A 124,880-nucleotide genomic window follows, 5' to 3' on the forward strand; every position below is an offset into this window, starting at 1 on the left:
GAGAGAGATAGTAAAACTGTCGAGGACAACAACCAACCGAGGAAAGCATCCTCAGGGGGATCAGTCTTGGTCGAGAAAGTACTAGAGCCCTTAGATGCTCTATTACAAGCGTATGAAGCAAGGCTAAAAACAAACCAAACCTTAGAGCAGAGATGGTTGACTTATCCTCAACCAGAAGTGGAAACGAAGCGTTTGGAAATGTGTAAACATCTCATTGAAACAGCCCAGGCATTGATGGAACCTAATGCAATTAGAACCCCAGAACAAGAAGTGTTGATTCACAAAGAGCGAGAAAAACTGAAGATCGATGAATCAGAACAAGTAAACGGACCCAAGCCTGAAACTATATTGTCATTCGATCATCGAGTGGTGCTGAACACCACTGATGATGCTAAGTCAATGACTATAATGCCAATTCCAGAAGTGGAAGAACCATGGCCACAACACTATGGGAAACCATTAGAAATAGAAAGAACGAAAGTGCGATGTTACAGTCTGCACCAATTCTTGAGGTTAACATGGACAATGAATTTTATCCAGGAGATATACAATCGCTGTATGGAGATGTAGGAACGGAGGTTTCGATGGAAAGTAAAGCTCAATCCCTGAGAACCCTGCCTTCATTTATAGGCGAACACGAGGCTCAATCGGAGATAAGATTAGTTCAATCCCAGAAGAGAGCTATTCCACAAATGATTGACTCAAAAAGTCTTCAGGAGATGTTGTCAACACCTGTAACATGCACAATCACACTGTCAGAACCCTTGAGAGTCAGATCACACTTATGGAAAGACATGGGGAAAAATTTGGAGAGCAAAGGGATAAACATTCCTCTTCAAACAAACCCTACGGTCGAAGAAAACAAACGAGAAGGTCAACCCAAAGCCCAACCTGTGCCCATAAACAAGGTTGGAGATTACTGTGAAGGTGAGGAAGGTAATACAACCTTACCTGTCGAATATCAGGATATAAAGACGATAGCTATCCTAGACAGTGGGGCGGGAGTTACGATTGCTACAAAGAAAATCTGGGAGAAATGGGGCCGTCCGGCTCTCAGAAAGATGAGAATGAAACTGCAACTCGGAGATGGGTATGTAGAGAGACCATTGGGAGTCCTGGACCAAATAGTTGTAACTTCGTGTGGAATTAACTATGAACACACCTTTGTCGTGGTAGATTTCAGAAAAACGAACAACTTTGACGTTATTTGGGGGCAACCTTTTATGCGTCAACTCAAAATTATACAAGATTGGGGGTACGACCAAATTTACCTAAGACATGAGGAGCTAATAACGAAAATCAACATGAAGGATCACAGCTATAGAGACGTAGCAAAAACACCAGTGCAAGAATTTGATTCAACCACCGTGAACGGAAAAGAAATACCTACGTGGTTACAAACGAAAGCACATGTCTGGATGTGTGGAGCATCTGATCGTGGAGACTTAATCAAAGAGGAATGTGTGTTGGAAAGGTACGTAGAAGACAAGGCTTATCTCCGAGAACCTTTCCCTAAACATTTATTTGAGCCATTTGGGTGGACTCAAATCTTGTCAACCTTGGATGTATGTGTTAACGAATGCACGCCTACAAAATTTTGTGACGATGAAGGATACGACCTAGTAACGTTGCAAATGGCTAGCATCATCCTTGAGTCACGATCAGAGAGCAAAGAACAAGAAGAACCACTACGTGAGACTGAGTGTAAGAGAATAGTTGATGAGATATCTGTAGTGGACGATAGGAATCGAAGAGAGGAGGAATTCACAGATTCACTAAGCGGTGACCTTCCATCACTAAGTGATGAAATCCAAATGATAGATGCTGATGACGAAAGATCAAGTGGATCAGAGACGAATAGGAAGTATAAGTCGAGACCGGACAGGTTTTACGAGTTTCCTAACCAAAAACCTAGTCGACAAGAGCGGTATAGATCAAAGAGAACAAGGAAATCAAGAGCAAATAAGCATAAACCCATGCCTCTTGTCAATCACAAAACGGGATATCTAAGGCTTGTAAAAGCTGATGATTGTGTCAAGGACAAGGTCACTGGCCGGTTTATCAAAACTAAACCATGGAAAAACAACAAGAAGAACAAGCACGAAAAGCAAACGACTGAGACACGTAAGGAGGGGGAAATAGGGTCTAGAATGACCAAAACAAAGAGGAAAGCAGAATACAATAAGCTCAAACAGACCCTCAAAGACATATGGACAACTGAAATGGAAACCGATGAGGACACGAATTCTGACAAGATGGATGTGTCGTCCCATTATAAGAAGTATACCATACAAGATAGAAAAATCATAGTGCAACAACCAATGAGGGAATTAAAGGAACCTGGTACATCATATGATGGTCCTGAAAAAGCCAAACGAATAAATCTAGCAGATCCAGGAGAAGATCCAAAACCTGCATATATTGCCACGGATCTTACTGAAGAAGAGGAAAAGCTTTTGATAGCTACTCTTAAACAGTATAGAGATGTGTTTGCATAGTCATACAAAGATCTTAAGGGGGTGGATCCAAATATCTGTCAACACACAATACCTCTTAAGAATGACGCTAAACCAAGCAGACAACGTCCTTATACTTACAATGAGACGTTTGCAAGGAAGATCAAGGAGGAGATAGATAAGCTGAAAGAGGCAGAGTTTATTTACGAAATTGAGCACACTGACTAGGTTTCACCGATTGTGGTGGTCCCGAAGAAAAATGGAAAGTTGAGAGTATGTGTCAATCTCAAAAAAGTAAACGCTGCTACAATTCGGGACAACTATTCCCTACCCATTACTGATCATGTAATAGAAAGAGTGGCAGGAAAAGAAGCTTAAAGTTTATTAGATGGATTTTCAGGCTACAACCAACTCGCAATAAAGCCAGAGGATCGGCACAAGATGGCTTTTGCAACTGAATGGGACATTTTTGCATTTAGGGTAATGGCTTTTGGCTTAACAAATGCACCAGCCACATTTCAAAGGCTGATGGGTCATGCTTTTAAAGAATATCTAAGACAGTTCTTAGAAATTTACATGGATGACTTGTGCGTTCACTCTCTTGTAAGATTGGAGCACATAGAGCACTTGACCAAAGTGTTCAAAAAATGCACACTGTATCGGATTTGCCTGAATCCGGCTGCCTGAATCCGGAGAAATGTGTCTTCATGGTAAGACAAGGCAAAATATTGGGATATATAGTGTCAAAAAACGTATTTTGACAGACATGGAGAAGATCAGCGTGATTGTTGATCTACCACGACCAATAAAGGTAAAGGAGGTACAAGCATTTATGGGCCATTGTGGATATTATCGCAGATTTATCTACTCATACGCTATAATTGTGAAACCACTTTACACGTTGATAACTAAATTTGAGTGGACAGATGAGTGCGAAAAAGATTTTCAAACTTTGAAGCAAATATTGATATCCGCTCCAATTTTGAAGGCTCCGAATTGGGAAAAGATATTCCACGTCCACGTAGATACATCAGCATATGCTATAGGATGCATACTTGCACAACCTAGAGAAAACAACATGGATTTTCCAATCAGTTACTCCAGTAGACAACTAAAGAGTGCAGAGAAGAATTACACAACAACTGAAAGGGAGGGCTTGGGTATGATCTATGTTGTGAAAAAGTTTAAACGTTACCTACTTTCCAATAAATTTGTATTCTTCGTCGATCACCAAGAACTGTTGTACTTGGTAAACAAACCTTGCAGTACGGGGCGGATTGTACAATGGTTCATCATACTGCTTGCATTTGACTTCACGGTTATAGTCAAAAAAAGAACTACACACCAAAGAGCGGACCATTTATCTAGAATGGTGCATGGAGAAAACCCTGTATGAGTTGATGATGATTTGCCAGATGCATATCTCTTCAACATAGAAATGGTTCCAAGATGGAGCGAGGATGTAATTCCTTTGTTGACTATTGGGTCATTGAATTTGACAAGACAACCATCTACCATTGTAGCATCTAGATCATTGGTAATGTTGGCTAGAAGGCTATACAGATAGGGATCGGATCAAATCCTTAGGATTTGTGTTGAATCAAGTGAACAGGACTTGTATCTAAACCAGTCTCATGTACAAAAAATGGGGATTCACAATGGGCATGCACAGACGTATCAAAGATTGATGAGAATGGGTGTATATTGGCCAAAAATGCAACAAAGTGTTCATAAGCATATCAAATCATGTATTATCTGCACTTTTCAAAAGCGAATACAACACGCGACTCTATTCAAATTATCGGTAGCACCCCGATGGAGTAACTACATTGTAGAATACCTCACCACCAGAATACTGCCTGAAGGGATGACTAGATCACGTATCAAAACAATCACGAAAGAGGCAGAAAACTATGTATTGATTGAGGACAATCTTTACAAGAGGGGAAAAGATAATCAATTGAGAATGTGTGCGACGGAAGAGGAATACGTTCCTATCTTAGAGCAAGCACATGGCGGACAAGCTGGAGGACATTTCTCAGTTGACAAAACGGCCAAAGCAATTCTTATTGCTGACATATGGTGGCCTACACTATTCATGGACACCGAAGAGTTTGTGAAACGATGTGATGATTGCCAAAGGACAAAGATTCGTAGAGCACAAGATGACATGCCCTTGAGACCAATGATGGGGGCGAGAGAGTTTGCAAAATGGGGAATAGATTTTGTAGGACCGATTGTGCCTCCTGGATATAAAACACACGCTCAATACATTATTGTGGCAACAGATTATCTAACAAAGTGGGTTGAAGCAAAAGCAACAATCAAAAATGATTGAAAAACGACAACACAGTTTTTGTATGAGAACATTTTCACCAGGTATGGCTTACCAATAGAAATAGTGAGCGATAGAGGGAATCATTTTGTCAATGAAGTGATCGAATTTCTATTGGATGAATTCATGGTAATTCACAAAAAGTCAGCTCCCTATCATCCACAAGCTAACGGCCAAGCAGAAAGTACGAACAAGATTTTGGTGACAATTCTCACGAAAATTGTTGGTGAATCGAGAGCCGACTGGGATCAGAAGCTGCATTCAGCTTTATGGGCATATAGAGTAGCGTACAAAACCTCAATCGGAACGACTCCGTTCAACATGGTTTATGGAATTCAAGCGATTTTTCCACTTGAATTTCTTATCCCCACACTTCAGGTAGCTAAAGAATTAGAATGGACGGGCCATGAATTATCCAATCAAATAGATATCCTGAAAAAACTGGATGAAACTAGATTGAGAGCAGTTGCATCAATCTACGTGCAAAAACAAAACATGAAATCATTCTTTGATCAACATGTTATCAGCAAGGAATTTGCTACGGGGGATTACGCAACATTCCCGGAAACTCAAAAAGCGAGGCAATGGACCCTATGTGATTCATGACATATCATCTAACAGTGCCATTAAGCTTGCGACATTAGAGGGAGAGGAGATGCCTAATTGGATTAGTGGCTGCAGATTAAAGAAGTACAACCTACCACTAACCTCAGAGATGCTTGCCAAAATCCATGCTGCGAAGGAGCGCAAGAAGAAAGCAAATGAGACAAAAGCTCAAGCACAGGAGGAGGCCAAAATCAGGATTTTAAAGCGGAAACAAAAATTACAACAACAAAGACTTCCTCAACCAGCAGATACGGCTCAAATTCCTCTTTCTGTAATTCACACTGGCGAGCAATGGGAAATTGGAATTGATGTTTGCATCAATGTCAGACTTTCGAATGGCAGATATCAATGAGCATTGATTGACATAGGGGCAAGAGTCAATGTGGTCAACTTCTCCACTTACAAGATGCTTACCGATAAACCCCTAGTGCAATCCATACGATATTTACAAGCCGCAAACGGGGCAAAAATGCCAACATTGGGCATAGTAAACTTACCAATCAATATTGATGGAAATAGTTGTTCCCATCAATTTCTCGTAATGAAAGACGGAGGAATCAGAGAATCACTATGTTTGGGAGTTCCATGGATGAGAATGTACAATGCAGTTATCGATTGGTCAGAACATGCGTTGATGTACACACACAACTCTAACACGTACATGACTCCATTTGCCAAAACAGATCACTCATGGCCGATTATCCCCATCAACAAAAAGCAATCAACTCATCAGCCAGAAACACCGAAAAAGGCTGTTCGAAAAGTATGGATAAAGAAAACCGTCGTGCAGAAAAAACAGAGACAGATATGGCTGCCCAAGTCACAACTCCCGACGACAGCCACACCATATCAAAGACCTTCAGGAGCTAATCCAGAGTGGAAATGGCAACCAAAGCTGGAGACAACCAACAAGCCGGCGACAAAGATCGAAGGGAGACCAAAAACTCAACACAGGAAGCCTGAACTAACAAAATGGCAATGGAAACCTAAGAAAATTCAGGAACGTACATTAAAATTGACAAATATGGAAAAAATTGAATACAAATGGGTTCCAAAAATAGTTGCCATGAAAAAACCAACAATCAAGGAGAGAGAAATTCAACTGCAAGCTCTTATGTTCCATAAACAGCTAGCATTGCCATCCAAAGCCACTGAAAATTACATTCAGACCCCGCATCCTGCACAACACTTTGTTTCCCAATGCATTGTCTCAAACATGAGGATAGGGCCACATTACACGGCCGTCCATAGACACAGATGCACACAACCTTCGTCCGGGACGACTCAGTTTAGGAAGGGGGGAGTAACTGCTGAATCTAGCAGCAGTCAGGACCATCAAGGGGTCCAACGTGTATATATGTACATAATGCGTGTGTTTTTTTTTTCATTTTTTAGAGTTCAATTTCGAACAAATTTGATCAAAATCTGATATTTTTTAGCGTTTTTATCATCCAACCATCACAATAATGAGTTGTAATGACAAAATCTGGAGCATTGGGATGCTTCTAGTGAAAATATATGCTTAGGGGTGAGTATAATAATTTTTGGCTAATTTTTGCCAGTTAATAAGTATTTTCAATTTATTTTGTTTGATTTTCATTAATAATCTTCCAAAAATTAAAAAATATCACCCACAGTGTCGGAATCAAGTTCTGGAAGCAAACGCCAAAGTATCATGATAGGGTTATCAAGCATGGAAGATATGAAGCTAATCTGAAGATGTCGAATTTCAGCCTTAATGATCATGACCACATTTCGCCAGAATCACATCAAATGGTGATACGACGCCAGAATGACGAGCGGTTTGATCCACATGTGGTATACAAATTATCTCGGGATCAAAGGTAAGGAAAATCAGCCCTATGTCACGAAACCTCGGGAAGATATGGGTCAGGTAGGCCAAATTCTAGCTCATTGATCATTTTCACATTTTGAGAGAGAAGAAGAGAGCTTCTTGACCTAGAGCGAGCTGCCACATTTCTACCCCATACGGATGATTGGAGCCAGCATTTCATACCAGATTTCACAGGTATGTTCCTTATCAAGTAAGGATCAAGTGTAGTACACATGCAAACGTCGCACAAACAGGAGCATTGACCAAATCAAAGTCGGATTGAGTCGAATAGGTCAAGGGCCCTTAGAGGCATCATGAAAAAACTTTTTAAGGGACAGAACACATCAATGAGCTCCCCACAATGTCAGGAACAAAGCCATGTGATCAAATCTCAGTTTGGTGGTGGTACAACGATCGCGATCGGTGTACCCCATTGACCAAAACTGACATAGAAATGGCAAAAGGCCTTCTCTCAACTTCGCCAACAACCTGCAGGTGTCAAAAATCAATTTGGGATCCATGGTACGATCGCGATCAGTGCCCCCGGTTGCAGGTTTTAGAAATTTTGACATGGCCCAGGCTTAGAACTCAGTGAGGGATACACTCTCTTGAATTTTCATGAAAAATGCACAAATTTTGCTCATAGAATGGGCCAAATCTGTCAAAAACACCCGAATCAAGAAAATTGACCTACAAATACCAAAATTCGACTGAAAATTATGACGGATGGTTTGAAAGGCATACCTGTCCGACTAGGAGTCAGCACAGTAGTAGAAAACCCTGAATGGAGCTCAGAATCTTCCACAAGGACGAAGATGACCATTTCAGTCTCGAGTGATCACACAAGGGAAGAATTTGGCCGAACTAATGTCAAAGACTAAAAGGCGACTTAGAGATGCCCAAATATCCCATTGGTATCCAAAGAATGCCTAAAAAATGCACAAGTTTGGAAAATCTCCAAAGACGGGGTAAAAAGTGCCTGATCAAGTCAGAATCAGACAGCGGAGTAGGCTGATGATAGCAACACATCATGGAAGCAGTAAAAGCTCAAAAACTAACATCAACTAACTCCAGGCTCCAACCAGAATTCATCAGGAAAACTCAATATGGTTAGACTTAGTAAAATAAGGTCAAACAGTGAAAAAATTCTCTAATTTGTTCATTTAAAGTCCAAACTTGAAAATAAATCATCAGTGGGCTAGGCACGCATAGGAGACTAAAGCCATCTAGTTTTTACCCAAAAAAGCCCAGGTACTACGATCGCGATCGGTGTACCTCAGCATCAGATTTTGACCAAAACCTAACAGATCCCTTGTACAAATCTTGTTCAAGTCACACATCAAGTTTCAAGCCAGTTGGACATCAAAAACCCATGAAAAATCAAAGTCTAGTCCAAAACTCCCTTGTAACCCAAAATTGGGACTTATAAACTCAAAAGTGGTTCAAATAAAAGACAGAGTGGACCAAAATGGCCCTCTAGCTATCAGCAAACCACTCATGTGATCAAATCTCATTTTGGGCACTGTACTACGATCGCGATGGGTGTACCTCAGGCCCAAATTTGGCTCAAATTTCAATCAATCATAGCTCTAGTCTTCCTAGTCCCACTGGTGAAATATGGACAAGAATGGATGAGATGTGTTCAAGTTATGATCAGTTTTAAATTTTGAACTTCTTTTTACTAAAAGTCTAAATGCTACTGGTTGCGAAAGGAAGATCCTGACAGCTTGTGATTCTAATGACACAGAATGCCTCACCAAAAGCAAACAAGGCAGTGGACAGCAGCACCATATGAAGTGGATGAACTCTCTACAAACAAAAAAGCTCATATCTCGGATGAAACACTAGCTCAGATCCCTCCTCACATTTTCATCCCAAAGTTTAGGGATGTTGATGGTGACATGGTAAAGACGACTATCATGCCACGGGAATATGGAATCTCCACCGAAGGCCGGAGGTCACCGAAGCCGTGCGGGATGTTCATTTGGAGCAATGTTTCAGATTGCAGCAGTGGGGAATAGACTACATGAGGGCCCACGAGCTCATGAGCTCGATACAGTATGATGGGAAAGCAATGCTCACCGACAAGGATGGTTCAAAGGTAAAAGTAAAGATCACAAAAGAAATCATCAACAAAGCTTTGCACTTCCTTCCAGGGCAACACGACTTGCTGGCAAAGACCAAGTCACTGGATAACGAGAAGGCATTTATCAAAGCAAAAGGAAACAAGTACAAGTACTGTGACATGATATACGGTGAGCTGGAGTTACCAATGAGATTGATCTCTCAACATTTCAAGGTACAAAAGCCTCCTCGCTACACCGAGCCGATCCTGCACATTGCAGTGGTCATGGCTCTAGCCACAGTTGAAAACAGAACCATCCGATGCGATTATGGTTCTTACATCTTGGAGAACTTGATCGAAGCAAATTTTAAAGGCTCGGCAAAGAACAAAAGCTACATGAGTGCAGGGCCAATGCTAACAAGAATAGCATACCAAGCTTTGGGAATGATTGAAACCTGTCGGCGGCCAGTTCTCAAATGGCCTTGATTCAGAAAGCAAAGTTGGTTGCTCACTCAGTAAGGACGACCACTAGTGCAACATCATCGCGCTCAGCCAAGGCATCCAACAAAAGCTCAAGTGATGAAGAAAAGACGGAGAGTGAAGACGAGGGAAATTCTCAAGGGTCAAAAGACAAAGGACCATCTGAATTTGAAGAAAGCGAGGAGGAAGACACCACCACACCGCTTGAGAAAAGAAAAAGGGAAAGAAGTACAGAGCCGCAATCCGACCTTCAAAAAGCATATGCAGAGGCCCAACAAAGAATTGAGGAAAGAAGGACCAAGTTGTGGGCTGACAGAAAAGCAAGAGCTACTGCAACACAACAAACAGAAAAACTAAGGTTCTAGAAGGAAAGACAAGCAAGAATAGAAAATGCAGCTCGCATACGGGCTAAAAAACAAAGGTTAGAAGCGGAACAAAAGGCTACAGAAGTGGACGTTTCTTCTCAATCCACTGAAGGAACAAAGGAGAAAGAAGTGGCTGAAGACACAAACCAAGCAGAGCAAGTGAAGAAAGCTCAAAGAGAGAAGAATGTGGAAGCACGACAAGCGGCGAAATGGACTCACCAAAGAATAATAAAGATTTTAAAGAAAAGAAAAGCGGACGTGTCTGCTTCACAGCCAAGGGAAGATGCATCAAAAAAGAGGCATGTACAAGAAGTGGAGAAATCACCACCTCCTCCCTCGCCTAAATCACCACCTCCTCCCTCGCTGAAATCTCCTCCTCCTCCATCATCTGCACACAAAGAGTCTGTGCCCCCTACGGAAGCAATAGGATACCAAGAAGCCTGTCAGGCTATCGCTGATTTCACCTACAGAAAAACCTTGCAAGATCTGGAAACACAGTTCCAATGCCAGCATGTGGTGCTAGAAGAAAAGGAAAGGCTGGTACAAGAGGCTCAACACATGCAAAAATCTGGGCAAGAGGAGTTAGAGAGCCTGCGGGCACAACTGGAGCTCACAACGAAGGAAAGAGACACTGAGCGACAGCAGGCTTAGTCTCTGATCAGAGATCTGGTGGATGTCAGGACAGAGTTGACATTCAAGGAAAAAGAATGTCAAGAATTGACTACAAAGGTAAAGAAAGCAACGGAGCAGCTTGAGTACGAAGGTGCAAGGTTCCAAAGATTGACAAGCTCATACAACACAGTAAAAAGCACGCTTACCACATTGCTGAAGAACCAGGAACCTGCTGGAGCATTGGTCTCCACATCAAACAATGCTGCAGCAGAGAACACCCTAGCGGCGCTGAAAGAGGAGCTAAATCAAGAAAAACTTCAAAGACAGTTGCTCCTCTCAGGAATGATGGCCCAGACGGCGGCCAACGAGCAAAAAGTAAAAGAGCTGGAGCAGCAACTCGCACAAGCAAGGGCCGAGTTAGAGACTCAGAAGTAGATTAGTGATACATTGCTGAAAGAAAAAGAAGCATTGAGTTATCAACCGCAAATCAGAACAGAGGAAGCCCAAGTGCAACCGCAACTGCAGCCATGACAAGAAATGTCTGACTTGCCTGAAACATCACACCAAGGAGAACAAGAGCAAGGATCAGCAGAGGCAAATCTGGAGATAAGAGATGAGCTAACTCAGACCATCAAGGACATGCCAGAGGGACCAGCAAAATATTACATGATATACGAAAAGAAGATAATGGAGTCAACGGCCCTAGCGTTCTTACAGCCAGAAGAGCAAGTGGAGGGGTTTGGCCATGAGTACCTACCTTTTCCCTTGATATGCCACGAAGCAATCCTATGGAAGGAGAAGATGCGGCCGACCCTGCCATGAAACAAAGACAGGGATTACAAAGGTGTAGCACTGACAGTTGAAGAAGCACAGGTACTCATAGACAACCACCCAAAGTGGAGGCAGAAGTGGCTAGACAAGTGGCCACAGGATCTAACCAACTACCACAACGCTCCTCAACACATTCAAATAGATCCTACTTTCTGCCCAGTCCCTAGAAGACACACATGGAAGGAGTTTGCCACATGGAAAGGCTCAAGGCGGCAAAAGCTCAACTACCCAGTCCTGACAGCGCAAAACCCTCCTACAGTAGCCTATGTAGTCAACACTCTCAATTCAACAATCACTTTGCTGTAGGATATCCCCGACGTAGCCTGTTAGATGCTGGTAAAGATAGCCCGAATGATCGTCACCTGCATCCAGGTGTTCAAAGATACTGAAGGCGACGATCATCCGTGGAATCTGTTCTTAGAAGGGCATAGAGGAATTTGCTGGAATTTTCAAGATTCACCACCACGACATATCCTGATGGCAATGTACTCCGGACTTATGTACCTGCCGTCACATTACTTGCAGACATTTGAGGAGGCCTTCGTCACAGGTTTTTTCGAAATCGACTCAAGAATATTTCATCCTATGGTGAAGGACCTCAAGGCACGGTACATAGCATACCAGCACACATTAAGTGAAAATCCTTTCAGACAGCATCAAGAAGCCTTGGAGGCTGTACTCCGCACTCGAATCTTTTCAGCAACACTTGCCTCCTTGGAGCCCTATCAACGACCAAAGCTCGGAACATGCACGAGGACGTGCAAGGATAAGGAAGGGGGGAGTGTTTGGCGGACGAAGCAATGAAGCAAGGGTCTCCAGAGAAAGAGTCACATATTTCAGGGAATCTACATTTTTTGCAGAAATCTCATCCTTTTGTAAAAGAGCTTCTCTAAGCCGAGAACTTGTAAAGAAATTTTTTATTATTTTTCCGAGAGCATTTGTATAGTGGAGATCCAGTTAGAAGTTTAGGACTTTTTGGTCGGACAAGCCATTTGTAAAGACCTAAACTATAAAGGTCAGCTTTGTAAGTTTGAACATAATCCTCTTTTATGTGAAGAAGACAGCGTACGTTTGAGAGCTCTATCTTGCTCTAACTTGTAATCTTCGCTACTGTGGCTACGGTAATCCGAATTCAGATTCCTTTATTGCATTGTGTTCCTCTTACTTTGCTCTTCCATTCAAGTGTAATCATTCAAGATTCGGTATAGGTGTTCAACTACGAGTTTGAGACCTTAAATCACTGTTTTGAGTGTTTAAACGCGTATTTTATGTTGTTTTGACCTAGGAGAGGCTTCAGGGATCCTAAAACGACCCTTTGGGATCACCTGTTCACTAATTTTGATGACTGTGGGATGAACGATCACCATCTTTCTATCTCTCCAGAATGCTGTGACAGTGATAGGATAGATTCTAGATAGTCCTTTGTAGCTCCCCTTCAAGTTTCGTGCAAATCCGACATTATTTGCATGGTAAATGGGTGTGATGACTGTATAGTTGTGTAGAAGGACATAGGCAGATTACTTGGCTTTAGTGCGTATGATTTGCTTGCAGAGTTAGTAGTTGCATCTCATTGAGTTCACTTCATTAGGAATGACACCCTAGTGAGTTTCCATGCCTCATGCTGGTCGCTTCCCTTGTATTGATATTTTATGTTGATGCGTGAGAGCTATGCTATGGATGTCCGTCGCGACGACCCGCAAACAATGATATATATGAAGAACAGATGAAGGAACTCCAAAAGGAGTTGACACTAGAGAAGAGACAAAGACTAATGATGGCCGAGGGCTCCCTAGTAATGCAAAACCGTCTGGAAGATAAGAACAAGGCCATGAAAGATAAGCTAGAAGCCTTGAAAAAGAAGATGGACGAGGAACTAAAGAGATTGCAAACAGAAACTGAAGACACCAAGAGGAATCTAGAAGAGGCTGAAAAAACCAATGCAGATTTGAACGACCTCTTAGTGAACATGGGAGATCAAGCTGAACAGGAAAAGAAGGCATATCAGAAGCAGATAGATGAGCTAAAAGGCCAACAGTAGATTGAAGAGCAACACTTGAGCACAGGGCCAGCAGCAATGGAAGGCATTGACATAGAAAATGTGTCAGATCTAGTGGACACCACTATGCAAGAGGACATCCTTGTGGGACCATCACAAGAACCCCAGGATCTGACACAAGAAGAAGAAGAAAATCTACAGAAGGCAATAGAAGCGGCAATAAAAGACACGGCCAAAGAAGCAATGGAGTGGGAGCAGAGAGTATTTAAGTCTATGACCATTCAGAAGTTAGATGCCAATATCATTCGGCATGAATGGCTACAACCTTCTCTCCCATATCCTCTTCTCAAGTATGAAGCTGCTACAATAAACAAACGGATTAAAGAGGAGCCAATAGTGCCACTATACAAAGCAGATATCTCCAACTCAAAAGGAGTTAAGCTGATTGTGGACTCTCAGCCAAAGTGGAGAAAGGCATGGCTAACCAAATACCAGCAGTATTTAGTTCATCTGGTAGAGGTGCCTAAAAGAGTCAGAGACAACCTTAGCTTTTGCCCTCTACCAAGGATGCGGACCTGGAAAGCACAAGAGCTGCTGCAAAAAAGCCAACCCACATGGCTCAACTACCCAAAGCTGCCAGGCTTGAAGGCAGGCGAGAGAATGAGTGAGCAATACATGGTGAAAACCCTAACGGGCGCCATTAAATTGTTCACTAGCTCGCCTGACCTCTCTTGCATCATGCTCAAAAAAAATTGTAAAACCCTTCTGGCGGTTTTTGAAACCTTTAAACCTGGACAAGAAATAGACAGCATCTTCTTCTTCCAAGACACATATAGATGTGCATATGATCTATCTGCTCAGCCTTCGCATGAGGTGATACATGCCCTTTATCAGAGAATCATGTTTTTGCCCTCGTATCACCTCCAAGCCTTTGAAGAAGCCTTCTACACCGGTTTCTTCACCATCAATACAAAAATATTCGGCCCGACATTACTGGCCCAACATGCGCGGTATGAGTCTCTTCTGAAGATGCGCGAAAGCCTCCACTAAAGAAGCAGCTCTACTGCCATGTCAGGGACGACATGAACTAGGAGGGGGGGAGTGTTAGCGGCTGGACACACCCAACGGAGGATGATTTCCCAGCAGGATATTATTTTTTGTAATTATTCCTTAATTGAGAAAAACCGTCATTTCACCTTTATAAATAGTGGGGCTTGCAGAAGCTTCCAGATTGTATCCCATTTTTGACATTTAGATTGAGTAAATGGTTAAATTGGAACATTAGGGGTTGAGATTGTAAGGTATTTATACCACTTTTGACCTTAATGCAAAAAACCTTTGTCATTTTTATAAGTTTTGTCTGTGTGAGTCTTTATAAATAGTGGGGCTTGCAAAAGCTTCCAGATTGTATCCCATTTTTGACATTAAGATTGAGTAAATGGTTAAATTGGAACATTAGGGGTTGAGATTGTAAGGTATTTATACCACTTTTGACCTTAATGCAAAAAACCTTTGTCATTTTTATAAGTTTTGTCTGTGTGAGTGAGCGTACTCTGTGTACGAGAGAGAGTGAGAGTTTTATCTTGACGCGCCGCGCGCGCCGGTGGTCGGAATCGAGTGCGGAGAAAGTACAGTGTGTTGCCCCCAAAGAGAGCTACGCGCCAACACCTACATTGCGTGTGTACGATCCAGCTTTGTGAGCTTGATCCACGAGCTATATCTGGTGATTCGCTGAGCATACGTTGTCTGTTTTCGCATTTCAGCATATCCACGCGTTCGCATTGAGTAGAGCTACACATTAGGCACTTTAGTTTTTGGAAACAACGACCTGCTAATTTTGAGTAGACATCCTACGTGATTTTGCACCTAGTGTTTAGGGTTGGGGTTTTGGTTCATGGATCTTAGGGAGAGCGACCTATTGGTGTTAATAGGGTTTCCTTCAAGTTCCGTAGCATGTCAAGAACGTTTGATGGGTATTTGGATCTTGAAAGCGTTGTAGGAAATCTCCTCTTATGTACTCCTGAAGGCTGTAGCTTAGACATTGGGTAGAGACCTCTGTAGGAAGTAGTCGAGAGTCGGTCGAGTGTAGGTTGACACCCTATGCTTGCTTCCACGCACCTGCGGGTCGAGCTTTGTCCTTAGCTGACAAATCTTGTTAGGTGAGTTCTCGTTGTGCTGACGTCCGTCGCGGCGTATCTGCCAACAATGAGGCATCCAACAGCAGTTTGGTAAAGAGTGATATTTGCAGGATCACCAACATCATGGAAACTCAATTTTAAACATGTTTCCATTGGAGTGGCAATAGGTTTGCAATCCCCAAGTCCAAACTTACATAGCAATGTCTCTATGTAACTTTTCCCAACACAAGGAGATACCACCATCACACTGCTTAAATTGTATACCCCAGTAATGATGCAAGAGCCCCAAATCTTTCATCTTGAAAGTAGCATTCAAATTAGTCTTAAATTAAGCAATATGTCTCTCATTCGGTCCAGTGATCAACAAATCATCTACATAAAGAACCACAATGAGAAGTACATCACCCTCACGCTTTACATACAATGTGCTTTTTGTTCGATTGTTACAAAAGCCTCGTTTGACCAAATGAGTGTCGGTCTTCTCATACCAAGCACAAGGAGATTGCTTCAACCCATACAAAGCTTTGTTACATTTGCACACCTTATCCTCTTGTCCTTTCTTGACAAAACTGCAAGGCTGCATTACATAAACTTCCTCAAATATGTCACCATTTAAGAAAGCAGTAACAATGTCTGACTGATGTACATCCCAACCAAAATGATCTACCAATGCACATAGAAAACACATAGTAGTCATACAACAAGTGGGAGAAAACGTCTCTTCATAATCTATGTCTTTTTGTTGTGCATAACCCTTTATAACAAGTCGAGCCTTATAGCGATCAATCTCACCATCCGGCTAGCATTTCAACTTGTAAACCCACTTTGTACCAATGGCCTTTTTCCCAGGAGGTAAATCACATTAATTCCATGTGTCATTTTCTATAAGTGCGTCGTATTCTGATTCCATGATAGCCATCCAATTTTTTGAATTATGTGCTTCATCAAAAGACAGAGGTTTCTCGACATCATATAAGCTAGACGCAGCCAAAGCATAACAATCTGATGCATAAGATGCATGGCGAGAGTTGGAATGAGTACAGCTAGACAAAGGTGCATCCAATTTACTGTCATGCAATGTATGCACCAGCCATTTTGGCATACCTCTAGCATGCTCATTTTTAGCACTTTCCTCATCAAGTGCATAATGTACATCTGAATCAATAATAAGCTGATCTGTAACATTTTTAGAAACCCCCATAGGTTTTATGTTTGCCTCATTGGAATTTACATTTAAACTTTCACAACTAAAAAGACTCAACAAAGTGTCATAAATGTCATGTGCTCTTACATTACTGTCTCTAGTACATGACAGCAAGGGCTGAACATAATCTTCCTCAAACACAACATCCCATGAGACCAAGATACGCTTTGTTTGTAGATGATACAACTTATAATCTTTGCTTTCAGCACTATAACCAACAAAAATACATTTGACAACCTTATCATCCAATTTTCTGGGTTGTGTTTGTGGCACCAAAGAATATGTGAAACAGCCGAAAACATGCATTTTCTCAATAGAAGGCTTTATATCATGCCATGTTTCATATGGAGTAATAGACTAAAAAGATTTCATATGAAACTTGTTTAGTACATAAGTGGCACACATGATTGCCTCAAGCCAAAACAAATGCGGCAAAGCTTGACTTTTGACCATACATCGTGTCATTTCCGTAAGTGATCTATTTGTCCTCTCAGCGACACCATTTTGTTGAGGCATATAAGGCACTATACATTGGTGTTTTATCCCACAACTAGCCAGAAATGCATTAAATTCATGAGCCATATACTTCCCCCCTATATTGGAACGAAGGGTTCTGGTATTTGCAAATAAGAGGAATTTTTGGCACAAGTGACTGAATTCCCATGAGGGACAAACTCAAGAGAGGTGAACAAATCACTTTGAGAGGTAATGTGCTTTGTAGCACCACTGTCAAAATACCACACATGTGAATCTGTAGCAATTGACATGCATGCATCATAAACAGCAGGATTATAGGTACACTATGCACTAAGAGCCCATTCTGCATCAACATAAGCATCACATTTTCCTTTCACAGAATGTTAGGCAGTCTTGGCTATGGGGGGATGCAACCTTGGATCCATGGCGAGGAGAAGGTGTAGCAGAAGAGGAGCTTGCAGAGAAACGAGAGCGAGAGAGGAGAGAGAGCAGGAGTCAACACTCGGAAACAAAATAAAAATAATGCTATTTTAATTATGATCATTGTGTAGAAGCCTTACAATGTATATAAATCAAAATCTTTCATGCACAACTCAAACTCCAACTGACTCTTACACCTGCATGCTATAAGGGAGTTTCCCACAGTAGGCTAGACACCATATCGGGCTTGCATACCCAACAACCCCCCCCTCAAGCCCAAACTACTGACAATGGACTCGAGGCATACCATGGCAGAGCTCAATCACCTGAAACCATGAGTAGAAGCCCCCCCCCTTGACTATAGTAGAGGTGTGTGTGTGTGTGTGTGTGTGTGTGTGTGTGTGTGTGTGTGTGTGTGTGTGTGTGTGTGTGTGTGTGTGTGTGTGTGTGTGTGTGTGTGTGTGTGTGTACTTCTCTCAAACAACCATCAGTGTGAGACATACCAGAACCCGACCAAACAAGAAGGGTGGTCTTACCATTTGATTTTTGACTTCGCGACTACAGTACAAATTTTCACAAATTATTTTACCAATTCCGTGTTATAGTCTTGTTTTGTCAATATCAATTTCAAAGCCTTGTTTTAGCCTCTCGGTAGTCGGTTACTCTCATGCACTGCCTCTCGATAGACACTGCCATAAATCAAATGGTAAGACCACCCTTCTTGTTTGGTCGGGTTCTGGTATTTGCAATCGGCAGTAGTTCAAAACGCAGTAGATCAGGCGACCTTCTCCACTCACTACCTAAGAGCTATTGCATGCAAAACTCGACGTCGGCTTCATCACCTAAGAGATTTGCTTTGCATGCGCTTGACAAGGATGTCGTGCTAATATGATTATCTTCCTGTCCTCGTGAGAGCCTCTGGCGCTCTGATACTAGTTGTTAGGCGGCAGCCTTGGCTATGGGGGATGCCACCTTGGAGCCATGGCGAGGAGAAGGTGCAGCAGAAGAGGAGCCTACAGAGAAACGAGAGCGGAGAGAGGAGAGAGAGCAGGAGTCAACACTCGGAGACAAAATAAAAAGAACACTATTGTTAATTATGATCATTGTGTAGAAGCATTACAATGTATATAAAGCAAAAGCTTTCATGCACAACTCGAACTCCAACTGACTCTTACATCTGCATGCTATAAGGGAGTTTCCCACAGCAGGCTAGACACCATATCGGGCTTGCATACCCAGCACAGAAGACTCAACAATAGCTGCATTTGTAGTGGAACCAGCATTTTCGGTGGAACCACCCTCTGTCTTGTTAGCCTCTTTGGCCTTCAACTTAGGACATTGTTTGATCAAGGGATCATTAGCTTTACAATAATGGCAACGCATCTTCTTTTTTCCCTTATCACCAAAATTTCCAAAAAAATTGCTACCATCAGAAACATTAGGAACAGGTGACTTTCCACTTGCAAAAGAACCATAAGAAGTGGCTCCATTGCCGTTACCACCTTTTCTTTGAGCAGCAATAAAGGCATGTTCAACGGCACACTATCTAGTCTTGTTTTTTTTGGAAAGCGACTCTTGCAAAAACAACAATGTGCATAATGCATCAAACTTGACAACTTTAGGATTTCCTTGGGTCGTAAGTCTCCAAGTATCAGCAAAAGTCTTGTAAGAATCTGGTAAGGCATCAAGAGCAAGGGAACTATTTGAAATGACTTCACCTGCAGAAATAAGTTGCTCATTGATATCCTTGACACTAGCAAGGAAAGTGTCCATATCATCTTCCTCATGCATAATCTTTGATTCTAGCTCTTTATGCAGCAATGCAATTTTAGCCTCATTGCGACTTGCATAAAGGCCAGCCAAAATATCCAAGTCTGTTTTGCAGATTTCACTGAACGAACGTGGGGAGTAATAGTGCGCTTCACAGACAACACAATCAATGCATGAGCATGTGCATCTTTAACATCCCAATGAGCTTGCTTAGCTGTAGGCAAAACAACTCTAACAACAGCAATCCTTGTAGCAAGTCCTGCAACATCCTCAACATCGCTTACATCCTCAGAACCAAGATGTACATCAATGCCCTACACAATATTCCAGATGCCCTTTGACACAAGAACATGTTGCATCATATAAGCCCACATAAGGTAATTGTCCCCATCCAATCTGTCCTCAGCAACAAACATCTTGAACACATCTATGTTGTTGTCGGCCATGGCAAATGTTGCACCTGATGTGAAAACTGCCCAAAAAGAGGAAAAATGAAGCAGAAACAACACGTGCTATATAGTATAAACCAAAGAAGATTGTAAGGACATGTTATGCAAAAAACGGGACTGACAAAAATTTTGCACAAAATGACAAAATAGCTTGTGCAGTACTGCCTGTAATGGAAACGGAGGTTGAAATGAGCCCAAATCAAAATTCTAAGTAGAACAAACTCGTCGAGCTTACCCAAAGAATTTGTCAACCCCTACGAATGCTCGTCAAAGCTCACAAAAATCAAAGAAAGAAAGTAGGCATGTGCTAAAGCTGCTAGCAAATAAGCCCAGGAGGACGCAACCTGCTCTCATTACCAATTGTTGGAATTAGGGTTGCAAGAAAACAACACATCTTGGAGAAGATGAAGGAATCTCAAGGCACACAATAGAGAGTTTTTTACTTAGTGTGAAATGGAAAGATAAGTTAGCCCTAGAGTGATGGGAGTATATACAATGCACGGGGGGAAAAACCTCCTAGGGAGGGAAAAAATGCCCCGATGGTCCTAAGTGTGTTCACACACATCACTACCACATGTATACGGTAACAACAATGCCCGGTTGAAGACACTTCTCATCCTCCCTGGCTGCAGTCAAGTGAGGTGCAAACTCCTGAAGGAAGAAGCAACTAAACTCAGCATGTCCAGAGGCCACTCCACCAACAAGGGTATCCTGTGTGTCCAGGATCTCTATTTAAAGTTCCTCCACTCTCTCTCTAAGCTCTAGATCTAGCAAGATCCTCTCGCGAATGCGTAGCATCACACCCCCTCCTCTGTCTATTTTTCACAATGAGGATCACTCGTGGTCGGAAAAAGTAGTCCCTGCTACGATGCAAACAAACTCCCCATGTCACAGATGTGGTCGATGGCATAGAAGCGATCTATTTGAGATAGATTCACTCCTCCTACCCTGCGATTAGAGAGAGAGAAATACAAGCTATATGTGGGCCTCATAAAGCTGGAGTGCTGCCAAACATCAAAAACCCTCATAGTCATACATAGTCACTCATAAGCTACTAACTCAACCCCGTGCACAATAGCATGTCATGCTAAGTATTGAGTTTGATTTACCCCTTGTAACGTTTAGTCTTAAAAATGCAAATTTTTAAGGCCCCCATTATGAGAAAAAAATCACTTGTTGAAAAAAACAAAAAATTCACACCCATTCGCCGAAATATTCCCTTTTTGCCAAAATATTATAGCCAAACGGCGGCCGAAAAGTGATTGAAAAATGGCCGATCGGTTGGCCGATTGGTCGGTGGTTGGAAGTCAATGGCCGATGGCCAATTTCTAGGTGGACTTGTCTTCTCAAGGGCGGCCACACATGGGGGCGTGCAAGAGTTCATTGTCTACACAAGGGTGCTACACATGGTTGCCTCTCATGAGTGAGGGCATCCCTTTTGGCCTATAAAAGGAGGCCTCTTCTACACACAAAACCCAATGTGGTGAATTGTGAAGTTGACAAAGCAAGGTGCATGTGAGGTGGTGAGAGTGAAGCAAGGTGGGAGCTCCATTAAGGGTATAATCCCTTTGTAACCAACTTCTAGTTTGAAGTACTAAAGCCATTGAGTGGCTGCTTTCCCATGGATGTAGCCCACGTTGGGTGAACCACATGTATATCATGTGTGCACTCTCTCTCTCTCTCTCTCTCTCTCTCTCTCTCTCTCTCTCTCTCTCTCTCTCTCTCTCTCTCTCTCTCTCTCTCTACTCTACTCTACTCTATAATCTCTCGTGTGTGAAAATTATCTCTCTACTCTAATATCTACTTAGCTACACCCTATTTCTTAACATGGCCACCTCCAATCCTGTCAAAGGGGTCCTCCAACATGTTGAAGTCCCCCCCCAACACACCACTACTCTACATGCAGCAAAGTCTCAACAACATGAGACCAAAAATATTCTCGTTCACTTGCCACATTAGGCGTGTATATGTTTAGGAAACCCATGAGGCAACCATGAACCTGCATAATAATCCACTGAGCTTTTCTTGGCACAATAATACCTCTGCCCACAATGGTCTACTGCCATGAATCTGCAATAGTCATACATACCCCTCCCTGGATACCTCCAAGTCCAATTGTAGATGACCAATATGTCTCATAGCGACCACGCAAAATCTGACAAACATCGTCTAATGTGGCTCTCACAAAGATGATGCTCATGTAGCATAAGAATATCAATCTCACCATCCACAAGGCATCACTAAAGCTCCTGGCGTAACCACGCCATCTGACGGTGAAACTGGGGTCCTCCTAATCTTTGCACATTCCATGAGATGATCCTCATGGAGTCAATGAGAAAAAATAGATGTTGTAGTAGTAGCCAACCTCGCTATCTTTCAAGCCAGTTTGGATGGGGAGTAATCCGCATCTGAGCGACTCTAGCGAACGCATCTGAAGAGATTGTCCCACCCACGCCTAGGCTGAGTGTGCAGTCGGTAGGGCTACATCCTTTGTCCAAGAATTCTCATATACAAACACATAACAAAGGGGCCTCTGAGTGTCAGCAAACAAGTGCACCACAATGTGACTGCAACTTGCTGCATCAGATGGTGTCACACTAAACTTGGCAAAAGGCCAAAGTGTCTGTACGATCTGTCACCCCCAGGTCCTCTGTGTGGTGTGAGAACTCAATAGCCTAGACTTGGAGCTAGTCAAGAACTATGTGTAGGGTCCACTCTGTATGACCCATGTTGCAAGCGAAAAGGAGAAACCTACTGCAATATTTAGAGCCTCAGTGCCTTGGGCTGCTAGAAAGAGGGCGTGCACTCGAAAGTAGGCATCCTCCAGGTCCAGAGAAGAGTCACCAAGGAAGCATGTGAAGCTGTAGTCAAATAATTCCCATCGTCTGCAAATTTCAAGGATGGTCAAACCCCAAGGGACTACTGCAAAAGGAGAGATCTAAACCAGAACTGGCGTCCTCAAATGGGACTATCCCTCCCGAGCCATGCAACTCATAGCAAAAGCACTACCAAGAGATCATCTCACTATGGATGTGTGTCTAGCTCCCTGCATTTGAGGAGGAGAGTGGGATGGGTTGGGTTATGAGATTGAGGGCCCCACCGGGGAGAGAGGATGAGCAGGAGGTGGGGGTGAGGGTAGAGGAGGGGAGGAGGAACGGATGTGTGTCCTGGGTACCTATCTAATGGGCCTTTTCCAAGTGGCCCATCTGCATGCAAATGAAGCACTGGTTTGTGAGTCCCAAATAGTCCACCCTCTGGTGCAACCAACCCCCACACACCCTGATAGAAGAGCCACCTTTGGGAGAGTATGGGTGTCACAAACCAAACACGTATTGAAGACACATTGACAGCTTTGGCTCCAACTGAAGCTATCGTGTAGGGTCTCTAAGACTATCTCAATCTTGGAACTAATCTTGAAAAGAAGTGGTAAGTACTCCCTTTGCAGGCCAGGGAAAAAGACTAAAATAGGCAAGTCTACTTCTTGACAAGAACATCCAAAGCTGGATCAAAACCATGCCGCCACTATCAAAAATGAGCTATGACTACTCGAATGGCCAATGGGCTCATCCAGATGACCTTGGCCACCATATCAGGAGTCTCAAACTCTATTCTGACAGTATCCTCTCCCGAGAAGCTAGATTTTAATAATCTTCTCCACATATGCTATAAGGCGGGCCTACAGAAGGTCGCATACCTCTCCATGACTTGGACAACTTCTCATGATCTTACAAATAACAGAGGTGGCCTGAAGGCACACCACCTCTACCTCTAAGCTCTCTTGCTTTGTCGACAAGAGAGCAAGTCAGATAGTGGGTTCTACAGGGTTGGGCGAGGGGATTTCCGTCGAGTCCCTCTGAGGCAAAGAAAAACCCATTATTTGTATCTACTACTGAGAAGGTGAGCAAAAGTGCATCGAAGGCATCGAGTGTCAAAGGTGGGGAGCGTGGGCAAGTTAGCATTGCTGCAGAAAAGGGTCTAAAGTGACATGGCGAGCCCAAAATTAAAAGAGGGAGGAGCGGGAGAAAGGTGATGATAAGGGTGAGAAGGCACAAGGTGGGAAAGAGGGGCCTTGCGAGGTGTTGTAGGTAGCACAAGGCGAGAGAGGAGGGGGGTTGTCGGGATGCAGGGGGGCAGTGCGAGGCGAGAGAGGAGGGGTTGGCGGGATGCAAGGTGTAGCACAAGGCGAGAGAGGGGTGTAGCGGGCTACTATGAGCAACACAAAGCGGGGATGGGGGTTAGCGGGCAGGCGGGAGAAGCGACAGGGAGCAAGGGTTAGCAGCAGCAAGCCATCTTTACTTCTTTCCTTGCATTATTGAGATGTATGGCTAGTTTTGCAAAAACCAAATATCTTTTTGCATCATGGTTATTGACATGGGTCTCATATGTGCAAAGTGATGTGGTAGAGTGGAAGCTTGTGTCATAGGACTGATCTTGATGCATTGGCATGAGATCAAACATTGTCTCTTGTGTGCTATGCATACATCAAAAAATAAAAAGTTTTTTTTTCACATAGGAAGGAAGTTATGACATATGCTTACCCAAAGTGATGGGGTTTTATTGTATCATGGTTGTGGTCATGTGATGATGTTATGCATGCATGGAACCTCAAAGAATGTAGGTGAGAGTCTCATGTACATCTGTATACTAATTTCCATCCTTTTAGATCAAACTAGATCTATGTAGGAGGAGGATGAGGTGTGGTTGTGGTATATCACATGCATATGATTAAAAGCATTTAAATTGGTGATTTGAGTTGAAGTGTACCATTCTAAAAATTTTATGGATGAAACATTTGGTCTTAAGCAACCTATGTATATGGTGAGTATGCCAACAATGGATGCAATTAAACTCTAAGTGTGGGAGGTGATTTAGGGATGATTATTGGTTTATGATCAAGGGAATATATTTTTCTTATGGTTATGGCTATGGTTATGATTTTTTGTTCTCGTAACCCATGTGGCTATTGAATTAATTTTTTGGATATGGTTGCACTCCCAAAATGGTGCCAAATTTTTGATGTTGTGTGATGTATTCAAAGTAATTTTATTGGATGGACACATGAGAATATATGAGAGATCCCACCACTACTCTCTTGTTCTCTTCTTTCATAGAAGCGGTGTACACATACGATCACCCTTTACTTGGTCATGTTTTTTAGTACGCTTTTATTCATACACATTCAAGGGTAGGAACAGTTGATAGATACCTCTAGGTGCAATCTGGTTCATGGCTTAAAATCCATGCTAAGTTAAGTGTGAGAATTCCCTCTCCTATGCTTTTGCTTTTGTACTTTGATGTTTATTGAAATTGCTATATTGATGAAAAATGTAAATTGTATGTTTCTCGCATAGATCCCTAGGAGGGAATCACTCATCCAGGACTTGCACTTTGCATTCGTCTTCCTTGGGAGAACTCAATGGATCGATCCATCACCACCTTCACTATTCATTGCACGCTTTTATGGAGTTGAACTACTCTCCCGCCTCTCGCCGCAATCCAATGGCATCATTAGCTCAATATGGAGGATTGGACTTCACTAATTGTATTCATTGCATGGGTAATGCCATCTTTCACATCATCTAGATCAATACTCTTCTCCAAAATATCATCAACAAATTGTTCTAATGCCATTACAACAAGTTAGTGTAAAATAAGCATTTCTAGTCACATGCAGGTGGAAGGGTCAAAAAATATATCAGGCATTGCTCGCATAGTCGATGCTTTTTTGTCTATCTCAAATAGATCCCACATACTCTGATATTTCTTTGTTTAATAGAGAAAAAATGAAAATGCTTTAGTGAGACAGAAAAATTAATTATTTTATATTGTTATACAAACTTAGAGCAAAGAGCTTACCACACCTCATCTCTTTATTGGACATCATTAATGAATAAAGCCCTAGCATATATAACACCCTCTCCGATGGAGGTTCACTTTAATCAAGCACCACACACTTTCCATGTTTTAAGTGCATGTCTACAAAAAACAAGATGTGCTAAACATGCAAACATGGCAAGGAAAACACATCTAGTGTAGCCGCATCAAGAGCGGAGCCGCATCCCATGCATGTAGAAGAGACTGCAAAGCTAGATCCCTTGGGTAAATGGGGAGGGAGAGTCAAAAAGGCATTGTGCCCCATTGAGTTAGCCTCAATTTGGAACCCAAAACACAATTGGGAGTGCCTACATTCCATCTCGAGCTTAATCTAGTACCAAGCTAAAGAACTCTGCATCATTACCAATATTTAAGTATAGCAATACACACTATAACAAAAATGCACCAAGTAAACATTCCATATAATGTACATGATGTAGTATTAGTCTCAAACGTACTATTCATTCTTAAGGAAAGCTTTGCACTTCATCTCTTTTTTCTTCTCTAACTAACACATGACCTTAAATAATCAACATGCATGTGACTAACAAGTAGTGACAAAACAACTATCTATTTTCATTGGTACAAGTAGAACAATGTATACCTAGCACAATTACTTGATTTCCACACATCACCTACTTTATAGCTAGAAAAATAGCTATTTATCTTGCACAACAATAGTGCAGAGCTAGGTAGCTAATGTTGAATATACCTCGTGCAAATCTTATTGAATCTGCTTTATATTTTCTACAAAGTTATATAACTAGGACTATAGCTATATCATTGGTGCAACACCCAACAATAGTACTTGTATTTTCTATACATATATACATGTGGTAGTGATGTGTGTGAACACACTTAGGACCGCCGAGGCATTTTTTCCCTCACTAGGAGGTTTTTTCCCCCCTGCATTGCATATACGCCCATCACTCTAGGGCTATCTTATCTTTCCATTGCACACTAAGTAATACACTCTTTGTTGTGTGCCTTGATCTTACTTTGCTTCCATGCATCCCTAATTCCAACAATTGGTATCAGAGCAGGTTGCATCCTCTCAAGTTAGTCGCCAACATCGCCAACACACACATGCTCACTTTCTCAAATTTATGTGAGCTTGGTGAGCATCAGCAGGTTGACAAAGTTTGATGCATTATGCGCATTTGCTATTGCAAGAGTCACAAACAGGGCTAAACCGTGTGGTTGAATAGGCCTTTATTGATGCTCAAAGAAAAGATGGTAATAGCAATGTAGCCACTTCTCATGGTTCTTTTGCGAGTGGTAAATCACCTATTCCTAATGCTTCTGCTAGCAGCAATTCATCTGGGAACTCTGCTGAAAAAGGCAAAAAGAAGATGCATTGCCATTATTGTAAAGCTAATATTAGGTCACTTGATCAAGTAGTGTCCTAAGTTGAAGGCAAAATAGGCTAAGAAGAAAGGGTTGATTCCACTACAAATGAAACTATTGTTGAGTATTATGTGAAAGGAGATTGTGATGCTGATGTTGATGTTGATGCAGAATCGGCTTTTAGTGCAGAGTGCACTTCTAACCCTTCAGTTCATGATGCATGCTGCAGTATACTCAAAATAACACAACATAGGCCGTAAACGACAAATTTGCATGCCTGGTGAATCCCATAGCACATAATCACAACTGCACGTGATCAGAGAGAGAAAAAGACAGATGAGAGCAAGAGAGCATGTGCAGATGCTGCTCCTAGAGCAAAGTGCTACACCGGCATGGCAAGAGAGAAGGGAGGAGAGGAGAGAAGAAAGAAACAAACATTGGGTAAAATCTCCCCCCGTGCAAGAGGTATGGCTGGCCGCACATAAATGGCCAGGGCTCATAATGAGCACTTGAATAATAAACGTACATGAAATGTGATATCCTCTCCTAGCCTTAGCTTTTGCCACTTGTCAGTTGCAATAAATAAACAAAAGTATCATATGTTTAAAAAATTCATAAATTCAAACAACAATGCTTATTTCTATTATCATCCACATACTACCTATTCTAGTGTACCATACCACGAGAATAAGCAGTATATGTCAATCAAGATATCAATGGTCACACTCATCATCGATCTCATACATGTCAAGTCCAATTCCATAAACATTGTTGCGACAAAAATCATCCTATACCAAGTCCAAATCTAATTTCATATATAAATCCAAATCCCAATCACTTTCATTATATACCCAAGTTAACAAAATCATACCAATTACAGTGGTAGTAGCCAACTATTGTAGCATGGTTTTGTGATCGGTGTTGCCCAACCAACAAAGCTACATTAATGAGATTTGCTGCCTAAATCGGTGAATGTGCACTAATGTTGCCTAAACCAGTGGATCTGCATTAAGTTTTGTGTTGCCTAAAGCGGAAAATCTGCACTTGATATTGTTTATAATAATGAATTTGCAATTTGATTGTGTGAACCGGTGGATCTACACATATAATTAGTGTTGCCTAAATTGGAGAATTCACACAAGGATGATTATTTACACGCTGCCTAAAATCGAAGAATCTGTGTACATGTGACCAATGGACTAGTCAAGGTATAAAAAATACAAAACATTTACCTAGTACCAAATTGGAGTAGTTTGGAATGGTGTGAAGTGTGTACCAAATGTTGACTATCATCCCAAATCAATTGAGCTCATGTAAGTAGTTGTATGACAATTCATCGGAATAGAGATTTCAATCAAAGTAAGTAGGAACCATGATGGTATAAGTGTTTGATTGTAAAGCTTATAAGACAATGGAGGTAAATAAAAAGAGGAGAGACGTATTTGATGTACATACCTGGAGGATATTTTGCATCTGGAAATGTATGTACCTATGTACGCATGTCGAGAGAGCTGTGTTGTCTCTTTGAACAGTATTAGTAGACACATTTAGTGGTCTGATTGCGTCACATTATGGTATGTGTAGGTTTTTGTGAATCCTTATTCAATAAACAAGTTAGAAAAATAAAAATTCAATAATGAAGATCATAATTAAAATTATTTGGTTAAGTTTAATCAAGACAGATACTTGTATTGCCTTAAAATTGTGGTAAACCAAATAAAGATAGTGGTGTTGACCAATGCTACTATAATTAATGACTAGTAAAATATAACAATGAGCCGTTTCAAGAGGACAAAATCAAGAAAATCTTTGCAATTCTATATGTGCAACAAATTTTAAGTCCTACAGATTTTGAAGAGGACAAAATCAAGAAAATCTTCGCAATTTTATAAGTGCAACAAATTTTAAGCCCTACAGATGTGTTCATGACTTTTTATAGCCTCAATTAATGAAATAAATCACATAAAAATGTGTAGTGTCATCATCATATAATTTACAAAAAGTGGTCACAACCCAAGCTTACAGTAGGGGTGTTGTACAGTAGGAAAGCTTGGGTATTTGGTAAGATAGAATTTGAGAGCTTGGCATAATTAAATGATTAATCAATATTTACTGATATGATTGATGAGGCTACTAGATTAAGGAACAGATTCTTCAACGTGATGATACATACATGCAAAAAAAGTCACAGTGAGAGAGTGATGTGCACGTAGAAGAATAGCAATAAAAGTTAGTGATTCACAATGACATTCATAATATATTTAGACATCAATCATGTTTTGATAGAGGTAGTTACGCTATTCAAGTCAGCAAGGTTGAAGGACTTATTGACAAGGTATGGATCTTTTCCCCAACAATCATCATACATTTCTAAATTGTGTTTAAACTTGATCAAACTTTCTTCAGCTACCACCATATTTGTCAACTACTTTGAAGCAAGAACATGAGGAATTTCCATAGCCTTTATGAAATTGTGCATGTGTACTTGAAGTGCACAACCATGCTGATGCACACCTGCTGCTTGCTGAAAACAACATACATGTCCAAAACCACAACGAAGCTTAGTATGTAGATAAAAATAATCTTAACCTTGCTATTCCAAGTAGTATCTTTGAGAAAATTGGAAGAGGGGTCTTTTTTATTATTTTAGTAAACACAACTATTTAATGAAAAGCATATTTCTTTTCATTTTAAGGGAGTAGGTAATGAATTCTACTACAATCGTAAATCGTCATCCCTACAGAAAGCTACCAAAAATTTGATAGTGTCATCACCAACACTCTATTTGTATCTTTTTTTTTTTTTTTTGGAAAAAAGTTGTGCTTGCCCTTAACGTTGCTCAGCTTGAGATCACCAACGCTCTTCTTGGCCACGCGGAAAATTTCCCTACTTCCATTCTTGCCGCATGAGAGTTGATGTCCACCTAACAAGACACAGACGAGGCTAAATCCTCCTACAACACAAGAAACAATTGGATAATTCCCTTATTGCTCTTGTTGCATGCTAACAGGCCGTCGAAGGAGAGTAAGAATAGCCATGCAAAGACGTCCAATATTGTAGATAGTCTTGTGGATGGGGCCATGAAACCACTCGGTTGTTGAAGAGACCCTCCGTGCAATTTCCACCTTGGCAAGCTGGGTATGGAACTTCATATGCCATGCCAATTGGGGCTGTTGGGTAGCTAGCAGGCCAGGTACAACACTACCATTGTGCAAGAGAGAGGAAACAACACTGCTTGAATCGCTAAGGTGTTATAAAAAGATGTGGCACGGATGCTGAAGCATGAATTTCTTGCCCATTGAAGCATGTGTTTGTAGCACCAACATATGAGGCACGGTGGAGAAGGTAGAAGATCTAAAGGGTGAAGTAGGTAAATTGTAGAGGAAGTGCCAAGGAGGTCCAAAGGAGGTACCACTGTCAAAGAGGATCATTCAGGTTTCGAGGGAGTTGAGGATTGCCACGACTACCTATCATAGAAGGACTTAGCGGTCCGTCTCATGGCCACCACATCTTTTACCACCATGCTCTAGATATTGATGTGATCTTGAGGGAACATGGCCCAGCCAAAAAGCAAAAATGGTGGTGGGATTGTGCATGTGGTTTGTTGCTAACTAGCCCAGCTTTGAATGCCACCTATCAGTCTACACCACGAGTGTGTGGACAAAATGCTGAGACAAGAAAAGTGTGGAGAGACAAATACTGAGACAGAGCATGAGAGAGAGATTGAGAAAGATAGTAAGCTTGTGCCTGCATGTAATTCTATGAGAGAGAGAGAGAGAGCATCTCCTCTACGTGGATGGATGCGTGCGTGCATGGGTAGTGTGGTGCGTGCAAGAAAGGGGAGAAGCACAAGACGGCGTGGGTGGAGCAACCTCTAGACCTAGTGGTGAGGAGCTCCTTATTCTTAGTATACATAAGAATAAGGGTATGTACACACGTGGGCGGGCGGCCGAACATCGAACATTCGGCCCCGGGCAAAGGTGCAGCGCCTTTACCCCAACAAACACCGACTTAAAGATGATGCATCGATAAGTGAGACCTGCTAGCTAAACTACTAGTATGTACAAGAAACTAGATGAGAGACTCTCTCAACCTATGCCCACTAGCTCACTCTCTCAATCTACATGCAGTTGTATCTGCTCTATTTGTAGGCGAGTGTGCGTACCCATGCTAGAGCCTGCATGTAAATCCCACAGACTACTTTATATTGTCTGCAAAACTCCACTATGCATCATGCTAGTGTCATCCATCGCATGATTGACACCTCCTGCTTCAAATGCTCCCATTGTAGCTGCTAGATCAAGCTCGACACTAACAAGTCAAACATGAGATACATGAACGCTGACAAAATCTGCACCAACCTTGCTATACTCACCTCCCCCACGTTGTCAGCAATCACTGCATCATCAAGACTACCCATCATTCATGGATATGTCAACACTGACACTAGGAAACCTACGTCCCTGTCACCCATAGGCAAAATTGTGTATCTTGGCACCAACTCATCAGCCTCTAACAAGAGCATATCAAAGAGCTCCATCTCTATCTGTGTCTCCAGGGAGCAGACCCACTCTACCTCTGCATGCACAAATTTTGACAACACCTGTTGTGTCTCACTAGAGCAAGGCTGCTCTATCTCTGTCTCTACAAAGTCCACTGGCATCTCCTGCACAACTAAATGCTCTATATCATGAGCATGGTGGAGCTCACCTGCAAAAGAGACATGTCTCGTCTCTCACTCAAATCATACCATCAACAAAATCGAGACTACACCATTTTGAACCTCAGACACATGTATAGGATATACCAGGCCACTGCAGGCTTCTCTCGCAATCACTAGTGAACCGCAATGCATCTAGAAATATTGCTCTCTAAGCAGCATCTGACAACCAAAGTCTGCTAACTGTCTCACTAAAATTAAGATATGTCTCAGCTGAGGAACATAGCGCACATGTCGTAACGCGTATGATGCACCACTGGGCAAAGACAAACAAACATCTCATGCACCCTCTATGTCAAATGCCGAACCATTGTCCAAGTGTAAACAACCAAAACTCCCACTAGTGTAGATGCTAAACCAGTCACGATGTAGTGTGACATGAAAAATTCATCTAGCAACCAACGAGGAGAAATTTCATTGCTCAAAGACATGTAATAAGGACGAACGCTAAAGGCAAATGTGACATCACCGTCATTGGCATATGAAGCCACTGCTCTAGTATGTGTCAAGACCTCATTTGCATCACACATAGATCTTTGTTGCTATCTCATACGCTTGAAACAACGACACCTAATGTGCCATGTGTGACCACAATGCCAACAATGCAAGTATTGGCAAGAACAAGACCGTCGTCTCTCATTGTCACACACGGTTGCTACCATAAGTGAATGCCAAAATGGCAACAAAAGTGGAGATCACTCGCCCACTATGCAATCATGAAAACCATGGCCAATCGCATCAAAATTGATGCTCACATATGCATAAAGCAACTCCACATTTGTTATCTGCAATCATAAACTGGGACAAACTGCTCAACCGATCATAAAGCGCATAACCATATACGCAAGTAGAGACCAAACTAACTCAAAACGCATCCCACAAGAGAAACTACCTGCAAAAATATGTGAAACTTGTGACTGCCAAAGTTTGTAGCCACACAAGCATACGCTAATCCTCACCCCTGCGAGAGTGGGTACAAGAACACCAAATTGTGTCCAAGCTAACAAAACCTGTCAAAGTGAGAGTAAACACTCAATCATTGTCAGAGTGGGAATATATCAACCATTGTACAAGGCATAACATTGCAAACAAAGCTCTGATACCACTGCTACAAACAAAAGCGCAGAGAGATTTGCAACATACTCAAAATAATACAACATAGGCCATAAACGATAAATGTGCATACCTGGCGAATCCCATAGCACATAATCATAGTTGCATGCGACCAAAGAGAGATAAAGAGTGGAAGAGAGCAAGGAAGCACGTGCAAATGCACCTCCTAGAGCGGAGTGCTACACCAGCATAGCAAGAGAGAAGGGAGGAGAGGAGAGAAGAAAGATACAAGCACTGGTTACAATCTCCCCCCGTGCAAGAGTGAGCATTTCCCTAATGCACGGATATATTATTCTTCAATGCTAAAAAATGAATACACATTGGCCAGCCGGGCATAAATGGTCATAGCTCATAATGAGCACATGAATAATAAATGTACATAAAATGTGATATCCTTGCCTAGCCTTAGCTTTTGCCACCTGTCAGCTGCAATAAATAAACAATTATCAATTTACATTATAGAAGTAGATGTTCATGTGTGGTACCTTGGCAGTGGTGCTACAAAGCATCTTACCTCTCATCATGACTTGTTTTCCTCTCTCGAGGATGTCCCTCATGGGAATTCAGTCACTTGTGCTAACGATGCCTCTAATCCGGCCAAGGGAGTTGGAAATATTGTTTTGACTTTCTTTCACACTTGTTGATGCGCTCTATGTACTTGGGATCAAGAAGAACCTTTTGTCTGTATTTGTACTTGCTAGAATTAATCTTGTTGTGGAATTTGTGGATGATAGATGTACAATTCATGATCTCAATTTTGGTGATGAGATTGTTGCATCAGGCATTTTATGTCATGGGCTATGTAAGCTCACTTTATATGACGTGTGATTTTTTTTTTTGCAAATGCAGTCGTGGATTCTAAGGTTATTTTGGAAGCAAAACTTGGCGTGCACATTTTGGGCACCTGAATTTTTTTGCTTTGCTGCGTTTGCAAAAATCTTGTATGGTTGCTTCTTTGCCGCCTCTTGAAGCACTTGTTAAGCATGTTTGTGAAGGCTATACTAACACGTGTATTTGATCTGCTTGCATAAAATCACATGTATTTGAATCTTGCAAAGAGTTCATTTTTCCAATCTGGAATTGAATATTTGGGACACATCTATCGATTAAGGAAATACATGTAGACCCCAAGAAAATTAAAGCCATTCAGTCATGACCTAGACCCAAAAACTTGCATGAGCTACGTTCTTTCATCGATCTTTGTAGCTATTACAGGAAATTTGTTCGTAACTTTGCTTACAAGTCACATTATTTGACTCTCCTATTGAAGAAAAACACACCTTATGAATGGACTAATTTACAAGAAAGCTCAATTAATGCACTTAAACATGCTTTGACTAATGAACATGTATTGCAATTGCCTGATTTTGAAAGACCATTCTTTGTCGTAGTCACTGATGCTAGTGGAAAAGGTATCAGTGCATTCCTTATGCAAGATAACCATCCATTTGCTTTTGAAAGCTGTAAATTCAAACCTTATGAAACAAAATTCAGTACTTATGATAAAGAATTGACAGTTGTTATACATGCATTAAAAATTTGGAAACATTATGTAATGGGTACTGATTTGGTCATTAAAACTGATCAACAAAGTATTATATATTTACTTTCTCAGCCCTTAATAGAGGATACATATTAAGTGAGCCGCTTTTATTCAAAGTTTTCAACCCAACATTCAATACTAGCCTGGTAAAGAAAACGTTGTAGCTGATGCTTTGAGTGGAAGACCCTCACTTAATCATCTATCAACCGTTACGAGAACTTCATTTGACACTATGCATGACACTTACGCACATGATGACGACTTCAAAACAACATGGTTGCATATGCTTGACAATTCTGTGCACACATTTCTTGAACACACTATTCAAGAAAACTTCCTTTATTTCAAACAAAAATTGTGTGTGACTAAACCTTTCCATACATTAATTAATGAAGAATTGCACAAACCACCCTATGCTGGACATAGAGGGTTTGTTGCAACTTTTCAAAATTTATGTCGTGATTTCTATTGGCCTGCTATGAGAATTGATGTTAAACAGTATGTCTCAACTTGTTTGATTTGTCAAAAGACCAAAGCAACTACAGGTAAGAAATTGGGACTTTTACACCCTCTCCCCATTCCTGAAAGACCTTGGATACACATTTCAATGGATTTTGTTACTGGTTTCCCACTCACAGTGCACAAGCATGACATGATTTGGAATGTTATTGATCGTTTTTCTAAAAAAGCGAATTTCATTCCTTGTGAGAAAACGCTCACAGCACATCAAGCTGCACTTTTGTTTCTTAAGACTGTTTTCCCACATCATGGTTTGTCTAAAGTCCTTATTCTTGATCGAAACTCAAAGTTCTATAGTGCTTTTGGACTACTGTGTTTGAAAATCTTGGCACTACACTTGACTTCACTTCTATATTTCATCCTGAATCTAATGGTCAAACCAAAGTCACCAACCGCAATATTATTGATTTGTTAAAGGCTTATGCTTGTTCTCAACCTAAGAAATGGGATGATTACCTGCATATTCTACGATTTGCATATAACAACACCACTCACAATGCCACATGTAAATCTCCATTTGAAGTTGTATATGGTCACTCTCTTCCTATCCTGCTTCATGTCTTTCTAATGTTGTGCCCGTGTTGCTGATGATTTCACTACTGACTTTCATGATATTTATGCAAGTGTGCATTCTGCCATTAAACACTCACAAGAACTTTACACTGAGCATGCTAACAAGTACCACAAGGCACACCAATTCAAAGAAGGTGATTATGTTTTTCTTTGCTCCTATTTTTATGGACCTTTTAAAACTTCAGCTGTCATTAATGATGTTTCTTTCCGTTTAGACCTACCTGCACACTGGCACATTCACAATGCATTTCACATTAGTCTTTTGTGACCATTCCGAGGACCCCTACCTACACACCCCATTTATGAAGACCCACCTTCCCTTGTAGACCAAAAAGAACAACTCATCCCTGATACAATAGTTGATCACGAGACCACCACTACACACACTAGCATGGTTTATAACCGTTACCTTTTGACTTTCAAGGGCCACCCCAGAGAGGATGCCAAATGGATGCCTGAAAAGTTTTTTTGCAACTTCCCCCACCTTCTCCACAGTTTCCATCACTCACAATCCAGTTGATTTCTCTATTGAGCAAATGAGGACAGTTGCTATCCCTGGTGGGAGGGATGTTACGAGACTGGGCACCCTCCTGTTGTACCCTCCTAAAGTAGTGGTTAGCTACAATTGGGATAGTTGGCGTAATGGTTAATTATGTGCTGTCTATTTATTTTTCTAATTGAGTTGATGATGATGATTTTGTAGAGTGGAATGCGGGGAATTGATGAAGAGGCACCCAAAATTACTCTTGGCCATTTTATACTCGCACAATATTTTAGATTTTCATTCCAATAAACCACTATGGCTCTGTAAATGTTTGTAGTGGGAACTCTCCTTATGGGTCATGCAAGAACTAATGAGCTTCACTCATTTACAAAGTGAAGTGGTTGTAAAAGAGGGGCCTCAATTTTTGGTACCTTAAACTCACAAATAATATATTAAATACAGCTCCACAAGAGAGGTCCCGTGGAGTTTGGGACTAGATTTAAGCCTTTCTCTTGCAGATTCTCTTCTCTACTCTCTTATGCTATGCTCTATTTGCTATGTATTCTCTAATCAAGTCTCGATCCCTTACAATTCTCTTACAAACTCTTACAATCTTGTCTATGTCAATTCTATGTTCTGTGTGTGTGTGTGTGTGTGTGTGTGTGTGTGTGTGTGTGTGTGTGTGTGTGTGTGTGTGTGTGTGTGTGTGTGTGTGTGTGTGTGCACGTGTCATAGTCTAGGTGTGTGTGAGCGCTTGGAAATTGGGAAAAGAGGTGGACTGGTTGATGGTGATGTTTGTGAGCATGTATTGAATAGATTAAGCAATCGATCATCCCCTCTTCTCCCAACAGTACTCTCTCCTTCCTCCATGCACACCACACTATGTGCGTATGCATTTGTACACACACACACACACACACACACACACACACTCTTCAACTGGTATCAAAGCCAAAAACGAGTTGCAACACTTCTTGTTCCTGCTGTTTCCCTACAAAATTCAGCATTGGTTTGCTACACAAGGTCTATACAAGTTAAATAAATATGCCTAAGCTCAAATCTAACGCCATTGAGCCAGATCCATTGCCACCGAGCTCAAGCCGTCATAGCCGAGCTTTGGCGACGCATGCGTGACGGCTTCTCGACGAGATGAACGCGAGTGAGTCAGTTGGCGTAGGTTGAGAGAGTCTCTCACCTGTTTTATTGTACATACTAATAGTTTGGCTAGTAGGATCCACTTATCGACACATTCACCTTTAAGTGGGAGGTTGTTGGGGTACATGCATATGTGCCTTGCCTAGTCGCCCAGGCTATGGACGCCCACCCACTGATACCTTATTCTTTTGTACATATACAAAGAATAAGGGGAAGCTCATTTGAGAGTCTTGCCATTGTGCACTCTCTCCTTTCTGCACGTACACCGCACTGCGCACGCATGCATCTGTGCACACGCACACTTCAAGAAGCACATGGGAGACAAGAGGAGTAAGGGGAGGTAGGAGGGCGGTCCTCCAAAATTTTAAAAAAAGCTCGCTCCAAAGCTCGCTCAAAGACCTAACTCCATATCATACTTCCAACGTAGAGTGACAAGTTCTACTTGGTGTTTGGGAGACATCGTCACCACAAACATGATCCTAAGCATACATAGTTCTTAAATTATGTGCACAATAAAAGAAAGAGAATGAGTCTTATAAGACAAAAACATTGTTCATTTAAAATGCATTTTCATTTGCTTACTTTAGTTTAGCATTGTAAGCATTGACAAGGTTCATATTATCCTTAAGCTAGGTTCCTTGCATCCATTTAGCATCTTTAAAAGGATAATTCTTAAACTTAACAAGATATCATTGGATAATCTTATCGTTTCTTAGTACCTTGTCTGTCGAAGAATCGATTCAGGTTGCAATACCTCTTCTTGATCTTTGATCTCTGGTGGGTCCTCAATTATCGGTTCTTTTTGTGGCTCTCCTTTGTAAGGCTTAAGTAGTCTCACATGGTTAGCATTGTGAATGAGCCAATGATTGGGAAAATTTAATTGATAAGCCATCTCATTGATTGGCTTAAGAATTTAAAAAGGACCGTAGTATCTTTTTGTTAGTTTAGCATAATACTCTTGGTGGCCCGCAGGATTCTTGCCCGTAGTATGCCTTAGACAAGCCTTGAAAAACTTTAGCAAGACCCAATCATTTTCCTTAAAGGCCAAGGCTCTTCTGTGCTTATTAGGAGTAGCCCTTTTTGCCTTTGCTTTGAGATGGATATAACCTTTTTAATCTTTGGAAAAGATTCTTGAGTCTTGGCTATATTCATTAGCAACGAAGATCTTCCCATGTACTTTAAGCAGTAAGGGACTTTTGGATCTTCCCTCTTTAACCCCGAAAGGTGCTTTCCCCATAGAAGTATGTACAATGTCATTGTATGCATACTTTTTAAGAGGTAGGTACTTCTCTGATTGAGAACGTTGATCTACTTCCATGACATAGGATTTTAGTAGATTCAAGAATCGTTAGATTAGTTATTTCACTTTGGTCATCCGTTTGCGGATGATAGGCCGAAAGAGAAATTTAATCTACTAAAAGTACTAGTGAACAAAATGGAGAGGAGCTATGCCTCACCATCCAGGAGGCTTATTAGGCGGTGAGCTTCCTAGTAGAAGCTCTATTGCATGGTGATCATCCCCTCATTTTAGAGGCACCTCACTAGGGATGTCATCAATGAAAACATCTTGGAATCCATTTAGGAAATTAAACAACTCTAATTCCTCTTGATTCCCTTTATTGCTACTTGGGAAAACATTAGAATTATTTATAGATTCTCTAACAAAAATCATATACGTAAAAATAGAGCTTTTCATTGACTTATCAAAAGCAAGCATATTTACCAGGGATATAGTGTTCCCCGACTCATTAGCATCTATGTACACGCTCTTTTCTCTATAGGTGAAATAGATTCTCCTTTCAGGAAACTTCATGTTGGCAGCCATGTGGCTGAACCATGGTGCCCGGCCCCTAGGATAACATCCTCATGTTGGAGAGGAGAGATAAAAGAAATCTTCTTTGTCAATGTAGCTTTGGACATTAAGCCTCAACTTTCCAATCAAGGGAGTAACGGAAGCTTGCTATCCCTTGAAATGTCCATCGGCCGTTACAATATCTCCCATCTTGAAAGCTTGAATGCCCAACTTAGTGGCCAACTTCGTTGATATAAAGTTGTGAGTAGAGCCAGGGTCAAATAAGATGAAGGCATCATGCTCCCTTTTCCCCAAGCATAGAAGAGTGATAAGCCCTTGCAATGAGTATCCTCTTTTGGAGCTTCAACCATGGAAGCTCTAGGAGTGTCATTGAGTACATTTCTTTTGGGGCAAGAATGATAACCATGTTCTTGCTCCTCACACTTAAAGTATTTATGTTCTTTATGAAAGGCCTCTAATTCTTCCAGAGAGAGCTTATTTTTACCTTTGTAATCTCCTTTATTCTTGGCCTTGTTGTTGCCTTGGGAAGAGTTTTGAGCATTGCTCTTCCCTTTAGCTTCATTTCAAAGAGACCCTTCTAGAAATTACTGGTCATTCTAGAATCTTTATCCAACACTATGGCTGTTGGCAAGCCATGATACTTGAAATTTTGAGATTGAAAGAGGGTTTCTGTTTGATGTCCCTTAATAGTCTTTTTGACAGGCATAGAGTGTGTTTTCTTACTAAGCCTGTCAACTGAAACAATCCAAGTTGCTTCCCTCGATCAAATTTTAATTTTTGGTATACCACGCACTTTGAAACATACTCTTGTATGTTTCCTTTTTATCGTAGACCAATAGAAATACATTTCTACTCCTCGAAGAGTAGATTATGGAATCCCTTTTTGCCCCGTATAAGGAGAAGCATGGGCTTCATACATGACTTTCTTATTGTTATGGGTGAGTAACAAATAGCCTATTGCCGTTTGGAAGATAACCATCCTTCAAGGTGAATGGTTATTTTTTCTTCCCTAATGCAAAGGCTGTAAATACGTACTCAAAGTCTTGGTCAGTAACATACTCATCTATCATAAAGATAGATCATTGTGAGTTGCTATAGACACCACGTTTACCCTTGGCCGTTGTGAAACTGTATCGACCGCTTGATTGTGCTTGCCAGCAATGTGAGAAATATGAAATTTAAATTGCAAAAGAAAATTTGTCCACCTCATTTTTTTGTCGGAGAGCTTGGTTTGTGTCATGAAGTTCTTGAGGCTTTGTGATCCATTTGTAGGATGAATGGAACCCCCGAGAGATAGTGCTTCCATGTGTCTAGGGCATGTAGAATAGCTAAAATCCCTTTTTTTGTATATGGCCAAGACCCGTTCATCGGCATTGAGCGTTCGGATCTCATATGCTATGGCATGCCCTTCTTGAAGCAAAACTACTCCAATGCAATCACCACAACATCACATTGGACCTCAAATGGCTTTGAGAGATCCAGAAGCATAAGGACTGGTTGAGAGGTAAGCTTCTCTTTGATCTTGTAAAAAGCATTTTTCTCCTTAGGAGTCCATGAATACTTAATGTTCTTCTTTGTTAATTCATATAATGGTCTTGCTATTTGATGAAATTTTGCTATGAAGCATCTATAGTATGCACACATACCAATAAAGCTTCTTAACTCATGTAGATTCCTTGGATTAGGCCATGCTTTTATTACCTCCAACTTTGATGGATCCATACAGATACCATCTTGAGAGATAATGTGACCTAAATATTGAATCTCTTGTAGGAAAAATTCACTTTTCTTTTGGTTAATGAAAAGATTATTCTCTCTCACAACTTGAAAGATTACCTCGAGGTGTCACTTGTACTCCTCAAGAGAATTTGAATGGCCTAAAGGATTTTGTCCATTGTGAGTTTAAATGCGGCTGGAGCATTTGTCAAGCCAAAACTTATAACTTAACAAATAGATCTTCTACCCGCAGCACGGAAATCTTTTTCATAAAGTGATCCTATTTAGTGCTCTATAGTCGACACACATGTGATATGTGCCATCTTTCTTTTGCACTAAAGTACTGGTGAACATAATGGAGAGGAGCTAGGCCTCACCATCCCTTTTTCCACCAATTCATGCACTTGCCTCATGATCTCCTCTTATTGAGCTTGTGAAACTCAATAAGGGGGTTTATTAGGCAGTGAGCTTCCTAGTAGAAGCTCTCTTGCACGGTGATCATCGCTCATTTTAGAGGTACCTCACTAGGGATGTCATCAATGTGAAAACATCTTGAAATCCATTTAGGAAATTAAAAAACTCTAATTCCTCTTGATTCCCTTTATTGCTACTTGTGAAAACATTAGAATCATTTATAGATTCTTTAACAAAAATCATATACACAAAAATAGAGCTTTTCATTGACTTATCAAAAGCAAGCAAATGTACCAGGGATATGGTGTTCCCCGATTCATTAGCATCTATGTACATGCTCTTTTTCCTAAAGGTGAAATAGATTCTCCTTTCAGGGAACTTCATGTTGGCAACCATGGGGTTGAACCATGGTGTTCCTAGGATAACATCCTCATGTTGGAGAGGAGAGATAAAAGAAATCTTCTTTGTTGACATAGCTTTGGACATGAAGCCTCAACTTCCCAATCAAGGGAGTCTCTCTTGGTTATTTTGTCAGCCATGCTAATTATACTTATGTGTTTACTTAGTGTATTCTTTGGCAATTCAAAACCTTATTTGCTACTCTTCTTAGCCTTTGAAAATAAGTAATTAAGTATCTACACCCACGGCTCGAATTGGTTATAGAGAGTAGTGGAGTGGGTCTAACATACCAGAATTGTCGAGGGATAGCTCCTTTTGGACTTCTTATGGCTCAATAATGGTAAAGTCGTAGCCAAGTCTAAAAAGACCCCACTATTAAGACCAAAGCTCCTGAGGTGTACACCATATCCCACATAGTGGGCTCAACAAAACCAATAATAGATTACAATCCCACTTACCCTAATGTAATTAGCAAAATCAACCATTAATAGGCTACTTAAAGACCTCTCTTCTTAAGCAAGAAAAGAGAAACCAAATGCTCTAATACTAATGTAATGGCATGGCCTATGAACTTTGAGAATAGCGGAATTAAGAGAATTAGAGTGAGCATTTTTATGAGATTATTTTGAGAACACAGAGGGTGAACTTAATTGATGGTAGCAACATGAACACAGTACTTAATTAACTTGGCATGAACAATAATTTTGCAAGAGAGAGAGTCCAAAAGGCATTTGTAATATAGATTCTCCCATCAAGAGATAATAATCTTTGTGTTCCTTGCGACCTTGGTGATGCTATGAAGATGGAAAGCTTCATGCATCACGAGCATAACATAAACTTTGTAAAAAGCATTAACTATCCCAAGCCTTAGTCCCAAGGCCTCAAACACCTTTGAAGGTGGAGAGAACTAGTGGGGAATGAGGGTAGGGAAGAGGAAGAAGAATCATCCGTAGGAGAAAGAAATAGTTCCTCACTTATTATCACTCTTCTTGCTTAGCATAGCATAATAGCATACTAATGAAGATAAAGAAGATGACAAGCTTAAGCATTGAATCATGGCTCTTGGTTGGGTTTGCATTCCTTTATTCAATAGTGTTGGTGTCAGCTCTCCACTTCTCAACAAGCTTGGAGAAGGAGATGGAGCTCTTGCGCTTTTCATTTCACATAGAGAGAGAGAGAGAGAGAGAGAGAGAGAGAGAGAGAGAGGGAGAGTATACCCCCCCCTCTCAAGCTTGGTCCACCCCTCTCTCTCTCTCTCTCACTCACTCTTTCTCTCTCTCTTTCTCTCTCTCTCTCTCTCTCTCTCTCTCTCGTACTATTTAACTATATAATTTGGACATGTGTCCTTTTTTTCCTCTTTGAGAGAAAGAACTTAATTATTTATTTTTATTCATTTAAATTCTCATTGGACCCCTTTAAAGCCTATCCAATAGGATTCAAGCACATCATGAGGGCCACATGTGGAGGATTTTGACATATGTCTTTTATGCTTCTTAAGTCATTTGGTTTGAATTGAACACTTCAAGCACTTGATCAATTAAGCATGGAAACCATTTATGCCTCTTGAGAGTTTATCTTTGAATTGGACACTTCAAGAACCTTAGTCATTTAAGCATGAGAATCACCTCAAGCTTGGGAAAGGTTTCCACAAATACTTTAAGCACTTTAGTTACCAAGCCGACAAGCACCTCATGCTTGGGAAGGATTCCCACCTCAAGGTCAGCCCTAGCTTGCTTAAGGTCAGCCCTAGCTTTCCTAAGGTCAAATGAATTTTTAACACTAAATTTTGGAGGTCTTTAATGAAGTTAACCCTAAGGCCTTTTAAGCTCCATTAGATGCACGTTGCTAATTGATAGACTACCTCCTTTTGGACCTCTATTGAGATGTAACCATCTCTCCTCTTGGTCTCTTGCTGAGGTAAATTTAGAAGCACTTATTGCACATTGCTCTTTGGTAGACCGTCTCCTTTTGGACCCCTCTTACGATGCAATCATTTCTCCTTTTGATCCTTTGTTGAGATAAGTGTAGAAACACATATCTATATCTTGACTCTTGTTCCCCTTTTATCTTGATTAGTTTAATATGAAAAAATCATTTGATAAAATTAGATATTATATTTTATGATAAAACTCATAGAAAAACCTTTTATGAATTTTGGTGTTTTGTGATTAGAGAAGTAAAGCATGTAAGTATACATGCTACAAGGACTATCTCATCCACCTTTACTATGTAATTTTTTTCCTTGTGGCTAAGCTAAGGTGCAATATAATTGGCAAAATTGCCAATGGGTTTGACATTATAATGTTTGACATTTATGCATGACATTGTTTGAAGGGTGGTAAGGAGAAGTTATCTTGTTAGAAAAAAACACTTATTAAGCCTTTAAAAAATGGTCAATTAGGCCTTAAAACTTAAGTTTTAGTCTACCAATGACTGGTTAGTAATTTCAACTTGTATTTCTTTCATCATTCTAGCATGCAAACCGTGTTAGTGAAAATGTATAGTCCTCTTACCAATTGTTCAAGTTTTTCCTCTTTTTGTGAATATTTGAAGGGGACATCCTCAAAGAACAATGTGGCCCAATTTTATAGATGCAAACGTACATTTTCTTAGTGTAGTTTTCTTTATCTACGGTACCAATTTTATAGATGCAAACGTACATTTTCTTAGTGCAGTTTTCTTTATCTACCTGTAGTCTTATGAGCAATGTCCAAAGTTGTCTTTTGAGACATTAGTTTTGCTCGACCCTAATAGAACAATACTCATGATTGTGAATTGAGAGAAATTATGTTAGCACAAAATGAATACGATTTTCCTCAAGCATTGCATGTGCTTTGAGGGGACTAGGGTTCTAGTAGAGACTTGTACACATAAACAAAGTGACGATATGTCTACTTTCTTGAGTGTTCTAAGCAGTTCTCTGTCTGAATCCATTCTTCATCTTGTCAATTGTCCCTCTTCTTGCTCCTACTACATGTATGAGCTCAGTGCTCTGATGGAAAATATCTTCAAAATGAGCTACATCCAATTTGCCCTCAAAAACTCGAAGGTTCCTAGACTTCCATACATGATTCAGGTAGCAGAATCTGATAATTTGTGTGCACACCAAAATAACCTGACTTTGGAAACCATGACTTCCCAAGATCAGGTCATTCGTAAAGCATATGGTCTTCCAAGTCCTTCTTACCCATTTGCAAACCCGAACAGCTAGCCCCCGCGAAGTAGGGCCCTTAGAGAGCATATGAAGGGGGTTTTCAGAGGCTGCCCTGCAACCAGAGCAAGTGTCATAGCTAATCACTCTAGTGTGCACCTTGATGCCAATAGGCAAGGCACCCCAAGATTTTCTAGATGAATATATTTATGTATTCAAGCCCTTTAGTCTCCAAGATGGTGTTAACCCTCTTTTGCCAACATTCTTCTGACTAGTTTTTCTTCGAGATTTTGTTGAGTGGGGCAAATCAATCCACTTTGTACACCAGGACATTATAGGTACTCCGGGTCTTGGGAAGCGAGAACACTTTGTCTTTTGGCCAATGCCAGGCTCTCCAATCAATTTTTGATCCGCAGCTAGATGTAAATGAGGATGTCAACACTTCCAAAAGTCTACTAATTAGAAGCCTTTCATATAAACCTAGATTATATTGCAACACCAAGAGCTCCACATCCTTCCAACAAAAGCTTCTATCCTCCCAAAGATGAGAAAGTTTAGAGATTTTTTTGTTTACCAGCCATGCAACTTCCCTCCAAAATGGATCCATGGAGCCCCTTCCAAGTTTGGAGAGCCAGAGAGACCAATTGCTAGAGGAATCCTTGAAATATCTGAAATTCTCCCCCCATTCGAGTGTTGAAGCTGCTTTGTTACTGTTAACTGAGTCGATGTCAGTTAACAGAAGCTACTAAAGATCGAAGACGTACAAATGCACATCGAGGATGAATACGAAGAAGCAGTAAAGATTGGAGTTACACATTGTCCACGTTTTTCAAAAAATGGTCACGTATTGTAAATTCCCGATTTATTTCAAGCCATTGTAATATTTCTAATGTGTTACAGGCTCAATGGGAGTTCCAAGTTGTAAAGAACAGGTTAGTTACTGTGCCTATGTTGCAGATACAATAAGTGGTGAGCCCTAAAGGCCTTGGGCGCCCGGACATTGCATAATTTTACCCTAGGTATATAAGGCAGTGTGTAAAAGAAATTAGGGTTCTCAAGTCATTTGTTGAGAGCACTCTTTGGTGAGAGCTCTTGAGGTGTGTGGCTATGGAGTCCTTGAGCTTCTCCTTGCTCATGAGACTTGATTAACACTAATCAATGATTCATTCTCTCTCACTATGCCTCTCTCTTACTTCTTATGATTGCCTATGATGCTTAGATTAACTAGATCTTAACTAATTAGTGATTAATCCCTCTCTAATCTTGTGTGATTGCCCTCTTTTGCTTGTGTGTGCATGTAGGTTTGATTGGAGTGTGGTGCTCGATAGATCTATGTGTGTGTGCTTGCAATTGGTGTGTTGCATGATAGGATTAGTGTTGTGTGCCTCTTGCAATCGTAGTGTGTGTGATTGGGTTGATTAGAGATGAAGAGAAGTGGATATGGCGATTGCCCTTCATTGCGGCTTAGCTCCTCCATAGACCGAGAAGCTCACCTCGTAGAGTTAACCATTTGTGTTGCCACGATTACCTCACTAACCGTGTGAGTGTTTCCATGCCCTAGCCGGGTAGCTCATCCCTCCGGATTGATAATTTTGTTGGTCATTGGATCTATTGCAATGATGAGACCCCCAAGAGTTACACTTTCGTGCTAATTCCCCTATGCAGCCGCCCGGCTTTAGGAATGTCCAGAAAGGTGCCAAAATCTTGCCAACCCCACAGTGGCCTTCTTCCATATGCTCCCTTTCGAAACAAGCTTTGCGTCATGTATCATATCCCAGGCCATGATAGCCCATTCTTGTTTTTGGTCCGTCAAAGAGACAACAAGTTTGGCACACGAGGCTTCTGCATGCACCATGGGGTCAATAATCCTGATTTTGCCTTGATTCTTAGGTCTCGGTACCCATTCCCATTTCCCCCATTGGAAAGGAGTTGTGGCTTTCATGTTGCTTTTCCACAGAAATTGTTTGATAGGCTTCAAGAATTCTTTCCGATTGAATTTGCTCAATTTCAGTAGCAACGACACAAATGAAATGTACGATATCATGAAAGCATTAATCATAGTGACAATAGAACAACATCTTAAGTGCTACATTCTTGGGTGAAGCTAACCAATCGATCATCTAAGCAATTTTAAAACAATGAAAAATAATATTGTGCATACTTCTTTACTCAAAAAATCAAAGAAATAAATAATATATTTAGCTTGTGCCTTCTCCAATCCTTTAATCACATGTGCACACATTCGTCAGCTTAACCAATGCACTATTTTTTCTCGTTGCTGTCAATTAATTGATCTAAGCAACGCCATGTACGGATTTATTTGGTAGTAAAATGTTACAATGAAAATCCAAGTGTTTTGGCAACACGCCACCGTGGCAAAGTTATTGCTATAGGTAGCAACATGTAGGGAGTGGTTTTGTTGGTTCCAATTTGCTAGTTTTGGCAACACACCTCCCTCGTGCTAATTTGTGGATTTATGTAGCATGATATATGGATGGATTTTGTAGGAGAGTGGCCACGTTGTAGATTTATTAGATTGATTGGAAAGGCCGTAGGGAGACTCAAAGCATAAGATTTCAAAAAATCAAAATTTTAATTTTTTTGATATCTTATGTTTCTATTCTCTAAAAAGCTATGATAGTAGTATTTATGACACATAACAACTTAGACAACTTTCGAGAGTGATTCCTTTATAAGGGAGTGTTAATCAACTTTTTAAGTTGAGCACATGAGAAATTTATAGTCCAACACCCAATTTGTGTCAAATTTTACCAATGGGAAAGATCTTGGTCTAAGAATTATTTATTCTAGGATGGAAACAATAAGTGCTGGAAATCTTCTGACCAACTGGTTGCCCAGTTTCAACTCAATGGCACTGAGAAGCTACTTGTCAACACAGTTGTAGAAGGCTTAGACAATATTATGATGTTGATCTGGGGATCTACTTTTGAGTGGAAATCTTTGAAATGGCCCATGAGTAGCCAATTCATTAAACCTCATACCAAGGGCATTTACCAAGTGTTAATGCACAAGGTTGATTGGCTCGCCCCTTTGAACAAATAGTGTGAGAAACAATTGTTGGAAGCTCGATGGGTTGAGGTCATGAAGAACATTTGGAACACATAGCGGCCTCGATATTTCTGTGGAAGGTGTTGTGGGGGGCTTTGCCAATAGGTGTCAAGATTCAAGCACACACTATCGGGTTCAATAGACATTTAGGGTGCAGATTGTCTAGTGAAGACCTTGCCCACCTTTTCAGGGAATGCCCAACAATTAGAGGCATGGAAAAGAAGGTGTGCAAATGGATACAAAGAACGTGGAAGATAGGGTTTCTCAATAAGGATTTGTGCCTTGGTGGGAAACAGTTTCCAAGTCATGCACTTCTAATCTCTACTCAAATTGTCATACATTGTTTCTATAGTAATATCTGGAAGGGCACGAATTGCCATGTCTTCCTCTCTGTGGCTAGCTTCTCAGAGATTGTACAAGAAAGTAAGGAGATAATATATGTGATAGGTAATGATTGGCTTAGGGAAACCCTCCCCATCCAGATGAGCCTTGCTATGTAAAGGACTGGGCTTTTGGTAATAGTAGGTTACTAGGTACTTCTAACTAGGCTCTAATGTAACCATCTGCCCCTCAAGGCTCGGCATGAGCTTGAGGTTGATTTGTATATTTCTTGGTGGCATTCTAATACAATACAATCACTCACAATTGTGAGTTTTGCAAAATAAAATTTAAAAAAATTATATACTCTTCTATTGACAACATTGAAGGCCTTTCCTTTATGCAGGATGGTGTTTCATCTAAGTTGCATCCTAATGCGCATTTTTCAAGCGCCATATCTCTCTCTTTCAATTTAAGTTTCTTTAGCATGTACTCGTCAGGGATAATTTTTTGTTCACGGGGGGGGGGGGGGGGGGGTCACTTGTTTTCAAGGGGGGTTATTCAAACAAATAACCCCCTCACGTGGGGGTTAATATTCTTAAGAAGATCACACAATTTGGCCGAAAGACAGAGCGTTCTCACTCCCCAAGACCCAGAGTACCTATAATGTGTTGGTATACAAAGCGGATTGGTTTGCCTCACTCACCAAAATTTGGAAGAAAAACTGGTCAGAAGAGTGCTGGCAAAAGAGTGTTAATGCCATTTAGGAGTCTAATTAGCCTAAGAACATGAAGGTATTCATCTAGAAGGTGCTTTGGGGAGCCTTACCTACTGGGATTAACGTGTGTGCTAGAGGAATCGGCATTGACACTTGCTCTGGTTGCATATCAGCCTCTGAAGACCTCCTACATTTGTTCAGGAAGTGCTCTACTTTAGGAGGGCTAGCCACTACGATTTGCAAATGGGTATGAAAAGACTTGAAATATCATTTTCTTTATTAATGACTTGATCTTGGGAGGGTGTGGATTCCAAATTCAGGCCGTTTTGGTATGCACACAAATCACTAGATTCTGGTACTTGAACCAGGTCTAGAAGTCTAGGAACCTGCGGGTCTTTGAGGCCAAACTGGTTGTGGCTCATTTTGATGATATTGTGCATTTCAGCACTCAGCTCATCCATGCTATAGGAGCAAGAAGAGGATCAAATGGCAAGGATGAAGCATGGACTCATGCATGGAGTTGTTTAGAACACTCAAGAGGGTAGATCTTACAACTTTGGTTTGGTATTTGTGTGTGTGTGTGTGTACAAGCCTCTATTGGAACCCTAGTCCCCTCAAGGCACATGAAGTGCTTGAGGGTGATCGTATTCTTTTTGAGTTAATATAAATTCTCTCAGCTCACAATTGTGAGTATGGGAAGAAAAAGAGGACACAATAAAACAACGAGTCTAACAAAAAATTTACCAATTTTTGAGGATGTTATCCTACCAACCAAAAAGAGATGAGATAGTACTAATTAGGCTCAAAAGCCTACCTCAACAGAGCTATAACTATTTGCCATGAAGCAAAAGACAGAAGATTGGAAGAGCTAGAGCATTTGCAAGTAGTGAGAATTGTAAAGTTGAAATGGGAAAAGTAAGCACCATGTAGCGATATACAATAAGATCATGAGACCCACAAAAGTCAAGCAATGACAAGATGGTAGAGTGTTGGTCTCTCGTGAAATACCCCACTTTAAAGCCATTTCCTCATGCACTGTGATAATCATAGGGGGGGTGGCACATTGATGCGGGTAAAAGCCAAAGACCCAGGGAGACCTGAGGATGTTTTCCGCTCCAAAAAATTATTTGGACCATTGCATTTCTCAGAGTTGAATTGCATGATAATCAAAAGCCAAACTAGGGTGGTCATAGACAAAAGGTAGTTGAGATGCAATGTTGGGTGTTAAGATGGCCTTCCATCTCTTTATATGGTTGAAGGTCATCATGAGAACCCATTAATCTCTCAACTTAAGAAGAGATCAAGACATTGAATGAAGATTCTAATCGTTAATGCATGTTAGCCTGGCTAAAAGGTTGCAAGAGAAAGACATTGCACACGACCTCCACAAGCTTGCAAAGGATGTCATGAGGGCAAAGGTACGTGCCAATGGTAAATTCTCACAATTTCTTATCTTGTGGTGTGCATGTCACGCTTCTTAAGTAGTCCATGTCACACGCTTCTTCATGTCTGACAAGAGGACCATAATACATTTAAGTTTCTAGCCATAGCTTATCACTTAACATAGCATTGCCTCTAGCCACGTATACAACCCATTAGGTAGGTAGAAGTTAATATGTAAATAATGTAAACCTTGGCGATATTTTGGAATAGGCTAGCTATCTAGATGACAAGCTACATACATCATATTGCTACCTTTTTTGCATGCCTAGTTACATTGATATTTTGTTAGCTTGCGACCTATAAAGTGATAATTGAGGTTCAAGTCTAGCTATCTAGGTGGTCTTTCTTAATAAGATACATGCACGACAGCCTATACCTAGCATTTTTATTATATAGCTCAAGTTGTTTCTATGTATTGACCTTAAGATAGCTATGGTTGTGGCATGTTGTCGGGTATATGTTGGAATTAGGGTTGCAGGGAAACCCACACACCTTGGAGAAGATGAAGGAAGCTCAAGGCACACAATAGAGAGTGTATTACTTAGTGTGCAATATGGAAAGATAAGATAGCCCTACAGTGATGGGCGTATATACAATGCACGGGGGGAAAAACCTCCTAGTGAGGGAAAAAATGCCCGGTGGTCCTAAATGTGTTCATCACTACCACATGTATATGGTAACAAATCCTCTTTGGGAGTGATGTAATGAATGAGAGCTAGCACATAGAGTATAGGGAAGTGCCATGCCTTGAGGACATGATCAGTCCACAAAGGGGAGTAAGCCCAAAGATTTGAGTAAAGATTTGAACTTATCAAGAGATATGTGCATTTGGCCTCATTTGGAAAGCAATATGTGCCTCATTTGGATGAGTGATCAAAAAATCATCCACATAGTACATCACCCTCACGCTTCACATACAAAGTGCTTTCTGTTGGATTGTTACAAAACCCTCGTTTGACCAAATGAGTGTCAGCTTTTTTATACCAAGCACGAGGAGACTGCTTCAGCCCATACAAAGCTTTCTTACATTTGCACACTTTATCCTCTTGTCCTTTCTTGACAAACCGTGAGTCTGTGCTGCATAGCTTCCTCAAATATGTCACCATTCAAGAAAGTAGTAACAATGTCTGATTGATATACATCCCAACCAAAATGAGTTGTCAATGCACGTAGAAAATACATAGTAGTCATATGACAAGTGGGAGCAAATGTCTCTTCATAATCTATGCCCTTCTCCTGTGCATAGCCTTTTTGCAAGTTTGCAACAAGTCGAGCCTTTAGCGATCAATTTCACCATCGGTCTTGCCTTTCAGCTTGTAAACCCACTTTGTAACAATATCCTTTTTGCTAGGCATCAAATCACATTTTGATTGCATGGAAGCCATCCATTTTTTTGAATTTTGTGCTTCATCACATAAACTAGAAATAGACAAAGCATAGCAATCTGGTATATAAGATGCATGGCAAGAACCTGAACGAGTACGACCAGACAAAGGTGCATCCAATTTACTGTCATGCAAAGTATGCACCAACCATTTTGGCATAACTCTAGCCCGCTCATTCTTAGCCCTTTCCTCATCAAGTTTATCATGTACATCTGTATCAAAAATTAAATGATCTGTACAATTTTAAAAAAACCCCATAGGTTGTACATTTGTCTCATTGGAATTTACGTTCGAACTTCCACCATTGAAAAGAGGCAATAAATTGTCATAAATTTCATGTGAGCTTACATTACTATCTCTAGTACATGATAGCAAGGGCTGAATATAATTTTTCACAAACACAACATCCTATGAAACCAAGAGATGCTTTGTTTGCAGATGGTACAACATGTAACCTTTGCTTTTAGCACTATAACCAACAAAAATGCACTTGACAGTCTTATCATTCAATTTTTGTGCTACGTTTGTGGCACCAAAGCATAAGCCAAATGCCCAAAAAAGCGCATGTGATCAATAGATGGCTTTCTATTATGCCATGCTTCATATGGAGTCATAGACAACAAAGCTTTTGTAGGACATCTATTGAGTACATAAGTGGCACACATGATGGCCTCAAGCCAAAACAAATGTGGCAAAGCTTGACTCTTGACGATACATGTTGCCATCTCTGTAAGCGACATGTTCTTCCTTTTAGCAACACCATTTTGATGAGGCGTATAGGGCACTGTATAGTGGTGTTTTATCCCATGACTAGCCAAAAATGCATTAAATTCATGAGACATATACTCCCCCCCTCGATCGGAATGGAGGGTGTCCATAGTACAGTTAGAGACATTTTTAGCCATAGCCAAAAATTTCTTGAAGCACATTAACACTTTGAACTTTGCCTTAAGTAAATGCACCCATGCATGCCTAGAGTAATCATCAACGAAAGTCACAAAGTAAAGGTAATTGCCCAAGGATGGAGTTTGCATGGGCCGACAAAATTAGACAACATTGCTTATGCCTGTCGTCATCCACATACTACCTATTCTACTATCCCATACCACTAGAATAAGCAGTATATGTCATACCCTGATGAATCAGGATATCATTGGTCACACTCATCATCAATCTCATAATGTCAAGTCTCATCACATAAACACTACCATAATAATCATCAGATACCAAATCCCAATCGAATTCCAATTCCACAATATAAGTCCAAATCCACATCACTTTCATTATGTACCCGGGTAACAAAATCATACCAGTTACAGTGGTGGCCAGCCACTGCAGCATGATTTTGTGATCGGTGTTGCCTAAATCGGCGAATCTGCATTAATGCTACCTAAATCGGCAGATCTGCATTTAGATTTGTGTAGAATAATCAATCTGCATTTTGTCAGTGTGCTGCCTAAATTGGCAGATCTGAATGGACAATTTGTGTTGCTTAAATTGACGAATCTTCTCCAAGATGAGCATTTACACACTGCCTAAACCGGCGAACCTGTGTACTTGTGACCAATGGACTAGGCAAGACATAAAGAAGAAAATATTGATCGCATGTTTGACACAAAATTGAAGTGCATGTGTGTAGCAAGGCAGTTACAAAATGTTTTTTATTGGAGTAGGTATACAACTGAATGGGAAATGATCTCAAAAAAAATGCTATGCAATGCAAGTATAAACCACAATGTTAGAGATGTTAGGTTTCATAGCTCAAAAAATAATGGAGATAAGTAGAGGAGGCCTGTCTTTAAAAATTTCCAAGGGTATACTTCATGGTGCAAAACTATATGAGGTGTCTCTGAGAGGCATCTAGAAAGAAAGCAACTCACAAAAAAGCAAAGTAATTGACCATTTATCAAACCAGAATATTAGACTTAGGAATTGTGCGATAGAAGTCTTAATACTCTTATTAGATATATATTTGCAAATACTCACGCAAGAAAATTCAAATACTCTTGAAATACACATAGAAATCAAATTGAAAAGCAAAAGCCATGTAAGAGAAGTTTGTGTACTGATGTGTTCCTGTCTGAATGTGATTAGGAGGTGTGTCACCGTGCGGTAGGAGAGAGAGCCAAACAATACTGTAAAAGGCTAGGTTAGTCTGTATAAGGGTACAAGGAAAGGACCTTAGTATTTGATACAATATGGTTAGTGGTCAGTCACCTGATGTTTTATCCAGGCGCTCTGTGTGAATCAGTAGTAACTGAACATGTTAAAGAAGGTCAATAATAAAGTGCAATTCAAGATAAACGCTTAGTATCAATATTGTAGACTAAATAAACATACAAGGATTAACAAGTCGTAATGTGATTAAGTTTGAAAATATAACATTGAGTCATTTGAGTAGAAGCTTGCCAGGAGTTAGTAATAAACAGGAAATTTATAGGTCGTGGGAGTCAAAAAATCATGTTGTGGTGCGGGTATATTGTATGACAAGTGTTGAACTTGACGTGCTAGAAGGACAATAGAGTGATGAGGGCATGTATACGCGTGCAAAGCTTGAACGTCAAGGAGGTAAACTAATGAAAAAATGTGAGTTTAGATCTTTATGCAATGAAAATAATAGTTTCTTTATTAATTGTGGACTATCATATAACCTCTACTGTAATCTCGGTGGATCTAATACAATATCGGGTGACAAAACAAAATAAAATAAAGTGTAAGACTAAATTAAAGAGATAAAACATTTACAAATAATGATGTGGCTTCTGACACAACTACACATGCGTTGCTTAAACTACTAGCAACCCTTATAATCGGTCTTAGACATCTGTATGTTAAGCCAAGCTTCCCGTATGGCACCTTCGGCTTGGAGCCCGACACTCCATGCTCCACTCGGACTTCAAGCCAATATGGTTGTCGGTCCTTTGAAGGCACCTTTGCCTCCCTTTATGCACAACAGAAGAAACACTCCTTCCCTTGATGTAGTGTTTCAAATAAAAATAAAAATAAAAAATCCCCTGTCAATTAAGGCACAAAACCCCCTCGAATCATCTGTCGGTCCCTTATAGACTACACTATACTAACTTCAACCGTCTCCCTTTATAGTGTCTTACCACCCTTTTGTTTAATGTGGCCCCTCTCTTTCTGATTGCAGCTTGTCACTTGATATACAACTGGTGAAGGTCGCGGTCCTTTGCTCTCTAGCACCCCAAGGCCCTTCACCTTATATAGCACAATCTTTCCCCCTTGATACTGGCCGCTCTTCTTCTCTGCATTCAGCCTCTGATCTGTAATTGTCGACTCCCTCCTTGCTTTCCGCTACTCACCACCTTATGACCTCTCTCCCTTCTTATGTAGCCAGCGTCCTTATATTGTTCAAGACTGGCACTTGCCCACTCCTTCTCACATCCAGCTTGTGGCCCTCTCTGTAGCACCCCCAAGGCAAGACTCCATTTCTTCATCAACTACCACTTACACTATCAAACTCCTATACACTTCATCCACTCCCAACGTCGGCCCTGGTTTGTAGCTCCACCTGGTAGCACCCTCCTCTTGCACTCCTTAACATTTCATGGTCCCCCCACCTCACACCACACACCTGTAGCGCTGAGTACTTCTCTCATCTCTCCCCGCCTAGCGCTTCTATTCAAGCCCTTAGCGGCTCATTCTCCCCTTGTGTTGATTTTGGCCCTCCTGTGATTTGTCGTGTTGAGCAGCCCTAAATGGCACCCGTGTTCTCCTTCTTCTTGCTTGGCTCCTCTTGACTTGCCCACGCCCCTACTTAGCACCTCAACAAATGACCACCTCTTCCATTTTCAGCTCCACTCTGGAACGCTGCTCACAAGTTACAACTACCTCTCCCTCAGGCGGCCAACCTTGCAACTTGCAATCTTCTTTAGCACTCCCTCCATAACTTTAATATCCATAGCATAAAGCAACCATTGAGCGGAAACCTCACACTGACATGAGGTAATGGGCAGTGCATGGGGCTGGAAGTGCTACATTAGGTCGCATGTAGGTGTGGTAGATAGCCCACCATGGGTGACTGCAAGCATGTGCACATCTAGAGACAACATCAAGAGAGAGAGAGAGAGAGCCTCGGCATGGCGCGTCAGTTTTGATGAGAGGGAGGGAGAGTGTTGGTGTAGTGTGGGTTGGCCTGCTGCAGAGTAGATCGTGTGTTGGCCATTGGTGTCTCTGTGTGCGTGCGTGGCATGGGATTAAAGAAAAGGCAGCGCCACAGCTTCAGCATGGCGGCTACCAGAGAGAGTTGGGTGGCTACCGATTGGAGAGAGAGAGATTGGTGAGACGTCTGCAGAGGATGAGAGAAAGAAGGATAGGGCGACTGTGGGATAGACAAAGAGAGTGAGAGATAGAGAATGCAACTTTGTGTCTGGTGGTTGATGAGTGCAGGTAGCTGGCGACCTAGAGGTTGAGAGGGAGGGTGCCGCCAAAGCTGGTGGGAAGTTGCATGGAGGTTGACGGATGGTGGGTCAAGCATGCACGCTCCAGTCCATTGTAACCATCCATGCACTGGAGTAGAAGTGGTTCACGATGAAACTGAGAGAGAGGGCAGTTGTGATTGGCCACAGAGAGAGAACGACTAACGGCGTCCAGTGAAACAGGGAGAACTCCTGCAAGAGAGAGAGTGGAGGGAGATGCAAAGTCTGTAGGGGTGTGTGTGTGTGCGTGCACACGCGTGCATGCACATGTGCAACGTAGAGTGGCTTCTCGTGCTCATATCAAGTTTGACGCCGCCGACTGCGGCAAGGGTTTTCGTCTCTGCAAGGGTTCTCATCATGACCCTGATTTGTGATTCAGCCACATTTGATTGGTAGTGTTCGGCTACTTCCCCCACCGGATTCGCGTATCCAGTATCGTATCACTCTTTTTCCTCTCAAGTTGGTAACACAAAGCATACCCAAGTATGCACAAAGGAGTGGCGACTATTCTATACTATTATGATTATTATGTTGATTACTCGTCCCATATTCCCACTTGATTGCCTAGATCAATCTTATAATATGAAATAATACAGATACTTATTATGTATAATTAGTATGATTATCAATGCGCTTAAAATGATGAAAGACTAATGTTTAGGTCTTTGAATATTACAGCAGAAGCACAGAGAGAGAAAACAAAACAAAACAAAAATAAATAAAAATTAATAGTGTAGAAGAGGTGATGTAACTTAGCTGAAGAGAAAAAAAATTGTAATGATCCATGATTTGTTCGAGGCAAATCATGGAGTTATACTCGGGATGCCCGGTTGTTTGTTATCCAAATTGTAGCTTTAGGCTTACGTGGTGTCGCCCTGGCTTCCGACTCTTGATGGAGTTGAAACCATTGGATTCCTCAATGGGAGCAGATTTAAAAGATATTATGATCCTTTAAGCCAAGAGGAGCTCCATAGCCCCCAACTCTCTAGAGCTTCAACTGATGTAGTTGAAATAAAGCTTGAGACACACAAGACCCATCCCAATATAACAAAGAAAACATACAAGTGGGTCCCTAAAGCTTCTTTAGCGACCATAGCTAGTGCTAAAAGACAGGAGCCTTGTAAGAGATGTCCCACTCGCTCCAAGAAATGTAAGGAAACGTGGCGTTCAATTCCTAAACGACTATTGGAAGCCCAAGGCTACTATCAAGGAAATGATCAAATCTGGGTGCCAAAACGTAGATTGTGTTCTTACTTGTCACCGGGCCCATATGAGCCCAATCCTGTGGCTCCGAAACAAATTGAAGATTGCGGAAAGGAAAAACAAAGGAATGCTACACACCCACTCTAGAGCTAGTTTGGGTACCAAAGAAAGAACGATTTGTTCCACATAGCTCAAGAACAGGGAAGTCAAATGAAGCTTCTTGCTCTTCATGTAATTCCTACACGGAAATAGAAGCTTCGACACAAACTCCACCTACCATTGTACATATCCATCAAGCAAGAAAGAGTTTGCACCTCCCGTTGTAAGTTCACCACCTACAACAACATTGCAAATAAAATCACGGGAGAGTACCTTACCACCCTTGCAACTAGATGAAACGCATAGGGCGGTCGAAAACTATTGGTTAAAGCCTTCACCCATAACAACTTGGAACAATTGGTTTCAAAAGGTGACGACATCGTTCCAAAAGGTATGATCCACCCAAGGAAGGGGGGAGTGTTTGCTGACATCCATAATTCACTTGCTTCCCTCTTAACCTTCCTCTCTGACCTCTCAATCTCCAATCTTAGGGAATGTATATATAAAGCCTTATACTCACAAAAACAAGATAAAAAAGTAAAAGAGCAAGAGCCATAACACAAAATCATAAAAACACATTATGCACAAGAACACGATCCTTGTATTATTTGCACTCTAACCATCATGTATTTGCGTGTATAGATATGGCTAGTACGCTAGAGTCATCCACTCCTGCCTTGGGTGAGAGGTACCCTCCTTACTTTTCACAAATGTTTCACATGGTTTTTTCGGTGCTTGCCTACGAATGGGATTTGGTAGGTACGCTAGCATGTGAGAGGAATTTCGAGAAGTTAGAATGGCTAATACGTCTCTTGACCACGACTGATCCATACGAATGGGATTTGGTAGGTACGCTAGCATGTGAGAGGAATTTCGAGGAGTTAGAATGGCTAATACGTCTCTTGACCACGACTGATCCATACTTAGTAGAAAGCGTTTCTTCCATTGCACAAGCCTACCCTTTTGACCAAGATGACTATAGGCGTCTAGTGACCTTCTTAGTAAACATGGGTGCCTCTTATGAAGAAGAAGATTTACATGACTACACAGATGGCACATATGGTCTCATGGATGATGACTTTGTTTTCTCGACGACGAGGATAGGGGTTTAGCCTTAGGGTTTCCCCCCAATCTCTACAATATCCTATTCCCTTGACTCTCTAGGGAGAGTGCAAATAACTAGGTTAGGGTTCCTTATGTTTTTTAATTGTGTTCAATAAGTATTGGTACCCTTTCCCACGGATGTGCCTCTTAGAGGTATTCTTTGTGTTTCCTAGTGTGTATAGTAACGTATTGTTGTTGTTAGGATTTGGACCTTCATGAATCTTTCTCTCGTTCACACTTCAAATCAAGCGCGACCATCAACACAAACAGGTGTTTCGTGTCCATTAGCATTGCCCCTTATCTTTTTGCATCCATGTTTGTCTGCTTAATATCCAACACATTTGCTTAGTATCAAACATTAAATTCAATGTAATTTTTTGTCATAATCACTTGTCTAGGTTTAAAAATCAAGCAGTCTGACTAAGCTAGTTTGACCAAGCTAGACGTTAGAGATCTTCTCTTAATACCATGGGGAATGCCTTCCTGATAATCAATGGTTACTTAGGTTCTTAATCCGATTTAGGCAGCATTGTGTGAAATGTACTAGGGCTTTCTAGTGGGCTTAGTCCCTATTGACCTTGAGCTTAAGTATTATAAAGGGAGTTTACTAATGTGATGAGCCTGGGAAGGGTAACAGTGTTATATGACCCCCCAAAGTTACAAAATTATAATGTTGAAAATGTACAAACAAAAAAAATCAAAGTGCCACAATGTAAAATCTTAAGCTGGAAGAGAAATCAGCTTGATTTGGTACTTCAGTCACATGTATCACCTATGGTACTAGAGTCCTAGAGGTTCCCAGTGTGGGTGCTTTTCCTTGAAAAGCAAAAAACCCAAGGCATACAAAATAAGCACACACATCAAAATTGAAACAATGTGAAAAGACTTTGCGGGGTCAAAGAAAAGGAAATAAGTCAGGCGATGATTTCATGAGCAATTCCTTTTATCGTAGCTTAACTACAAGGTCTTCTAGGTATAGCCTTTAGTCAGCCCTCGGACATGAAATACTTGGCTCTCGCAATTAAACAACTTAATTGACCAGAGAAAATTGAGAAGCTTGCCCATGGTATTAATAGTCGATCTTTAGTGCAATTTTTTACCTTTACAATTGTTTATGCGTTTGATTATATTGCAATTTAATGTTTATTGCTGATAAATGGTTTAAAATTATGTTACCAATCAAATTGTCTGCCTACAACTCCATATGCTTTTAAAATGTATATGAGAATGCAATTACTGTGCCAATGTTGTTTGATTTTGCAGTGACTAAAGAAGGCTAAGGACATTCATCTCAAATGCTCTTCCACCTCGACGAACGAGCTTCAACTCAATAGCTTCCGAGGACGGAATCTACATAAAGAAGGGGGGCATGTTAACCCTCACGCACATTCCTATCACCTAAGATGGACACCGTATTATTTATTTGGTAGAGTCAGGTACCGAGCTTGTCGGTCCAATAGGAAAAGGGTAAGAATGATCGCCGATGAGAGGCACACTCTAACTGGAACATTCAAGGGATTAGTTGGCTAAGCATGGGCACCCAAGTGTGAATGGGGCGAGCTCATATAAAAGTCAAGTAAACCTAAAATTCACTCATTCTTTCATTTGTGCAATTGAAGAGTGCTCTTGCTCCTTCTCCATCTTCTTCTTCTTTATCTCTTTGTGTGTGTGTGTGTGTGTGTATGCGTGAGAGAGAGAGAGAGAGTGTGCGATCGAGCATTGCAACGATGGCATGGCGGCGACGAAGCGGTTGAGCGAGGTGCAGCGGCGACTCCTTCTTCTTCAAGGTGAGGAATCCTCCACGACAACAAGCGTAGAGCGGTGAATGACACACCATCGCCATCTTTTAACTTACTAGTTTAGTCTAGTTGCATGCTTGGAGCCATTTGTGGCTCGCACACAGTGTATCGGCAAGTTCCTTTGCATTGACACGTGCGACAAACGCGTACATACATCTTCATTTCAACCCTGTCAAATTAAACCCCATTAACGTTGTGCTTTAGCTTTGTACTGTGTGGACAAAAATTGACATAAAAACACCTTTTTTAAATGCATGCCAGGTACGTGGTCTTTTCCCGTGCTGTTTGGTGGCGTTCCATCACAATGTAGCGCTGCTAGTGAGATGATTTGATGCACATTTTACCATTTCACACTCGAGGAAGTCTTCATCATGAAAATAGTCGTCTAGCTGACTAACCCATGCTAGAACCGTGTTAGCATCTTTAGTGCCATCAAAATCCTTGAAAGTGAAGGCTTTTCTGCTAATTTTGTTTTGCTTGGGTCCCGGTGCAAATTTTGTGCGTGCAGAATGCAATAATTTATCTTCAAGTTCTTGCCTTTGCATACGTTCATATGTGAGGGATTTTTGCAGATTTAGAAGTTGTTCAGCAATCGTGGGTGCCTGAGGAAGGTGTACCATGATTGCATGCTTTTATTTTAAAAAACTTTTTTTTAATGTTTTAAAATAAGAATGCTTAAAAGGGGTATTTGGTGGCATTTATGGATGTAATATGCGGAACTAGAGAGAAAAATAAATAACAGAAACGTAATGTACTTAGCTAGGAAATTGTGGTGGCGTCTAGTCCAAAATGGCGATGCGCTAGGAAATTGCCAGAAAAGTGAGCGGTCCGACGGTGCATCTGCAAGTCGGTCGAATTTCGTGGCGCCCAATCTCTCATACCCCCAAAGCAAAAAGCAGTAGTAGTCGCAAGATTTTTCCGCCGCAAGATATTTAGGTGATTGGATTTATTTTTTAAATTTAACGATAGCATGTTCCTTGGCGGATGATTGTCAGCTCAATTGTGATAGCTGATTTATTAAAAGAAACAATTTTGTTCTTTGAAAATTCGACGACTTAAAAAAGAAAATTTGTTTTCACTGGTGCCACTTAGTTTCTACCGGTCTAGAGCTGTATAATTTCTGCCGGTGTCGACCAAGATTTGTTGTCGTCGACTGGAGGATGGTAAGATTTATCGAGGGCCAAGAGTATTGAGAGAAGGAGTGGGTGACTGGCTTCTTAGCAAAAGGAGGCTTTTTTTTTTTAGTTGCATTGGGCAGCCAACCAACTTTGGTAGCATTAACAAAAAAAAGTGAACTTTTTGCATGTTTTTTTGAAGCAGGCGGCGAGAGCAGAAGCCATCAAATTGCACCCTGGCTAAAGGATTGACAACGACTGATTTTAGGGTTTCCAGCTCACGAGAAAGAAGGGAAAAAGGATGTGTACTCAGGGACGAAAGTGTTGATGGTAATTCTGCAGCTTTTAGTGATGGTAGGCAGTGGGCCTTGCATGCATGCAAGAGCTCGTTCCCACAAGACACTTCATGAGGAGAATACGACTATCGAAATTTCAGTTAAGACTCTTTTGCATGGAAAATATTATCGAGAAAGGTTAGATTAGCCGGAAGAGGGTTGAATAATGGAGCTCGACCACTTGATGACAACGTTTCTTTTGCCTTTTCCCTGGAAATCTTTCAAGAGTCACCTCCTTGCTGATTCTCTTTCCCAAATTCAACTTCTCTTCCAAAGTCGTAATTAAGCTTCCCGACTTCTTTCAATTCTATGTTGGCTCACTTTCTCGTCTGTATTTCACGTATACTCAAGATTAGCTAGTGCTTAAATTTAACTGCTGACATACCCATTCTTGATAGTCCTGAAGCCAAAATTGAGATTCGATTGCCGATTAGTTGTCGATTAGGTGCCAATTAACGACCAAACAAATTTGTTTTGCAAATTTGATCAATTAAGCTTTGAATTTCCATGAATTCTTAAATCTTTGTATTGAAAATTTGATAAGTTGCAATTTCGAGGTGGTCGGGTCGAGAAATTCCTTTCTTGAAATTGAAATTTGTGCCGATTAAATCAAACCTGTTTGCTCTGATACCACTGTTGGGAGAAGAGGAGGAGATCGGTTGCTTAATTTATTCAACACATGCTCACAAACATCACCATCAACTAGTCCACATCTTTTCCCAATTTCCAAGCGCGCACACACACACACACACACCTAGACTATCACACACACACACACACACACACACACACATAACATAGAATTGACATAGACAAGATTGTAAGAGTGTGTAAGAGAATTGTAAGGGATAGAGACTTGATTAGAGAATACACAACAAATAGAGCATAGCATAAGAGAGTAGAGGAAAGAATCTGCAAGAGAAAGGCTTAAATCTAGCCCCCCCAAACTCCACGGCACCTCTCTTGTGGAGTTGGTATTTGATATATTATTTGTGAGTTTAAGGTGCCAAAAATTGAGGCCCCTCTTTTACAACCACTTCACTTTTGTAAATGAGTGAAGCTCATTAGTTCTTGCATGACCCATAAGGGGAGTTCCCACTACAAATATTTACAGAGCCATAGTGGCTTATTGGAATGAAAATCTAAAATATTGTGCGAGTATAAAATGGCCAAGAGTAATTGCCGGCGCCTCTTCGTCAACTCTCCACATTCCACTCTACAAAATCATCATCATCAACTCAATTAGAAAAATAAATAGACAACACATAATTAACCATTACGCCAGATATCCCAATTGCAGCTAACTACTACAACAGGAGGGTGCCCAGTCTCGTAACAAGTACACAATGTGTGGGTGGAGCAAGACTCTCAAATGAGCTGCCCCTTATTCTTTGTATATGTACAAAAGAATAAGGTATTAGTGGGCAGACGTCCATAGCCTGGATGATCGGGCAAGGCATATACGCATGTACCCCAAAAATTCCTCCTCTTCCCTTACTCGTCCTCAACTTCCTCCTCCAGCATCCTCCACCTTCTCTCTCCATCTACTCCTCTAGCCACCCTCCCTCCTCCATCTCCTCCTCCAGCAATCACCCTTCTTCTCAAGCAATCCCCTCTTCTTTATCTCTCTTTCCCTATCACTATATAACCTCTCTCTCTCTCTCTCTCTCTCTCTCTCTCTCTCTCTCTCTCTCTCTCTCTCTCTCTCTCTCTCTCTCTCTCTCTCTCCCCAACCCTCCTCATTGGATATATCTTTAAGGTCTCTTGGGATAGTTTCCTATGACGTTAAAATTATCTTCTTCTTCTTCTTCTTCTTCTCTCTTGCTCGCTCCATCTCTCCCGCACTCATTCTCCCCCCCCCCCCCCCCCCCCCCCCTTCTTTTAATCTCTCTCGCTCTGGGACAAAAGGGAAGAAAATGGTGGGGTAGAGAGAGAGAGAGAGAGAGAGAGAGAGAGAGAGAGAGAGAGAGAGAGAGAGAGAGAGAGAGAGAGAGAGAGGAGGGTTGGCGAGGGGGGGGGGGGGGGGAGGGAAGAGGAGATGGGGAGTGAGAAAGAGAGGGGAGGTAGAGAGAGAGATAGGGGGGATGGATGGATGGAGAGGAAGAGAATGGGGAAGAAGGGGAAAGACAAGGACCACACACAGAGAGAGAGAGAGAGAGAGAGAGAGAGAGAGAGAGAGAGAGAGAGAGAGAGAGAGAGAGAGAGAGATAGATTTCATTATCGTCCTCGGAGGTCAAATATGACCTATGGGACCAAAGTTACATGTGATGTAGTATGTGTATGGCTGATGAGTGACTCTCGATGCTCCAAAATTGTAGTGATGAGAGTCGCAATGGAGAGCCCACACTTTGGCTGGGAGAGGAAAGTGTGTAGGTCTAAGTTATGGCTGAAAATGTGAGAGAATCAATTTCAGATGTGATCAAAAGCTGAGCACTCTAGTAGTGTGTGGTACTCAGACTCTCGAACTTGCAGTGAGCATAATGTGCACAATCGATTTGACTCTTCTCCATTGCCCCAACGCCCTATCTTGCATCGAAGGAAATGGGAGCTAAGCCGAATTGCTGCGATAGTGCGTATCGCGGACAAGGGAATAGGCTCAAGCATGTAAGTGTGAGTACGGTTTCCTCTCTCAACGAAGAACATGGTTTTGTAGTTGGGGGCAATATAGGTGGTGTAATGTATGAAGCGTGACCCACCGGATTTCTCCCAAGCCGTAATACATTGGCGTTGTAGAAAAGCTTCATTCACTTGAGAGTCAATTGAAGCATCATGTAGCAAGTGTAATGCATCCCATCTCCCAAACCACTTCTTTATGTCTTGCATCCATCCCGTGCTCAAGATCTTGCTTTTATGCGTCTTTTGAACTTTTTTGCTTGCTTCCCATGCAATTGTAGGAAGTCGATGTGAGGGGTTTTGACGCATCTTTATCATGTACTCCACAACCCTTTCCATGCCCATAACCTCAATTGGAAGAGATCCCGACTCAAGAAGTAGGAGCATATATGGTGTTTGTGTCTTAACTTGGAGAAAGTTTGTAAGAAAACGCTTTTGGACATTCTCAAACTCTTTCCAAGTAGACTTTGAGATGCTCCCGCCCCACACTTTAACTCCATAAAGAAGAACCGGTTTCACCAATGCATCAAAAAGATACTTCTTGAGAACCCAACACTTGATGTTTCCCGCATTACACATGTTCTCAAATACATAATATGCTCTCTTTCCCACTTCCAAACGATGCATAGCACATTCATGCCACTTGTGATTGGATGGAACCTCAAGGCCAAGGTACTTAAAGCTCTCAAAAACTTCAAGTGTCTCGTTGTTGTACACAATGCATGGCTTCTCCTTATGGTTGGTTTTCACAAGCATAACCTTTGTTTTGGATTCATTTACAATCAGCCCACTATGCAAGCAAAAGTTCTCAAGGACAACCATAAGCTTTTGTGCATCTTCTAAAGTGTGTGCTAGAAGCACTACATCATCCGCATACAACAAAAGCATGATTACCGCATTGCAAATAGTGACCTCTTCAATGTCTTCTTCTTGCATAAAGTCAAGTACCATTTGTTCCAATTGATCGATGCATAGACCAAAGAGAGTTGGTGACAATGGACATCCTTGTTTAACCCCAATAGTGCTTACAAATTTTTTTGAAATTTCTCTTGCCATGCGCAATTGACAAATCACCTTCTCATAGATTTGAGAAACCGCAAGCATAAACTCACTTGGCACTTGGAGTTCTTCCATCCTTTGTGTATCATGCTCCCAAGTTTCAACAAGAAGTACAACATCGGCTTGGAGGATTACAATGTACATTCATTGATGTAGTCAAAGAATCTCAAGCAACGAAGAGGACAAGGAGGGTTAGCATGTATGGTTAAGAAAGGATTGGAAGATTTTGTATCAATTGTGAAAGATGACAAGTACAAACGTTATGTATGGCTGAAAATTATGACACCAAAAAGAGCACCCATTTTTGTAGCCGGTTGCTACATTCCTCATCATGATTCTCCCTTTTATGCTTGCATGGATAGAGATCAACCATTTTCTGATTTGGAAGAGGACATTGCATATTTCAAAGATGAAGGTGATGTTATTGTATTTGGGGATATGAATGCTCGCACAAAAACATTGCAACATGATACTCAACAATTTGATATGCCATACATTTCAAGGGACTTGGAGGAATTTCACTTGTATGATCGTTCTTCAATGGATGAGAAAGAGCCGGATCACTATGGAAAGTTACTTTTATACATGTGTAATAGCACAGGTATGCTCATTGCCAATGGTGTATCTTTGTGGAGTGGAACCAATGGATTTACATGTAGGAGACATAATGGGGATAGTGTGATTGACTATATGCTACTCTCCGAAGCCATCATGTATCGCATAAAGAGTTTTATGTTTGGCCAATGGACCCCGGAATCCAACCATCGCACCTTATGTATTGACCTTTCATGTGGAGAAGCAACTAAGCATGATAATCTTAGCCAAAGGAAAGAGAAATTATCACTATGTATGGATTTCAAACGGGCACCAATGTACATTGAAATGGTTGCGCAAAATTTATGGATGAAGAAGCTTCAATATGATGCACCATTGGAAACTAAATTGGAAGCTTTAAAGAAAGTTATTTGTTCTTGTGCCGAAGAATGCTTTGCTATAAAGCATCTCCATGGTATCAACAAAGATAGATCACGCAAAAGGTGGTTTGATAAATAATGTCAAGATGCTCGAAAGTTCTTGATAAATCTTGATGCAACCATGGACAAAGACAACTATCAAAGTCATTTGCATACATACAAGGCATTGATTCAAAAGAAGAGAAGATGGGAAGTAAAGAAACAACTTTTTTAAGTCCAAGAAAAGGCACATGCATGTGGAAGATTTTGGAGACACTTGAGGGGCAAGTGGGTTGAGAATTTTGGTAACTTGAGTCTTGTGGATATGTACACACATTGTAGGCAATTATATGAGCAAGAAAATGCTAAAAAAATGTCATTTTATGGTTCACTCCCATGTATGCCTTCTTTTTTTACTATTGAGGATGTATGCGGTGGGCTTGAAAAGTTGGCCACTCACAAAGCGGGAGATCTTCAAGGTATCAAGCCGGAGATGATCAAATGGATAGGAGATTTTACCCATGAGTGGATGTGTGATATGTTCAACCTTGCACTTCAACATGGTATGCCTTATGATTGGAGTACTAATTGGGTTAAGCCTTTGCATAAAGGAGGGGATGTAAAGAATGTAAACAACTACCGGACTATAATGATTGGATCTCTTATGGGAAAGTTGTTTGGGTGCATAATGGAGATGAAATTGAGTGATTGGATTGAAGATAATGACAAGCGTGCAAAGGAACAAGCAGGTTTTCGTAGATGCCATAGCACCATTGATCATCTTGTCACTCTTTGTGTTCTCATGGAAGAAAGTTGGTTGAAAGGAAAGCGATTGTATTGTTGTTTTGTGGATTTTAAGAAAGCCTTTGATATGATTCCACGTAACAATTTGTGGAGAAGGATGGAAGAACTCCAAGTGCCAAGTGAGTTTATGCTTGCAGTTTCTCAAATCTATGAGAAGGTGATTTGTCAATTGCACATGGGAAGAGAAGTTTCAGAAATTTTTGTAAGCACTATTGGGGTTAAACAAGGATGTCCGTTGTCACCAACTCTCTTTGGTCTATGCATCGATCAATTGGAACAAATGGTACTTGACTTTATGCAAGAAGAAGACATTGAAGAGGTCACTATTTGCAATGCTGTAATCATGTTTTTGTTGTATGCGGATGATGTAGTGCTTCTAGCACACACTTTAGAAGATGCACAAAAGCTTATGGTTGTCCTTGAGAACTTTTGCTTACATAGTGGGCTGATTGTGAGCGAATCCAAGACAAAGGTTATGCTTGTGAAAACCAACCACAAGGAGAAGCCATGCATTGTGTACAACAATGAGACACTTGGAGTTGTTGAGAGCTTTAAGTACCTTGGCTTTGAGGTTCCGTCCAATCACAAGTGGTATGAATGTGCTATGCGTCGTTTGGAAGTGGGAAAGAGAGCATATTATGCATTTGAGAACATGTGTAATGCGGGAAACATCAAGTGTTCGGTTCTCAAGAAGTATCTTTTTGATGCATTGGTGACAACGGTTCTTTTTTATGGAGTTGAAGTGTGGGGCGGGAGCATCTCAAAGTCTACTTGGAAAGAGTTTGAGAATGTCCAAAAGTGTTTTCTCACAAACTTTCTCCAAGTGAAGACACAAACACCATATATGCTCCTACTTCTTGAGTCCGGATGTCTTCCAGTTGAGGTTATGGGCATGGAAAGGGTTGTGGAGTACATGACAAAGATGCATCAAAACCCCTCACATCGACTTCCTACAATTGCATGGGAAGCAAGCAAAAAAGTTCAAAAGACGCATAAAAGCAAGATCTTGAGCACGGGATGGATGCAAGACATAAAGAAGTGGTTTGGGAGATGGGATGCATTACACTTGGTGCATGATGCTTCAATTGACTCCCAAGTGAATGAAGCTTTTCTACAACGCCAATGTATTACGGCTTGGGAGAAATCCGGTGGGTCACGCTTCATACATTACACCACCCATATTGCTCCCAACTACAAAACCATGTTCTTCGCTGAAAGAGGAAACCATACTCACAATTACATGCTTAAGCCTATCCCCTTGTCGGCAATACGCACTGTCGTAGCCATTCGGCTTAACTCCCATTTTCTTCGATGCACATTATGCTCACTGCAAGTTCGAGAGTCTGAGTACCACACACTACTAGAGTGCTTAGCTTTTGGTCACATCTTAACTTGCTTCTCTCACATTTTCAGCCATAACTTAGACGTACACACTTTCCTCTCCCAACCAAAGTGTGGGCTCTCCATTGCAACTCTTATCACCACAATTTTGGAGCATCGAGAGTCACTCATCAGCTATACACATGCTACATCACATGCAACTTTGGTCCCATAGGTCATATTTGACCTCCGAGGATGATAATAAAATCTATCTATCTATCTCTCTTTATCTCTCTCTCTCTCTCTCTCTCTCTCTCTCTCTCTCTCTCTCTCTCTCTCTCTCTCTGCGCCCTAGCAAGCCTCCTCTCCATGGTTGGACTTCCACAAGCGTGAAGGGACGCCTTCTAGAGTGGCGTTAGATCTTAGTTGTGTCCGTTGCAAGCCCACATGCATTCGCTCTCTACTCGCCTTGTTGTGCCTTGCGATACATTCTTGCAACTCTGCCTCGCAGCGCCTCGCTGCTCTACCTTGCTCAACTCACAATTTAGCATCATAGTTCAGTCATGCTGCTCAACCTTGCTCAACCTTGATGTGCCTCCTTTTGTGCCTCACACTCAATCCCAACCCATGCGGCCGCCACATACAATATCTTTTAGGTTTACACTAGTCTACACACTCACACACTTTAGTCAGTGTTCCTATGCTGCAAGCCAACCCAATCCCATTGTGGACTATATGACAACCAAAGCGAAGACTACAATCCCAAAAACGCTGTGAGGACACGTTTGAGATTTGCGATTGTCCTACTAACTTGAAGAAAGATTGGCTGCATTTAACACCTCCAAACGGACCTCAATTGGGTCATGGTAGAGAATTGCAATCTTAAAGCTCACATTAACAAGCTCGAGGCACGATTTGACTCAACCATCAGACTCGTCACCGAAGAGAGAGAGAGAGAGAGAGAGAGAGAGAGAGAGAGAGAGAGAGAGAGAGAGAGAGAGAGAAAGAGAGATTTTATTATCGTCCTTGGAGGTCAAACATGATCTATGGGACCAATATTACATGCGATGTAGTATGTGTGTGGGTGAGGAGTGATACACTCGATGCTCCAAAATTGTGGTGATGAGAGTCGCAATGGTAAGCCCACATTGTGGCTGGGAGAGGAAAGTGTGTAGATATAAGTCATGGTTGAAAATGTGAGGGAAGCAAGTTTGGATGTGACCAAAAGTTGAGCACTCTAGTAGTGTGTGGTACTCAAACACTCAATCTTACTGTGAGCATAATGTTCACAATCAATTTTATTCTTCTCCATTGCCCCAACGTCATGTCTCACATCGAAGGGAGTGGGAGCTAAGCCAAATAGCTCTGATAGTGTGTATCACTGGCAAGGGGATAGGCTCAAACATGTGTGTGTGTGTGTGTGTGTGTGTGTGTGTGTGTGTGAGAGAGAGAGAGAGAGAGAGAGAGAGAGAGAGAGAGAGAGAGAGAGGGGTTGGAGGGATCATGAGAGGGAGAGGGGGTTTGATACAAAGACACCCAAGGCACTAGCAGAATTGCTAGTGCCTTGGCATTTGAGAGAGAGAGAGAGAGAGAGAGAGAGAGAGAGAGAGAGAGAGAGAGAGAGAGAGAGAGAGAGAGAGAGAGGGTCTTTGGATACTCCAATGGTGGGAGGGATGGCAATGGGCGGTGGTGGTAGGATTAGGGATAGCTCATGGTGGCAGTAAGATAGCACCACTAACCACCAATGGTGGACTTAGGTGGTGGTGTGATGGGTGCTAAGGGGCGACAATGGGAGGTGGTGGTGGTGGCCCTAAAAAAAAAACCTCGCTCCAAAGCTCGCTCCATAACCATCCCCTATGATATGGACTAAAGAGCAGACATGTTTGCGGCAGCTAAGTCTCCCGAGCACCAAATGGATTAGTCATCCATGCTAGAATGATGTCGTAGGGTAAAAAGGGATCCTCTACCCACTAAGAAACATGGACTAATGACTAGGCTTTATCTTCTCTATCTCATAGTCAAGGACGACTATGATTTCAAGAGAGAGGTAATGTCATAAAATATAGTATCTAACTTTATCAAATGATTTTCTCATATTAAACTGATCATTTAATACAGGAAGATAAATGGGAAACGAGAGTTAGGATATAGATACGTGCTTCTAGACCTATCTCAACAGGGGACCAAAAGGAGAAATAGTTGCATCTCAATAGGGGTCCAGAAGGAGACAATCTACCAAAGAACAATGTGCAATAAGTGCTTGTAGATTTACCTCAGCAAGGGACCAAGAGGAGAGATGGTTACATCTCAATAGGGGTCCAAAAGGAGGTAGTCTATCAAAGAGCAACGTGCATCTAAAGACCTCCAAAAGTTACTGTTAGAAAGTCCTTTGACATTAGGCAGGCTAGGGTTGATCTTGAAGACAAGCGGCTTTTGGAGGGGGGACCGGCTCCAAGTAAATCCGGTCTTCAACTATTGTCATGTTCTCTAATACTCTCTCTCTTGCAAAAGTATTGTTCATGCCAAGTTAATTAAGTACCATGTTCATGTTGCTACCATCAATTAAGTTCACCCTCTATGTTCTCAAAGTTATCTCACAAAAATGCTCACTCTAATTCTCTTAATTCCGCTATTCTCAAAGTTCATATGCCATTTCCATTACAAGTTTTCGAGCATCTAAGCCATAATCATCATGCTGCAACCAATTATGGACATTTGTTTGTAGGTTTGGGTCCCAAAGGATTTCTATAGCTTGCCCCAGGGCCTAAGAATCTCCTTCGAGAAGAAGAAAAAAAAACATGGTACCTCAATAGTCATTGGACTACAAGGGCTCGAATAGAAGATTTGGTGCATTATAGGCCTATTCTAATGGGTTGCAATTTTTCATAGCATGTTCTAGCTATTGTCAGGTTGCCACACTAGGATGTCTAGATATGTGAGAGGAAAATTAGAGCTATTCTAGTCTACCAACTCAAAAGGACCATCACTTGGAGCTAACTCTTAATCTATCATAAAAACATACTTGAGATTCATAACCTTAGATGTAATTTAAACTTCTTAAAATGATACTCCTAATCCTCTCCCATAATCTTAGTCAAGGGACACAATATTTTATCGATCTTCTTTCAAGATAGGAAAGGATTTAGTTGTTATTTGTCATGATAAAGTGGGAACATGTTGAGGGGTTTTTGGAAAATAACTAACAAAGAAGATAAATTTGAAAATTTTGTTTTTTACATTAATTTTTTGGAGCGCTAGGATTGGGTTTGTTCTATTTGGAGTTGCTACTCTTATGAAGCATGTCATGCATGTATGCACGCATGTGTGTGGCAACCTTTTTTGAAAAGAATAATCATGGAAACCATTGTGACGTATCAATTTTGATGATTTTTCTAGCTACCAATGCGGCTAATAGAAAAAGCACGTGTGTGCTAATGGCGATCAAGTGAACTTCCAAGCCCGTGGATTTTGCCCAACCACGAGCATGTTGTATTTTTATTCTTGGTATGTTCAATAAAAGAATGTGAACAATAGCTTATGTCTAGAACTTCATGACATTTTGCTTACATGGTAGAGCAAAAGAAGGATGGTCAGGTTGTCCTTTATCAGGGCAATATCCAAAAAATTCACAAAGATGGTCACCAAAGAACATCTATCAATGCAAGAATGAAATTTGTGCATGTGCGTTTTCTAGTGTTGTAAGATGCCAACCCTATGTTCTAGTATTGTGTGCGCCAAGGTGACCATGAATTTGAAAATTTGCTACTTGTTAGTCATTTGAAAATATAATATAGTTTTCATAACATACGTCATAAGTGAAAAGGCACTTGTCTTCAGGCTATGTGTTTTTACTAATTACCTTGCAAGTTATAGTTTTAAAGACACGAAAATAAAATTTCATAATAACGACATAACATATCCAATATATCAAAGACTTAGAACAACACATGCAAATGCATACTTGTTAATTTGATGTGCTCTTTGCTTAGAGCTTTTCTATAAAAAAACTCGGCTTGTCTAGCTACTGCTACTTACCATTCAAAAGATCACCTCTCCTAATTGTGTCAAGGCAACAATCAACTTTGCAAAGGAGGAGCGAAAGAGCCAAAATTGCATATAGATCAACGATATATATGCAAAAGGGATGAGAAATAAAACATCAGTCATCAATTGAGTAAGAGTAAGTTTGGAGAGCATGTACATGACGGTCCTCAACATTGCTCCACAAACGTATCCAAAAATTGGTGCCAAACATAACGAAGCAAATCGACGAGAAAGCAACAAAGCAGTCCTATAAATCCAAACATTCCACAAGATCACATATCTAAACTTCTTGAGTTGGCCATCCGATACATGAATACGCAAAAAAATACCAACATTCAATATGATCCATCTTGACTTCACATCAAACACACTTCGATGTTCAAAATTACATTCTACTCTGTCAAATTTTCCAAAAAATCATGTAACCAAGTTTTTTTTTTGTAACTATTGTCCGAACCATACCCTTTGTGACACTCTTTCTTTAATATAAATCTGCTCTCGCCCTTTATGGTAAAAAAAAACACACTTCGATGAGTCCATTCTTTCCGTGGTGAGTGTGAGTTTCATACTTAACCTTGGGTTCTCAGCTTTGAATATGTGATTTGAGGGAGACAATCTTTGAAGGAGCCAGTCATGTCGCACTTCGGGCGCTCGGGGCCTCCCGACATCAGAGATACGTACTCGCTTCTCGTCCTCAACATCACCTTCAGTAAGTCTTTCTGAGAGACCAAGCGCCCCCAAAACACACACACACACACACACACACACACACACACACAGCTCACTTTCACTGCACAACTTTCTTTTGCAAAGATTACTCCCTTTCATGCGTCTCTGGACGCAGCCTCTGCATTTTATCTAGGTATGGTCGTCTGTGACAGCAAGATGCATTGTAAGAGAAAAATGATTAGAGGTCAATGCGTAGCTCAGACAAACAACTATTCTAGTAGGAGGAGAAGAGTCAATTTAAAGACAAAGAGTCGAGCAAGGACCTCTGAGAAGTATGTGCGTACAGGCCCTCATCAGATTCCAGAAAGAGATTAAGACGATATGTATTTGGCTTGTGGTGGCAGTCACTTGATAAACAAGTCTAAGCTGCAGGTTGCAAAGTGTTGCTAGCGCTTAAGAAACCTTAATGGGTGCACACACACGTATTTTGCAATTATCATGTATATACTTATCCGTTGTAATGTGACAAATTTTTCTCTAAAGTGATCTTGAGTGGCCATATGTATCACAACATCTACCCATGCAAAACCTGCCAGAGTTGCACAACCTATAAGCACACAAGAGAAACTCGAGAAAGCTTGCAAGTTCACTTTGCACGGTAGACATGAAGAAGAGAGAGTTTCACAAAAAACCTGGAAGCACACAAGGGAAACTCGAGAAACAAACCATGCTTGAGATGACATCATTGGAGTTAGACTAGATAAATATTAAAGTGTGCTCCAGATGCTAGCTTGCGGAGATATGTAACCAAGTCGGTCCTAGAGAATTGCTCCAAAGTTCCAGTTTACAAGAGAAACATATTCTAATAAGATCAAGATTGCACATTTTTGAACTATTTTCTCTTGCCAGTCTTGCCAGATGCGAAATTGAAGATTGCACTGACATAGCTACAATGTTAACTGTATTGAAACCTTGACAGACATTTGGTAAAGAACTTTGCAATTGTTATGTAGTATGATATGTTGGTCATTTCATCTCTGCTTTACTGAGATAAAATGACTAACCTTTTTTTGTTAATCATGTTTTATTTCTGTTTCGGAACTTTTGTGACTTCGAGTGGTAATTCACACGCATGTGTGAGCACCTTTCTGCTTATTTGGAATTCTAGTGGAATGCTGTCATTTAGTGCGTATGGTGAGTTGTTGATTTCAAGATGCCTACTTCTCCCTTGCAATAAAAAAGTACCATTGCTTTGTAGTTTGAGTTTCAAATTTTTTCTTAAGCATACGTTTCATTGTGAGAAATGCCCTTTTATTTTTTTCTCTCAAATGCCCCTTTGCATGGAGGCATGCAAATAGAAAAGACATACTTAGGGTTGCAGTTTACTATCTCGAGATGGATTATGCCTAAGACATGCTTTGATATAGCGGCCACAAGTTTCAGATGGGGAGTTAATTTGATAGGACTTTTCATGATGAAAAACACTTGGTCTGGTACTTGAATTGGATGAAGGCAGATGCGTTACAAAAGATAAGTATTGTTGTGCTGTTTCATTTGGTCCCTCCGCCATTGTTGACAACGCGTGGTTTTCTCGTCGAACTCTTTCCGCGCCTAGTGATTGTCTCATGGTAATAGTATTGTAACCAAGAACTCATTTTTATGATGTTTAGGGTGCTCGGGAGGCAATACACCAGAAGGGGGTTCTTCATAACGATCTGGATACTGTTGGAAGAAGTGCAATCGACCTTTATCTAAAGTTGAAAGTGATACTGACTCATGAGAGAATTTGCATAGATCATATATGCGAAAAGAGGCTTTTTCATTAATTTCTCAGGAGGACAGGTGGATACAATAGGGGTAGATCCTCCCTAGAACTTGACACCAAGTTTAAACTGTTTTGTTCTAGTTTCTTATGGGCAAGAAGGATCTCTCCATCTTGATAGCGAAGCGCGAATCATACTCATCAAACTAAGTCATCCCTAGTAAAACATCACAATCGGCTAAATCCATAATTTGGAAGTCAACCAAATCCACAAATCCCTGAACATGGAGTTTGAGAGAGCCCACAAGTGGTGTAATAGAATCATAAGTGCCATTCGCCAAATGAGCTTCGATAGAATTGCCCTTTGCGTATTTGTCGACAATCGATGCTTCGCCTTTGCAACAAGCGAGATAGCAATAAAGTTTTTGACAGATTTGGGGTCAAAGAAGATGAGCTCTTCCTTGTCACAAACCCGTACCAATCTTTGCAAGGTTTTTCTTTCGGATGCATCATGTAGAGGTTCTCCTACTAGATCTGGAGCCAATTTGACAGAAGGTCGAGCCTCTTGTCATTAAAATTGTTGTTGGTATTAGGGCGTTTGATAGGATTATTGTTGGGTGGGGTACGGTGGGTGTTTCTGGTATATTTTTGGATCTGTATCCTTGCGGCCACAACTATAGTATTTCCCTTGGTTTGTACTTGGCCACCTATTGAGGGGTTAATTGGAAGCGCCGAGAAGGTGACCTATGAAGGTCCAGAAAGTCATTGTAGCCGAGAAGATGATGAATTATATGCTTGAGAAGTGGTCTTCCGTTGTGGGTGTATTTCCGGAGTATCCGTAAAAACCAACTTTTTTTCATAGGTGATAACCCACTCTTGCATGCGACATAAGTTGCTGGATACTGGAAACCCCTTTGTCAACGTAGTAATAATGCAACAAAAAAGCCTGTTAGAGTGGTAGGCTCTTTCCTGAGGAGATTGGTTTGGCGAGGAAAGCCCCTTGTTTGGTTGGACTATGTCATAGGCTTGGACACTCCAAGCGAGAAATCAATAGCAACACACGAATAGAAACTGCAAATCACTGAACTTGACGAGAAAGAGAGTCGACACGGCACGAGGGAGTTTCGTAGCGAAATGCACTAGCCCCAAAGATTGGCGTCCCTTCTCGGTATTTCTTTATTATTATGCTCGCTAAGTACAACTCCCTGAGGGTCCAATTCTCTCCGAAACTTTGCGTCGATATGCTCTCCAAGAGTGACCCTACTGGCACTTATAAATTGTACAAGGGATGCCCAAAAGCAGAGCCCAAAAAGCACAGCTCAAAAGCACTAAACCTCAAAAGCAAATTTCACGAGACAGGCACCACGTGCCAACGGAAAAGAACAGACTAAACAGACTTCTAGCACTTTAACAACTGAACTGAAAGAGAGCACATGCGATATGGAGTGGTGGAATTCCACCCCAGAGAGTAGTGGCCCCAAACCTTGGCGCCCCTTTCGGTATTTCTTTATATTACTTGAGCTCAGTACAATGGTGGTACTCGCTCTCTGCACCTTTACACGGAAGAGTGCCAAAGATTGAGCCCTCTGCACATATTTAAAGGCCCTTGGCCTATGAAAAGCAGCTACATGAAAAGTTTGAACCTCAAAAGCATATCATCCCAAAAGCGCCAAAAGCTGCTACGTGTTTTGTGGAAATCCGTACAGCTGTCACGTACTCAGCGTAAAACGTGGAAATCCGTACAAGCTGCCACGTCAGCAATTCATCGTAAATTGTGGTTGTCGTACACTGAGCCACGTCATCAATTTCCCACGCAATTGAGTGTGTGTGTGTGTGTGTGGGGGCTTGCTTTATTTTAATGTCTTTGGGTCACTTGGGCCCCATCGGATGGGGTCCCATAAGTTGGTGGGAACTTCTTCTGCTTCTTCTTCACTTAGGGTTTGGGCCCGCTCAGTCACGATGTGGAGGTTGGCTCCATTCTTCAGTGGCTTGAGACGTTAGTAGCTTGTGACAGCAACTCCTGCCAAAAGCTCACGTAAACTGCAGCGTGAATTGTGGAAATCAGTACAACGTGCCACATCATCATAGTAGCCAAAACACAGAATTCCGTAAAGCTTGCCATGTCATCATAGTAGCGCAAAATGTGGAATTCTATAAATCTTGCCGTGTTAGCAGGTCAGCGCAATTTACGGACATCTCCTCCAGAGATCAAGCTTTTGATTTTTAGGGTTTTAGGCCCCTCGGCCGGTGCTCCACAAGTTCTTTAGATTGTTGGGTTAGGATTTAAAAATCCTAACCCTTTTTAGGCCACTCGGCCACAACAATTTCAAAGTTCTCCCGGTTTCAGTTTCTCTTGTCCACTCGGCCATTTCTCTTCCAATTGGGCATGCCACGTTATCACTTTGTGACATTCCCCCCTCTTGAAAGAATTGTTATCGCCCTCTATTACACCTGCAAAAACAGCCAAAGGACATAAACTTTCTTTAGTAGACATTGACTCTATGTACTCATGCACCAGACTTCACTGATCCAACACTTCTACAAGGGATCAATCACTGATTAATCACATTTTTGTCGAGGGTCTCATATACAAACCATGATCATTTTAACCATCTAGCAATCACATTTAGACCGTGTTGATCTTTTCACCGATGTCTTGATCTACTAAATCTTGTTACTATGAGATCCATATCCTTTCTATTCACGTCTCAATCAAGCAAACCATGCCCATGATCATCCCCACAAGACAGTATTTCCACATAGCATGCAGTCCACAAAATCACACACTTAGTTCACACTAAACATTGTGTTTCGATCATTCACTCTAGCCATCTCATTCTGTCTAGAACTCTTGATGCACCTAGATCATTGTGCAGCAATCTCATCCTTCCGGAACTCTTGATGCACTCGCAATAGTATCCAATCATCTGATCTAGACAGACATCTTGATGCACTCTAATCTCATTCAGTTTACATTTAATTCTCATTCACTTAGCCATCACATCCAGATCTCCCTGATCTCTAACAGATGTCTAGATACAGTAAGTTCAAATTATTCATCATACAAAATGCTATAGATATTTCATCTTTACCTCTAACAATACACACATGGAAGAGCACATGTTTTCAATTCAATTAAGGAAATTTCTAATTCAGTGCACATACGTTCATAAAGTCATTTTGCAAAATACTGTCAGCGCGTCAGTACACGTAAAATCTCAAAAGTGAAATTAGTGACTTCGTTCAATCTAGGCAATCTGTGACAAAGGAGGGGAGTGGCTCCTGTCTTGTGCACTTCGCATTGCACTCGATTCAAGGTGATAACTTTTGGCATAAACACTGCTAATATCCCAAAAGCTTCAAGGTACAACTCTGTCTGAAGAGAATTAGCGATGTTCTCCTCCTCCATCCAGCTTGCATCGATGGCGAAAAGTGTCAAAAGTGATGACGTGGCATGACCATCGGGGCAGAAGAATGACGTGGCAGACTGGACCAATAGTACGGATTTTCGGTTTTTCCACTGACATGCTGATATGGTAGACTGTACGGACATGCCCGCTTTTTGCGTTGACAGCTATACGGAATTCCTGTAAATTGCGATGACTGCTTTTTGCAGTTTTTGGACCTAGTTGCTTTTGGGGAACTCATTGCTTTTGAGTTTAACTGCTTTTGGGCTCTGCTTTTGGCATCCCTTGTAAGAATAAAAGAGCCCTAAGGGCCTCAATCTCAGAGCATCTGGACGTAGAGTCTGAGAGCTGAGGTTCCCGACTGGAGTCGTACTTTGCTCAAGATTTAATAAAACAAAGAAATATAAAAAATGGTGCCAGGTTTTGGGGAGAATACCTCTGGGCATGAAACTACGCCGGGCCGTATTGTCTCGAATTGAACTGTGATTTAAAGTTGTGAATTATTTTCAGTGATTCTCTCGTGTGCCGTGCCAAATTTTCGACTTGGGGTGCCTAAGCCTGTTACAGTGGTATCAGAGCATCAGACGTGTGCTTTTCTCAAAGCATACCGGTCCTATCAAAGAGCAAATAGGGCACTTGGGCAATTGTTATTGAAGAATCTTCGTGTCCCAACCCCGGACTTATTAGCCACTCCCACCCTTACTTCATCGCCTATTGGGCGCGCTCTTGTCTTCATCACTCTGTCTTACAGGGAAGCCATAAAGAATTCCAGATTACATATGGATTTCGAAAAGAATCAGACGACTCCATCTACCATCTCCGAAGCGGGAGGCGGTACGGAAAATTCAAGTAGATTAGCAAGGAACGAGTACGGGCCACCTCAGCCTTCATAGTATGAACTCATGGAGATGGAACGTCAACATCAGGTTGACGAGTGTGCAAAGCAGATGCTTCAGTTTTCCAAGGATCCATAGTATGCCAAATTTTTGACTCGGCACCCGATGAATGAAGTGCATACTCATTGGCAGAAAGCCATCGAGTCGCCAATAAAACTGGCAATCAAGAAATGTCATGTGACACATCCCAACCCTATGTGCCGTGGACAAGCTACACCATAGCAGGGTTCCAGTCAGTCAAGTCAGTTTAGATTAGCAGTGATCTGACACTTTTGTGAGTCTATTCGTAGACCGTGCATGCCCAGTCACTTAGCATAGATGCATATCCTCCGGTTGCACACAGCATGATCATCAGTATTCCCTTCAGGATCCATCAGATTCAGTCAGGAGAATTGTCCAGTGCATTTAGCCTATTTTTCTATTTTTGGTTATTTTCACTTATTATTTTTAAGTGACTTTCCAACAAAAGTAGCTAGGGCACTTTTGCTAAGTTAATATATAAGCAAACCCAAGTTAGCACTTTCTGGCAGAAGAGGCAGCAGGAGCTTTCCGCTCAACAGGCAACTTCTCAGCAGTACCCCCCCTCAGCAGTAGACCCTCGCCATCCACTCCTTCCCATTGGCGTTTCCTCCCAGTAAGCCATCGCCTACAAGTCCTCTTGCCTGGCGTTTTCCAACCTCAGCAGATACATCCCAGCCAGCGTTTTTCAGTCTTGACAAAAACGCCAGCATCACTTGCAGATTCAGCGTTTTTCCAGCCTTGCCAAAAACGCCAGCTCAGCAGTAGCAAAAACGCAGAATTCAGCAGTTGGATTCTCGCAGTTTTCAGCCTATGACATAGTAGCAGATCAGCCCCTAGACGGTTGCAGATGCTCCCCCATTTTCAGCCATAAAAACGCAGCCAAAACAGTCATTTTCAGCCACCGAAACAGTCCCGAAATTCAGCGATTAGATCTCAGATTTCAGCCATCAAGTCGCCGTTGTCATCATCGTCGTCGTCATCGGCATAGTCCCATTGCATTTGCATTGTACACCTTTGTGCAATCAAAGTAGACCACTCTTGCCGACGAGAGTGGGGCCTTTGGAGGAGGGTTTTACAACCTCTCGGGTGTCGTATCTCTTCTCTCTCCTTCTCTCAGTCTCATTCACTTGCACGCACAATATCCACTCACTTTGTTCGTGATCATAGCACTCTCTATAAGACGGAAAGCTCTCTCTTTCCCTAAGAACCAAAAGGAACCTTGAGCAATAAAGATCACTAATCTTGAGAAAATACAACATTCATTCCGTTGCACCTAACATTGGTATCAGAGCTTTGGAAGTGTTCTGCATTACTCAAGGAAAGAACCACAAGAACCACAAGAATTTTTTTTGCTTGCTGAGGTCGCACGAACCCAAGTTTACTTGGGCGTGGCGATTCCTAATCGTGTTTTGTTGAAGAGTGACAGGAATCTGAAGAAAGAAGGGCTTGTCCAGCCTCCCCTTGTGTCTCTTTTCACTCATTGAGAGCGGACCGTGCACTTAGCGGCTGGCCAATCGACGTGAGGTGGGAAAAAGCAACCTTGGTGTGAGCGCAAGGCCGCCAAGGGGTGCGCCCGCAGAAAAGGGTAGAACTCAGGTGAAGAGAAGATCCTTCTCCAACGCGAAGGGTAGAACTCAGGTGAAGAGAAGATCCTTCTCCAACGCGATTTGCAAGCGAAAGAAAACCTCAAGAACCCCAAGACCCTCAAGACTCAAGAACCTCAAGAATCCAAGATTCTCACGGATCAAGGACCTTAAGAACCTCAAGACCCTCAAGAACCCAAGTTCCTCGTGAACTTAAGAACTCAAGACCCGCAAGAACCCAAGTTCCTCGTGAACTTAAGAACCCAAGACCCGCAAGAACCCAAGTTCCTCGTGGACTTATGAACCAAAGACCCCAAGAACCCACAAGAACCCACGATTGCAGAATGGTCATCACTCGAAGTGGAATGGATACTTTGCTTGGAGGTGATGAGCATGAGAGAGGCGAAGAAGAATTTTCCCCACCAGAAGGTTTTTCTGACCCTTCCCCATCTACGACACCGATTCACTAACTCCTATGGAGGCTTTCGACAAGAGGATGATGGACAAGAAGTTAGAAGACAAAGCAAGAGATGCCGAACGAGAAGCAGAAAGAAAAGCCTACGAAGAAGACATGGCAGCCATCGAGCGTAAGTACCAAGAAAGAATGGCAGCCATAGCGCGTGAGAACGAGCAAGCACGCTTGGAAGCCAAAGCAAGAGAAGCAGAATTTGATCGAGAGAACAAAGAAATGCAAGCCAAGTTTGATCGCGAGAACAAAGCAATAAGGCAAGAGATGTCGCGACTCTTTTCTCGAATGCAGGCATAGATGCAACAAGATCGGGAAAAGGAGACTCTCTCAGTCTCTTCTTCTCCCAAGCATGAGACACAGGATTTGCATGATTGTGTGAAGTATGATGATTGGATTGACAATGACTTGCATGATGATTTGAATGACAAGGATAAGCATGATGATTTGGATGCCAATGATTTGGATGACAATGACAAGCATGATGATTTGCTTGATCAAGATGTGATTTCTCACAAGCATGATGTTTTGCATGATCAAGATGTCATGTCTCACAAGCATGATGAATTGCATGAAGATGATGTGATTGTTCACAAGGATGAGGTGTTAGTGGATGCTTTTTCTAGCGAAGCTAACCTCGTTGTAGATTCGATCAATCACGAAGAAGGGATCTTGGCTTTCGAGTCGAGGTCCAAAGAACCCCCACAGGACGATTCGATCATTCAAGACGAACTGATCTTGGCTCTCGTGCCTTAGTCCAAAGAACCATCACAGGAAGTATTATGTGTTCGCATGATTGATACGCACGCATTGTTTAGGTGTTTCATTCGTGAAGGTTTCCTGTATTTTAGTCAGCATCGTTATGTGATCCCTTTTCCTAGGCATGACATTTTGTATGTTGAGCATGTTGCTCTCATGGATGAGCACGAATGTATGCGGATTTTTCATGAAAAGCTGAAAAGTATGTATGTAAGGAAGTCACATTCCATGTCTCTTCCTTGGCATGACACAGTTTCCGAATAAGCACATGATAGTATGAGCACCAAGCATGGGCATTTCCATTGTGATTTGCCACAATTGATTGATTTCGATCAAACAGAAAAGATTCGACCTCATTGTTTGCATGTGTTTGATGAACGGGTTGTCACTCCGTCTCTATGTTCATCTACATTGCATACACAGTCTTTAGAGACGACACGATTTTTTTCCTTCACTTTACATGGAATGGGTATGTTCATGGTTTTGTGTTGGAGATGGTTTCAGGAATTTTCAGCTATGGAGATTCTTGAAGACGGAAGAAGCAGGTCCCTAGACGAAGTTGAAGCAAGGAAGGAGCCACAGAAGACTTTGAGTCGCTTTTGGCGCGGCCCAGAGAAGCAAGCGTTGCAGACCTTTATGAAGTTTAAGTACCGCACGACCCACACATCAGAGTGGGCCGGCGAAGAGTCCCTTCCAGGATTTCGGATGCTGTTGGCAATCTCCCTCGACGCCATACAGTTCGGTACCAGTACCTCACTTTGAAAAGGAGGGGATGTCACGTGACACATCCCAACCCTATGTGTCCGTGGACAAGCTACACCATAGCAGGGTTCCCGTTAGTCAAGTCAGTTTAGATTAGCAGTGATTTGGCACTTTTGTGAGTCTATTCATAGACCGTGCATGCTCAGTCACTTAGCATAGATGCATATCCTCCGGTTGCACACAGCATGATCATCAGTATTCCCTTCAGGATCCATCAGATTCAGTCAGGGGAATTTTCCAGTGCATTTAGCCTATTTTCCTATTTTTGGTTATTTTCACTTATTATTTTTAAGTGACTTTCCAACAAAAGTAGGTAGGGCAATTTTGCTAAGTTAATATATAAGCAAACCCAAGTTAGCACTTTCAAGCAGAAGAGGCAGCAGGAGCTTCCCGCTCAACAGGCAACTTCTCAGCAGTACCCCCCCTCAGCAGTAGACTCTCGCCATCCACTCCTTCCCTTTGGCGTTTCCTCCCGGTAAGCCATTGCCTACAAGTCCTCTTGCCTGGCGTTTTCCAACCTCAGCAGATACATCCTAGCCAGCGTTTTTCAGCCTTGACAAAAACGCCAACATCACTTGCAGATTCAGCTTTTTTTCAGCCTTGACAAAAATGCCAGCTTAGCAGTAGCAAAAACGCAGAATTCAGCAGTTGGATTCTCGCAGTTTTCAGCCTATGACACAATAGCAGATCAGCCCCTAGACGGTTGTAGACGTTCCCCCATTTTCAGCCATAAAAACGTAGCCAAAACAGTCATTTTCAGCCACCGAAACAGTCCCGAAATTCAACGATTAGAAGATCTCAGATTTCAGCCATCAAGTTGCCGTCGTCATCATCGCCGTCGTCATCGGCATAGTCCCATTGCATCAGTCCATTGCATTCGCATTGTACACCTTTGTGCAATCAAAGTAGACCACTCTCGCCGACGAGAGTGGGGCCTTCGGAGGAGGGTTTTACAACCTCTTGGGTGTCGTATCTCTTGTCTCTCCTTCTCTCTGTCTCATTCACTTGCACGCACAATATCCACTCACTTTGTTCGTGATCATAGCACTCTCCATAAGACGGAAAGCTCTCTCTTTCGCTAAGAACTAAAAGGAACCTTGAGCAATAAAGATCACTAATCTTGAGAAAATACAACATTCATTCCGCTGCACCTAACAAGAAACCTCCTGTCCCACGGAGACATTGTTAAACAGCGAGTCAACCATTTATTTGGGTCAAAGGAGAAGCAAGTGAAGAAGCGTAACAAGGGAGCTGACTTCCCTGGGTACTTGGGCTGTGTAACAGACTTGGACACTCCAAGTCGAGAATCTACCACGACACCACAAATAATCACTTCAAACAGTTCACAGTTCACAATTGATTCGACACTGGACCGACGGAGTTCTGTGCCTAGAGATATTGGCCTCAAAGACTGGCTCCCCCTTCGGTATTTCTTTTTGTATTAATCTATGTTCAAAGTACAAGAGTGCGGGCAGGCGCTCACACTCAGACTCTACGTCCAGATGCTCTCAGTTATGAGGCTCTGCCCACGTATTTAAAGAGTACAAGGGATGCCAAAAGCAGAGCCCCAAAAGCTGAAAATCAAAAGCTTGTAAAAATAAAGCAGTTCAATCCTCTCTCTCTCAAGCCATACATGGCAATAAAAGCGAACGCTTTTTAAATAAAAGCTTTCTCTCTCTCTCTAACTCCCAGATTGTGCATGTCCAGACACTTAGATTAGATGCATATCCTCTGGTTGCACATAACATGATCATCAAATTTCTATCAGAAACCATCAAGAGCATTTTCTAGTGCATTAAACCTATTTTCCCTATTTTTGACATTTTTCACTTATTATTTTAAGTGACTTTTGTTGGGAACTGAGTAGGGCAATTTGGGTAAGATAATATATAAGCAAACCTGGCTAGCACTATTTGGCAGAAGAAGCAGGAGAGCATCAAGCACTTAAGTGCAGTAGGCCCTGTGGAGACCCTTCTCAAGCAAGACCTTCAGCCTTGGCGTTTTCCCCAACAATCCCAGCGTTTTTCCCAAGCTACCCCAGCCCTACCCTTGGGCGATTCCAGCCAGCCAAAGGACAGCAGCCTTGGCGTTTTTGAGCCAGACCCATCAGCTTTTTTGGTTACCAAATTCAGCAAGGAAATTCAGCGTTTTCTCAGTCAGCCTAGCGTTTTTCAGCCAGCTCCTTTCAGTGTTTTTACATCAGCTGTCCAGCGTTTTCAGCAAGGGCAATTTCAGCGAACGAGTGCACATTGCAGCAGTAAGGACTCAAATTCAGCACTTGAAGACCCAGCAAAGACAGCGTTTTTTGGCCTACAAAGACACAGTAGCAGATCAGCCCTGACTAGAGCAACAATACCGATCCGAAGCATTCAATTTTTAGCCACAGTCTCGTCCTCGTCGTCATCACCGTCGGCCTCGACATAGCCCCATCAGATTTGCATTCAGCATCTTGTACCAGATTGTGCAATCAATAGTAGACCACTCTCACCATCGAGAGTGGGGCCTTCGGAGGAGGGTTTTACGTCTCTGGTGTTGTATTCTCTTCTCTCTCTATCTCTTAGTCTCAGCACCTTCACTCACAGTGTCCATTCACTTTGTTTGTGTCCATTGCACTCTCTCATTAAAGAAAGGAATGCTCTCCCTTCCCTAAGGAGCACTCATCTCGAGCAAAGTTCAACATTCACTTCCGTTGCACCTTACACAGGACATCACATGACAAATCACATTCAACATTCATTCGGATCTTAGACCATGATTTATCGGCAATGTAGTTAGCAATTGCAACCAACTGCTGACGTATCGAAACCCTACTTCTGCTGAAACCCTAACCCTAAATCAAAAACCCTAATTTTGCCCAAAGCCCTAATTCTATTGAAACCCTAACCCTAAAATTAGAAACCCTAATTTTGTCCGAAATCCTAATTTTGTTGAAACCCTAACCCTAAAATAAAAAACCCTAATTTTACCCAGAACCCTAACCATAAAATCAACCCTAACCTTAACCCTAACCTTGATTTGTTGACGTGGCGGGTTGACACGTGGCCTGTTGTATGGACACCAACGCGATTTACGAAAAGCTGGCAGCTTTTGGCATTGCTTTTTTGAACCAGGAGCTTTTGAGTTTTGAAGGCTTTTCAATGTAATTGCTTTTTAGGCCAAGGGCCTTTAAATATGAGGTTAGGGCTCATTCTATGGCATGCTTCCTAGAGAAGGTGCAGAGTTTGGAGTACTGGCTTGTACTGTGTTGATCCAATATAAAGAAATACCGAAAGGGGCGCCAAGGTTTAGGGCCAATACTCTCTGGGGTGGAATTCCGCCACTCCGTGTCGCGTGTTGTCTCTCTCTTTCAGTTCAGTTGTTATTGAAGTGCTTAAAGTCTGTTCAGTCTGTTCTTTTCTATTGGCACGTGGTGCCCGCCTTGTGACAATGGTATCAGAGCATCAGGCGTGTGCTTTTTTGAAAGCATACCGGTCCTACAAAAGAGCATTGATGGAATTTTATTTGAGGTATCTTCGCCCTCCAACCCCGGTTTATTAGCCACTCCCACCCTTACTTCATCGTGCATCGGGCGCGCTCGCGTCTTCACCGCTCATGTCTTACAGGGCATAAGCCATTAAGATCACTTGCAAGAGAAGGATCCAAGATTTGTTTCGAGTTGCTGTTTTTCTCAGAGACAGTACCATGCAGATATCTATAGCTACCAAGCCGCACAGTTCCAAGGACTTGGCAAGCTTTCAAGAAAAATTTTGCCCGAAGCTATATGGTTTCTGACATCTTCCTTCGGAGTTCAACTTCTGGCAGAGTGGGGTATCATGAAATGCTTGCCATGGAAACCCTACCAGATTATATCTTCAAATTTCTCGACATCTCTCAGTAGATGTCTCTTCACGAGTAGATGACCTTGGAGGTTTAGTGCGATTGCTATCTTGGGACTACCATCGCTGCCAAAGCAAGATTGTTTGTCCAAGAGCTGACGGACCATGCTGTGCTCGGCTACAACCTCATGGAAGGAACCTCACCCTAATTTTTGGTGCAGGTTTCAAGATGGAAAGTCAGTCGACTTTTCAAGCTCGACTGATGTCGAGATTGCTTTTTAAGTTTGAGTTTTGTTTGATCTTGTTTGGTGATCCTGTTTGGAATTTGTTTGAAATGGATGGTATCTATTTTTTAACTTGTTTTGGTGCCGATTTGAATTGTTTGACTTTGGTTTGATACTGGTTTGAATGATTGGTGATTTTACTCCCGAGTGGAGAAGTGAGAAATAATGTTTTGGTTTTGTTTGAACCTCGGAACGACGCAGGCCGATGCCTGGGGTGTTTCGTTGTATGTTTGAAAACCTCCGAACGACGCAGGCCGATGCCTGGAGAGCATTTGGTTGTATGCTTGTAAAATAATTGTTGTTGTGACTCCCGGCCCGGACCTGGATGGTTATGCGGGAGGAGTATTAAGAAGTCTGATCAGTGGTTACTCTCAGCACCTCCAAACGACGTAGACTGTGGTCTGGGGGGCGTTTGGTTGTAAAAGGCCTCTATATCTCCCGGCCCGGACCTTTTTAGGTTATGCGGGAGGAGTGATGAGGGAGTCGTTGAATATCTCCCGGCCCGGACCTTGTTAGGTTATGCGGGAGGAGTGTTCATCGGCGGCTTTATGTTTCTATGTCTTGTAACATGCATATGTAAGCATTTGTGTTGCATTGTGATGTGCCAACCACTGAATATTCCTAATTGGGTGAGATTGCCTGGGTATGTAATTTTAGTGCATCAAGACACCCGTGGAAGTTCAGTACGGTCTCTCTGGGTGTGATGGTTAATTTTACTACGCCGGAATATCAAGAATTCTGATCTGGACGAAAGGAGAAGCTAACTCCTTGATCAAAATAGCCGAAAGGAGAAGCTAACTCCTCGATCAAAACAACCGAAAGGAGAAGCTAACTCCTTGATCAAACAGTCGAAAGGAGAAGCTAACTCCTTGATCAAAAGAGCAGAAAGGAGAAGCTAACTCCTTAATAAAAAGAGCAAACTGATTGTCCCTCGGAATGACCCTCGGAAATTTTTAAGCTACCTTGAGTTGTTTTGCAGATATGCTATAATCGCGGACAATTACTCTCTTTCAAGAAGGGGAGATGTAACAAACTGCTGACGTGTCGAAACCCTAATTCTGTTGAAACCCTAATCCTAAAATCAAAAACCCTAATTTTGTCCAAAGCCCTAATTCTGTTGAAATCCTAATCCTAAAATAAAAAATCCTAATTCTTTCCAAAACCCTAATTCTATTGAAACCCTAATCCTAAAATAAAAAACCCTAATTTTGCCAAAACCCTAACCCTAACCCTAACCCTGATATGCTGACGTGGCGGACTAACACGTGGCCTGCTGTATGGACACCAACGCGATTTACGAAAAGCTGGCAACTTTTGGCATTGCTTTTTGGACCAGGAGCTTTTGTTTTGAAGGCTTTTCAATGTAATTGCTTTTTAGGCCAAGGGCCTTTAAATATGAGGTTAGGGCTCATTCTCTGGCATGCTTCCTAGAGAAGGTGCAGAGTCTGGAGTACCGGCTTGTACTGTGTTGATGCAATATAAAGAAATACCGAAAGGGGCGCCAAGGTTTGGGGCCAATACTCTCTGGGGTGGAATTCCGCCACTCCCTGTTGCGTGTTGTCTCTCTCTTTCAGTTCAGTTGTTATTGAAGTGCTAAAAGTCTGTTCAGTCTGTTCTTTTCTATTGGCACGTGGTGCCCGTCTTGTGACAGCAATCGCATCCAGATCCACTCAGGACCTCATAGATGCCCGATTGACTAAACCCTATTGCAACCATGTCTATTTGAGATCATTTAGACCAAAATGCTGCAGTCATTTCGTCTATTAGTTCCTGCACTTAAAAACAAGTCAAGAACAAATCAGTTTCATATTTCGGAATTCCTTTTGATAAAGTCATACAGCAGAATGCTATCAGCTGTCAGTATCCCTGAAGCTCAAAGAGAATCAGTGACTCTAGTATTCTAAAAATCAAGGCATCTATTGACAAAGGAGCGGAGTAATTTACCTCTTGTGCAACCCACTGCACCAGATCTTCAGCCAAGCTGAATTCGGGGTTCCATTTGGAGTAGACTATGCTAAACCAAAAGCCTCAAGGTAAAGGTTCACAATCTGAGGAGTATCTGCTAGGTCCTCCTCCTCCATCCACTTCACATCCAATGCAGGATAGTTCTTGAATTTAACCAAGAATCGGGCTCCCCATCTTCCACCTTGGGTTGCTCATCGGGCTCCCCATCTTCGGGCACATCACCTTTAAAAGGTTTCAAGAGACTCACATGAAATGCATTGTGAATCCTTCAAGTGTTAGGCAGTTTCAGTCGGAAGGAGACATCATTGATCTTTTCGGAGATCTGGAAAGGTCCGTAATATCTCATACTAAGCTTTGGAAAAAGCCTCTCCTTTCCCTTCTTCTTTCTCAGGCGTGCCTTCTCAAAACGTAAGAGCACCCAATCATCCTCCTTCAATTTCAAATCGCGGCGATGGGGATCCACTGCCTTTTTCTGTCTTTCCTAAGATTTCTGCAAAGCCTCGCGGACATTGGCAAAAGCTGTGTCCAAGTCGCGCGTGTACTCATCAGCTTCAAAAATCTTATCTTTCGTGCTTAGGAAGGGTGGAACCTTCGCAACACCTTCAATAATCTCAAATGGCGACTTCCTCGTCGAAGAATGTATCGTGTTGTTGTAGGCAAATTCCACCAAAGGTAGGTACTTTTCCCATTGAGTCTTCTAATCCGAGATATAAGACTTCAATAAATCTAAAACCAGTGAATTGGCAATCTCAGATTGCCCGTCAGTCTGCGTGTGGAAAGAAGACGAGAACTGCAACCGCGTGCCAATGCCAATGTTCTCCCAAATTGCCTTCCAAAACAAACTCCTAAATCTGGGGTCCCTGTCGGAGACAATCCTCTCGGGCATGCCATGTAATTTGAAAATCTGGGCCACAAACAGTCTCGCTAAGTGATCCGTCTTGAATGTTTTCTTCACTAGAATGAAATGAGCCTGCTTGCTAAATCTGTCAATCACAGTCCAGATATCATCGTGACTACTCTGTGCTCTCGGGAGATAAAAAATGAAATCCATTGCAATACTTTCCCAGGGGCGGGTGGGTATGGGCAAAGGCTGTAACAATCCCTGTGCTTTATGCCTGTCAAACTTGACCTTCTGGCATACCAAGGAATTGCGCACAAACTCGTCCACATCCTTCTTGAGTCTCGGCCAAAAGAAGTATCTCTCTACCCCTTTCATGGTGGTAGCAATGCCGCGGTGACCCGTAAAAGGCAGTCAGTGGCATTCCGTCATAACCTTTTCCCTCAACGCCTGTGTAATGCACAACATGGTTTTCCTCATCAAGTAGCCATTCCGAATGGAATATCCCGCTACTGTCTCCCCATCCCATATCCGTGTGAAAACGTCTGCAAAATCTTTATCCGTGGCATACTGTAAGGTGCAACAGAAGTGAATGTTGATCTTTGCTCAAGATGAGTGCTCCGAACTGAGCTCAAGGGTTCCTTTTTCCTACGTAAGGGAGAGCCTTCCGTTTCCTTAATGAGAGAGTGCAAATGATGACAAACAAAGTGAATAGATATTGTGCATGAAGGTGCTGAGACTGAGAGATAGAGAGAGAAGAGAATACGACACTGGGAAGTTGTCAAACCCTCCTCCAAGGGCCCCACTCTCGATGGCGAGAGTGGTCTACTATTGATTGCACAATCTGGTACAAGATGCTGACGCAAATCTAAGTGGTGCTATGTCGAGGCTGACGGTGGTGCCGACGATGACGAGACTATGGCTGAAAACTGAATGCTTCGAAGACGATGGTGACGACGACGACGAGCCTCTATCTGTTGCTGTGGCTTTGAATGCTGAAAATGCTTCTTCTTGTTGTCAAAAACGCTAGCTTGCTGATGGAAAACGCTGGTTTTCTATGGTTGAAAAATGCAGGTCTGTTGTCTAGGTAAACGAAGGCTGCTGATGTCCAAAACGCTGATCTGCTGGTCTTTTTAGGCTGAAAAACGCTGATGTCTGCAGCCCCTTTACTTGCTGAATTTGCTGTCTCTAATTGCTGGTCCTTCTTGCTGACTAACGCTGGCTGTCCAGGTCCAAAAATGCTGCCAATGGGGGCTGGAATTGCTGGGACAGCAGACAGCAAAACGCTGAATCTGCAACCTAACAAACGTTGGTGATGATGCTGGGAAAACGCCAGGTTCAAGGGAGGTTGTTCTTGCTGAGATGGGGAGAGAGAAGCCTGCTGCAATGAATTGCTTGATGCTCTTTCTCCTCTTCTGTCAGATAGGTCTAGCGCTAGGTTTGCTTAAAATTTAAATATTACTTTAGCAAAATTGCCCTACCTAGTTCCCAACAAAAGTCACTTAATAAATAAGTGAAAAATGTCAAAAACAGGGAAAATAGGTCTATGCACTATAAAAATGCTCCTAATGGGTTCTGATGGAAATCTGATGATCATGCTATGTGCAACCAGAGGATATGCATCTAATCTAAGTGCCTGGACATGCACGGTCTGCGAACAAACTCACAAAAGTGCCAGATCACTTCCTATTCTAGACTGACTTGACTGAACTGAACCCTTGTCATGCTGTAGCTTGTCCACGGACACATAGGGTTGGATGTGTCACGTGACATCCCCTCCTTTTCAAAGTGAGGTACTGGTACCGAACTGTATGGCGTCGACGGAGATCGCCAACAACATTCGGAATCCTCAAAAGTCGGCCCACTTTGAGGTTTGGGTCGTGCGATACTTGAACTTCATGAAGGTCTGCAACGCTTGCTTCTTTGGGCCGCGCCGAAAGCGACACAAAGTCTTCTGTGGCTGCTTCCATGCTTCTACTTCGTCTAGAGTCATGCTTCTTCCTTCTTCAAGAATCTCCGAGGTTGAAAATTCCTGAAACCACTTCCAACACAAAAACATGAACATGCCCATTCCATGTAAAGTGACTGGAAAAGCTCTTGTCTTCTCTAAAGACCGTGCATGAATGTAGATGAACATAGAGACGGAGTGCCAAACCGTTCGTCAAACACACGCAAACAATGGATTCGAAACTTGTCTTTTTGATCTAATTCAATCAACTATGGCAAATCACAATGGAAATGCCGATGCTTGATGCTCATTCTTTCTTGTGCTCTTTCTACGACCGTGTCGTACCAAGGAAGAGACATGGAATGTGACTTCCTTGAATGCATACTTTTTAGCTTTTCATGAGAAATCTGCATACATCCGTGCTCATTCATGAGTGAATCGTGCTCAATGTACAATATGGCATGCCTTTGGAAAGGGATCACAGGTCTACTTATGATTGCACAAACTGGTACAAACTGTATGCATGAGACCGATGCAAGTCTAGGCTATGTCGGTGATGACGAGGGGGATGACGACACCGACCTAAGGGCTGAAATCTGCAATCTTTTATCTGCTGTCCAAAAACGCTATGGGCTGAAATCTGCGGCTAGTCCAGAAACGCTGATTTTGGGGGCTGTTTCTGTGGGTCTTTGTCGCTGAAATTCCGCAGGTTTAGGGTTGAAAACTGAGGTTCTTAAGGGTTGAAAACTGCTGGTCTTTCCGGGCTGAATCTGCTACTCTTTCAGGGGCTGACTTGCAGGTTCTTCATGGCTGAAAAACGCTGCATGCTGAGATTGTGTCTGCTGAGATCGCCATGCTGAACTCTCCAAAAACGTTAGGTTGTTGAGCTTCCAAAAACGCTAGGTGCTGTGGTATGCTTGCGGGAAGATTTGATGCAAAAACGCCAAGGCAAGGGACTTGCTGGCGATAATCCAAATGCTGAAAACGCAAAGCTGATGGAGAAAACGCTAGAGATGAGTCCTTCTTGCTTGGAGGGGAGACCACTAAGTTCTTGTTGGAGAAGTTGCCTGCTGAGCTTGGCTCCTGTCGCCTCTTCTGCCAATTAGTGCTAGTTTAGGTTTGCTTATATATAAACTTACTCAATTTGCCCTACCTACTTTCCAACAAAAGTCACTTAAAAATAATAAGTGAAAAATGTCAAAAATAGGTAAAATAGGCTAAATGCACTGGAAAATTCCCCTGAAGGATTCTGATGGGAATGCTTATGATTGTGATGTGTGCAACCAGAGGATATGCATTTACACTAAGTGCCTGGGCATGCATGGTCTCCGAACAGACTCACAAAAGTGCCAGATCACTTCCTATTCTAGACTGACTTGACTGAACCGAACCCTGATCATGCTGTAGCTTGTCCACGGACACATAGGGTTGGATGTGTCACGTGACATACTTCCTGTGAGGGTTCTTTGGACCTAGGCTTGAGAGCCAAGATCGGTTCTTCGTGATTGATCGAATCGTCCTGTGCGGGCTCTTTGGACCTCGACTCGAGAGTCAAGATCGGTTCTATGTGATTGATCGAATCTTCAATGAGGTTAGCTTCACTAGACAAAGTATCAACTAACCCATCATTCTTGTGAACAATTACATTGTGGTCATACAAATCATCATGCTCGTGAGAATTCACATCTTGATCATGCAAATCATCATGCTTATCATTATCATTCAAATCATCATGCTTATCATTATCATGCAATTCATCATGCTTATCATCATGCAAATTATGTGTCATGTTGTGGAGAAGAAAACACTGAAAGAGTCTCCTTCTCCTGATCCTCTTGCATCTGTGCCTGCACATGAGAAAAGAGTCGCAACAACTCTTGCATGTGTCGGTCGTTCATTGCTTGTCTTGCTTTGTTCTCGCGATCAAATGCTGCTTGTCTGTCTTTGTTCTCGCGATCAAATTCTGCTTCTCTTTCTTTGTTCTCGCAATCCAACTTTGCTTCTCATGCTTTGGCTTCCAAGCGTGCTTGCTCGTGCTCACGCTCTATGGCTGTCATTCTTTCTTCGTGTTCACGCTCTATTTCTGCTTTTCTTTCTTTGTGTTCACACTCTATTTCTGCTTTGCTTTCTGCGGCCTCCAAGCGTGCTTGCTCGCGCTCACGCTCAAAGTCGGCCATTCTTTCTGCTTTTCTTGCTTCGCGTTGTAACTTCCTTTCCATAAACAACTGCTTAAACTCTTCCATGGGAGTTCGTGCAATCCTTCGCGTAAATGGGGAAGTGGGAGGGTCGGAAAAACCTCCTGGTGGGGAAAATTCGTCTCCTCCTCTCTCATGATCATCACCTCCAAGCGAAGTATCCATTCCGCTTCGAGTGATGACCATCCACTGAAGTCGTGTGTGGGTCTTGGGTTGTTAAGTTCACGAGGAACTTGGGTTCTTGGGGGTCTTGAGTCTTGAGGTTCTTGAGGGTCTTTGTCACATGACACATATAACCCTATGTGTCCGTGGACAAGCTACAGCATAACAGGGTTCAGTTAGTCCAGTCAGTCTAGATTAGAAGCGATCTGGCACTTTTGTGAGTCTATTCATAGACCGTGCATGCCTAGTCACTTAGCATAGATGCATATCCTCTGGTTGCACACAACATGATCATCAGTATTCCCATCAGAATCCATTAGAATCAGTTAGGGGATTTTTTCAGTGCATTTAGCCTATTTTCCCTATTTTTGACATTTTTCACTTATTAATTTAAGTAACTTCCCAACAAAAGTAGGTAGGGCAATTTGGGTAAGAAAATATATAAGCAAACCAAAGTTAGTACTAAATGGCAGAAGAGGCAGCAGGAGCTCCACGCTCAACAGGCACCTTCTTAGCAAGAACCATCAAGAACCTCCCTTGCCTTGGCGAGTTTCCTCCCACAGCTATTGGCGTTTTTCCCACAGCTTCAGCCCTAGCGTTTGTAGCATCGCCAGCACCTCCGTTGCATTGGTGTTTTCAGCATTGGATAGACCGCGACAGCCACATGCACCTAGCGTTTTCAGTTATCGCCATCAAAGCTGCCCAATCCAGCGTTTTGAGAGCAGATCAGGCTGCGTTTTTGGCATCAAAACAGGCAGCGTTTTCAGCTTTGAAGAGCATCCGATCCGGCCGTGTTTTCAGCCCTAAGCACAATAGCAAATCAGCATTTTTCAGCACAACAGATTAGCGTTTTTCAGCCACCCAAAACAGCCCCAAGTTCAGCAGATTTTCAGCAGTCAGAAGGTTGCAGATTTCAGCCCTTAGGTCGTCATCGCCATCCCCGTCGTTGTCACCGACATAGCCCCGAGTTGCATCAGTTTCCATGCATCATCATTGTACCACTTTGTGCAATCAATAGTAGACCACTCCCGCCGACGAGAGTGGGGCCTTCGGAGGAGGGTTTTACAACGTCTCTGGTGTCGTATCTCTCTTCTCTCTATCTCTCAGTCTCATACACTTGCACGCACAGTGTCCACTCACTTTGTTCGTGATCATAGCACTCTCCATTAAGAACGGAAGGCTCTCCCTTCCATAAGAACTAAAAGGAACCTTCAGCAAATATGGATCACTCATCTTGAGAAAGAACAACATTCATTCCGCTGCACCTTATGGTCTTGAGGTTCTTGAGTTCGGGAGGTTCTTGAGGTTCTTCTTTCGCTTGCAATCTGTGTTAGAGAAGGATCTTCTCTTCACCCGAGCTCTGCTCTTTTTCGCGGCGCACCCCTTGGCGGCCTTGCGCTCACACCAAGGTTGCTTTTTCCCACCTCACGTCGATTGGCCGGCCGCTAAGTGCACGGTCCGCTCTCAATGAGTGAAAAGAGGCACAAGGGGAGGCTAGACAAGCCCTTCTTTCTTGGGTTTCCTGTCACTCTTTAAAAACACGATTAGGAATTGACACGCCCAAGAGGACTTGGGTTATGTGCGACCTCAACAAGCAAAAAACAAATTCTGTGGTTCTTTCCTTGAGTGATACAGAACACTGCCAAAGCTCTGATACCAATGTAAGGTGCAGCGGAAGTGAATGTTGATCTTTGCTCAAGATGAGTGCTCCGAACTGTGCTCAATGGTTCCTTTTTCCTACGGAAGGGAAAGCCTTCCGTTTCCTTAATGAGAGAGTGCAAATGATCACAAACAAAGTGAATAGACACTGTGCGTGAAGGTGCTGAGACTGAGAGATAGAGAGAGAAGAGAATACGACACTGGGAAGTTGTCAAACCCTCCTCCAAGGGCCCCACTCTCGCGTCTACTATTGATTGCACAATCTGGTACAAGATGCTGACGCAAACCTAAGTGGTGCTATGTCGAGGCCGATGGTAGTTGTCACAAAATGGTGACGAGGCAAACCCTAACACACATACACACTCTTTGTTGGCCGATTGCTGACATGGCTGCCCAACACACAGATGGTGACGTGGCTGGTTGGCTGCCGTACGCCTGCTGACGTGGCAGCCAGTGAATCGCGGCGGAATTTGCGGAAGCAACAAGCTGCGGCAGTTTATGCTGTTTGGCAGCTTTTGGCCATGCTTTTTAGGCTATGCAAATTGGAGAGGGAGAGAGAGAGAGAGAGAGAGAGAGAGAGAGAGAGAGAGAGAGAGAGAGAGAGAGAGAGAGAGAGAGAGCTCTTTTGCTTTATTTTAAAAGCTTTTGATTGGACAGCTTTTTGGAACTTGCTTTAACTTATAAGCAAGAGAGAGAAAGAGCCTTTGCTTTATTTTTGGGCTTTTGATTTCCAGCTTTTGGGCTTTGCTTTTAGCATCCCCCTTGTAAAATTTATAAATATGTGGATAGGCCACTCACAACTGAGAGCATCTGGACGCAGAGTCTGAGTGTGAGGGCTTTCCGCACTCTTGTACTTTGAACTCAGATTAATACAAAAAAATACCGAAAGGGACGCGAGTCTTTGGGGCCAATATCTCTAGGCACGGAACTTCGCCGGGCCAGTGTCAATAAATTGTAAACTGTGAACTGTTTTGAAGTGGTTATTTGGTGTTGTCGTGGTAGATTCTTGACTTCAGAGTGTCCAAGTCTGTTACAGTGGTATCAGAGCACGACCGAGTTCTCTTCTATGGGAAATCCGACCCCGATTTTTTTTTTCCGCGGCACCTATGGCTTCAGGCAAGGATCAGTCGACTCCCTCTGCATCCGGAGATGCGGGAAGGGATCACAACGAAGATTCAAGCAAGGAGTATGGCGCACCTCGGTCTACTCAGGCGGAGCGTCGAGAGATGGATCATCAACGATTGATCGGCGACGCAACAAAGATGATGCTTAATTTGGCCAAGGACCTGAAAATGGCAAAATATATGAGCAGGACCTCTTTGGAGGAAGTGCATACGCAGTGGCAAAAAACCACAAAACCACCCCGAAAACTTGCTCTCAAGAAACCTCCTCACTTCCAAGAAATATACAAAGAAAGAATTAGAAGAGGTGGTTGATGCATGAATTACTCAACTTTTTGACGCGTAGAACAAAGCTAAAAAGCACGACAAAAAGCGGAAGAAAGGCACTGACTTCCCGGGCTATTTGGGTCGGCAATCGACATTTGAAAAGGCAAAGAAACAGAAGAAGCGTGTTCAATTTGAAGGAGTACCGAGTTCTTCTTCTTCTTCTGATGGTTCTTCTAGCTCATCTGATTCGAGCAAAGAAGACTGAAAAGGCAAAAAGCGAAGCAAAAAGCAACGCTTCGGAAAGGGCAAGAAAAAGGCAAAGAAGTCCAAATCTCGCCCCGTGAGTGACAGTTCTACAGAGAACTCGTCTACAGATAGTTCAGACTCTGACGACAACAATTTTTATGCAAAGAAGAAGAATTTTTACAAAGCCAACTAGTACGAGTTTCTGGAAGACAAAAGCAAGAAAGTCCGAGAGTTTAAGGAAGGTGGACAGTCAATTAAATTTGACACTTTTTCTGGTTATAGAGATGCTTCGAAGGCTTTGTCTTTTGTACAGCAGTTTGACACAGTTACCTGGAATGGGAACAGGGAACAGGAACGGGAGGGTCCGGAACGGGACGGGAACGGGGAGGAGGAGGGGGGCCGGAACGGGAACGGGGCCGGAACGGTCCACCTAAAGTAAGGCTTGAATTACCTCCATTCAGCTTAGTCCCAAATAAACTCCTAAACAACCCCCAAAACTGTCCCCAAATTTGCCCCCTAACTTGCCCTCAAATTGCACCAAATATGTTAGCCCCAAATCTGTCCTCAAAAGCCGACTTTTTTTCCCCCAAATGCCTACTTTTACCCGTTCTGCCCCGCGTTTCGCCGTTCCGTCTCATGTTCCGCCTCGTTTCCCCCATTCCGGAACCCCGTTCTGGTTACACCCCGTTTCGGAACGGCGTTCCATTCCCATCTCCGTTTCAGGAATGGGACTCGTCCGGAACAGCGTTTCGGAACGTTTGGGCTGTGTTCCCCCCGTTCCCTGTTACACTGGGACTCAGGGGTGGAATTCCGCCACTCCGTGTCGCGTGTCGTCTCTCTCTTTCAGTTCAGATGTTATTGAAGTGCTAAAAGTCTGTTCAGTGTGTTCTTTTCTATTGGCACGGAGGTCGTTACTCAGAGCACTCTAAGATTAAGAGAGCTGCCTCTTACTCTAAGGGGAGTGCTCGAAGTCCACGTTGTAACAAACTGTTGACGTGTCAAAGCCTCGAAGAATGGAGTCAACTTGCATATGCCGGCCGAGGGGCCTAAACCCTAAGAGGACAAGTAACAGAAGGAGAAGTCCTACCAACTTACGGGGACCCCGTCCGATGAGGCTCCAAGTGACATAAAGGATTGAAATAAAGCAAGACCCACACAAACAGGAAAAACTGATAATGTGGCAGATTTTCGAAAATTGTGTTGGCATGATGATGTGGCAGGCTGTACGGATTTTCGTGTTTTGCGTTGGTTGATGACGTGGTAGTTGCACGGATTTTCGTAAATTACGTTGGCAGCTTTTTGGCTTTGCTTTTTGGACCAGAAGCTTTTGAGTTGTGAAGGCTTTACACTGTAACTGCTTTTCAGGCCAAGGGCCTTTAAATATGAGGTTAGGGCTCATTCTTTGGCATGCTTCCTGGAGAAGGTGCAGAGTCTGGAGTTCCAGCTTGTACTGTGTTGATGCAATATAAAGAAATATCGAAAGGGGCGCCAAGGTTTGGGGCCAATACTCTCTGGGGTGGAATTCTGCCACTGTGTCGCGTGTTGTCTCTCTTTCAGTTCAGTTGTCATTAAATGTATTAAAAGTCTGTTCAGTCTGTTCTTTTCTATTGGCACGTGGTGCGCGTCTGTCCTGTGACAGTGGTATCAAAGCATCAGGCGTGTGCTTTTCTGAAAGCATACCGGTCCTACAAAAGAGTAGACAGAGCTATTTGATTTTTATTTGAGGTATCTTCGCCCTCCAACCCGGACTCACTACTCACTCCCACTCCTGACTTCATTGCGCATCGGGCGCGCTCCCGTCTTCACTGCTCATATCTTACAGGGCATAAGCCATTAAGATCACTTGCAAGAGAAGGATTCAAGATTTGTTTCGAGCTGCTGTTTTTCTCAGAGACAGTACCATGCAGATGTCTATAGCTACCAAGCAGCATACTCCAAGTACTTGGCAAGCTTTCAAGAAAATTTTTGCCCGAAGTTATACGGTTTCTGACATCTTTCTTCGAAGTACAACTTCTGGCAGAGGGTATCCTGAAATGCTTGCCATAGAAACCCTAGCAAATTATATCTTAAAATTTCTCGACATCTCTCAGTAGATGTCTCTTCTCGAGTTGATGACCTTGGAGATCCAGTGCGATTGCTATCTTGGGACTACCATCGCCGCTAGAGAAACAATGTCTGTCCAAGAGCTGATGGACCATGCTGTGCTCGGCTACGACCTCATGGAAGGAACCTAACCCTAATTTTTGGTGCAGGTTTCAGGATGGAAAGTTAGTCGACTTTTCGAGCTCGGCTAATGTCGAGATTGCTTTTTAAGTTTAAATTTTGTCTGAGAATCTGCTTGAGAACTTGTTTGGTGATCTTGTTTGGAATTTGTTTGAAATGGATGCTATCTGTTTAAACTTGTCTTGGTGCCGATTTGAATTGTTTGACTCTGGTTTTAAATACCGGTTTCAATAATTGGTGATTTTACTCCCGGGTGGAGAAGTGAGAAATACTGTTTTGGTATTGTTTGAACCTAGGAACGACGTAGGCCGATGCCTGGGGAGCGTTCTGTTGTATGCTAGAAAACCTTCGAACGACGCAGGTCGATGCCTGGGGAGCGTTTGGTTGTATGCTTGAACCTCCAAGCGACGCAGATTGCGGTCTGGGGAACGTTTGGTTGTACAGTCCTTTGAGCTCATGGCCGAGACCTTTTTAGGTTATTTGTGGGGGGAGTGACGAGGTTAGTAGCTTCATACCGCAGACTGTTTGTCTCGGGAGAGTGCTCAGCGGCGTTGTTTGTTGTGTCTTGTAACATGCATATGTAAGCATTTGTGTTGCATTGTGATGTGCCAACTACTGAATATTCCTAATTGGATGAGATTACCTGGGTATGTAATTTTAGTGCATCAAGACACCCGTGGAAGATCAGTACGGTCTAGGTGTGATGGCTAATTTTACTACGCTAGATTAGGAAGTGATCTGACACTTTTGTGAGTCTGTTCGCAGACCGTGCATGTCCAGACACTTAGATTAGATGCATATCCTCTGGTTGCACACAACATGACCATCAGATTCCAGTCAGATCCCATGAGTAGCATTTTTACAGTGCATAGATCTATTTTCCCTATTTTTGACATTTTGCACTTATTATTTTTAAGTGACTTTTGTTGGAAAGTAGGTAGGGCAATTTTGCTAAGTTTGTATAAATAGAAACCTAGTGCTAGCACTTTCTGGTAGAAGAGGCAGCAGGGACCTGACATCCACAGTGCACCTTCTCAGCAAGGCCCCCCTCCCCCGGGCGGATGACTTAGCGTTTTTTTTAAAGAACAGCCAGCGTTTTTCTCCATTGCAGATCAGCCCCAGCGTTTTGCATTACATACCAACCTGACGACCTCAAACTCTGCAGATCCCCTAGCGTTTTTGCAGCAAGACAGGAAACAGCCCTAGCGTTTTTGGTTTGCAGGACAACCCTAGTGTTTCTGCAGATCACCGCGACAAAATCAGCCATAGGACCAGCGTTTTCCGTTTTCAGCCTTCAACACTCGCAGAAGAAGTTCCGAACCTCGCAGATCTCACCTTTCCGCAGCAGTTCCTCGCTGCACGGTCAGATTCCGCAAGGTTTACAGTCTCAGCCCGGAAAACGCAAATTTCAGCATCTGGGTTTTCAGCGCGTCGTTGTCGTGCCGTCGTCATCGACATCGTCACCGACATAGAGTTAGAATTCAGCAGATAAAGATTTGCAGATTTCAGCCCTTAGCGTTTCCAGATTTCAGCCCGTCTCGTCGTTGTCCTCATCGTCGTCAACATCGTCGGCAAGTCCAATCATTGTATAGATTTTGTGCAATCATAAGTAGACCGCTCTCGCCATAGAGAGTGGGGCCTTCGGAGGAGGGTTTTACAACTCTCGTATTCTCTTCTCTATCTCTCAGTCTCATACACTTTCACGCACAATGTCCATTCACTTTGTTTGTGTTCATTGCACTATATCATTAAGAACGGAACGCTCTCCCTTCCATAAGAATAAAAGGAACCTTGAGCACAGTTCGGAGCACTCATCTTGAGCAAAGTTCAAACATCACTTCCGCTGCACCTGCCCGCCCTTGAGCTTGAGAGGGACAGAGGTTGCGGGAGCTGCTGAGTCTAGGGTTTTGGGGAGAGAGAGAGAGAGAGAGAGAGAGAGAGAGAGAGAGAGAGAGAGATGTTCCATTAACGTCTTCAAAAGGCCAAAATCACCTATGAGGCCAAAAGGTTACAATGCGGTGAATTTGATAGAATGTCTGAGTACCAAAATAGAAAATATACTGAAAAATGGGGTACTATTGTCACAAAGTGATGATGTGGCTACGGACAACAGAAACCCTAATCTTTGTCAGAAACCCTAATTTTCGAAAATCGCGGAGGCGGAAAAAAATAAATAAATAAATATTTTTTGGTTTTGACTGACGCAAATCTTGCTTTTTCTCTACGCAACGAGAAAGAGAGAGAGAATGCTTTTGCTTTCAAGTTTTGACTCTCTGTGAGAGAGAGAGAGAGAGCAGTTGCTTTTGATTTGAAGCTTTTGTGGCTCTGCTTTTGGCATCCCTTGTAAACATTTAAATAAGTGGTTGGGCCTTCACTTCTCAGAGCATCTGGACGCAGAGTCTGAGAGTGAAACCCGAGCCACTCTCTTGTACTTTGAACTGATTAATACAAAAAGAAATACCAAAAGGGGCGCCAGTCTTTGGGGCCAATATCTCTAGGCACGGAACTCCGCTGGGCCAGTGCAAATCTATTGTGATCTGTGAATTGTTTTGAAGTGGTTATTTGGTGCTGCCGCGATTGATTCTTGACTTGGAGTGTCCAAGTCTGTTACAGTGGTATTAGAGCACTGCCGATTTCTCTTCTACGGGAAATCCGATCCCCAAATTTTTTTTCCGCGGCACCTATGGCTTCACGCAAGGATCAATCGACTCCCTCTGCATCTGGAGATGCGGGCAAGGATCACAACGAAGATTCCGGCAGAGAGTATGGTCCGCCTCGGCCTACTCAAGCGGAGCAAAGAGAGACGAAGCGTCCTCAATTGATCGGCGATGCAACAAAGATGATGCTCAGTTTTGCGAAGTATCCGAAATTGACAAAATATATGAGCGAGACTTGTTCTCAGGAAGTGCATGCACAGTGGCAGAAAACCACTACACCACGCCTGAAACCCGCTCTCAAGAAACCTTCTGATCACAAACAATACTCCGAGAAGGAATTACAAGAGGTGGTTGATGCACAGATTGCTCAGCTTTTTGACGCGCAAAAGAAAGCCCAAAAAGCACGGCAAAAAGTAGAAGAAAAGCACTCACTTCTTGGGATATTTGGGTCGTCCGTCGACTTTTGACAAGGCAAAGAAACGGAAGAAACGTGTTCGATTTGAAGGAGTACCCAGTTCTTCTTCTTCTTTTTCATCTGACAGTTCTTCTAGCTCTTCAGATTCGAGCAAAGAAGACAGAAAAGGTAAAAAGCGAAGCAAGAAACAAAGCTTCGGAAAGGGCAAGAAAAAGGCAAAGAAGGCTACATCTCGCCCAGAGACTGACAGTTCTACTGAAGACTCGTCTACAGACAGCTCAGATTCCGATGACGAAAACTTTTATGCGAACAAGAAGAATTTTTACAAAGCCAACCAGTATGACTTTCTCGAAGATAAAAGCAAGAAAGTCCGAGAGTTTAAGGAAGGTGGCCACTCGATCAAGTTTGATACTTTTTCAGGATACTCAGATGCTTCGAAGGCTTTGTCTTTTATACATTAGTTTGACATCGCTTTCGCGGGAGGACGCTATTCAGAGCACTCCAAGATTCGGAGAGCTACCTCTTACTTTAAGGGGAATGCTCGTACTTGGTGGTCCACACTTTTTTTAAACAAGACTGCACCAGTTAAATGGTTGAAATTTAAAAAGCTTTTTATTTCTTCTCGGTTGACACAAGAATATGAATGAGATATACGAGCTGCTTGGAACCATCTTCGGATGACCAAGAAAGATACAATCAATGCTTATTGTGAAAGATTCTGGAGCTCTTTTCTACCCGCCTCTTCATTAAAGAAGATCTCGTTTAGAGGACAGATTGAGCGGTTCACCTTGGGTCTACCTATAGAGATCCGAGATCACTGATTGGACCAGAAGTCAGCTTCTATTCAGGAGTTGATGAGTCATGCGAAGTGGGGCTTTGCCTTGCCATTCACTCTGTCAGTCTGACCTACCCCACAGATGAGGCCATGACACAACGAGCCGAACAGACTTCTAGGAATGAAAGTAGAAAGAAAAAGAGCAACTCAGAGAAAAAGGATGCATGACCCAAGCTTACTCCTGAGGAGAGAGCTCGCTTCATCAGAGAGGGGTTGGTGCAAATCTATTAGAAACCCTAATTTTTGAAAACGTGGAGGCGGATTTTTTTTTTTTTGGGTTATGAGCGACCCAAATCTTGCTTTTTCTCTACGCAATGAGAAACAGAGAGAGAATGCTTTTGCTTTCAAGTTTTGACTCTCTGTGTGAGAGAGAGAGAGCAGTTGCTTTTGATGTGAAGCTTTTGGGGCTCTGCTTTTGGCATCCCTTGTAAACATTTAAATAAGTGGTTTGGGCCTTCACTTCTCAGAGCATCTGGACGCAGAGTCTGAGAGTGAAGCCCGAGCCACTCTCTTGTACTTTGAACTGATTAATACAGAAAGAAATACCGAAAGGGGCGCCAGTCTTTGGGGCCAATATCTCTAGGCACGGAACTCCAGTGGAAATCTATTGTGATCTGTGAATTGTTTTGAAGTGGTTATTTGGTGCCGTTGCGATTGATTCTTGACTTGGAGTGTCCAAGTGTTTTACAACTATAGAATCCTAAACAGCTACCTGGAACTGTGTAGGATATGAGTAGGGGGGTGAGAGTAGTGAATGAGGGCTAAAACAACACCATGTGAGAGTTGATACAAAGTAGTGAATGAGGGCTAAAACAACACCATGTGAGAGTTGATACAAAGGTTGGTACAAGATGAACAGGGTGTACAATTCTCAAAAGAGTTAAGTCACAGGACATCCATCATCAGCCGTTGGCGGATCTCATCAATCTCCTCCATTGTCAGTAGTCTGACCGGGCCTCGTGCATGTGGAGGCGAAGTGATCTGAATCCTCTGATGCAGCTTCTGTTGATGCTGTGTAGTCCTTCGGGGTTGTGGGCGTCTGTATCTCCCTAGCTCGGTTGCTCGATCCATCAACGTGCCTCTGGTGTGAGGAGAATGTGAGCTTTGCTGTGGTAGTTGCTCCTCCGGCTGCTCAGTGTCCACGCTAAAGAAGTCTGTGATCCGTCTCTGAGACTCGTGAGCCTCTCCTCTCATCAGGCTCTCTTTGTGTCTGCGCATCTCGAGCAAAAACACTGAACAGTCCCAGACATCTGTGGTTCTCATACCCCATGACTCTAGAGAGTGGTCCAAAGCCCTCTTTGAACAGGCAGTGAAAGCGGTCTCGTATCTGATAGTAAACTTGGCAGTGGCATGTGTAGTGCAACTCTGTCTCAGGCTCCATGTGACATAGGGGACATGGCCTGGCCTCTGTCGATACTCCGCTGTGTCTACCTGTCTCGACCCGAAGCTGGTGTGAAGATGTGCGTATCTGGCCAGTAGCACATCGCATCTCATGAGATAAGTGTGTCCATGTGTCCGAGCCTCGTCACAAAACCATCCTCATTAAGCTCGAGAAGATGCTCTCTATAGAAAGCCATCTTTGTTAGGGAATAAAGGCCTAAGTGCCTTGTACTTATTAACTTATAAGTTAAAAGACTTATAAGTGAGGGGGCCCAAGTGTGAATGGCCCCCTAGTCACTTACTCATATACTCAAAGGTCAAGCCCAAATGACTTGCGTGGCTTTTCCCAAAAATTCTACGAGCTCTCTCTCTCTCTCTCACGTTTTCTCTGCGTGAGCTTCTTCTGCGCCACTCTCCTCTTCTCCTTCACCCTCATTGCATAGAATAGCAAGTGGGCTCTCTCTCCTGCTCCCCCACACGTGGTATCAGAGCTTTAGGGTTTCCAAGAGAGCCATTCTTGCAACACAGATCAGAATTCTGTTCTTGCTCGCTGCGGAAAGGATATTCAACCGTTTTCGATCAACTCTGTCGCGAAGGGATCCTCTCACCGTGTAGAATCGACCTCCGGTGACAGTTTCCCCAAAATTAGGGTTTCAAAAACTGGCGAACAGCAACCTATTTCTGTTGAAATTGACCAATTTCGGGGTCAATTTGATGCAATTTCATTAGGGCAAGTCTCACAGGTCAATCTTACAGGTGTTTCCACCAACGAGGTTCTGAAAATTCAGCAAAACAGGTGTTTACAGGTCTGATTTTTGCCCTAAAACAGGGAATTTCAGCAAGAAAATGATGTATACACCTTGTGGAAACCTTTGGTAAGGGTTTGGCAGTGAATGTACGCCGTTTTGGGGTGATTTCGCGTGAAATTTGCTCGCTGTTTTTCTGTAACAGCAAGCTGTTTTTTGCCCGATTGCGCACATTTGGGCGTGTTTAGGTCGGCAAAATAGGGTTTCAGTGTTTGCAATCACTCAGAATGGCTTCTAGCAGTGAAAGTGGCAATTTGTTGCACATTCGCAAGCTTGAAGGTGCCCATAACTTTTCTATATGGAAGAAGCAATGTTATAATGTGATGTTGCAGAAGAAACATGCAAAACCTATTAAGTTACAGGGTGTGAAACCGGTTGATATGGAGGTTGAAGAATGGGAAGAAGTGGACGAGTTGGCTCGCTCCACGATTATGCTTTCGGTGTCTGACAATTTACTCTTCAATGTAGAGAATGAACAGACAGCATGGGGCATGTGGAAGCGTTTAGACGAGTTGTATGCACAGCAGAGTGCTGCCAGTAAAGTGTATTGGCTTAAGAAGCTTATGGATCTCCGTATGAAGGAGGGCACGCACATGTCAGTGCACCTCAATGAATTCAATTCTATTTTCAGCCAACTGACAGAGCTGAAATTCACGATTGATGAGGAGTTCAAAGCTACTTTTCTGCTATGCACATTGCCCGAGAGTTGGGATGTATTCCGGACAGCTCTTAGTAACTCAAGTGCGTCACTTAAGTATGCAGATGTAGAGAGTTCTCTCTTGATGGAAGAGATGAACAGGAAGAACACCACAGGTGGGTCTTCTAATGCTTTGCACTTGAGAGGCAGGTCTCAACAGAGGGAGAAATCTGACAGTAAGGACAGGGCACGCAGCAAATCTCGTAGGAAAGATGTTGTGTGTCATCATTGTGGAAAGAAAGGGCATTATAAACGTGAATGCTATGAGTGGAAGAAAGAGAAGAACAAGGGTGCTAAAACTGATGCAAAGGACAAGGGAAATGCCAAGAAGAGCACTGTGTTGATTGAGGAAATCAATGTTGCTAGTAGTTGTGACAGTGACAGCAGCACTGATGTACTCAATGCCTCTTCTGTGGATGCACATACCCTTGCTATGGGTTCTGATGTGGACATGCATACTTGGATTCTCGATTCAGGTGCCTCCTTTCATGTAACACCTCATAGGGATTGGTTTACACAGTACTCAGGTGAGGTGCAGGGCACTGTTTATTTGGGAGACAACTATGCATGTGACATTGCAGGTATTGGCAGTGTCCAGTTTTTCTTTGATGATGGTATGACTTTTGTTTTGCACAAAGTGCGCCATGTGCCACAACTCAAGAAGAGTTTGATTAGTACAGGGCAGCTAGATGATGCAGGCTATCACACCACTTTTGGTGATAGCAATTGGAAAATTTGTAAAGGGGCCCGGATTGTAGCCAAGGGTTGTAAATCGGACACTTTGTATCCTTTGCATGTATCTAGTGTGCGTGACCATGTTGTCGCCGTAACCGAGCAGCCAAGTGTTTCTTTGTGGCATGGCCGGTTGGGACACATGAGTAAAAGAGGAATGGAAACTCTGTCTCGTTGTGGTTATTTGCCGTGTTTGAGGTATGCTGATTTTTCTCATTGTGAGCACTGTATTTATGGTAAGCACAGTCAAACACCGCACAAAAGGTCTCTTTCTTTGAAGTCTGACAGGTTAGACTTAGTGCATTCCGATGTATGTGAAATGCCACAGTTGTCCTTAGGGGGAAAGAAATATTTTGTCTCGTTTATCGATGATGCTACACGTAAGGTGTGGGTGTATCCAATACGTGCTAAAAGCGATGTTTTGGATACTTTCAAGAAGTTTCTTGCGTTTGTTGAGAATCAAACTGACAAGAAGCTTAGGTCTTTGCGCTCAGACAATGGGGGGGAGTATGTATCAAAAGCATTTATTGACTTTTGTGCTACTAAAGGTATTAAAAGAGAGCTCACGGCTCCTTTTAATCCCTCTCAGAATGGAGTTGCAGAGAGGTTGAACCGGACTATCCAAGAGAAAGTTCGGAGTATGCTGTCACATGCTGCATTACCTCATGGTTTTTGGGCAGAAGCTGTGCAAACAGCTATTCACTTGATTAATCGCTCACCTAGCAAGGCTTTGGGTGGAAAGGTGCCTGAGGAGGTGTGGTCTGGCAAGCCACCCTCATATGCACATTTAAGAGTGTTTGGTTGTGAGGCCTATGTTCACATCCGGAGTGAACTCCGCACCAAACTAGAACCAAAGTCTCATAAATGCATTTTCCTAGGATATGGTGAGGATGGTGAAATGGGGTATAGATTATGGGATCCCGCATTACGGAAAATCATACGCAGCAATGATGTCATCTTCAATGAGAATTGCATGCACAAACAGTCCACAAAGGTCGAGGAAGTGCGCCGGGTTGTTTTTCGTGAAGATGTTACATATGGACAGCCAAGAAGGCCCAATGTTCAGCAGCCTTTACATGCTGAAAATGGTGCTGAAAATCAGCCATTAGCTGTTGAAAATCAGCCCCAACAAGTTGCCATTGATGCACCACAGGTAGGGGAACAGGTTGATGCTCCTAGACCGCTCGTTGTTGCGATGCAACCGGCTGAACAGCCTGCTGTTTTTGATGATTTACAGGCTGAAAATCCACCTGTTATGGATCATTGGGTGCGTAGGTCTACTCGGGTGACAAGGCCCCTCGATAGATATGAACCGTCTTTGGACTATGTCATGCTTACTGATTGTGGTGAGCCGTCTTGCTATAAAGAGGCTATGCAACGGGAAGACAGTAAGAAATGGTTCAAAGCAATGGTTTCGGAAATGCAGTCTTTGGAGAAAAACCATACATGGGACTTGGTTGATTTGCCTAAAGGGCATAAGGCTCTGCCATGTAAATGGGTTTACAAGACCAAGGTCACATCTGATGCTTCTTCAAAGTACAAGGCACGTTTGGTTGCTAAAGGGTACAAGCAAAAGCATGGTGTTGACTTTGATGAGATTTTTTCTCATGTTGTAAAGCTTGCCACATTACGTCTTGTTTTAGGCCTGGTTGCTTCTGAAGATATGGAGTTAAAGCAAATGGATGTCAAAACAACGTTTTTTCATGGCGATTTGCTTGAGATTATCTATATGATGCAGCCAGAAGGTTTTGTGTTAAAGGGGCAAGAGAAGAAAGTATGTAGACTCTTGAAGAGCTTGTATGGTTTGAAACAGTCTCCCCGTGCATGGTATCACAAGTTTGATACATTCATGAGGTCTCAAGGATACAAAAGAAGTAATTCTGATCACTGTTTGTATATCAAAACGGCAAGTGCTGGATCTCTTCTATTGCTGATTTTGTATGTTGATGACATGCTTATTGCGGGTAACAATGTCACGGAGTTGGATGCATTACAGCAAAGCTTAAAGAATCGCTTTGACATGAAGGATCTTGGTGATGCTAATCATATTTTGGGCATGCGTATCTCTCGAGATAGACCCAACAGGCGTCTGTATCTATCTCAACGAGATTATGTTAATAAGGTGCTACATCGTTTTCATATGGATGGGGGAAAGGCACTTGGTACTCCGCTGCCTCCATATGTAAAACTGACTGCACATGACTGCCCAAACACAGATGATATGCGGGCTGAAATGGCCAAGATTCCTTATGCATCAGCCGTTGGCAGTTTGATGTATGCTATGGTTGCTACACGTCCGGACATTGCATTTGCGGTGGGAGTGGTAAGCAGGTACATGAGCAATCCTGGCAAAAAGCATTGGGAAGCAGTGAAGTGTATCTTGAGATACTTGAAAGGCACTAAAGACTTGTGCATTTGTTTTGGGAAGAGTGAGACATCTGTGCATGGCTTTACAGATGCAGATTTTGCTGGACATCCAGATTGCAGGAAGTCTACCTCTGGATATGTGTTTACATTCACAGGAGGTGCAGTTTCTTGGATTTCTAGACTGCAAAAATGTGTTGCTTTGTCTACCTCTGAGGCTGAGTATGTGGCTGCCACTGAGGCATGCAAAGAAGCTTTGTGGCTCATGCGTTTGGTAGAAGAGCTTGGCATTAAGTCACCGGTTCCTGTGCTACACTGTGATAGTCAGAGTGCTATTATGCTTGCAAGGAATCCTGTTTTTCATGCCAAGACAAAGCACATAGAGGTGAAGTATCATTTTATTAGGAGTGTGCTTGATGACAAGAGCATTACACTTGTCAAGGTGCACACAGATGACAATCCTGCAGATCTTTTGACCAAGAGTCTTCCAGCAGAGCGGTTTGCATATTGCCGACAGATGATGGGTGTTGGATGAGTAAGTGCATGATCAGCTGATGTATTATAGTTAGTTGATTCTTTGATCTCCCAAGGTACATTGCCTTTAGGTGGGAGGTTGTTAGGGAATAAAGGCCTAAGTGCCTTGTACTTATTAACTTATAAGTTAAAAGACTTATAAGTGAGGGGGCCCAAGTGTGAATGGCCCCCTAGTCACTTACTCATATACTCAAAGGTCAAGCCCAAATGACTTGCGTGGCTTTTCCCAAAAATTCTACGAGCTCTCTCTCTCTCTCTCACGTTTTCTTTGCGTGAGCTTCTTCTGCGCCACTCTCCTCTTCTCCTTCACCCTCATTGCATAGAATAGCAAGTGGGCTCTCTCTCCTGCTCCCCCACAATCTTCGTGCCCAGCTCCTGTGCCGGATGCATCAGGTCCTCCTGATATCTAGCTGAATCAGGTCCTGGTGGATGAGCATGGTGATCTCAGATTGTGTAAGAGTTAGAGATGAAATGAGTACTGAAAGTGGGGCAATTTGTCCATGCTGAACCCATGTACCTGAGATCATGATTCATCTCCTCATACGAGCATGCTGTATCTCCCTGCATAGCTAACTGCTGAGAGGACTCGAGTGCTAGGCGGGCATATCTATCTCTGGGGAGGTCCCATAAGCGTGTCTAAAGGAGACTGATGTGGTAAGCGCCTCAACCACTAGTGGGGGGGCAGCTAGCTCTGCTCGAATAATGTCACGTGGTACTGAAGCCTTGGCTCTAATAAGCTGCGAGATCATAGAGACGAGAGGCTTCTCCATGTGTCCCCATCCATCAATGTGACCTGACCTCCCATGATCGTCCAATGAAGGCCCCCATATATGAGAGAAATGAAATGTAATATTAACATCTTCAAAAGACCAAAATGACCTATGAGACTAAAAGGTTACATGTGGTGAATCTAATACCAGGTCTGGGTACAAAAAGTACAAAGAACTGAAAAGAAAATAGAGGGTAGGGGTGATTGTATGTCATTGCCCAGTTTACTATGAGATACGAGGTCGCTTCCATTGCTTGTTCAAAGAGGATTTTGGACCACTTTCTAGAGTCATGGGGTATGAGGACTAGAGATGTCTGGGATTGTTCTTGTTGGAGCTACGAAGACACAAAGAGAGCTTGTTGAGAGGAGAGGCTAGCCAGTCTAAGAGACGGATCACAGACTTCTTTTGTAGAGCGGATATTGTGCAGCCAGAGGTGCAACGACCATAACAAAGCTCATATCTCTCCTCACGCCAGAGGCACGCTGATTGACCGAGCGACTGAGCTCGGGAGATCCAGGCGCCCACGGCTGAGGAGGGCTACACAGCATTGGCGGAGACTACATCAGCGGATTTGGGTCACCTTGGCCCGATATGTGCGACGCCCGGTCAGACTACCGACCATGGAGGAGATTGATGAGATCCGCCAGTGACCACTGATGGACTTCCTGTGATCCTGATGAGGATTGTATATCGTGCTCACTCTTGTATGCCCTTGTACCACTTTTGTCTTAGCCTTTGTATCAGATATTGTATGAGCCCCCCCCCCCCCCCCCCCCAACTCTCCATATCTCTCCATCCATCAAAGCAACCTCTCCCCAACTCTCCATATCTCTCCATCCATCAGAGCAACCTCTCCTCTCCCCCCTTATCTGAACTCCGTATAGCAATGCAGACACACACACACACACACACACACACACACACACACACACACACACACAGAGAGAGAGAGAGAGAGAGAGAGAGAGAGAGAGAGAGAGAGAGAGAGAGAGAGATTGGCTCAAGCGGATGCAATGATCAGTTGCATCTATGCCCTTGATGCCAAAACCTAACTCTTAAACCGGTGACCTAACTCTTAAACCGGTGAAGAGACATTTGTAGCCTTTCTGCTGCGGGAAGTTGGAACTGCCCTTATTGTCCTGCCCTTTCATATTGATAGCCTTTTTTTAGAGGCTGTGTTCTTTTGCCAGAAAAAGCTGCATTTTGGAGCTGTTTCCCCATCACAATCCTCTTCTTTCCATAGTGCTTCCCTTCTGTCATCGTTTGGTGGCCAAGTCTTGTCCTCTATATTGAGCAGTGCTTGCAGTTTTTTCACATCTAGGCGGCTGCGTTTTCTGCAAACCTTTCGTCTTGCAGATTGAGGGGGATGTTGCGTTTTGATATGTTGCGGGTGGTTCTCCATGATCAAAAAGCTAGAGGCCAGCGACTACCAGGATTGGAACGTGCTTAGGGAGGTGTGTTTCGAGACTTGTGACCTTAACTTGATGGTGAATGACGAGATCGATTGGCCAAAGGCTGTAAAGGACCCTTAGGCTGTGGAGGAGAATCTTAGAGCATCAAGTTAAGTGGCTGAAATCAAATCTAGGATTGATGGTGGTTACTTATGAGCCTTTTGTTGGTTGCAATGTGCATTGTTTACTCCTCATGTACTGTTTGGGTGCTCAGGACATAGTCACCTGGAATGGGAACGGGAAGGTCCGAAATGGGACGGGAACGGGGAGGAGGAGGGGGGCCCGGAACGGGAACGGGGAACGGGAACGGGGCCCGAACGGTCGACTAGAGTAAGGCTTGAACTACCTCCGTTCAGTTTAGTCCCAAGTAAACTCCTAAACAGCTCAAAAATTGTCCCCAAACCTGCCCTTAAATTGCACCAAATATGTTTCCCAAACATTCCCAAATCTGCCCCCAAAAGCCTACTCTTTTTCCCCCAATTGTCTACTTTTGCCCGTTTCGTGCTGCGTTTCGCCGTTCCGCCTCATGTTCCCCCCGTTCTGGAACACCGTTCTGGCTACACCCCGTTTCGGAACGGCGTTCCGATCCTGACTCCGTTTCGGGAACGGGACTCGTCTGAAACACCGTTTCGGAATGTTTGGGCTGTGTTTCGCCCGTTCCGTGTTACACTGGATCAGGAACATAGGTAATTGTCCAAACATTTTGGTACATTGTGTTGAGGCTGTCTGCACTTCTGCCTGCTCAAGTTGCCTCAGTGGCTGGCATCTTTTACTGTCCCTTTTAGTCGTCTCATGCCCTTTCTATTTGCCTTGGCAATCTCAAATGTTCTGTTTCTTTATGGCTGGTATTAAGTTGAAGTATTGATATGAATAAGCTCTCTAGGGTGCTTTGGGCTGCTTGATTTGGTTCCAAAAGCAGAAAGGATTTGTATGGTTTAAAGTGGTTTTGTAGACGCTTTACAATTGCTACGACTTTAGTTGTGTGGAACTTATGATGGTTGATTGTGTATTTGTAGGGACTAGTGCAGACGATCTTTTCCCTCTATTTGATCGCTATGGAAAAGTTGTAGATGTTTTTATACCACGTGATAGGAGGTCAGCAGCCTAATTGATTGCTATGATTAGTAAATGTTTGCTCTTTGATAGTGAAACCTGATTGCTCATGTACATTCTTTAAGAACTGGAGATTCTCGGGGCTTTGCTTTTGTACGGTACAAGCATGCTGAGGAAGCTCAGAAAGCAATTGAGCGGCTTGATGGTGAGTGATTGTTGACTTGTGCAGTATGGCTTTGTTCACCAAGAATCTGAGTTTTTTTTCTGTGCACCCCAGGAAAAGTAGTGGATGGAAGAGAAATTATGGTGCAGTTCGCTAAGTATGGTCCAAACGCAGAGTCCATGTAAGTGATTGAAGCAAAACAATGAGCTGAATTAATTTCTTTATATGTCAATTTTGACTGTTTTGGAGTGAAATAGCAAATACATTAGACCCTAGGCTCATTTCACGAAGTATTGGTTCAATGCCATTTTGTGGACATGAGGGAAATCTTACATCGGGGTATGACAGTGCTCGTATTTTTCTTCAAGAAGCATTCTGCCTACAGTAACTATGCTGTATGCTACTTTGCAGTGATCGTGGAAGGATTTCATTCTCGGAGACTAAAAGTCCGAGGCGTTCCAGGTTGGAAACATCACATCTGCCTTGTGGATCTCTGTCTGCTATTCTGCCATTTAATGTAGCCGTATTTTAGGCACCGGGACGGCTACTATCGAAAAGGGGGCAGTCGCAGCCGCAGCCGCAGCCGCAGCCGGAGCCATAGCCCCAGCCGCAGCCCCAGTCGTCGTGGCCGTGGAGCATCATACCAAGGTAAACTGCATGACCATGGCCGCAGTTATCGCAGCCGTAGTCGAAGCCTCAGTCGCAGCAGGAGCCGTAGCCCTATGCGGAAGCGAAGTCGGAGCGGTAGCCAGGAGAGGCCTAGGCGTCGATCGTATGAGCGAAAGGAGTCTCCCGATGTGAAAAGGTGAAGGATTACCATTATATGATTCAATTTTCGCTGTAGGTTTTTTGGGACTTTTACTTGTATGCTTGCTCTCTGGTACCTAAAGCAGAATTTGAAGTGTGAGGATTTGTAAACAGGGATAGTGGCTCACCAAAAGGTCGGAGCCCCTCTTTAGCTCGAAGTCCATCTCCTGCCAAAGCAGGTACTGCCTCTCCTGTACACAAAGGTTCGTCTCGTGGAGGAAGGTCCCCATCTCCGGTTCAGCGAACCAGGAGGAGTCACAGCCGCTCACTAGAGCCACATTCTCGCAGCCGCTCTCCACACTCTGAGAACTGACTAAGTTGTTTTTGCTCCACTAGGTTGGCGGTTTCTTTCCTTCTTTAACTGGCAAATGTTTGCAGAAGTCTGCGTTGATAATTAGATCATTCACTTGTCAGCAGCCGGCGTGAAGGTTAGCCGTGGTGAACATTTTATTGGACTGGCGTAGCCTTCAGGATGATTATCAGAAAGCTTTACCAGAAGTTACATGTTTTTGCATGGTCAGTTTGCTGCCTGAGACATATCGTCGTTTTTGTGTATGCTAGATGAATATCTCTGATAACACGAATTGCTCTCATTTTCGTTACTTTTGGAATGTTTGTAGTCCTTGAGTTTGACTTTAAAGAGGCAATGTAGTTATAGACTGGGGTCGTGGATGTGCTGGTAGCCGTGGTGATTTTGGTGATGGCATGGTTCGTGTTCTTAAGCTGCTGTGCTCGTGATGTTGCTGAATGCGGAGAATAGTTTACGTTACTGGTTTTGATCTTGATGATGTTCCATCAACAACAAGGCCTTTTGCGGATCTCTTCGGGGGTGTTTCTTTAAGGTTCGTATCAAGGTTTACAGTAGTCTGTTTCTGTTTGTACGTCATTTTTTGCAGTTTGATAAAGGTGCACATAATCCACACAAGACTTCTGGCACTTTGATAAAGGTGCACAATCTACATAAGATTTTTGAGGAACTCGGCACTGTGTACTGTGGAGATTGAGAACAGGTATGCGTTAAGCTTTAAAAGCATTTGTTAGAGCAGCTATAGCAAGTTGACCATGTCACTTGGGTTACGGGATCTGCGACCAATCTTTTTAGCTTATGACTTTTTGACGACTTGCGTAAACATTATGAACTGTGCAGTATGGAGGCATTGATTCTTAGTTTGGTTTATGTAAAGTTGTCATACATTCTCTCAACATCTGAAGAGATTGGCACGTGGTCTGTTTTTTGTTGGCTGGGTACACCTTTAAGCAAGCACCATTGATTCTGAAAATGTTGTCCAGTGCTGTCATGGTCAAGGTTTATTTCTGTGGCAATTTTGTTGTTTAAACTAGTAGTGAGTCAATACAGTTGGACATTATTTTTGGATTAGGTGGGCGTTTTTTGTTTTTGCCCAGTACTTGTTATGTCCCCATCATAGGAGAGGGGACCTAGTCTATGACACCGCCAGGATGGGTGTTTAGTGTCCGGATAGATGAGTGTGAATCCGGCCAGTGTGGTGTTCTGATATAAAAGGAGGCCAGGGCCTCATTTGTATTTGGATGACCAGCACTGGCAGAGAGCCAATGGTCAGCCTATGAGGCTAGGTGCGTGCAAGGTCACCTCGAGGAGGTGAGGTCATCTCTTACAAATGAGACCCTAGCCTGGTTGTGTAAGTGACCGACCACACTTGCCGGGTTCACACTATGTCTGCCCAGACACTGGACACCTATCTCGACGGCGTCCTACAGTGCTTTCTCGTGTGATGTGGAGATAACACTACTTCACACTTGTTATGAACATTCAATTGCCAAAGAATAGTAGGCAAGATTGTATGCAATCTCGAAGAGTTTTCTATTGACCATAGTACATACTTTCTCATTGGATTAGGAAGTGTCGTGTTCCACCAAGCATTTGGGCTGTGAGCAAGAGTCTTTTGTGTTAATGACAATTCAATAAGATGACAATTCCATCTTCCTATTCTTTTTGTGTTTTCCATTGGTGTAGCGGAGTTGTTCTTATTTGACCTTTTGGTGAATGACTGTCAGGAGTTTCAAGTGGTTCATGGTTCGTTTATATTTTCAAAGACTTGGCAGTTGGCAATTCCTTAAGCAAAAAGGGCTTATCGATTTTTACGATTTTACCTAAGCATTATGGTATTGTGTCCGACAAGTTAGTTACTTCCCTGAATGTTTCCAGTTTATGTTTTCCTTTGTTGTGATAGAAGGTTCTTTTTGTTGATTGGTGCTTGAACATGGTACATCAATAATGGAAAAGGGCCTGTTAACGCATTGCCAAAATGCAAAAAGTTTACTTTCTCCACCTTGGTCATGTATCACACAAGTTGGATAATATTCATAACCTAGTCGACAATACAAATATTGAAAGCAGTAGGATTAGTTTAATCTTGTGATTCATTAGGCCAACTCACTTGGTTTAATTGGATTTAAAATAGAACATACTCCATCAAGGTATAGGACATACTCCATAGAGAAGAAGGGACCGAATGAAGTCTATAAGTTGTAAAAGGCTTGATATTTGTTTATGTGTTAATGCTTATTGTTCTATTTTGTATCGATTAGAAAGTCTAGTAGAACTTTTGTATTATGTCGATAGATGCTCCAAGGACAGTTTACAGTTTACTGTTCCTCAACTTCTAGAGTAAGTCCACTAGCTAAATATATAAAAAGGGTGAATCCTTGCATATATACAAGCCAAATTAATGTAAAATCCTTAGATGGACTTGGCATTGATTGAAAACAAGGCGTAGAATTAGGGTAGATATGCCATCCAAGGTGCACCAAAAAGTGTAATGACCATGTTCATGAGTATGTATCAAATCAAATTGAGCTTTGCATTGAGCACCCTCTCTCAACCTCATCTACATCTAATGGACTCATAGTATAGATGAACATTAACATAGCTCCTTATTCTCTTTGAGAGTGAAGAACCCAACAAATAGAAATATGATGTTTACTAGTAAAGAATCACTTCCGAACGGGGTTCATTCATAAATATACTAGTTTTTTGGCCATGACTGTTACCCTTCTCATTGTTCTTGAAACCGACTTCACCTGTAATGTCATTTACCATTGCGCTTCTAAGCTTTTACTCCTAAACTTGCAAAGGTGTCAAAGCAATCACTTGTTGCTTTTAGATGCTCGATATAATTCTTCAAACTTAAAGTCATAGGTAGGCTGCCTTGTTAAACCCTGGGAAAGTTTGTACCTATGGATGTTAGGGTATTTTCTAGTTTCTTTACAATATTGTATGACACTAATGGATGGTTTGGTAGGCATGACATGAAAGTGATACATCATGACTATTTGAATTGTCTTGTGCCCAATTCTTGGTCCGAACAAATTGCTTTGGAATGTACTATCTTTGAGGTCATGATAGGATTATTCTATACTCGCTTCATGGCCAATGGTAGAGATGAGTGCAAGTTTTTTGAGTGCTTGTGAACAATGCATAATATCCTCATCTATATTAAATGTGGGCATTGATTGCATTCAGCACAAGAGATCATAAAACGACTAGAGCATGTGTGTAAAACACCCTATCAACTCCAATTTAATAACAAAACTTGCATTTGCAAACTTCTCTAAAACTTGCTTATTTTGTAACCTAAAACAAGAAAATATATAAAAGGTAGGCTATTGAACAAAACTATGCTGTGTGTGTGGCTCATTGGTATAAGGCAATGAAGCTAATACTAAGAAAATTTTAATGCTTATTTTAATCCAATTTGGGTTGTTTCCTCTTGTGATTATCTCCAATTAACTCAAACCCAATTTTGTGTTTTTACCACTGTGCTTCTTACTCCTATGCCCAAAGCTTCAACTTCATTCTTTTGTCACCTAGCTTAATGCAAAGGAGTTATGGCGGCCAGTCCATATTGTTAAATTTTGATTGCACTAGCCTCCTTTGATGGGAAGGTATCTTCCTAATGATAGGATTCCGTCAATCTTCTATCAAATTCATTCTTATGTCACCTCGCTTAATGCAAAGGAGTTAGTACTATCCCATATTGTTAAGTTTTGATTACACTAGCCTACTTTGATGGGAAGGTGTGGGCACACAATCCAACCTTCTCGATCATAGGATTCCTTCAATCCTCCATTCGAAATGGGCTTGTGATCATTCAAGGTTGAACATTGCTTGCAAATTCTCCGCACAATAAACTTTGCTTAGGAATAATTTTCTTGGCAAAACATCGGGACAAAAAATTTGTACGTGGTTAAAGAGACCTTATTGCAAATAGAAAACAATGAGCTAAAAGAAGGAATCATCAAGCATCAAGTTAGAAACATTAATCATCAAAAGCTCATATGAGCTATGCTATTATACGAGTTAAGATAGGGGAAATTCATGGCATGCAAAAATTAAAATGGTTTGAGAAGTAGATGGAAAGAGAAATTAGCAAGGATGCTTACAACTTAGCTCGATTTAATTGGAAATCAAGACATCTTAGAAAGGCATTGTATAAATAACTATAGGAGCTAGCTTTTGGGCTTGATTGACATCATGATTAACCTAAACATACATCTTGAACGATTTGGATGTATTTTGCATATTGCCGATTGTTGCTCATGTGATGTCGTGACTCGATGAGACAAGCCTAGGGCATCTCCCAATATATTGGCAGTAGACATAATGGAATGAAAGGGGAGAGCTACTATCATCCAAACAAGTGTAGGTAGTCAAACCTTTATAGGCATGTGAAGGGTAAAGACATCATCACAAGTGATAAATGTGTGGGTGGATTCTCTTGATGTTGAGATGGTGGGTGTTAAAATTATAGCATCTCAATTGAATAGCCCAACGTGATCCCAATATTAATATTGGCTTTAGTTTAGGCAATTTGCTTAGGAGGGTACTTAAGAGGGGCCCTGGGTTAGTATGTAAGGAACACTCAACTCCCATTGTATAGAACTTATTCATTGCCCAGTTGGTTGGTTCATCTCTCTCTCTCTCTCTCTCTCTCTCTCTCTCTCTCTCTTATTATCCCTATTGCTATACACTTCCGCATCATATGGTATTAGAGCACTTGGCTCGTTGATCGTGGAGAGACGTTGAAGAAGGAGGAGTGGTCGCAGCCTTGCGTTTTGTTCCTCAGAGTAGCATTTCAAAATGCTAAAATCGAAGCTCGCTGGTGGCTAGCAACTCGTGCTCCTTGAGGTGTTGGCGATAGGAGGCTTAAGTGTCTTGCGTTTTGAAATGTGGCTTGTGGGAGGGGACTCCAAAGGCGGCTATCTCCGCACAACGTGGAGATTCTTTGAGTTGGCATGTTGAAAAGCTTCCACTTAGGAGGGCATGCGCCCTTCTTGCTACCCTTCATTCCAGTGCTACCTGGCTGTGTTATGAGAGGCATTTTGAGAGGCACCAAACGGCCTTCCCTTAGAGAAGTGGAGTCACTAGTGGCAAAGAGCATTTTGAAACACTGGAGAGATATGACTTGCACATTGCTTTGAAATGCATGATTAAAAGAGAACCAAAGGGCTGCGATTTTGGTAGCATGGTCATACGAAGGGGGTTGTTCCCGCATAGCCTCAGGATGGACAATTACCAACACAAAGTTCATTGACCAGTACCTAATTAGCTTGCTTGGCACAGTTGAAGTCCTTAAGAAGAATCTGTATCTATTTGTCTTGGGATTGTGAAGCCCAAGGCATGGTTCAAGTTTGTGCAGCCCAAGGCATGGTTCAAGTTTCAAAAAAGGACAAAGGCAAGGGCAATCTTGACAAGGATAGCGGTGATAAAGATTCGATTCAAGAGATCAACACGACACACGTACCGACGGCCATAGTGGCCATGATGCCAGATTTCTACTCAAGTGATCAGTGATGTAAGTTGCGGAGAGGCTTGTGAGCAGCAGAGAGGGGCAAAGAGTGCTGTCTGCAAATGATTTGGACCCATGCGTTGGAGTTCAAGTTATTGGTGTTTGAACCCATGGGTCGGATTCTGGATAGGAGATGTTCAAAAAGTTCATTGTCTAGGAAATTTTGAACATGATGTGTTGACAATGCGTGAATGGGGATTCTAGGACGTAGTATGGTCTACAGTTCGATTTTCCCAAGATTGCATTCTTAGGTAAAAAGTTGGTGGAAGCATAATCATCGATGTGTATCCAATGGAGTGTACAGTTGTTGGGGTGTCCATGGTAGCTTCTACATCAACTTGGTCTTTCTACATATGTCCACTATGAGCTACAGAGATGGTGTTAAAGTTATAGCATTTCAAGTGAATAGCCCAATGTGATCCCAATATTTATTTTGGCTTTAGGGATTCAATTTACTTATTTGTCAAAGTCTTGGGTAGGGCAATTTGCTAAGGGAGATACTTAAGGGCCCCCGTGCTAGTATATAAGGAACACTCTGCCCCCATTGATATAACTAATTCATTGCGTAGTTGGTTGGTTCAACAATCTCTCTCTCTCTCTCTCTCTCTCTCTCTCTCTCTCTCTCTCTCTCATATGCATTCTCCCCATTGCTCTACTCTTCTACATCGACTTTGATAGGGTAACATCTCCTACTCCTAATAGCAAGAAGTTGAGCTAGCTATGTAAGATACGTTTCCAGCATAAGTGTGCCCATACATTAGGGTCAATGATCATACTTAAAAGTAACCATACAAAGCAGGGAATGTTTCCATGGCAAGAATCAAGTAAAGGGATAATGCATATGGTTATAAGCTAAGTTGGACCCATCACTTAGTGTGCAAGTGCACACTAAGTGCAAAGACAATTAAGCCACATAGTGATGGATATGTATCAATGTGGGGATGAAGGAAATATATGTTTCTTAGCATCCTCACACAACATACCATTGCTCGATAACAAATTCTCACTAGTGGTGATGGGGTGAACAAGATCTAAAGGCGTGCTAGGCAATACGGATTGTGGTCAATCCATGAAGGTTACATAGCCCATTGCTTTGCAAAATTCTTCTAGCCTCACTAGGAAAATCCTTTGGTCAACAAGGTTTTTGAGTGTTGTCACATCTCTATTGGTGAGAGTCTCTCTCTAAATAATGATAATGCACCTCCATGTGCTCACCAGGCTTCTTGCAATAGCTAGTGCGTTTGATCCTAGTGAAGATAGTCACGGCCAAGTCCCAAACAAGCAACAAGGCCTTTGAGCCCAAATCGCTTCGCTACAACTATGAAAGCAACCCTAAAATGAACTTCACAAATAGAATTGACCATATTATGCTCATTCAATCATAATATGCATAAGTTACCAACCATGGAGCAAAAGAAATTTGTGGGCATACACATGTAGCATATGTGTTGGAATGTCATGTCCTTGTGTATGATTTGGCTATCTAAAGTTATACAAGTGAATGCACCAAAGCACACATCAGCCCTCATAGTTTGAGAATTATGTTATCAACCATACTAGATGAAAACACAATTACAGAAAATTTTTAAGCCCAAAAAACATCATGCTTGAAGAGGATAGAATCTTTTTTTTTGTTTTTTTTTGCAAAACTTACAATTGTGAGTGGATAGTATTAAGAACATCACAAATATACACCAACCTCGAGCTCAGACTGAGCCTTGAGGGTCAAAGGATTACAAGTTTTCTGCTTGACAGAGAAACCACAACTACTCCTAGGCTTTACTCATTACAAGATGTCATCATGACATGTATTGTTCTAGACCAGTCCTTTGAGGCTTGTTTGCCTCCGATCCTGTGGATCGTCACTCTGCTCTCTTGTATGATTTCACAAAAGCTTGCCATAGCCAGATCGCCCTCAAACACGCGCGGTTCCTTGCTTGCCAAATATGGTGCAAGAAGTAGTACCTGATTATTTGAGTGTAGACAAGAAGAGCAGGACTTCCCAACCTATTACTACCAAAGAACATATTAGTCTTGAAGAACTTAATTTGCCATGTCCTTTGAATCCACTTGCATATTTTCCCAGCCATGCCACTGATTGCCTGGCATCCCATGAAAAGATAGGCTAGGTCTTTACTAGCTATTTTGCACCCCGAGCAATGATCGGACCCGATTCCTCTTTCTTGTATCTTTGCGCCCATTGGCAGAGCACCCCACATCACTTTCCATAGAAATATCTTCATATACTGAGGCCACCTTGGCTTCCAGAAGTTTTCCATGACTCCCTCCCACCGGTTTTCCGTCCAGTGTCTCTTCCATAATTTGTTGAGGGGGCTACACCAATTAGCCTCGTGCATTGATGCATGGTAAATGCCTTTAGAATGTGGTTTCCAAAAGAGGGCTTTGCAGCGGCCCCAATATTTTAGAGAGCCAAGGGGACTAGTGCAAAATGGAGTTCTTAAAGTATCTGGTTGCTTCCCCCCATTCCAAAACCTCAGCCACTCTTTTGCACTTCCTCATTAGCTGCTCTGAGAGTCCTCCAGATCTAAGATAAGACCACTTCGGGGCGAGAAGTTTGTCGTGCATCACAACCCCCTTCCACTTTCCTCCTTTCGATCCCAATTCTACTGCATCAAGCATTTCCTTGGTCATGATAGCCCAAGCTTGGCCCTGTTTAGCCAATGAGACCATAAATTTGGCACAAAGGGCCTCAGCATAGGATACAAGGTTAAGAATGCCGAGCCCTCCTTGGTCTACCGGGCGAGCAACTACCTCCCATCTAGCCCACTGCCATGGCCGGGCGGTTTTCGTGTTGTTCTTCCAAAGAAACCTTTTCACTGGTTTTAAGAATTTTTTCCAGTTATACTTAGCCATCTTGAGCACCAGGCTGAGGAAAGCAATATACGGGATCATAAAAGCATTAATCACTCTAATCCGGTTTTGGAAGGGGAGGAAAACAAACTCCCATCTTCTCATTTTTGAGCTTATTTTTTCAAGGACCCATTGGAATCTTTGCATGTGGGTTACGTCCACCCCTACGGGGGCTCCCAGGTGTCTGAATACATTCCCTTTTGAGATAATCTCTTCTCTCCAGATTGTAGGGTCAAAAGAGTCGTTCTCCGACAGGGAGATAAGCCTTGACTTCTCTATATTGCACTTGGATCCCAAGGCCACGGAAAATATTTGCACAATTTCCAGAGCTCTCTTGACAACTTGAGAGCACGCCTTCAAGAATAGGAGCGAATCATCTACAAACATTTTGGCAAGTAGCTGGTCATTGCCTGGTAATGCCAGACCTTGAATCTCTCCCCGCGCAGCACTGGCTTAGAGCATTGTAATGAGCAGATGCGATCCGATGGCGAAAAGCAAGGGTGCTGGGATACATCCTTACTTTATAGACCTTTTAACCTCAAAAGAGCCCGCAATTCTGTCATTAAAAAGGACCTCTGATTGGTTGCCAACGCCTAGTGTGCGTATGAGGCAACAAAGGCGAGGCCCAAAGCCCAGAGCTCCCATGACTTCTTCTATATAGGACCATTCTATTCTATCATAGGCTTTGTCAAGGTCTAGCTGCAGCAAGATGCACTCTTGCTTGGAGCAGGATGCATATTCTATTCCTACCATTGCTGCCAAGATATTGTCATATATAGATCTCCCTTTAAAGAACCCGTGTTGATGGGGAGAGATGCTCCGACTCAGGAGGGGGGCCAGTATGAGAGCTATCACCTTGGCAATAATTTTGTATGCTACTGACATCATCGTAATGGGACGCCAATGTTTAAGTTGAGAGAAACAGATCTGTTTGGGGATGGGCTTGATAAGCCCTCTCTTAACACTTGCATCCAATGACTCTTCGGAGACAACTTGATTGGCCATCCATTTGATTGGGCGCTTGAGATCATCCCAAAATTCCCTGAAGAATTCAGTCGTCTTTCCATCCCAATTGGGGGACTTTTCATTGCCAAGAGCTTTTAGTGCCGCTGAGCATTCCTCCTCAGAGAAGGCCTTTTCCATGTGGTTGGCTTCCTCCTGGGGAACCTTGTTTTCAACACTCCCAAGTAAAGCCGCTCGAGCTTCTTCCACTTCTTGAGATTGGGTCTCTGGTTGGCCTATAATCTGGCTGCGATAATTGAGCATAAGTCCAGCCATCTCATCTTGGTTTTGAATTGTATTCCCTTTCTCATCATCGAGCACTTGCACGCGGCCTTGACTCTTCCTCACTTTTAGAGCCCTTAAAAAAATGTGCTTGGTTAGAAGGCTCTGGTTGAAGTAAAGTTTCCCTAGAGAGCAATCTCGCCTTCTTGATTTCCTCCAGCTGTTCGTTGGCTAGGTGAGATTTAGCTTCAAGCCATCGCTTGTGCTTGTCCTCGGTAGCTAGTCCGACAGCCTTCCTAGAGGCTAATTGTGCTACCTCCTCTGTGAGATGTTTGATATGTGCTTCATTGGATTTTTTAACCCGAGGACCCAAAGTTTTGATAGCTTTTTGTACACTCCGAACAAATATATTCCAAGCACTAGGTTTATTCATCCCCACATCTTTCTTGAGCTTTCCCAACGCTTTCTTGGTGATGCTTATGAAGAGAGGGTCTTTGAATAGGTGTGTCCGTGTAACCAGAAGCTTTTTCTCCCCTCTCGGGGATTGCCCCCCCCCCCCCAATCTT

The 124,880-nt window shown here is 42.5% G+C and overlaps 1 protein-coding gene across 2 annotated transcripts; it reads left to right on the forward strand.

The window, feature by feature from the left end:
- Positions 1-73,231: 73,231 nt before the first annotated feature.
- LOC147430470 (uncharacterized) lies at positions 73,232-115,612 on the forward strand. 2 transcript variants are annotated; one of them, XM_086493098.1, is made up of 10 exons: positions 73,232-73,388; positions 113,385-113,463; positions 113,547-113,626; positions 113,699-113,765; positions 113,996-114,046; positions 114,117-114,389; positions 114,506-114,570; positions 114,728-114,777; positions 114,863-114,907; positions 115,012-115,612. In XM_086493098.1, exons 1-10 carry the CDS (start codon positions 73,313-73,315, stop codon positions 115,072-115,074), a joined length of 849 nt encoding a protein of 282 aa, XP_086349224.1. In that variant the 5' UTR covers positions 73,232-73,312; the 3' UTR covers positions 115,075-115,612. The 2 variants fall into 2 exon arrangements, with proteins under 2 accessions (XP_086349224.1, XP_086349223.1); XM_086493097.1 differs by lacking the exons at positions 114,728-114,777; positions 115,012-115,612 and having other exon boundaries at positions 114,506-114,727; positions 114,809-114,889.
- The last annotated feature ends 9,268 nt before the right edge of the window (positions 115,613-124,880 follow it).

Source organism: Adiantum capillus-veneris, chromosome 21 (genome assembly GCF_014529385.1).
Source record: "Adiantum capillus-veneris isolate H3 chromosome 21, ASM1452938v2, whole genome shotgun sequence".
Taxonomy (NCBI): domain Eukaryota; kingdom Viridiplantae; phylum Streptophyta; class Polypodiopsida; order Polypodiales; family Pteridaceae; genus Adiantum; species Adiantum capillus-veneris.

Excerpts from the sequence above, each read along its gene's own strand:
- LOC147430470 (XM_086493098.1), top strand. The coding sequence starts at position 73,313 with ATGTCGCACTTCGGGCGCTCGGGGCCTCCCGACATCAGAGATACGTAC. Across the intron at positions 113,464-113,546 it reads TTTATACCACGTGATAGGAG|AACTGGAGATTCTCGGGGCT; the intron begins GTCAGCAGCCTA and ends ACATTCTTTAAG. Across the intron at positions 114,908-115,011 it reads AAGTTACATGTTTTTGCATG|TCCTTGAGTTTGACTTTAAA; the intron begins GTCAGTTTGCTG and ends GAATGTTTGTAG.